Source organism: Mauremys mutica, chromosome 7 (genome assembly GCF_020497125.1).
Source record: "Mauremys mutica isolate MM-2020 ecotype Southern chromosome 7, ASM2049712v1, whole genome shotgun sequence".
Lineage (NCBI taxonomy): Eukaryota > Metazoa > Chordata > Testudines > Geoemydidae > Mauremys > Mauremys mutica.
This window is the reverse complement of record NC_059078.1, coordinates 80,748,786-80,892,964: the sequence shown is the minus strand read 5'-3', so window position 1 is coordinate 80,892,964 and position 144,179 is coordinate 80,748,786. Positions and strand designations below refer to the sequence as shown.

The window sequence follows — 144,179 nt, the reverse complement described above, 5'->3', positions numbered from 1 at the left end:
ACTTGGCGCGGGTGGAGGCCTGCCAGGCTGTGTACTCGGCAGCCTCCTCCGCCCGGGTCAACTGGGTCAAGAGCTCTGGCCTGGTGGTCGGGGACGGGTGGCAGGCGAGCTCCCTCCCAACCGCGCTTCAGGCCATCCGGTGGAGCGCGGGTCCACTGCTCTATCTCGGCGTTTACCTTTCTGCCACGCATCCCTCTCCGCCGGAGAACTGGCAAGGTTTGCAGGGCAGGGTGGCGGAGCGGCTCCGGAAATGGACAGGACTCCTCCGGTGCCTTTCCCTCCGAGGGAGGGCACTGGTGCTCAATCAACTGGTCCTGTCCATGCTCTGGTACCGGCTCAACACCTTGGTCCCGGCCCCGGGGTTCCTGACCGAACTCCGGACGGTGGTTCTGGAGTTCTTTTGGCCAGGACTGCACTGGGTCCCTGCAGGGGTGCTCCACCTGCCCCTGGAGGAGGGAGGGCAGGGCCTGAAGTGCCTGCGCACTCAGGTCCACGTCTTCCACCTCCAGGCACTGCAGAGGCTCCTTTATGGTGTGGGTAGTCCGGCATGGAGAGCTCTGGCACATGCCTTCCTACGCCGCTTCCGAGGGCTCCGATACGACTGGCAGCTCCTTTATCTCAACCCGAGGGGCCTTCCGCGAGACCTCTCCGGGCTGCCGGTCTTCTACCAGGACCTCCTCCGGACCTGGAAGCTGTTCTCTGCGACCAGGTCCGTGGCGGCCACCGAAGGGGCAGATCTCCTCGCGGAGCCCCTGCTACACAACCCCCAGCTCCGTGTGCAGGTGGCGGAGTCCCCCGCGGTGCGCCAGAGGTTGGTCCTGGCGGAAGCTACCAGGGTCGGAGACCTCCTGGACTACGACCGGGGAGACTGGCTGGATCCCCTGACGCTCGCTCGGCGTATGGGGCTCTCCAGACCTTGTACTCCCCGGCTCGTACTACAGGAGGTGAAGGCCGCTTTGCCGCCCGCTGCTCGGGCCTACCTCGACCGGGTCCTGCGTGAGGGCACGCCCCGCCCACCCCCCACCCCGAGCCCTCCAGACCTTTTCATCGGGCCCCTGCCCCGTGGACCCGACCGCCCCCCCCGCCCCTTCTCCGCCAGCCGGCTGCACGATCTGCAGCCGGTCCGTTTCCAAACCGCACCAAGGAAGCAGCTCTACGCGCTCGTGCTCCACACCCTTCACTTCCTCACCCTCGTGTCCCGCCCCGACACCAAGTGGCGGGACCTCCTGCCACCTCTGGAGGGTGAGGAGCCCCGGTGGGCCAGCCTGTACTCCACCCTGGTCCCGAGGCCCGTCGGGGATATCAGTTGGCGGCTCCTCCACGGGGCCGTGAGTACGGGCGTGTACTTGGCGCGGTTTACCCCTGTCCCAGACACCTGCCCTTTCTGCGGCGTGAGGGAGACCCTGGCGCACATTTACATAGAGTGCGCCAGGCTGCAGCCCCTCTACCGGCTCCTCACTAATCTCCTATTGCGTTTCTGGCTGCACTTTTCCCCACACCTCCTTCTCCATGCACTCCCTATCCGTGGCCCCACGAAGTCGCGGGACCTCCTGGTCAACCTCCTCCTTGCCCTGGCAAAAATGGCCATCTACGCGACCAGGGAGAGGCGGTTGGCCAATGGAGACTCCTGCGACTGTGGGGCTTGTTTCCGATCCTTAGTCCGCTCACGTCTCCGGGCGGAGTTCCTCTGGGCGGCGTCCGCTGGCTCCCTTGATGCCTTCGAGGAGCAGTGGGCGCTGTCCGGGGTTCTCTGCTCGGTGTCACCGTCAGGCTCCCTTCTTATGACCCTTTGACCGCACTCCTGTCCCTGTTCTTTTATTAGTTGTCCCCCGCAATTAGTGGGTTTCTGAGGCTCTGTGGCACCTCCCCTTAGGCTGGGGGGGGTTCCGTTAGCATGGGGCGGGCTCGCCCGCCCCATTTCCTGGAAACCCAATAGATACAGGGAGCGCTCTGTGTCCCTGGGCTGCCCTGCTGGCTGGAGGGCTCCCCCTTCTCTGGCTGCCTTGCTAGCTGGAGCTCCTTCTCCCTTCCTGGGCTGCTGCTGCTGGCTGGAGTGCTTCTTCCCAGGACTGCTGCTGCTGCAACTGCTGCTGAGTGGGTGAGTGAGGGGTGGGGGGGGGCCTTGCTGGCCAGCCCCCACTCCCCCACCTCTGGAGGGAGAAGCCAGGACCCCACCACCACTACAGCTGCCACCTGTGGGGGGTCCTTCCTGCCTAGCCACTGGGGCTGCTAGAGAAGGAGCTGCTGCTGCTGCTGGAGCTGTGTTTGTCCTGGGGAGCTGCTGGAGCCTGGAGGAGGAGGGAGAAGAGGACTGAAAAGACCACCGGCTGCTGGGGAGCACACAGAACACCGAAGACCACTGTGGAGGGGGCTCCCAAAGACTGAGTAACCCTTTAACTGTGCTCTAGTGGTGGGGGTTTAGACTGTGTTTGTGGGGACACAGGGGGTGTGGTGTGAAGCCTGCCCCCTGGTCCATCTGTGTCCCCCCCCTACCCCCACCACCACCGCTGCCCCCTCCACCACCCCCGCAGGCCGCTTACCATCTGCCTCTGCTCCTGCCTCTGGGACCCAGCTGCTCGCCTGGCTTGCCACGCCCTATTGCCACCATTTGGGCTTCCAGCAGCAGCCAGCCAGCCATTGACTTTGCACAAGTGCTTGTGGGTGCACGCACCCCCCCCTTCCCCGGACTGACCCCTTCCCCTCAGCAACAGGCCCCCTCGCTTTGCCCCTTGTTGCCTGCCCCATTTGCCCCTCGTAGCCTCCCTGCCCCACCCCCCCGCTTCAGTTTGTTTGCCTGCCCCGCCCACCTCCCTTTGCAGCTTTGTTTGTCCTGCCCCAGCCCTAAAGCCAGCCCCTTGGTCCCTCTGCCCCACTCCCAGCCTGGTTGCTACCTTCCCTCCGCGGCCCCTCACCCTGATTAGCCCCTCCCCTCGTGCGCCCATAGCTCTATCAGTGCGCTTGTGCCTCTCCCCTGTTTAAGTTGCCCCTCTTGCACTGCACCCCCCCATTGCTCTTGTTTCCCCCTCCCCTCCCCTAGTGCAGCTAGAGGAGCCGGAATTCGATCCTGTGTTGGTACCTGACACCCCCCCCCCCCGAGTCCTTGGTAGTCCCCCTATCTGCCCCACCTGTTTTGGCACCCTCCTCCCCTGCCCACAGCCTAGCAGGGAGGAGTGGTTGACCTGTCCTTCCCCCCCCCCGCCCCTTTCTCCGGTGTTCTCCCTCCCTCCCTACTCAGCATGGCGGGAGACGCGGTGGGTGGGACCCCTGGGACAACGCCTGTCCCCCCTCCCCCGCCTGCTCCCCCCGAAAACCCCCCAGTCTCGACCTCAACCGCCGCTGCCGGACCTCCTGCCACCGCTACCGCTGAGGCGCCGGCAGCGGCGACCGATGGGGTGCCCCCTGCTGCTGCCACGTCCCTCGCCCCTTCCGCCTCTGGGGGAGCCCCCCCAGCCGGCGGAAAGGGCCAGGGCAAAAAGAAGGGAAAGGGCCCCGCTAGGAAGACAAAGCCCTCCATGGCGGAGCCTGCCACCGCGGCCCTGCCACCGGCCGCGGCGTCCCTCCCCGCTGTCCCCTCCCCCAGCTCTGCGGGTGCCCCTCCCTTGGCCCCCAGAGCGTACGCCCAGGTGGCGGCGGCCCCCCCCGCCTGCCGCTACGTCATCTCCCCCGACCGCCGCCTCCGGTACCATCTACAGCGGCCGGGGCCCCTTCCCCACCTTGACCCGGAAGCACGGCGTCCGTTGCCTCCTGGTGCCCGCCTCGCCCCACGTGGAGACCTACGTGCGGGCGTTGGCGAGGGTGGTGGGGCCCACGGCCATCGTGGCGGCCTCCAAAATGTACGGCAAGGCGGTCTTCTTCCTTGCCTCGGAGGCCGCCGCCCAGGAGGCGGTGGAGAAGGGCCTGGCGGTGGGGGGCGTGTTTGTCCCCCTGGAGCCGCTGGAGGACCTGGGGGTCCGTGTGGTCCTGACCTCCGTCCCTCCCTTCCTGCCTAATGTCGCCCTGTTGCCCGCCCTCTCTACTCTGGGGAAGCCCATCTCCGTGGTGAGCCCCTCCCCTTGGGCTGCAAAGACCCCGCCCTCCGTCACGTCCTCTCGTTCCGCCGGCAGGTGCAGCTTCAACTGCCGCCGGCGGCGCGTGGCGGAGAGGCGCTCGAGGGGTCTTTCCTGGTCCCCTATCAGGGGGCCCAGTACCGGGTGCACTACTCCACGGGGGAGGCCCGGTGTTACCTCTGCCAGGCGACGGGGCACGTTCGGAGGGACTGCCCCTTGGCCCGGCACGGGGGAGCGTCCGGGACCCCCGAGCCCCGGCAGAGCGCTGGCCCTGTCATCGCCGGCGCCCCCGGCCGCCCGGTGCCCAGAGCCGCCCCTCCTCCTCCTCAGCCCATCACTGCTCCCACTCGGGCCTCAGGGGGCCGTCCTCCCGTGCGCCCAGACGAGCGGGAGAGCCCCGCCTCTGCTGCCTGCACTCTGGCGGGGCCTGTGGAGGAGGGTGCGGCAGGGGTACTGCCGGGCGTGGGAGAGGGCTCTCCCCAGGGGGACCCTTCCCTCCCTCCTGCTGTCCCCCCAGTGCCTCTCCGAGCCCCTGAACTGGCATCCTTGCCCCCCGACCCAACCCCTGTCGACCGGCCCAACGATGATGCCATGGAGGGCTGGACCCGGGTAGAGGGTAAGCGGGGCAAGCGGAAGGCTCGAGCTCCGCCCGTGCCACCTGAGGCGGAAGCCCCCCGTAAGACCAGAAAGGGGGCCGCAGACACGGAGCCTTCCGCCGTGCCCCAGGGGTTGACCCATCTGCCGATGACGGCTAGGGCAGACGTGGCAGCACCGGAAGGTACCACCATCCCTCCTCCACAGTCCCTTCTTGCGGAGGCCTCCGATGAAGCCCCTCCTGTTCCCTTGCCCCCCGCAATACCCGAGGTGAGCGTCGCCTCGGGTACGAGTGGGGAGGACCCCGGGGTGGTGGGAGGTGAGCTCCCCTCCATCTTCGCGGAGATCGAGGCCCTGGGTCTGACCCCGGTCACCCCGGGGGAGGACGACCCTCTGCCCACGGGCCTCGACTTAGCCGACCTCACCCCAGCTTCCCCTTCCCCGTGCTCCACCGACCCTCCCGCTGCGTCCGCTCCCGCCTCTGAGGGTCCCCTGGACTCCTCAGCCTGCCCGGCTGCAGACGGCACCCTGCTGCTGGCTGCCGAGCCTGCTGTGGCAACGGCCGGTGCCTCGTGGCAGGGAGATGGGCTACCGGGGGTGTCCCTCGGTAGTGCGGAGCAATCGGGTTCCTTCCCGGGTGGGGGCCCCTCTGAGGGTTCTGCATCTCTCTGCGCCGAGGCTGCTCTACCTGCCATTGAGCCTGAGCCCGGTGTCACTGGGGACCCCCTCCCTACCCCTCCAACTCCCGTACCTGGCCGCGAGGAGCCACTTACCGATGGTTCAGCTCCTGCGGCCCAGGGTCCCGTCTCTCTCCCTCCCCCCGCCCCTGCTCCTGACCCCAGCCCTGCCCCCTCCACCTCCCATGATGTCATTCCCGCCCCTGGGGCTGTCTCCTTCCCTTTCCTAGAGGATGACTCCCAGGGAGCGGCCTTTGAATTTCACAGTCCCGACCCACTCGGGGCTGTACTCTTCCCTCCGCCGCCCCCCACTGAGCCAGGGCCCGCCCCTTGCTTGCCCGTCCCGGTGGGCCACGGGGCTGCGCCAGAGGTCCCACCGGTGGACCCCCGGAGGCCAGTGACCCCGCCCCCCCATACGCTGCGGGAGGAGTTGCAGGAGTTCCTGGAGGACGTCCGGGGCTCCCGCAACAAGATCCCGCTTGCTCTCCAGCGCTGGGGGGACTTTCACAAGATCCTCCTGGCCACGAGGGCCCTCATGGGGGAGGGAAAGAGGACCGGGAAGCAGGGTGCCGCGGCTTACCATCGGGTGCGCAAATTCCGTGACTCCTTGCTCACCTTCGGGATGGGCCACGGTTTGTTGCGCGGCCCAACGGGGGCCGTGAGCGCCCCTGCCGACGAGGATCCCCCCCAGCCCTCCTCATGGCACTCGTCACCTTTGCCACACTGAACACCCGGGGCTGTAGGGTGGGCTTCCGCAGGAGCCAGGTGCTCTCCTTCCTTCGGGAGGGGGGGTACTCTGTGGTTTTCCTGCAGGAGACCCACACGGATCCGGCCGCCGAAGCTAGCTGGCGGCTGGAGTGGGGGGACGAGGTCTACTTCAGCCATCTCACAACCCGTCGGGCTGGAGTGGCTACCCTGTTCTCCCCCGACCTACGGCCTGAGGTGCTGGGGGTCGCCGAGGCTGTGCCGGGCCGCCTGCTGCACCTCCGGGTCCGCATGGAGGGGCTCGTGGTCAACCTCGTCAATGTCTATGCCCCGACATCGCCCCCGGAGCGGCTGCAGTTCTATCAGCAGGCGTCCGCCTTCCTCGGCTCCTTGGATCCTCGTGAGTGCCTGGTCCTGGGCGGGGACTTCAACACCGTCCTAGAGGAGCGGGACCGCTCGGGGACCGAGCAGAGCCCAGCCGCCGCGGACGTCCTCCGGGAGATTGTCACCCATCACTCCCTGGTGGACGTCTGGCGCGACCACCACCCGGACGATGCCTCCACGTTCACCTATGTCCGGGTGGAAGCCCATCGGTCGTGCCGCTCCCGGTTGGACCGCATCTATTTGTCACGGTTCCATCTCTCACGGGCCCAGTCCTCCAGCGTCCGGCCGGCCCCTTTTTCGGACCACCACCTCGCCACCATGACGGCCTCTCTCTGTGCGGAGAGGCCGGGGCCGGCCTATTGGCACTTTAACAACAGCTTGCTGGAGGATGAGGGCTTCGTAGCGTCCTTCCGGGAGTTCTGGCTGGCCTGGCGAGGGCAGCGGCATGCCTTTCCCTCGGCGCGGCGGTGGTGGGATGTGGGGAAGGTGCGCGCCCGGCTCTTCTGCCGTGACTACACCCGGGGCGCCAGCCGACGGAGGGATGCGGCGATAGGGCAGTTGGAGCGGGAGGTCTTAGAGCTGGAGAGGCGTCTGGCCGCCAGCCCCGAGGATCCATCCCTTTGCGGGGCGTGCCGGGAGAAGCGGGAGGAGCTCCGGGTCCTCGAAGACTATCGGGCCCGGGGCGCCTTTGTTCGATCCCGCATCCGCCTCCTTCGGGAGATGGATCGCGGCTCCCGCTTCTTCTACGCCCTGGAGAAAAGGAGGGGGGCCAAGAAGCACGTCACCTGCCTTCTGGCGGAGGACGGCTCCCCCCTCACGGATCCGGCGGAGATGTGCGAGAGGGCCCGGACCTTCTACGCGCGCCTTTTCTCCCCGGATCCGACCGATCCTGCCGCTTGCAGAGTGCTCTGGGACGGGCTCCCGACGGTCAGCGCGGGCGACCGAGACCGGCTAGAGCTGCCTCTCACTCTGGCCGAGTTCTCGGAAGCCCTCCGCCGCATGCCCACCAACAAGTCTCCGGGCATGGACGGGCTGACCGTGGAGTTCTACCGCGTGTTCTGGGACGTCCTCGGCCCGGACCTGGTCAGCGTCTGGGCCGAGTCCTTGCGGAGCGGGGTCCTCCCTCTCTCGTGCAGGCGAGCCGTGCTCGCCTTACTGCCGAAGAAGGGGGACCTCCGCGACTTACGGAATTGGCGTCCCGTCTCGCTCCTCAGCACGGACTACAAGATCGTAGCCAAGGCCATCTCGCTGCGGCTGGGGGCCGTGCTGGAGGACGTGATCCACCCAGACCAGACCTACACCGTCCCGGGCCGTAGCATCTTCGACAACCTGTATCTGGTCCGGGATCTCTTGGAGCTTGGGTGCAGGGATGGTCTGTCGTTCGCCTCCTGTCCCTGGATCAGGAGAAGGCGTTCGACAGGGTGGACCACGGGTATCTCCTGGGCACTCTGCAGGCGTTAGGCTTCGGGTCCCAGTTTGTGGGTTTTCTCCAGGTGCTGTACGCTTCCGCAGAGTGTCTGGTCAGGCTCAACTGGACCCTGACCGAGCCGGTCAGCTTCGGGCGGGGAGTGCGGCAGGGGTGCCCCCTCTCGGGCCAGCTGTACGCCCTGGCAATCGAGCCCTTCCTCTGTCTCCTCCGCAGGAGGTTGACGGGGTTGGTGCTTCGGGAGCCGGAGCTGCGGCTGGTCCTGTCGGCGTACGCCGACGATGTGCTCCTCGTGGTCCAGGACCCGGGCGACTTGGCGCGGGTGGAGGCCTGCCAGGCTGTGTACTCGGCAGCCTCCTCCGCCCGGGTCAACTGGGTCAAGAGCTCTGGCCTGGTGGTCGGGGACGGGTGGCAGGCGAGCTCCCTCCCAACCGCGCTTCAGGCCATCCGGTGGAGCGCGGGTCCGCTGCTCTATCTCGGCGTTTACCTTTCTGCCACGCATCCCTCTCCGCCGGAGAACTGGCAAGGTTTGCAGGGCAGGGTGGCGGAGCGGCTCCGGAAATGGACAGGACTCCTCCGGTGCCTTTCCCTCCGAGGGAGGGCACTGGTGCTGAATCAACTGGTCCTGTCCATGCTCTGGTACCGGCTCAACACCCTGGTCCCGGCCCCGGGGTTCCTGACCGAACTCCGGACGGTGGTTCTGGAGTTCTTTTGGCCAGGACTGCACTGGGTCCCTGCAGGGGTGCTCCACCTGCCCCTGGAGGAGGGAGGGCAGGGCCTGAAGTGCCTGCGCACTCAGGTCCACGTCTTCCGCCTCCAGGCACTGCAGAGGCTCCTTTATGGTGTGGGTAGTCCGGCATGGAGAGCTCTGGCACATGCCTTCCTACGCCGCTTCCGAGGGCTCCGATATGACCGGCAGCTCCTTTATCTCAACCCGAGGGGCCTTCCGCGAGACCTCTCCGGGCTGCCGGTCTTCTACCAGGACCTCCTCCGGACCTGGAAGCTGTTCTCTGCGACCAGGTCCGTGGCGGCCACCGAAGGGGCAGATCTCCTCGCGGAGCCCCTGCTACACAACCCCCAGCTCCGTGTGCAGGTGGCGGAGTCCCCCGCGGTGCGCCAGAGGTTGGTCCTGGCGGAAGCTACCAGGGTTGGAGACCTCCTGGACTACGACCGGGGAGACTGGCTGGATCCCCCGACGCTCGCTCGGCGTATGGGGCTCTCCAGACCTTGTACTCCCCGGCTCGTACTACAGGAGGTGAAGGCCGCTTTGCCGCCCGCTGCTCGGGCCTACCTCGACCGGGTCCTGCGTGAGGGCACGCCCCGCCCACCCCCCACCCCGAGCCCTCCAGACCTTTTCATCGGGCCCCTGCCCCGTGGACCCGACCGCCCCCCCCGCCCCTTCTCCGCCAGCCGGCTGCACGATCTGCAGCCGGTCCGTTTCCAAACCGCGCCAAGGAAGCAGCTATACGCGCTCGTGCTCCACACCCTTCACTTCCTCACCCTCGTGTCCCGCCCCGACACCAAGTGGCGGGACCTCCTGCCACCTCTGGAGGGTGAGGAGCCCCGGTGGGCCAGCCTGTACTCCACCCTGGTCCCGAGGCCCGTCGGGGATATCAGTTGGCGGCTCCTCCACGGGGCCGTGAGTACGGGCGTGTACTTGGCGCGGTTTACCCCTGTCCCAGACACCTGCCCCTTCTGCGGCGTGAGGGAGACCCTGGCGCACATTTACATAGAGTGCGCCAGGCTGCAGCCCCTCTACCGGCTCCTCACTAATCTCCTATTGCGTTTCTGGCTGCACTTTTCCCCACACCTCCTTCTCCATGCACTCCCTATCCGTGGCCCCACGAAGTCGCGGGACCTCCTGGTCAACCTCCTCCTCGCCCTGGCAAAAATGGCCATCTACGCGACCAGGGAGAGGCGGTTGGCCAATGGAGACTACTGCGACTGTGGGGCTTGTTTCCGATCCTTAGTCCGCTCACGTCTCCGGGCAGAGTTCCTCTGGGCGGCGTCCGCTAGCTCCCTTGACGCCTTCGAGGAGCAGTGGGCGCTGTCCGGGGTTCTCTGCTCGGTGTCACCGTCAGGCTCCCTTCTTATGACCCTTTGACCGCACTCCTGTCCCTGTTCTTTTATTAGTTGTCCCCCGCAATTAGTGGGTTTCTGAGGCTCTGTGGCACCTCCCCTTAGGCTGGGGGGGGTTCCGTTAGCATGGGGCGGGCTCGCCCACCCCATTTCCTGGAAACCCAATAGATACAAATGCCTTCTGTGCAGACATGTTTGTCTTAAACATCCAGCAGGGCTGTTCTCTTTATCTCGATTCCGTGATCATTTCACAAAAGTCAATAATTGCAAGAAGGCAGAGAGTGTATCTAGATCCTTAGGTACTGTGAAGTTATGACTGTGTACGTACAAGAATGTTTTTCAACACAGGACTTAAATGCATTGAGGAAAACTCTTGAGACATGTAAAATACATACTGTTCTTAAACCAAAATAGCCGTCCCTCATTTGCCAGTGCATCTGTTACCAGGACATCCCCCCTCTCTTTTTTGAGAGGTCAGTGAAAACAATTGGGTGTTCAGCCATAGAAATGGAGTTGAAGTATCCTGGAAAAAAAGGTCTGTAGGACAAAGGTCTGGTGGGGGAGCCCATACGGTGCCTGTATATAACTGGCAATGCAGGTGGGAAAAAAACAGCTGCAACCAAGATGATGTGAGGATCTTCAGTGACCACCAAGATTTTTTTTTAAAAATGTCCCTCCATGTTTTTTCCCAGGCTCCTGCTGTTCCCATGGTGAATTAGCCACAGAGCTGTGACCACCCAAGAGTTAATAGAAAATTCACAGAGTTTATTGTTAAAGAATTTTGAAGATAGTTTAACTTCAGTAGGGTGGAGCATTGCTCAAATTTTTTAAAATGTGTCAATATTTTGCAGTTTCATTCAAAACAAATCTGAAAGTAGCAAGGCTATCTCCAAGAGAAAGTGTTCCTCTACCGACAACATTAGCAACAGTAAAAACCGCTCATGCTTGTGAATTGGAATGCACAGCAAGTCTGATTTTCAGCAATGTTCATGTACAACTTGCAAACAGCTTGCATGCACAATTACTTAGGTGCAAGCATTTACACCTACAGTTGCAGTCAAAGGAAGATGTCAGTGCTCAGCCCCTCTGAAAATCAGGCCCTAGGTGTTTAAAACTGGGCACCCAAAAACAATTCCCACTTTTCCTCTCCTCCACAATTTTTTTCAACAGATGGTAGTGCATCAGACATGTCCTGGGAAAGGGGAAGGTCAGCCTCTGTAGGAGTTGAAAGCTAAATTTGCACCTGCCTATGTCAAGTGAAAGTCTATCTTCTTTGAAGTCAGTTGTACTGTACCCATTTATGCCTGGGTCATATTTTGCTCCTATATCTTATTTCTGTGATAGGGCAGTGGAGGAGTTCTGCAGTGGCATCTCTAGAATCTCAAGTTTCCAGTCTAGGAGAAATGGACACCTGATATTTCCTCAGCAATGTTTTAGTCCCTACTGAACTGTGGAGGGCGTACAAAGTGGTTCTGACTAGCGATTCAGAGCTCAGCAGCTATTCTGGCTTCCTATGAACTGCTAGTCCACTCCTCCAAAGTCTGCAACTCTCTCTTCTTTATCTTGGCCCCAGAGGAACAGAGAGGCAATGGGCTGGATTTAGCAACTTTAAGTGTGATAATGCACTGAAGCATGCTTACGTGAAACTGACATTGTGAGTTGGTAGACTGGTGCAGCGGCTTTAACAATCAAAACAAAATAACCTTTCAAGCCAGTCATGTTCTTCCTTGAGGCTTCTATTTCTGGAAGGTCTTTGGAGAGCAAAATTTACTGCAAACAACAAAACAAATACAGCTTTCATTGCCAGGAAACAAAATAGAAAACCCCAATATGGATTCTCTTTGCTTGGAGGCACATCCCCCTTCTGTCTCCCAATAGCCTACCATGTTCTGTGATCTCCATTGCCTTTCAGTCTCCAGCCTTGCCTCCACACTTCCCATTAGCACCTATGCCGAAGGGGAACATGAGCTGCAGTTAACCCTCAGCTTGCTGGTGGTGGAGTAGATCCGGTGCATTTTACAAACACACCACCTTCTTCCCCACACCTGCTCCCTCTGTGTGCACTCAGTCATATATGCCTCCTTTAGCTTTCACTCCTGTTAGCACTGCAGAGCCAGCATATATGGGGCAGTTCATCAATCAAAATAGTTAATTAAGTCCCTGATCCTGCAAGCACGTATATACATGCTTTACTTTACACCTGTGAGATGTTCTGTGGGACTACTCATATGTTTAAAGCTATACATGTGCTTATGTACTTACCAGAGTGGAGCCTAAATTCCAACTGTAGATTTTTATTTTATTTTATATTTCTGGTAACAATACATCAGATAGACAGAATGCACATTGGCTTTCAGATTCCAGGCTGACCTTTCAAGGCTGGCAGCTCAACAAAAATAACAGTCATTTTACTATTAAACTGAATACATTTTCTATTTATTTATTTGGATTTCTACAAAACACAAAAAGGCCCCTCTCCCAAAGCTATGCAGACACTAATAGTAAAAACCTACACAACAAAAGTAAACAAAGCAGCTGCCCTATAACAGAGAGGAAGAAAAAGGCCTTTCTCCAGTCAATGATCTCAGCTGAAAATGCACCCAATAGACATGGAATCCCATTAGGCCATGTTGAGTCAAAGTTTAGATGACATTTTTAGTTAACCTGGGGATCCTCCTGCAGAGACTGATGAGATCTGTTGTGGGATCTCTGAGGAACAGAAATATTTAAAGGGAGATTAACATTTTAAATGTGGCTTTCATTTTGGCAGGGTGCGGGAGGAAACGCCACCCACCCTCTTCAATGAGGGGAGAACATGGTGGAACTAGTCATGACTGGGAGACTGCCCTTGGAGGGGTGGGGTGTGTTACACACTAGGGGAATGTAGGCATGACCCCACCTCCCCAGAGGCTCCCTCCACTCATTGGCCAGCCAGAGGAGGACAGGAACTGATTGGTTCCTCCCTCTCCTCTTTCATTAATTTAATTCTTAGCCTGGGTTGTTTAGGGAGCCTCTTCCTGTTCCATTTCAGCAGCCCCCCTCAACCCCACCCTTAACTGTAGTATCAGAGCTATGTTTTGCAGATGCTGAGGGTCTGATGGATTGCTTGTTTTAGGGGGTCAGGAAGGAATTTTTTTCTTCCCATTGGGGCCAAATTGGCAGAGGCCTGCTGGGATCTTCCCCTTTTTTGCAGCATCCTAGAGGCCTAGTTAGGTTAAATTGGAGTAGGATTTAGTAATTTGTGATACTTGGTACGGATGTCAGTTTATCACAACTTGCAGCTGGTTTCCAGTGCAGTTAGAAGGCTAAAAGGGCCGGTTCCCAGAAGTAAGAGACCTGGGATTGTGCCGATGGGCCTTGTGCCACGGGGTAGAGGAAGTCTGGTGGCCTGCCAAGTTCCCCCTTTTTAGTACACTGTCCTCCTCACTGTGGGAGGGGAAAGGAATGAAAGGATTCAGAAAAACAAGCTGAAGCTTGGGGTTAGGCTGAGGAGAGTCAACCCTGGGCTATATGGTAGGAACCCTAAATCCCCACCCTAATATGTGAGAGTCTGGGTGACAAGGTAAGTAGAGCCCTTGCCCAACTTGAGTTTAATAAAGTTGTGGGCTGCTGCTGCTTAAAATCCCTCCATATGTCCGTCCTCATTCACTGACTGTCTGCATCAATGATTCTTCAGTCTGTAGAGAACATTCTCCCCTGCTCAACTCTTAGCAACCTCTTGTAGTCCAGGTATCCTTTGCCACCATATTTGTTTCTTCCATCTCTCCCTTGTGATCTTAATCCTCCTAGTATGTCTCATTCCACCCCACTGCACCCTGGTGGTAGTTTTGTTTTGTTTTTTTTAAACTTTTAACCCTGTCCTGAAGCCTCTTAGCTTGTCTGCCTGTTACTTCAGTCAGCAGACTGACATGTCCGGCTGAGGCAGTGTCCCAGAAACGGGCATCTCAGTGGTGGTAATGGAGGAGACCTGAGCTAAGGGTCTGTAATACAGACTCTGTATGGGGGAAAACAGACCTCAGGCAAATTGGGGAGATTGTTCAGTGTCAATATTCACCTCTACTCCAGAGGCAAGAGGGATGAGAGGTGGTCCCCCTTTCTAATTCAGGAGGAGCCTTGAGCAATAAACCTTTCTTTCCTAGTAAGAACCTAAAGGATGAGACGACAACAGTCAACCAACCTGAAGAATTCATGGAACAACTAGGTGAAGGTCATGGAGTGACTATGGTTACTTCTGTTATCATGACAGATTGACTGTCTGCAATAATCTTACTGACTTAAGTGAGTCTGTGCTGCCAAAACTGATGTGACAATAATTCTAGGTATTGTCAAGAGCCTCAGCACTAGGACAGGCAGTAAAAAAAAAAGAAAAAAAAAAGCCACCTCCCTGTCCCCCTCACACCACAGGGTGACCAGCGTAAATCAAAGATTTGCTATAGCACAGCTGAGCTAGTGATTTTAATGAGAAATCTGGTCCTTATGGATTATTGTTCCCTTGCCACATCTTGTCAGCAGTTCCTCAGAAAATTATTCTACCATTCCCAATTGCAAAGAAACAGATGGTGCATTGAAGGAACTTCTCTGATCTGTTTTCTCTGATAAAACAAGATTAAATAAATGAAAGACCAAAGGCCAACACTAATATTGTTTTCTTCCAAAACGCACTGCTAGCTAAGATACATTTGTTTTCCCTTTAGCTGATACCTGAGCCCAGTCATCCTTTGATCTGTTCGGAATAATTCCAGCAGCAGTAGCCACCTAATTACTACATACCATTTTCATAATATGGGATACTGGCAATACAATAATCTCTTTTATGACACAACAAGTTATAATGTAGCCATGATTTTCTTTAGCATTTCTAAGATCTTAAATGATATGGTAAACATTTTTAGTCATAATCTACACAAATGAAATACAAAGAGAACATCTTGAAAATTGAATAAAGTGTAATCATTGCACTGTAGTGAATTCTAAGCTTTAGGAATTCATAATGCTAAGCAAAAGCTTAGTTGGCAACCAGTGGGTTTGTAATATATTTATCAGGTATTTTTCTTGGATCTTAGCTATTTAACAGGAAAAAGGGGAAAGATTTTTATAACACAAATGTGTAAATATTATCTCTAGTACCTTACTGTAGAAGAATAGAGAAATAAAATACATTTTACACTCTGGCCTGTTATAGGAAAGCCAGTTTCAAGTGCTGCATACTAATAAAGGGCTGGATCCCTCAGATAGAATAATTCTCTCAAGTATACTTGGCATAGTGCTCAACTAATGCCTGCTTCTACAACCTATAGCCAAGTTAGCTAGGTTGCGCAGCAACGATATAGATTGGCACTTTGTGGAAATGCTATTAAAGTAATAGGGAATTTGCCTCAGGGACTCCATTATTAGCATTTCCCTTGGGCTGTTTAAAAACTAGTGTAGGATTTGTTTAGTCTTCAACACAGTCTGTTGCAGGCAGCCCGACTATTATTTGCAAGGAAATTAAAAATAAAAAGGATGGGGAAACCTGCACTTTTTGAGTATTAGGCCTCACTCTGGTTTCTGCCAAGGAAAACCACACATGCAAGCAATCAAATCAGCTAATAATGCACTCCCATAAGCTCTTCACTCCAGCTCCAAGCCTTCCCTCCAGAGGCGAATTAAATAAAGGTACCAGTAAGTGTTTGGACTCACGGTTAGTGAAAATTTATTTTAAGACATTGGGAAGATTTTATTACTATACAAATCTTGAACTCATAATTCCACCCATACAACCATCATGGGTAGATGCAACCACCAAGCTTCTATGCAACAGAACAGACCAGATTTTGCAGTGCAGTACTTCCCCATTATTACCATCACTTTAAGACCTCAGGTTCCCCAACCCACTGACAAGATCTAGAATGGGACACAAAACCAGTTGACCTTTCACCTGTATTCAGAACCACCTCCTTGGCAGTAGAGAAGGAGGAAGGTCAATACAAAAAACTCCTCATGTCACTATTGAAATGGAACCACTCTTAAAAAAATTAGATATAACATGCAAAGACATAATATACCCTTACAGGAATGAAACCAGCAATCTGCTACATTAAATGTAAATATGTAAGCATGTGAAAGCCTTGATGAAGACAAACGGAGGACATATGTAGTGCTGTTGTGTATTGCGTAGCATGAAACGAGTGGCCTACAGATGATCATTTGTATAGAAGAGTTTGTTTCTATTCCTGATGTCTCCATGGTGTTTAAGAAGCTAAATTTGCTTTTTGTGTGTGTGTGCTGTCTGTATGGGGGCTGTATTTAAAGGACAACTCAGTTGTTTATCTCTCAGACAGACCTGAAAGGAGGGTATGATTCATATGTTCTGCTAGTCATAGCAGGCAGTGTTATTTGTCATGACCAAAAGGCCATGCTTTTATGCTGTGACAGGTTTTTGTTACTCCTGCTAATCCCATCCCTATTGTGTGCAGCAGCATCTGGTGACACCAGACTGGAACACTCCATTGTGAATGAGTACAGAGTGCCCACTGCTACTACCACATTGCCTGTTATCATAGTAGTGTAATATTAGTTATGTGGTTTAGGTCTTGATCCTGCAAAGACTTACACGTGTGCTTAACTTTGTACACTGTAAATAGTCCCATTGACTTAAGTGGAACTACTCACAGTGCATCGGTTAAATAGCAGAGTAACTCTTTGCAGCGCTAGGGCCCAATTGTGTAAGTGTTAAAATCATCTGAAATCAGTTCTAATTTATTACTTTCTCCCAACCAAAGTAAATTTCAATTCAACAATGTATCATCCATGTGGACAATAGAAACCCAACAATTACTTGATTTGAGTAATTGGGGGAGCATTAACAATTAAAATCTGATAAATGTTAATAGATATGAAGTAAAATTCTAGTTGCCAGTTGTGTTTAACCTGCCCGAATAGCTGATTTAATATATTTAGACATGAGCGTCAGATATTTTAGGGTTATGCCACTCTGGGTCATATACAACAACAACCCGCAGCCTGCAGTCATATCACCTCGGGCTGAAAGCTTATCACATCTCATAAACTAAGCAGTATGTGGCATAGTCACTACTCAGCTCAGAGACCTCTTGGGGAAACCCAAATGCCAGAAGCTGAAGAAGGAATAGGAAGGCTGCATAGTGTCAGTTCCCATGAATGGTGTGTGGAGAGATTTTTCCTGGGAAGCCTTGTTTGAGTGGCTGCATATAAACTCAGATCCAAGCTTTCCCAGAGTCAGGAGTATTCCAAAGGGGGTGGGGGAGGATGCGGGTGCTCTAGTCTGAGCCCATCTCTAGTTGTTTGTCAGGTAAATTACACTGACTAAAGAGAAAACAAATGTATAAAGTATCAGTAATCTAAAGTGCCATCTCTCAACTACAGAAAAATGGGAATGATGTTCTGCTGCCCTGAAACAGGTCTGGAATGTTTCCTTTAGCATGTGATTTACAATCTGGGATGGAGGTGTTTGTAGCACCTGTTCTGTTCCCACCCCACTCGCATGCACAGGCTTCTTGGTGCCTTTGGAGAAGTACAAGTTGTAGCAAGTGGTGCCTACAAACTAGCTCCCCTCCTCCAAACAGCATGCCTGCTGTTGGCCTCCCCAGCTCTTCATCTACTTCCTGTCAGGCTGTGCACTTTTTGCCTTCCACCTCTAACCTGGTGCTGGCTGTGTAAAGGCTTCAGGGGAGAGACTACATCAGGAAGAGGTTTATGGGTTTAAATTCCCCACTTTCCTGTAAAAGTGTGTCATCCATCCCTTGGATCCCCCAAAGGGCTTTTCATGGGTCTAGTGTCCCTGTGGGGATAGGGAAGGAGGAATGGCCAAGCCAGCGAATGCATATCAGAGGCACTAAGCTGAAATGGAAACAAAACATACCTCCTGGAGCTCTGCCATCTTTTCCAAGTTTTTTCCACAACAGGGATCCTTCTCTAAGCAAGGTCCTCTGAGCAGCCCGTTGAATGCTCAGAGATTCAGGACGCCAAGTGAGTAAATCCAACATCTATGATTTTCCAGTAGAAATGATGAAATCTTTTAAATGTAGATTTTTAACAAAAACTCAAATGTCTACAAGACAACCAAATACATACATATATTTTACAAAATCTTTGGTCAACATTTTGTTTTTTACTGATTTTTCTGGAGGGATTGGGGGCGGGGTTTAGCCTACTGTATTCTCCGGTCTTCCCTGAGCATGCATGTGGTCTGGTCATGAGGTCAGCACTAATGTATGTATCAGTTGATTTAAAGTTTTTTGCATAAAGTGAGACCCCAGCAAATTATTAATAATTATTAGGGCTGTCAAGTGATTAAAAAAATTAATTGCAATTAATTGTGCTGTTAAACAGTAATGGAACACCATTTATTTAAATTTCTACATTTTCAAATATATTGATTTCAATTACAACACAGAATACAAAGTGTACAGTGCTCACTTTATATTATTTTTAGTACAAATATTTGCACTGTAAAAATGATAAACAAAAGAAATAGTATTTTTCAATTCACCTCATACAAGTACTAGAGTACAATCTTTTTATTGTGAAAGTGTAACTTACAAATGTAGAATTATATGCAAAAAAAACCTGCATGCAAAAATAAAACAATGTAAAACTTTAGCGCCTACAAGTTCACTCAGCCCTACTTCAGCCAATTGCTCAGGCAAATAAGTTTGGTTACAATTTGCAGGAGATACTGCTGCCCGCTTCTTGTTTACTATGTCATCTGGAAGTGAGAACAGGCGTTCACATGGCACTGTTGTAGATGCAAGATATTTACGTGCCAAATGCACTAAAGATTCATATGTCCCTTGATGCTCCAACCACCATTCCAGAGGACATGCGTCCATGCTGATGACAGGTTCTGCTCAATAACAATCCAAAGCAGAGAGGACAGATGCATGTTCATTTTCATCATCTAAGTCAGATGCCACCAGTAGAAGGTTGATTTTCTTTTTTGGTGGTTCGGGTTCTGTAGTTTCTGCATCAGAGTGTTGCTCTTTTAAGACTTCTGAAAGCATGCTCCACACCTCATCCCTCTCAGATTTTGGACGGCACTTCAGATTCATAAATCTTGGGTCGAGTGCTGTAGCTATTTTTAGAAATATCACATTGATACCTTCTTTGCGTTTTGTCAAATCTGCTGTGAAAGTGTTCTTAAAACGAACATGTGCTGGGTCATCATCTGAGACTGCTATAACATGAAATATATAGCAGAATGCGGGTAAAACAGAACAGGAGACATACAATTCTCCTTCAAGCAGTTCACTCACAATTTTAATTAATGCATTTTTTTTTTAAATGAGCATCATCAGCATGGAAGCATAACCTCTGGAAGGGGGGCCGAAGCATGAAGAGGTATATGAATGTTTAGCATATCTGGCATGTAAATACCTTGCAATGCTGGCTACAAAAGTGCCATGAGAATGCCTGTTCTTACTTTCAGGTGATATTGTAAATAAAAAGCAGGCAGCAGTATTTCCAGTAAATGTAAACAAATTTGTTCGTCTTAGTGATTGGCTGAACAAGAAGTAGGACTGAGTGGACTTGTAGGCTCTAAAGTTTTACATAGTTTTGTTTTTGAGTGCAGTTATGTAACCAAAAAAAAATCTACATTTGTAAGTTACATTTTCACAATAAAGAGATTGTACTCTAGTACTTGTATGAGGTGAATTGAAAAATACTATTTCTTTTGTTTATCATTTTTACAGTGCAAATATTTGTAATAAAAATAATAATATAAGTGAGCACTATACACTTTTTATTCTGCGTTGTAATAGAAATCAATATATTTGAAAATGTTTAAAAACAAGCCATAATATTTAATAAATTTCAATTGGTATTCTATTGTTTAACAGTGCAGTTAATCACAGTGCATTTTTATTGTGATTTTTTTTAGTTAATCGCATGAGTTAACTGCAATTAATAGACAGCCCTAATAATTATTAAGTAAGTAACCAAGTTACTGCATATATTTAAAATACCAACATGCAAAGTGACTAACAGAGTGAAAATCACCCTGGCGTACAGAGCTTACACAAAACCTTCTGCGCCTCCTAAACTCTTTCTTTTGGGCATAAGTTGCACAAAGGGCTTTGTGAGGGCTCTTTGCACTGAATTCAGCCATGACAAGTAGTATGCTCATTGACTTCAGTGGTGTAGGATAAGGCCCTTTGTGGCAGAACCAATCCCCACAGCTGGTGACTCAGCTGCCTGTTGAAATTTAAAAATCTGACTCTAAAGTGGTTTTTAAATCCAGTCAAGAAATATATATGTTTGCTTCTAAATGATAAATTGCCCCAGAAATATTGCAGACTTAAAACAGAATCAATGGATTCTGTAACAATAATAGAGAAAATTGTAATTGATGAGAGTAATAAGATTCTTAAATATTTTATGTTTTTAATAGCCTTAGTTTTCCAGACTGCATCGCTGTAAGACCACTGGGGATCTAATTATTCTTTTCCACAAGTCAGCCATTAGATTATTTATTTTGACTGCTTATTATAGTGACTGTGTATAGATATACTTTGGGATTTTTTTAATAAATGCCAGACTACAATAAAAATGTGGTACTCTCTAGATAAGTTTTCATTTTTAGCCATAAATATTTAAAAGGGCAAACAGAGGTAATATAAAACCGCACCCCACAGATGAATATTAATATGAAAAGGGGAAAGGGTATGCATATTCATATGAAAGGGGAGTGCTGTGGACTTTGTTTTTCTTTGTTCTTTTAGGGTACATCTACATATGGGCCCAGGGTCCTTTTTGCCCAAATCCCCCTTCTCTCCACACTCAAGAATGTGCTTACTTGTGCTTTGAACCTGTGCTTGCTTGCACAACTGTATTTTAGGTTGGACTGGAAAACACCCATTTGCAGAGATGATGCAGGCAAGATCACTTGAGCACTGATAGTCTTCCAGTGCCCTTCCCACACTTTCCTCTGAGGGGCAAGTTCTCACACAGTTAACAGAATTGACTGGGAAAGACTCCTATAGTGTGTCAGCACAGAATCATGAAATGAGTCCCCAGAAACACACAGCCAAGTGCAGAAACAGTGAGGACACTCGAAAGTGGGTAGGCTTTGCTGTGGGAAGGCTTGTACTCTAGCTAAGCTAACCAGGGTTCTCAAACCTGGGTGCCAATCACCTGGGTTAGCTGTGCAGTGTAGACATGCTCTTAGTATTAAACTTTCTGCAATGAACACTGGCGTGTGTTGGCACCACGTGATGGGTGGTCATTGCCTTGTATGGGACATATGTGTGCATTCTGTGCTTTGTGACAGTCTGTGGGGATTATAATGGAGCGTAATGGTTTCCCTTTTTGTGACTTGTGCTGCGCACAGCTCAACCAGACCAGATTGGGCCTTCAAATTTCAACATGGAACCACCCAAAATATATTGCTACCAGCCTTGTTGCTTTTAAAAGTCAGTTAAATAGTTTGATTATTATTTTGCATCTATTGGAGAGAAATTGTCCTAAAGGTTACACATTGTGTCTAATCTTTTGCAGTCATCTCTTGCCTGTCTTATTTCATTCCTAATAATTCTGCATTCTTGTAGACAGATGATAGACAGTAATTTTCCATCTCACAACTTCTGAGTCACATTTTAAAACTGAGGGCGATCTTCTGGGCAATACTAAGTAACATAGTTCATCTGCCTCCCTAGCTGATTATACAGTGTTGAAATGCACTAGAAGCCTCTAAAATCAAAAGCTTTTCCATTACACCTTAATCACTTTTTAATACACTGGGGAAATAATGTTAGAGTTCCGATTTTCATTTCTACCTTTAATTTATATGATGATTTATTCAGCTTCATCTCCAGTGCTTCCTACAGTGCATCTAAAAATGACTATTTGAACTTAATTTAAATTGTCCCATTTCATAATTATCACGTAATTACTGGAATGCTTTGTTTACAGAGATAATTAACCAGTGTTTGTAGGGTTTTTCAGATTTCCACTAAGAATTGTATAAACAGGGGTCAGTGTCGAGGGTAGAATGAGGATGGAAGCACATCTCACTAACAGCAAAGGGAGACTTCCCTCGCCCCTATGCTCCCTGGATTGAGGGAACAGTACCCCCAAAAAACTCCCCTCTCCAGATGTTGGCATCACCCCTTTCTGTTTCATTCTGCTTTAACCACTTAGTGGTTCTCAAATTTCATTGCACCATAACCCCCTTTCTGACAACAAAAATTACCACATGAGCCCAGGATGGGGGACCAAAGCCTGAGCCTGCCTAAGCTCTGCTGCCCCTTGTGGAGGGAGGGGCAAAGCCCAAAGGTTTCAGCCCCAGCAGGGGGCCTATAACCAGGGCCGGCCCACAGCATTTTGGCACCTGAGGTGGGGAGCTCAAATGACGCCTGCATACCACCTCACTTGGGCCAAAACTTTGAAAGATCTCAATTCTACCTTCTTCCTGTTCTATTCCTCTCATGGTACTGCTCTGCTACCTACCCCAATAAAGGAGAACTAACTACGTAAAATGCCTTGTTCAAAAATTTTAAGTAACACTTAACTTTCAAATGCCTGAACAGCACATGTAACTTTTCTTGTCTGCATAGTAAACACTGGCATTTTTATCTGTTTGAATAATCAAAGTAGTGCTTACCGTGCCTTCTTGGGTGCAAAGATTTGAACTGCTTCTTGAAGGTCCAATGTCTGGGCCAGCTCAGGCTCTATTGAGATGGTTGCAAGGCTGACCAGCCTCTCCTGTGTCATTGCAGAGCGTAGATGTGTTTTTATTAACTTCAGCTTGGAGAAGCTGCGTTCTCCACTGACAACTGTTACAGGAAGTGTTAGAAGTATGCACAGAGCAACAAAAGCATTTGGAAAGAGGGTGGTCATATTATTTGTGCACATATATTCCAGAAGGGCCTTTGGAGTTGATCTTGCTGAAATGTATCTTGAAAGGGCTTTCAGTTCATCACCTAAATCACTTGGATCAATATCGCACGTCATCATGTGTCAACACTGTCTCTAGTGCCCTGGATTGCTGGTTTAGGTGTTCTTCAGATATAGTGAGGAGTTTTGGAATATCCCAAATATATTGCTGTGTTCCTTGAGCTGCATGAAATGTTCTTCAACTGACTGTATTGCACAGTCTAGCACCTGGTTAAGAAATTCAACTTTGAATTGTTGTTTGGGGTCTCTTATGGGATTATCCCGTGCCTTGTAATCAAAACATCGTCTTCTTCAGTGACTCTTGTATTCTTGAATGGGTGGGAAAATAGCTTCAGTGTGAAGTTCCTCTGCCAACTTCTGTGCACTCTTCAGAACGTTTTGAAATCCCTCATGTGACCAGTAAGACTGTAGGCATGACTTTGCTTTGTCCAGTTGTTCCATTGCTCCAGATATATCAATGTCAACACCTTGGAGTCTCTTGCTTACAACATTTATTCCAAACAGTATGTCATGTCACAACACTAAGCCACACAGAAATTTGAAGTTTCTGTTTCTGGTGTTTCCATTTCGCTCTGCCACTGTTCTCCCATGAACAGTTCCTGTCATAGCATTATCCTCCATAATGGCAACTATGGCATCATCTATCTTCCCAGCTTGGTGTTTGATAGGCTTTATCACCTCCACTCGACATTCCCATCATGTGGCACTCAGTGGTTTCAGTGTCATAGAGGATGTTCCTTCAAAATTTGCCATTGATGAGTTGATGCAGAGAAAAATACATAGATGCTTTGAATTACATTAAAAAATTCAGCAGCCTCACTAGAAGCTGATGCTGCATCACTGACCACCAAGTTCAATGAATGAGAACTGCATGGGACAAAAAAAGCTCAAGGGTTTAACTCTCGGATCTGTGTCTGCACTCCTCTGTTCTTTCCTCTCATGTTGGCACCATTATCGTAGCCCTGACCTCTCATGTCAGCTATCGCAATTCACGTATCTTCCAGATTTTTAAGAAGCACATTTGTCATACCAGCTCCTGTAGTGTCATCAATGTCAATAAATTCTATAAAATGCTCTCTTACAGTCACCATTGCAGGGACATTTTCACTAGATTCTGTTGTTGTTACAAAATGCACCATTAAAGTAATTTGTTCCGTATGGTTGATGTCAGGTGTGCAGTCCAGAATAACAGAGTAATATCTTGCTGACTTCAGATCTGCCACAATCTTCTTTTTGACTTTTGTTGCCAGTAACTGTATGATCTCATTTTGCAGTTTTTCCAAAGTAGTGGTGTGCGTACATTTCTTGGGTGGTGACTCTTCTTAGATGCTCCTGGAGTACAGCATCAAACTCAGCCATCAGCTCCACAATTTTAAGGACATTTCCATTGTTTGGCACATACAGCTGATCTGAAGTGCCACGCAGTACTAGGTTTTGGGTAGCAAGCATTCTCACAATGGCAATGAGCCGTTTCAGAACATTTTGCCAGTAAAGAGACTCTGTGCAGTCTTCTCTTGATGCTGATCATCTATGGTGGCCTTTAACCTTAGTCTCATCTCAAGCTCTTTCCACCTATGGAATGCTCACTGGTGATTTGCTGCCTTCTCATGGCATGCCAGATTTCTAGACAGATTTTTCCAGTCCTTTGTTCCTGTAGAACCCGATGTGGCTAGAACATTAGACTGAAAGAATTTGCAACAAAAACAGTATGCAGCATTCTGGGGTTTTGAGTACATAAGTCCTGGCCTCTCCACTTTGTCACCATTGGGGATTTTACACTAGTAATGTGTTGGATGGAAACTTCTATTTTCATTGTCTTTGGGAAACATTAAGTTTTTCACTTGCTGTAGCCCATGCAGTAGAAGGAAGTCCCTCAGGCTACTGCTCAAGTGGGTCCAAAGTCCTGGATCATCTAGACTTAAGGAACTAAACTCAGCAGCAGCAGCTGTTTCTTGCGCTTCCACCACACTCTTCTCTAATCTACAGTTTTCTTCAGGAATGTGCATGGTTACATCCATTTGAGATGGAGATATGGATGCTGCAGTACCTGCCAGGTCACCTGCACTCTGACTAACTGGAAGATCAGGCATCATCTCACCACTCACATCCTGACTGGGGCCAGAAGGCTCACCGTGAACATTTGTGTCTATGTATCTCAGGAGAGTTCCTTCCTGCTTAGATAGAAAAGCTTCCTTTGCTTGCTTTCTTTTTCTGAATGCTGCCCCAGAGGGGTGTTTTCTTTTTTCACTCATGACTGCTGTTCTGTGCCACCTATAGTGCCTCTCAAAACTCAGTTGAAGGGGGGAAATAAGCAGGCTGGTAGCAGGGCCTGAGTGAGGGAAGATATCAGCATCTCAAGGGCCTAACTGGCTCCTACTACTTCAGTTGTCTGCCTGTTCTCCTCAAGTGGGTTCAGGGAAGCAGCAAAAAACAGGAAGCTCCCGGAGAAGCTGGTGTTAATCAGTCCAGGGTCTCTCTCCCCCTGCAGTTTCTGCTGCTTTCTGTTATTCCCTCTCACCTTTTCTCCTGCCCGCCTATTATGTCTCTTGTGCCCTCCTTCCTCCAGCACAGCACTCCACCATCACTGTGCATCCAGAGCAAAAAGAATACATATGCACCAGCAGCAGACACAATTTTCTACACTCTGGGTCCTAGTGGCGCCCCCCACAGCCCACAGTCTGGCACCTGAGGCAGTCGCCTCAGTTAACCTCATGGTAAGGCCAGCCCTGCCTGTAACCTCAGCCCTGCTGCCCAGGGTTGAAGCTGTAGCCTGAGCCCCGCCACCCAGGGCTGAAGCCCTCAGGCTTCGTCTTTGGCCCCAGGCCCCAGCAAGTCTAAAGCCAGCTCTGGTGACCCCATTAAAATGGAGTCATGACCCACTTTGGGGTCCCAACCCACAGTTTGGGAAGCTGCCTTCATGAGACCATGCTTTCTGCCACAGAGGAGAAAATGTTTATAATTATTCTTAATCAGTTAACTTTACACGAGATTAATATTAATAAGACACTTACCTCTTCACTTGCAATTCCTTCCAAAGCTATTTTCTTAATGTGGGATTCTACAAAATCATGACATCCATCCATTGTTTGAATCTTAAGCATCCAAAATCCCTTCTGGCCTCTAATAGTAAGACATTAGATTCCCTTTTGAAAAATTCATGAATGTACCAGTCATGAATGCAGAGATTTAATTTCAGCAGACAAACTGAGCAACAGAGCTTACATTTTGTACTTCAGCAGTGTACCTTGTTGAAATTATGTCTCCACCTAAACTCAAAAAAAAAGGTTAAAAAGTCAGATTTCTAAGACTAACTTATGTCATATGGAAGGGATGCTTAGAATTTTAATTTGCCTCATTCAGTATATTTTATTGGAACAGAGGAGAACTTTTTATTCATGGTTTGTGCTCATTACTAAACATGCATTTAATAGTAAGAGAACAGAAGAGAGAACTACACTGTGTTGTATGAATAGTATGAGCCACATAGCAATCACTTCTGCCCTGCAAAATGGTTGTAGAATGTCTGCTTCTATTCATTACAACACAGATTTTTGAAGGCCTTGGAATTATAACCCTATTTGAAAAACCACACACGGGTTGCAAGATATTTGTTTCTTTCTAGTAATTGACAAGATAGCAGGAAATCCAACAGACAGTAAATAAAACAGACATGAATCACAAACGATTCTTTAGAAATCAGGGATGACGCAAGAAGAGGATTAAGTCATCTTCCAAAGCTCAGAGCTACTCCCACCCAAATAGCATTTATTTTAAATGAAGGTATTTATCTTAATTTAACTAGCTGTGCACAGCTCAGAAGCTATAAACTACCTTTTCACCTTCCTCATCCTCAATCCCAGGGACATCCAACCTCTGGCCATGTCTTCAGCATAGATTAGAGCATCCTTAGGGCAGTTCTAATTTGCAGCAGCAACCCTTAGCGATTATTCCAGCAGCTGAGGATGATCAGAGAGCAGGAATGCCCCAGGCACGAGTCTTCCTACTCTCTCCCCGTGCCAGCATGGCTCTACACCACCCATGAACCCTCACTTCCATTAAGAGAATCCTCAAGGGCTGACTTGGCTAATTTTAAGTCTGCTTTGTACCAGGTGAATGTCACAAAACAAATTTCATGCATTGGAGTAGCTGGGCCTCTTAGACTTGAAGGGCCAAATTCAGACACACAGGGGTGTGAGTTATATCAGGGAGTGTATGTGAACTCTAGCCGAAGAACTGAACCAATCCAAAGGGAGTCTTCAGTTGGCATAACCTGTGTGCTCTGAGGGCCATAAGAAATATTACACCAACTTAGACTCACCTCTAAATGCTCATTCTGTCTCCAAAGGTGAAGATGGATGAGGCCAGTTTGAATCATAGCTCTGGTACTTTGTTCTAGGGGAGAAAGAAGGTTGCTGAGAAACCCCGTAGAGTTTGGAACGCTTGTACAGGTGGTCACCCCATCAGTGAAGTGATTCAAACTGAGCGATGATCCCCTCAATCAGCTTCTGTTTACAGACAAAATGAATCCATTCTGTTTCACTGATTAGATCACTTAATCACTATGCTGTTCTGTTCATTCCCTCTGAAGCAGCTGGCACAGGCCATTGTTGGAAGACAGGATACTAGATGGATCCAGGGGCTAGATGGATCACTGGTATGGCCCAGTATCACCACTCACATGTTCTTAACAAAGTGTATCAGAATCATCCAAGTGTCACCTAAGGCAAAGGAAATAACATCTGAGATACACGGTGGGATGGAGGCAGCTGCGTCCTCTCGTGAATAAGCTCCAAGTCCTGAGAGACCATCCAACCCCACAACTAAGAGGCAGGTGAGACAGTTTCTGGGTCTGGCCAGTTACTCCAGACACTTTGTTCCAGAGTTTGCCATTTTAGCAGCACCCGAAAAACTCCCAACCCAAGAGAGTGCAGTGGTCTAAGGACTGTGAATATGCTTTCCAGGCCTTGAAGGAGTGGTTAAGTCAGGAGCCAGACCTTTTTCACCCAGATTTTTCAAAAAGGTTTATATTCCAGACTGACATTTCAGAGGTAGGCCTTGGAGCAGTCCTATCACAAGAACATGAGGGGGAGGAACACCCGGTGCGCTAAGTAGAAAGTTATTCCCCCGCGAGACAAGGTATTCAACAATAGAAAAAGAGGCACTAGCTGTGAAGTGGGCCATTGAAGCCCTACAGTACTATCTGCAGGGGAATCACTTCCAGCTTATCACAGATCATGCGCCCCTTTGATGGCTCTATTCCATGAAGGACATTAATGCCAGGATTATGAGATAGCACCTTGCCCTCCAGCCCTATGAATTCAAGGTATTTCACCACCCGGGCCGAGTCCACACGAATGCAGACTTCTTTTCCCAGGTAGCAGAGGAGAGGGACCAGGGGTGATGACCATCCGGTCTTGACTTGAGAGGGAGGGTGTGTGACAGGCTGTACCAACCCCACAGTGGGCCACCGGGGATGGACCAATCACTGTGGCCCAGGAGGCCATGCCCCCTTTCCTCTGCTATGCATGCTGTAGGTGGAAGAGCCAGATAAAAGGAGGCAGCTCCACTCAGTTGAGGCTGGCTGCAGAGGAGGAAGGACGTGTACTGTGGGCTCCTCCAGAGGTGTTGGTGACGTTCCAAGCAGCAGACCCTGCGGACCCACACTACACTGCAGGCGACTCACCGACTGCGGAGATGGACAGGGACAGCAAGGCATCACCAGTTGGGGAGATGCCTGGGACGCAATTTGTGGTAGGAAGTGATCCAGGGGATGCAGTAGAAGCCAATGCCTAAACCCTTAGCAGGGAAGTTCCCAGCTTCAGAGGGCCCTGGCCCTGGGTCAGAGCCTGGTGGAGAGGGAAGGGCCGGGTTCCCCTACCATGCCCTACAGACCATTAAGCATGACTGCTGTTTGCTCTTGGTCCCACCCTGGAGGCTCAGGGACCAAAGACGATTTGTTCTTCCCCACCCAGGGACTACAGACTGATTGCTGTTCTGTTCTGCCTAAGGGGCTGATTCCCCAACTGCTACTGCGTACCTCAGCCAGGAGGCTCGGGGGCTATAGACTAATATTTTGCCCTGCCCCGCCCGAAGGCTATAGACTGATTGTTGTTCTGTCCCACCCAGACATCCAGAACTCCAATTACTACTGCCTGCCCCCAGCCAGGAGGCTTGGGGGCCATAGACTATTTGTTTGCCCAGCCCCGCACTGGGGCTACAGGCTGACCATTATTCCATCCAACCCAGAGGGTCAGAACTCCAACTGTTGTTGTCGATCCCAGCCCAGAGACTATGGGGCTACTGATTGTTTGTTTGCTCAGCCCTACCAGGGGTCCGGACCCCACCTTACTGCAATTACCTGATCTACCAGGGAACCCCAATGGCTGGGTGACAGGGTGTACCAACCCCACAATGGGCCAATAGGGGCAGTCTGGCTCACCACACAGGGGCCCCCATCACATTAATTTATGGTAATTGCTGGCAATAAATAGCAACACATGGACAGTTGTGCCTCTCACAATATTTTAAACGGCTTGTATCTAACATAACTAGTTCAATTGTCAGCAACAACTGTGTATAATCCCCCAAGAGTAGTCGAACATCATCATCATCACAAAGGAGCCACCTCTGCATTGCAGAGAGGCAGCAGAAGTGCACAAATACCAGCCAAATATGTCTGGGAAATGCAGAATGACTCTGCAGCATGCTCCCTCCGTCCATCCATCTCTAAGCCAGCAGCAATAGTTCTTCTATCTGCGTAGACAATCAACGTTCAGGCATGTGCTTGATATCTAGGGACTGTGGTCAGTTGAAGCAGGCAGAACTGAAATGGTAGCATGTTTCCTTATTGAACGTGGTTAATTTTTTGATGGAAAACTCCATGTAACTTAATGCTGCTCCTATTTTAATTGATATTTAAAACACTTATTCCTTGAAGCTTTTTAATAATAACTCACCAAATAATTAATATGCATTTTAGGAAAAAAATCACTGGTTGCATGAAATTTTGTCCTGTAGTCTGTGTCTCATGTAAGTGTAATGGAATAGTTTGGGGTATAGAATCTGCATCTAAAAAACTCCAAGGGACAAGGTGTGCATTTTTGCCTGTTTTGTATGGCACTGAGTGTAGTCCGTGCTTAGTAAATAATCATTAAGTGTTTAAGTTCAATTGTACTCCTTCACTTTCCAACCACTAACAGAGTTTAATAAGAAACCTCCCCTAATGGCATAATTGTTCATCACAAAGTATTTTGCACCTTCTTCTGAAACATCGGGGGCTGGCCATGGTAAGTAGGCAGAATAAGTAGACCATTGATCTAATCCAGAACCGCTTTTCCTGTGTTCCCAAATAGGTAGTGAAACCTACAGCAACTCTGCTATTGCACAGGGCACAGTGTTTACTTGCAGCATATTACTCAGCCACTAGATAGCTGAGCTTTGCATGGAGCTCCAGGCAGGGCGTGATCCCTGGTAAACAAGCAGGGAACAAAGCAGGAATTCAAGCTGTGTGGAACCTTATTGCATCTATTCATTTTGTTGTTGTTGTTTAATAAATGCCTGCTGTTTAACTTGGATTGTGATTCTATAAATCATGGCAAAGGGCATGCTGAGGCAAAAGGGATGGAGATGCAAGAGAGGCAACCAGCGAGCAGGTTTATTGGAAACAATAGGTCAGTGACTTACACTCATGCCAAGGGACACACAAATGGCAGAACAAATATTTTTGTTTCAGGTATTCTGCTTATTGCTCTCTATATAACTTGATATTTTTTCAGTAGAGTATAAGAGATGCTCTGCCCTAGGGCTTGATGGTGACACCATTCATATGCTGGTACAAAGAAAAATAAATGTGCTGTCATACTAGTAATAATAAACTTTATTCTGGTCACTTTTTATGAGGGCTAGATTGTGAGTAGCCTTAACATCAACACACAGGGGAATAATGGAAACTAAGGACTGTCCTGTCCCTTCCTTCCCACCATTTGCATGGCAGCATTAGGGCAACCTGGATCTTAATCCCAGGTGCTGGGGGAAATTCAGGGGCTGAACACTGCCAGATACTCCCTGCAGGGAGTAAGCGGACAGGGTGCATTGTGATAATTAGGCCTACAAATTTACCCTATTTGTGAGCTCAGCTGTGAAAAGTATGTGTAAATTCATAAGATGTCACAATAACCGATAATAAATGTTGATGGGAAAAGGTACAAAAGCAGGACAGACTGAATTAGTCCAACAAAAAGGCTTCCTGATATAACTCAAGGACTGTATTAAGATCATGCTTGGTATACAAGAAAAGTGTGGAACCAGAAATCAGTGAACCAAAATTGATGTGTCAAAAACTAGGCCTTATTAGGGGACAAAATAAAGAGGGGATGAGCTCTTAAGAACATAAGAATGGCCATACTGGGTCAGACCAAAGGTCCATCCAGCCCAGTATCCTGTCTACCGACAGTGGCCTATGCCAGGTGCCCCAGAGGGAGTGAACCTAACAGGTAATGATCAAGTGATCTCTCTCCTGCCATCCATCTCCACCCTCTGACAGAGGCTAGGGTGGCCATCCCGGCTAATAGCCATTAATGGACTTAACCTCCATGAATTTATCTAGTTCTCTTTTAAAGCCTGTTATAGTCCTAGCCTTCACAACTTCCTCAGGCAAGGGATTCCACAGGTTGGCTGTGCGCTGTGTGAAGAAGAACATCCTTTTGTTTTAAACCTGCTGCTCATTAATTTCATTTGGTGGCCCCTACTTCTTATATTATGGGAACAAGAAAATAACTTTTCCTTATTCACTTTCTCCACAACACTCATGATTTTATATATCTCTATCCTATCCCCCCCTTAGTTTCCTCTTTTCCAAGCTGAAAAATCCTAGCCTCTTTAATCTCTCCTCATATGGGACCCATTCCAAACCCCTAATCATTTTAGTTGCCCTTTTCTGAACTTTTTGAGATGAGGAGACCATATGCGTATGCAGTATTCAAGATGTGGGTGTATCGTGGATTTATAAAAGGGCAATAAGATATTCTCCGTCTTATTCTCTCTCCCTTTTTTAATTATTCCTAAATTATTCCTGTTTGGTTTTGACTGCCGCCGCACACTGCATGGATATCTTCAGAGAACTATCCAAGATGACTCGAAGATCTCTTTCCTGATTAGTTGTAGCTAAATGAGCGCCCCCCCTAAATAACATTGGGGTTATTTTCCAATGTGCATTACTTTACATTTATCCACATTAAATTTCATTTGCCATTTTGTTGCCCAGTCACTTAGTTTTGTAAGATTTTTTTGAAGTTCTTCACAGTCTGCTTTGGTCTTAACTATCTTAAGCAGTTTAGTATCGTCTGCAAACTTTGCCACCTCATTGTTTACCCCTTTCTCCAGATCATTTATGAATAAGTTGAATAGGATTGGTCCTAGGAATGACCCTCGTTACCTCTCTCCTTTCTGAAAATTTACCATTTGTTCCTACTCTTTGTTCCCTGTCTTTTAACCAGTTCTCAATCCATGAAAAGATCTTCCTTCTTATCCCATGATGACTTAATTTGCATAAGAGTGTTTGGTGAGGGACCTTGTCAAAGACTTTCTGAAAATCTAAGTACACTATGTCCACTGGATCCCCCTTGTCCACATGGTTGTTGACCCCCTTCAAAGAACTCTAATAGATTAGTAAGACATGATTTCCCTTTACAGAAACCATGTTGACTTTTGCCCAACAATTTATGTTCTTCTATGTGTTTGACAATTTTATTCTTTACTATTGTTTCAACTAATTTGCCTGGTACTAACGTTAGACTTACTGGTCTGTAATTGCCAGGATCACCTCTAGAGCCTTTTTTAATATTGGCGTTACATTAGCTATCTTCCAGTCATTGGGTACAGAAGCCAATTTAAAGGACAGGTTACAAACCATAGTTAATTGTTCCGCAATTTCACAGCCACCACACCTGTTGTGAGTGCTTCAAGAGAAACTTTGGGGAGAAAACTTGGCTACTGAAGCAGGCTTCACTGTTATGGCCACTACCCCCACCATCTCCTGGGCATTTGTCATCTTGATCATGAAAGATGTCCTGACCAGATCAGAGACAGGGACCCAGATGACATCGCTACCTCTACTGGCTCCAGTTGAATCCCAAACATCATCTGGGATGAAATAGGATTGGATTTTAACAACAATTCCAGCCCAACTCAACTAACTTCTTCTCAATTCCCCAAAAAGACAGGGATTCCCATCTAAGAGACTGTCAAACAAGGGCTTTTTCTTTTTAAAAACTCTCTCCCTTTAAAGGGAAAGGGAACTAGGCTGTTGTTAAACTGAAAACTTTACTTAACACTTTACACTTCAAATGCTTTAACTGTTTTCCCTTCTTCCCAGGGCCGGCTCCAGAGCCCAGCGGGGCAAGCACCCGCCTGGGGCGGCCCTTTCCCGGGGGGGCAGCAGTCATGCCTGCGGGAGGTCCACCGGAGCCCCGGGAGCAGCGGACCTGCCGCAGGCATGACTGCGGACGGTTCGCTGGTCCCGCGGCTCGGCTGGACCTCCCGCAGGCATGACTGCGGCAGCTCAACCGGAGCCGCCGGACCAGCAAACCGCCCGCAGCTGCGGGAGGTCCAGCCGAGCCGCGCGACCAGCGGACCCTCCGCAGTCATGCCCGCAGGAGGTCCACTGCTCCCGCGGCTCGGGGGCGCCTCCCGGGCATGACTGCTTGGGGCGGCCGAATTTGTAGAGCCGCCCCTGCTTCTTCCCTGTATCTTTAATAAAGGATTTTTAATGGTGAGCTTGCCATGGCACTATGCAAACTGAGGTCTCCATATACCAAACTCTGTTTAGCACTATTTAATGGTGGATAGCAACGAGGTTACTTTAACACTTTTGGCCATTTATTCCAGCTAAAGTACTACAATAGGTGTGACTAGGCAGAGCTATGACTCCCTGACTTCTGCCCTCACCCAGACACTCTAATCAGCCATGGAGGCAAGTATGCCACATCCCAAAAGTGACTGTCCCCACCATCCCCACACAGAAACAGGCAAGCCTTGGGCAGTATTGTGCCTCAGAGATGTCCCTAAAACTGCTGGTGCCATCCTACACACTTTACCTGGCTCAGTACCTAACAGAACAATCTAGCCCCTACTTAGTTTTTGTTTTCTTTTAGCAATTTTATTTTTTCTGTGTAATATTGTTGATTGTCTTCTTCTTTCCTCATTTTATTGTTGTGTAGTGTAAAACAAGAAAGTGCTCTCCTGTATGCTTCACTGTAACGGAGCGTGAATATTTGGCTGGATTGTGCTGAATCTAGCCTTCTTGTTTGGCATTTCTCACAGAAACATATGAGCAACAAGAAAAAAAATGAAGGAACAAACAGGTCGGAATTATCAATGCACTTTCTTAGGTGGGGTGGGGAGGTGGGATGTGATTTTTTTCAAACTTCTCTCACATCTGATAGCCCTCACTATTTTGTTGTTGATTTGTAGTTCTACCTACATGCTAATAAAGGTCTCTCTCTCACTATGCCGGGGTAGTCACTTTATTCAGAAGTTACATGGTCAATATCTTCTATCAGACACTTGTTCCCAAACGTGATGAGTTTGCTCCTGGAAGGACAAGTGGAAGTTAAGTGTAAAGGTAGGATAAAAGTCTTCAAATCAAGCTGGTCACAAGCAGGGACACTAGAAATTTTTGAGTGTAGAAGATATACAGGAATTATGATGTTAGGGATTCATTCACTCACTCAGTGGGAAAATCCCTTTATGGGTAATGAGAAACGGTGCTTAGAAATAATGACAGATGCCCCAGAAATACCACTGGTAGATAGATGGGTAAACAGATGATAAAAAAAAACATAGGAGCATATGCTGCTATCCTTTCATGCACACAATTCCTTCTAACATCAGTGTGATTCTATGCATGGATTGAGAGCAGAACATGGTCCATAGTGTTATCCTTAAAAACAATTACAACCTTAAAAATTAAAAGATACTGCACCTGATTTCATCTTTATCTGACAGAGCTCTAAATATGCAGATTGAATGCAGTGTTCATTTATCCATTCTGTAACCGTCTCATATTCCAGGGATTTTCTTTCCGTACTTGCATCACTTAAAAATATGCCTGTAATACAATGTTAACGTGCCTTTCTTTAAAAGCAGGAACTGCTGGCTTGCCCCCTGGCTTAGTATCAGTGCTTAGGTCTGCATGTAGTCTCAGACTGTTTTGTGCTAGGCTGGGGGTGGGGGTGGGGGTGGGGTTGGGACCATGCACAGCCATTATGGAGCAGAAGGGTGTGTGTTGCATCATTCTTTAGTGATAAGGAACGGCCCTGATGGGGTTTGGAATGGCCAGAACATGTTAATACCAAACACTTAAAGATACTTTCCAGTGTATACATTCAGAAAGAACTGCCCAGAAACTCATTAATAAATCTTAAAGTAAACTGAAGCCGAAGCTATTATTCAGATTAAAAAATAAATAGTTTGGATAAGCAGCTGATCCTCAGAGAAAGGGAGGGAATTGGGTTGGGAAGAGGAAAAGAGAGCAATAAGATGTAGACAAAGTAGTTAGGGAAAAGGGAGACTGCCAAAAGCTTGGGATACTGGTCAAGTAAAGTTCAGATTGGCATGTAAACTCTTTAGGGACTAGTTTAAACCACTCCTTTGAAACTCTTGTGGTTCACATCTTCCAATACTAGTAATATATACAGTATTAACTTACAGCAGTACACAGTTTGGTTAGTCTGTCTTTATAAAACACAACACAGTATACCTGCTATAGGACAAAAATACACATGCTTAAAACATAGCAGAAAAAATATGGCATAATAAACTGGACTCTTAAAATGAAACGGTCAAACTTATTTGACAAGCCTAAATACTTAAAGAGCAGAAGGTAAAGGCAGCACAGTAGCATGACGGGAAGCATAGATGGTGCAGTGAAATGGAGCATTGAGTGTTGTGTAGTAGTTTAAGATCGCTTACACCATAGGAAATGGACCAACTCGGTTGTTCACACAGTACAAGAAATATCAACTTAGAAGTTTATTATAGCACTTGACTGTCACCCTAGAGAAGATAGATGAAAGTTGAGATTCACGAAAGGGGAGGAGGAATTTTGTAAAATGTAATCTGTTGCAATAAATGTGGAAGATTAACAGCCTCTTACCATATCTGTTTTGAGCACTTTGTGAGGCATTTACAAATTGCTCTTAAAATTGACATGGCAAACAAACTCTCAGTCAGGGTAATACAATAGACCACCATCCCCCAGCCTTATTTCACTTTGGTTTAAACTGTTTTACTGTTCAGCAGAGAACAAAAAACACCCCGCCCCATAAAATAAACTGGTTTCTTAAAATCCTGGGTACGCCCCGCACACACTCACATGAACAAACCCTTTATTTTTAAAACAACACTTTTGCAGGCTCTAACACTCAGTTTCTGTGTGGACTTTGACCCTGTGACTTTCATTAAGGTCAATGAAAGCTGAGCAGATTCACCAGACTTTTCAACTTGTACTTCCCCTGGCTACATTTCAGCTCTGTATCCTATTACATGAGGAGGCAGCAAAGGTTCATGATTAACAATTTAATGTAAGTTACATCATGAGAGAGGCATATTGTGCAATCTTCTTACATAATTTACTGTACATGGTAATTGCTCCAGTTTGAGTCATAAGTCATTCATGAATAGGGCTGCAAGAATTAGAGAACCTGCAAGCCATATATGGGTGTAGTTCTGACAACAATGAACAGTTGTGAATAACTAGATGTTAATCTTCATTTTCCAACTTTCCATTTGTTAAATTTAATCATCTGGAACTTGTAGATGTATAAAATTTTGTACATACCTATGATGCAGTACAAGCCTTTCTGGCAAACCTCTTCCAAACTGCCTTCGTGTGTGTTACGGAAAATAATACCCAGTCTTAACCCTTTATAGTGGGACTTGTGAACTTTTGGACAAAGCTGGGAGTGGGGCTTGTGAGCCTGATCATACAAACAGACACATGAGTAACTTTTCACACGTGAGTAACCCTATTAGATGGTAGGGAATCCTTATTACCCGCTTCCCCATTGGAATACTTGTGTGCATATGGTTACTCAAGTGTTTGAAGTATCAATAGAAACCTTAATCCTTGTTTTTGGCAGCAACTATGATGTGCTAAGTCAGGGGTAGGCAACCTATGGCACGCGAGCTGATTTTCAGTGACACACACTGCCTGGGTCCTGGCCACCGGTCCGGGGGGCTCTGCATTTTAATTTAATTTTAAATGAAATTTCTTAAACATTTTAAAAACCTTATTTACTTTTACATACAACAATAGCTTAGTTATATATTATCGACTTATAGAAAGAGATCTTCTAAAAACGTTAAAATGTATTACCGGCACGTGAAACCTTAAATTAGAGTGAATAAATGAAGACTCGGCACACCACTTCTGAAAGGTTGCCGACCCCTGTGCTAAGTGCTCAAGATGTACAAAAATGGATGGTCCCTGCACTGAGGATGGAGGACTAAACAGGCAGAAAAATGGGTCAAGGAATGAGAACGAGATTCACTATACACAGCACAGCTGAAAATGACTAAGATAAATTTAAAAGTAGGGAAGGTAGGGGCCCCATGAGAATGAACTGTGCATAAGGGCTAATGAGAAAGAAATCACAGAGGTATTATCAACAAATCAGTGTATGTATAATTCAACATGGCAATAAATATGGACATCAACACACATATAGGGCCCTACCAAATTCATGGCCATGAAAAACACATCATGGACCATGAAATCTGGTCTCCTCCTGTGAAATCTGGTCTTTTAGGTTCTTTTACCCTATACTATACAGATTTCATGGGGGAGATCAGTGTTTCTCAAATTGGTGGGCCTGCCCAAAAGGGAGTTGCAGAGGGATCAGAACGTTTTTTGGGGGGTTGCGAATTGCCACCCTTATGTCTGCGCTGCCTTCAGAGCTCGGCGACTGGAGAGTGGCGACTGTTGGCCGGGTGCCCAGCTCTGAAAGCAGCATCCTGCCAGCAGCAGCGCAGAAGTAATGGTTACAATACCATACATGCCATCCTTAATTCTATGCTGCTGCTGGCGGCAGCTCTGCCTTCAGAGCTGGACTCCCAGCCAGCAGCCGCCGCTCTCCAGCTGCCAAGCTCTGAAGGCAGCACCACCTCCAGCAGTAGCGCAGAAGTAAGGGTAGCAGTATCACAACCCCCCCCCCAACCCCAGAACATTGTAACCCCTTCCCCACACACACTCCTTTTTGGGTCGGGACCCCTACAATTACAACACTGAAATTTCAGATTTTAATAGCTGAAATCATGACATTTACTATTTTTAAAATCCTATGACCATGAAATTGACCAAAATGGACCATGAATTTGATAGGGCCCTACACATGTGCAAAGCCCCTTGTTTGAAAAAAAACAAACCCTTTAAGATCACCTGTTGAATGATGCCCTTAAGCAACAGTGTCCTCTCACTGATCCGTTTGTGGATTGTTTTCTGCTATTTGTTTTGGACTGTTACACCTGTTAAGACAGGGAACGTGTTATTTGTCTAGCAGAGTTCCCTTATTGTTCACCACTCTGCATACATAGCATGCTTTGAATATAATAATCCACTCTATGTACTTTACTTCAAAACAGAGTTAGGCAGAATGGCATCAAGCATCTCTCATTACTTAGAACTACATTTAAAGTTTTTAAGTCAAATATTACGATTTCACCTCTGCTATATCTGATTCCATTGACTCTTTGGCATCAGTGATTCTTGCTTGTTTAACCAAGGAATAGGAAACAGAGTCTATGTAATGGAATACCCTGGGTCACAGATCATCTGGTATGCTGGGGCTGCTTTGTGCCCCTGTGACACAAAGCAGCTTTAAGCTTGCTTAATTTGGCTACTTGAAGATTTCCCCTCTATGCACAAAATCCTCAGCTGCCATAGTGTCTCCTATGCCACTCCCACTCCCTCACTGGCACTAAGACATGGAGCATAGCTAAGGAAAGAGGACATACCATGCCAGCTGCTATGGTCTCTTGGGGCCATGGGCAACATTCATGAAATAAAGCTGATATCATTTACTCCAGAGAGCAACCTGAGCTCGAACAACACCAAGACTCCAACCACACAGCATAGCTTTCCCACACCTCTCAGCTGGGCCAAGCACTACTCAGCTAGAGCTGTGGATTGTGTCTTTTGGGGACTCAGAAAACATTTGTATATGTTGACAACAGACCAGTTCTCCTTTGTTTGCACTAAAATGGCTTTATCAACCAGGTGAGAGTGTCAGGAGTTATTTTTTGCTGCTTGATTGTATGGCAAGGATGTAGTGATATAAATCTGCATCTGAACACTGGCACAAGGCTGATGGTCTTCCTCAGGAAGCAATTGGTACACAGCATGAGCACCATTTTTTTTAAACTTAACTACTTTTAAATGGAGCATGGGGCTGAAGTGGCTATCCATAGTTACATACCGTATGCATACATTAATGCATATTAGCATAAAATCCTGATTATGAGCTGATAGAATCTCTCACTCTTCTACTCCTTTTTTATTGATTCATGACCATCTAGATACATATGATTTCTCCCAAGGGCTTCATGTCTTTGTGACTGTCCTGTGTGTCTGTGCATGCAGACACAAATCTGTGTATATAGTGTAGTGAGCCTGAGTGGCCTCCCTCCAACCAGGGGAGCGAGGGAGCCTTACCCACCCCTGAGAGGGCGGAGCCTAAATCACCCCAACCCCCTCACTGGAAGGACCATGGCAGAGCCAGAAGTATAAAAGACTGGCCCTACAGCTCAGTGGAGGGTGAGCCTGCAACAGAGGAGGATGCTCAGCCAGTTCCCCAGAGGCCCCAGAGGAAATGGCGCCTCGCTGTTCCCAAGCCCCAGCTGTGGACGAAGACTGGCCCGGAGTCCTTGCTGCCGTTTACCCCGAAGAGCCAAAAGAGGCCTCGAGGAAGCAGGTACCAAAACCCGGGAAGGCAGGAAGTAGCCAAGGGACAGCCATGAAGCAGCCGGCTGCAGAGCCCTATGTGGCTCAGTCGGCGTGTTGCGGCTGGCTCCCCACCAACACAGGAGCAGCCAATCCTGCCCCTGTCAGGGCCCTGGGCTGGGACGTGGTGGAGTAGGGTGAGCCCATGTCCCCCTGCTACCCCACCCTGAGCGGTGGAACCCCAACACGGTGCAAGAAGGCTCTAGCCCAGGACAGGAGCCCCCTTATCCAGCCCCCTTTGAGACTGTGTTTGCTGGCAGCCTGAACTCTGTCCAGGCCAAAGCTGGCCCTAATAGACTGTACTTAAAGGGCAGACCACTTGCACTAGCCCATTCCAGGCTAGAGCCCGGCAGGGACCATTAACCATGCAGCCCCATTGGGACTTTTGCCTGTCTTACAGACTCTGGTCCTGGCCCACAGGACTAGCCTGAGTGGCCTCCCTCCAATCAGGGGTGAGGGAGCCTTACAATAGCAATACCATAAGTGCATAAAGCACGTGATCCCAGACAAGTGTCAATAAAACGTATCCCTCTATGCCGGGGTAGGCAACCTATGGCACGCGTGCCAAAGGCAGCACGCGAGCTGATTTTCAGTGGCACTCACACTGCCTGGGTCCTGGCCACCAGTCCAGAGGGGCTCTGCATTTTAATTTAATTTTAAATGAAACTTCTTAAACATTTTAAAAACCTTATTTACTTTACATACAACAATAGTTTAGTTATATATTAGAGACTTATAGAAAGAGACCTTCTAAAAATGTTAAAATGTATTACTGGCACACAAAACCTTAAATTAGAGTGAATAAATGAAGACTCGGCACACCACTTCTGAAAGGTTGCTGACCCCTGCTCTATGCCATTGTTCATTCTGCATATCACCCACATTATGTAAGCAAACTATTTTAAAAATGTTTGCAAGAGTTTTAACATTGTACTGGTACTACTTTAGGATCCCTCTGCCCATCAAGCCACAATAGCATGAGTCATACCACCAGGCCTTGCAGGAAAGGAGAATTACATTTTAGTAACCTCTAAACATTACCTACAATAGCAGTTCCTGTGCACAATAATGCGGTGGATAAAAGATCCAACATTTCTGGACTTACTAAAAGTTGGGAGTCTTGCCTTCTTGGTTTAATACTCCTGCTCTTAGTTCTGATGGGTCACATTGGATCACTCCTTATGTGACAATAGAACAGATGTGAATTTTGCTCATTTGGAATCAATTTGGGATTCAATTTAGTAATTGAGAATTGAGTAATTTGGGAGAAGAAATTCCACATGGTGGGTGTTGTGGGGAGAAAACATTTTTTTGGGAGGGTGGAATTTTAAAAATGATGTCGGGGGAGCTGCTCAAGGGGTAGAGATTGCATTCATCAATTAAGTTAAGGAAGGGGCATGCAAGGCAGCTAAAAGTGCCTAATAAATGCAAGTTATCAGATGGCTATCCCCATCCCACATATGGTATGTAAATAATTTTATCTAAATAATCTACTGGGATTAAATAAAGTTCAATTTAGATACTGTACTCTCATCAGAACTGAATGTGCCCTCTGACCCTTCACTGAAAAAAGCTTCCTTTAATAATGATTCTATTATTACCTCATTCCATTTTGCACAAGACCATAATGTATAAACTACTACAAATATGGAATAATGAAATTACATGCAGTTTCATAACGTGCCATTTGGGAGAGGGAAAAAAGGCTTTGGATTGTAATTTCATCTTTGTTACAAAGGCTTCTGTCTGATTTTCCCTTTCCTCCTCTTCTCAGAGCAGGACAGGATACTACACCCTCTGAAGTGGTGGGCATTTTGCCATTGAATTTAGTGATTGCAAGAGTAAGCCCATAATGTTCATACTGGATCCATGAGCATTCCATTGATCTGGCCTATGTGGGCTCCAGTCTTTGAATATGTCACAGGATGTAATAATACGGATATCCCTGCCTGAGAGAATTTAAGTAGAAAGTCCAAAATATTAACTGGGGATTCATTATCTCCATCGTAAATACACTTCCCAACCAGTCACTCTCAGAGCTATAAGTTAACATAAAAACAATAGCTGAGATTTTCATAGAATCGGAAGTGTAGAACTGGAAGGGACCTCAATAGATCATCTAATCCAGTCCCCTGCACTCAAGGCAGGACTAAGTAATAATTAGACCATCCCTGTCTACCCTGCTCTTAAAAATCTCCAGTGATGGAGATTCCACAACCTTCCCAGGCAATTTTGTTCCAGTGCCTAACTACGCTGACAGGAAGTTTTTCCTAATGTCCAACCTAAACCTCCCTTGCTGCAATTTAAGCCCATTGCTTCTTGTCCTATCCTCAGAGGTAAACAAGAACAATTTTTCACCCTCCTCCTTGTAACGACCTTTTGAAGAGTGACTAGTGATTTGGGGTGCCTCCATTTTTGGATGCCTGAGTTAAGGGACCTTAAAGAGACCTGACTTTCATAGGGTGGCTGCTCAGCAGTTTCTAAAAATTGGGCTAGTTTTAGGGCACCCAAATTTACTCATCACTTTTGTAAATCTTGGCCAACTGTCCTTGAAGAAAGTGCTATAGACTGAAAGTGGTGTTTGTTTAAAATGGGCTAAATTGTTCTCATTCTTTTCACATTAGGCATTTGAGGACCTTGACAGTATCTAAAGGACATCTGCTTTTCACTGAATCATTGGAAAGAGGCAGCTGTATTGGATTTGGGGGTTGTTCAGTCCTGGCTTATGTTCAACATGAGGGTTCTTCATTACTGGCACAGAGATCCTATACTCAGAGGAAAAGGCCTTCCTCATTATGCAGGTTGAACACAGAGCACCCTTCTGGTAAGGGACTATAACACCAAATATATTTCTGTTTCTGGATGTAATTCCTAGCTGGGTATGTTTCTCTCCAACTTAGGCTAAGGCTGCCTTCTGGCAAGCTGGACCCAATTATTATGTATAACCAGATAATGAATGTATTTGAAGGCCTTCAGATTTTTACTTGGCATTTAAAGGCTACAGCTTTTATTTACAAGGCAGTTTGTGTGTGGTTTATTGGAGTCAAGGAGGGCAGAAAGGGGGAGATGGAATGGTGGATGCAAACCATGGTTAATCTGTTTCTAAAATGAGTTTCTATTTACATGGTCCTGGCCTTTCAAATTGCATGACCTTGGAGCCACACAGGTCTGTCAGTAAGCATTCATTAGCTCTGCTCTACAACAGCATAGGCACACAGATAGCTGCAACTGAGAGCATAGCAATGTATCCACTGACCAATAGTGCCACCTTATTTTTCACCTTCACTTTTAAGATGACATTATATCAGAGACAGAGATCCTGTCCCCAAAACATTTGCATCCCCTCTTCTCATAAGGGGGATCCCAATAACCAACCCGGTTTGGGCGGGGAGTGGGGTAGTTTCACGTGTGACCATCTAGGCTGGCTGGAGGAGCACCTCCTCCTAAACATGGCCCCATAGCAACATCACCAGCCAGATCAACCTAGAGATGCTTTTGCTGGCATGGTGGAGGAACCCACCTTTGGGGACTTTACATGACTCATTCTCATAAGTCAGCTACGGAATTACTCAGGGATGAGTTATACTCCACAATACTGCCTCAGTGCCTTTGGATCACCAACTTTGAACCCCAGCAGAGGCATATGGAGACAGGGACAAAGAGTACTGCATGCCCAAAGATTCCCCTGACTTCCTCCTCTTTTCCCAGGAGGATTTTTTTTTATTGGTACAAGGTCTGAAGGCAAGCAAATCTTGCAGAAGCATATTAGACATAAGTATCCAATCAATTCTATTTTCCCAGGCCATCCTTCCTGAAGGGTAGCCCTTCCTGCTAGCCAGTGTCCCCGAAAAAAGCCTTAGCACCTAGACACTGTGGTGATAGATTCCTTATAATTAAGAGACCTATAGTCCCTGCCTGTAGGTCTACCAGACATTTCCCTCCCAGGTGAAGAAAGTTGGACATGCAAGAACTTCTACATCGCTATGTTCTCTGAAACAGAATTAAGCATTCAGCTGACTGTCTTGATTGTGTAGGGTTGTAAAGAGGCTTCTGCCCCAACATCAGACAAAATATTGTTCCCCAATATTATATTAAGGGTAGAAGGCATGTGCAGGGATCAGACTTCTATCTATTACTTTCAGAAAACCAGTGCTTCAGTACCACAAGAAAAAATTCTGCAGGATGGTCGGCACCCAAATCTGGGTTGATTAGGAACTCAGAGTTTGGAGGAGGCTTTCATAAAGAACATTTCAGGACAATCATTCCCAACAGAAAGGAAATTTATTTCAAATACTGGGGGCAGGACCCCATCTTTTGGGAAAGCCAGTGGAAGATGACTGATGTCTGCAGAACCCATCCTGAGAGTGTTTCATTGACTGAAATTAGAACAGAAGATAGCCAAGGAATCCTACGTGCCTGTCAGCTAGTTAATGGGAAAATTAATTTCTTCTGGTTATTGTGTAATGATATCTATACTGACAGTGGGATGAACCCAATGGACTTTAGAGCTCTAAATAGCAAGGATTGTCAAAATTGCCTTTGCAGCACCTTTGGACTTTCCAAACCTTAGTTATCTCTGACCTTATTTTTTCCCCAAGGAACAAATCTTGGACACATTAACCCCAACAGGCCTCAAATGACAAAAACAAAAGGCCAACACATTTCAGGGTTTCATATCACATAAAAGCCAACATGTCCAGCTATAGTATGATCACCCCAGTAGAGGGGCATCATCAGGTAGCATACAGGCAATGTAACGGCACAGAAGTGTGACAGATGAGAAAGAGGGACTTTCCTGTGCTCCAATGTCTTATTGGGTGCTTAGATGATCCCTCAGGCTGCTCTAATTTATGCTGGGGGACTGGTTGCAGCCAAGCACCAAGCTTTAAGTGTTTCTCTTCCTTCTATGTTTTCTAATATAAGGTTAAATTCACTGAACACTCCAAAAGCCGTGCCTTCTCCTCTTCACTTTGACCCTTTCCACCCTTCTCACATCCCCTGCCTCCCTTCATTCTGCCTACAGCATACCATCTCCTTGGGATTGATTGTATAATTGTAGATTTACCTCAAATCCAGTAAAAATGTCTAACCCCTTCATTCATATTTATGCACCTACACGCTGTGAGACAAATGATCTTCTTTCAAACAGTGATCTAGTGATTTTTAGTTAGTTAAGAAATAAAGTAAACAACCAACAAGCAAAGTAAATACTGAGCATAAAATATGCTGAGTTGAAAAGTTCACTAAATACACCCACTGCCACTTGTTAAACAGCAAAGTCCTTGTTTATGATGACAACTTATTTTCCCTTCAACCCCCAAGGACTTGATTTTACCTCACCACTTTGGAATGTCTCATTTGTAAATCTTTTGAGGTGAATTCTTAGAGCCAAAACAGGTTGCATTTATTCACAATGGCATGGCTTTTAGTCCTGAGAGTAGTCCCTGTGAATCACTTTTGAAGGTTCGGGCTACTGCTGTAAGTGCTCTCCAATATGACCAAAGGCCTGTAAGGTGGGAATTTAAAAGTGCTCTGCATTAGCCTTATCCTGCAGTTCCAATTAAGTCAATGGTAAAACACACAGGTGGTTCCTGCTCTGTTAATTCCTCTTCATGTAGTTTAAGAGTCAGATAAATTGGACAAGATGCACTAAGACCCAGCAGAGTGCTAACTTCCTTCTTTGTTTTGTAGTTTTCTGGCTGCCAAAATGATAGCACTGCTCTCTAAGGGGCTGGTCCAATGCCCATTGAAGCCAATGGAAAATGGCAGAGATGCTTAATGACTTCTTCGTTTCGGTCTTCACCAAGAAGTCTGAAGGAATGCCTAACATAGTGAATGCTAATGGGAAGGGGGTAGGTTTAGAAGATAAAAAAAAGAAGTTAAAAATCACTTAGAAAAGTTAGATGCCTGCAAGTCACCAGGGCCTGATGAAATGCATCCTAGAATACTCAAGGAGCTAATAGAGGAGGTATCTGAGCCTCTAGCTATTATCTTTGGAAAAATCATGGGAGACAGGAGAGATTCCAGAAGACTGGAAAAGGGCAAATATAGTGCCCATCTATAAAAAGGGAAATAAAAAACAACCCAGGAAACTACAGACCAGTTAGTTTAACTTCTGTGCCAGGGAAGATAATGGAGCAAGTAATTAAGGAAATCATCTGCAAACACTTGGAAGGTGGTAAGGTGATAGGGAATAGCCAGCATGGATTTGTAAAGAACAAATCATGTCAAACCAATCTGATAGCTTTCTTTGATAGGATAGCGAGTCTTGTGGATAAGGAAGAAGTGGCGGATGTGGTATACCTAGACTTTAGTAAGGCATTTGATAGTCTCACATGATATTCTTATCAATAAACTAGGCAAATACAACTTAGATGTGGCTACTATAAGGTGGGTGCATAACTGGCTGGATAACCGTACTCAGAGAGTAGTTATTAATGGTTCCCAATCCTGCTGGAAAGGTATAATGAGTGGGGTTCCGCAGGGGTCTGTTTTGGGACTGGCTCTGTTCAATATCTTCATCAACAGCTTAGATATTGGCATAGAAAGTACGCTTATTAAGTTTGCAGATGATACCAAACTGGGAGGGATTGCAACTGCTTTGGAGGATAGGGTCATAATTCAAAATGATCTGGACAAATTGGAGAAATGGTCTGAGGTAAACAGGATGAAGTTTAATAAAGACAAATGCACAGTGCTCCACTTAGGAAGGAACAATCAGTTTCACATATACAGAATGGGAAGAGACTGTCTAGGGAGGAGTACGGCAGAAAGGGATCTAGGGGTTATAGTGGACCACAAGCTAAATATGAGTCAACAGTGTGATGCTGTTGCAAAAAAAAGCAAACATGATTCTAGGATGCATTAACAGGTGTGTTGTGAGCAAGATACGAGAAGTCATTCTTCCGCTCTACCCTGCGCTGGTTAAACCTCAATTGGAGTATTGTGTCCAGTTCTGGGCACCGCATTTCAAGAAAGATGTGGAGACATTGGAGAGGGTCCAGAGAAGAGCAATAAGAATGATTAAAGGTCTAGAGAACATGACCTATGAAGGAAGGCTGAAAGAATTGGGTTTGTTTAGTTTGGAAAAAAGAAGACAGAGGGGACATGATAGCCATTTTCAGGAATCTAAAAGGATGTCATAAAGAGGAAGGAGAAAACTTGTTCTATCCTTAGAGGCTAAGATGAACAAGAAGCAATGGGCTTAAACTGCAGCAAGGGAGGTTTAGGTTGGACATTAGGAAAAAGTTCCTAACTGTCAGGGTGGTTAAACACTGGAATAAACTGCCTAGGGAGGTTGTGGAATCTCCATCTCTGGAGATATTTAAGAATAGGTTAGATAACTGTCCATCAGGGATGGTCTAGACAGTATTTGGTCCTGACATGAGGGTAGGAGACTGGACTCGATGACGTCTCAAGGTCCCTTCCAGTCCTAGAATCTATGAAATATATGAAAGACTGGGAACAGGACCTAAGACTATATACAAGATCCTTGCCAAACAAACATGCTTCAAAATGTCTCATCCTTTGAGTAGTTTGTATCACAGGTTTAGGCATTTTTCCTTTCACTGACTAATTCTTTAGTTAAAAAGTAGATATGAATATGCAATATTAGTGTTGCTTACTCTTTTCGCAGACTGATTTCTGCTTTTAATTCCCAGCAGAATCAATTAACAGTGAATAATTTTCAGAGTGCTTGAAAGTGCAGAAATACTGCTTTAAAAATTAAACTTCTTTGGCTGAATAAATATACATTAGCCAGTATTATAGTGTCCTATCACACACAACTTGCTTTATACGCTTTCTAATGACTCAGATTGATTGCAAAAGTGTGACTAGCTTTGCCAAACACTGCAGAAAGCCAGGCAAACCTGAAGTTTTTCTGATGTATTTCTCATAGAATATGAGAAATTTTCTCATATTTCTGCCACAGAACAATAAAAATACTAATATCTTTGTTCCCAAAGATATTTATTTTTTCAAATAAACGATGGATTTTGGAAAAACATCTTGTGTTTCCTGGGTTCATGAATCACGGTATATAACAAGAGTGACATGGCAGGACAGAATGTGCACGTTATCTTTAAAAAATGCCAGAATAGATGCAGGGGGAAGGGAGTTGTTGCTGCTGTTGTTGGGGGTTTTTTTTGGAGGGGAGAACTCTTCTCTCTATACTCTGAAGTATTGGATATTGGAGTTTCATGCACGGAGTGCTTGCAGGAGTGGACCCTGGGCCTTTCAGTGGGCACCCAGCTTGTTACCAGGAATAACTGTCTGTTACTTTGAGTAGGAAAAGTTGGCCCTAAAATAAAACCCAACTATAAAGCTGCACCTTCTACTTACTGGCTAGAAGATTTGTATTTTAGAGCTTAACGTTGTAAGTTCAAATCCCTTTTGATATTGTATAATCTTGATTCTCTGGGGGGTAGGTTAGCAATGATGCTACTGTGTATTTGCAAGCCCTCGATCACTGAAGAATGGTATCCTACTGTTGACTTGAACTCACACATACAACCTCCAACATTATCATCATGCCAAGAGAGAGAACTTTTTTTCTGGAAGCTTGGGAAAAACTCAGGCTTAGTAGAATGGTTATGATGGACTCTCTCATAATCGTGTTCTAAGCTGGCTAAAACAGTGGGGCTGTTCTTTCAGCTTGCTTTGTGTTTTCAGAGTTTATACACAGATTTCAAATCCTTCAATTTCCTCTTGATCCTTTGTATATAGGATTGACCAGTGATTATCTTCTTAGGTATAGCTGAATTAAAAACAGTGATAACTCTGATGATAGATGTATCAACTGAGTGTGTGTGTGCGCGCGCGCGTGTGTGTGAGAGAGAGAGAGACACACACACACACACACAGAGGTGGGGAGAAGGGGATTACATTCACTTACTACTGACAAGTAAATCCCAGTATACAAATAATAATGAATCAGTTTGTAAATATTATTCCACATTTTCAGAATACTGAAATATTTTGGAGGCTTCTCTGTCTTCTATCAAAATGCCTTGTTTTCAAATCTCAGGTTATTGAGACAGTACAGCGCATTTCTAAACGGTATATGTCAGTCAGTCAAATTACATAATTTGCATTTTAAGACTCACAGATCAGGCATGGAGCATTACACTGTTAGCATCGCATCAGGATAAATTAGAAAAGGTACTTTTTGCTATAAACTATGATTAAAGTGACAAAAAATGTTCCTGCCAACCTGCCACTAAATTTCTGAAACATTTTAAAGCAAACCAAAATAGGTAACACTTAATACATAAAGGGTACCTTGTTATGTAGTTTATAAAGGGTTAGTGAATGATTAACAGATGTTTAAAGCATGTTACAGATCTAAGTACAGAGTTATGGATGGTTACAACCCCATCAGTTGCAGATAGTTGATTATAAGCAGCCTATTAATCTGTTAGACCCTAACAATTGGTTAACCATTTCTTAAAAACATGTATAAACTCTTTATAAACTGTTTATAAATGTACCTTAATATGAAGTGTAACCTCTTGGGCATTTGGTATATTTTATCCAGTGTAGGATCCAAGTAGATAAAGCATTACCTGTGCCACTCATGTTTATGCCTTTGTGATGGGGTTACCAACCCCACACTGTTGAGGAGAGGGTTAAGGAGCTGCTCTGGACACAGGAAGCCATGCCCCCTCACCTCTGCTGGGTATGCTCTCAGAGGAGGGAGTATTTTAAACATTTAGCTACCAGGACCTTGAACCATCAAATCTCATCCTTCAATTAATAATCTGACCCATAAGACACACCACAACCACCCAGTACCCAAAGACCCTTACTACATCCTCTTCTGGTCTCCTCCTCCACCACATAGCAACACCCACCTACATGTGTGTGAGTGCCTAGATGTTTATCAACTTCAAGCCCTACTCAGAACAAAGGGGTGGGGGTAAGGATAGCAACTCTCTATCTTGTTTATAGTGAAGCAACTCCAGTTTATTCGCTGATCCTAATCTGACTGCATAGGGAGAGGTGGCTTCTGACAATACATGCATCTCAAATCATTTAGCGCTTCATGGGTTGGACCAACAACACTTGCAATTCCACCTGTACATTTAATGGAATCCAATGGGGTTTTCTGCTTCCTGTGTGCACCACTGCTCAAAGGGTATCAGCTGCATTTTGCACTGGCTTTGGCTTCTGAGTAGTTCCAGCCTGCCGCCCCATGAAGGGACTTGTGTTTATATCTTTCCTCATTAAAATATTTTAATAAAAGTTTCCCTGTATTTCTAATTTTAACCTCACCAAAAAAATGGGAGACAGAACAAACAAGTGAAAACAGCCAGTAAGAAGATTACATAGCATCAAGGAATACTATTTATAGTGCTTTTCCTGTCAGGAGACTAGCTGATTATCAGTCTGGGAAGGTATGTACATAGACTTGGCAACCAACATACAGTTTGAATAACATATCCCATCACCCTGAGCACTATTGAGAAAGACAGACCCTGCTCTTTCCAATATGTTGGTTAAATGTGTAGTTTCATGGTCTAAGATAGTAAAAATTGTTTCTCCTATAATTATACAGACTGGCTTATTTTGGCCAACTGCCTACGGTACTGTGGACTCTGCTTGCCAGGTAAGGAACAAAGTCACGTTCAATATCCTAAACTGTTTGTTCTACAGCATGAATGTGCTGCATGCCTGGATATACCACCGCTCTGAGATACATTAAAGAGTTGGTTTGTAGTGAGCAGCATTTAAAGAAAACAAAGAGGTGAAGCTTACACACCTGTACCTAAACAACATTAAAGCCCTTGTTAAAGTATTGCTGCTTGAGCACAGTGAATGGAGGAACTGTGCTCTAACAGCAACACATTTATGGATTGAGGAAGGTCCATTCATCCTGCATTTCAAGGTAAGGAGTGAAGATTCATAAAACAATTGGTGAGATTTTCAATGTACTTTACCTGGAATTGAAGGAAAATAAAAGAATGTAGGTGTTTGTCCTGAAACATTACATTGGAAGGAGAGGTGAGTTTATGAGCAGGGCTAGTATTTTCCAGGCACATGGACTGAGGATATAAAATAGGAGACAGTGGAATCATGCTTTTACCTTTCTCCTCCCCCACTTATACTGGAAGCAACAACAATACTGGGAAGACAAAGATTTGAACTGAAGAGACTAGTCCCAGGTTTAAAGGGAAAGCCTGTGTATTAAAGATTGTAGCCCACCTGCAACATCCAGTGGGGTGAGAAAAACTGCTTGATCCAAATACTGCTTAGTCTAAATAAGGTTTAGATTGCTTATTTTCATTTTCTTTGGTAACTATCTCTGACCTTTTGTGCCTACCACTTATAATCACTTAAAATCTATCTATCTATCTTTTTTTAGTTAATACATCTGTTTTATATTTTATCTATATATTTGGTTGAAGTACTTGGGAAATCTCAGCTTAGTTTACAAAGGCTAGTGTGTGTCCTCTCCATATCGAGGGAGGGGTGGACTGGGTAATAAACTTACACTGGTCAGGCTTCTGACCAAGACGGTATAGTTCTGGAGTGCAAGGCTGGAGGCTTGGGAGATTTGCTGGTGCCTTTTATTGTGTGATTCGTGAATGCTTAGGTAGCATTCATGCAATCTAGCTCAGTGTGGGGTTCCATATGCTGTTGTGCTGTGTGATTACTGCACCTGGAGGGGCTTGCTGCTTGTCACTAGCAAAGCATTGTGAGACACAGCCCAGGCTGGAGATAAGGGTGCACAGGAGTACCCCAGTTCCAGGTTGTACCCTGGGAATCCTGTCAAGGATGTATATCAAATTATAACACAATAACCCTACTCTGAGCTGTCTGTTTACACAAGACTGTGGAGAACAAGGCCCAAGCTGTATACAATGGACTGCATCACAGGCCTTGGCTGGCTAGTTATGCAGGGGATTTCCCAGTATAAGCAGAGCAAACAACTGTGAGCTGCACTCTACACTGTGCATTTCATGCTGGTTCAAGCAGGGGTAAACTATCAGTGCAAGCAGCAGCTTTGCCTGCCTACACTATGGGGTTGCTGCAATGCAGTTACACCACTGTCTGGGCATCAATGGTGGTAATCGGGGCAAATCCCCCGTGCAGACAAGACCTCAGTCAGGCAGGATTTGACAGACCAGCTGGTAGTATAGAGAAGGTGGAAATAATGAGAGGAATGATGGTCACCTAGTGAGGGCCTGGTACATAGGAACCCCACGTTCAATTCCCTATTCTGCTACAGACTTTTTATGTGACCTTGGGAAGGTCCTTTGATCTCTTGGTAACTCAGTTCCTACATCCTACCCTCTGATACTCAGAGCAGAGAGTAGCAAAATCTCCTTGAAGAACCCCCAAATCAGCATTCTCCACCCTGACTCTTGTGAAAACTCCTCCTGGGAGGCCAGGCTTTACAGCTGTTTGGGAACAGGCAGGGTATGCAGCCACAGGTCACAAGTAGTTTTCCCTCTTTCACAAGTAGCTGGCATTTTGTGGTAGCTAATTTTAACGTGGACTCATTTCCTAGCTGAAATCCCCCACAGAGTATCTGCTAGTCAAAATGGCAGGAATACCCCTTACAAAGACTGATCCCCATTGCCATGAAGAGAGCAGATTTTACTACAGCCATGACTGGAAACAGCCTGATAATGCAGCTCCAAAGGAAACCAGGTTGCCATGGGACAGTTGGAATTCCAAGATCTTGGCCTCAACGTTGATGCTTCTCATCTCCATGTGTGTCCCAATATCCACAGGTTTTGGGGCCTACGCTTTTACTAATTCCACAGAAGGGGCTAACTCGACCCCTTTATAGAAGGATTGTGAAGAAACCCAAAAAGGAGAAGCTTACAGAGTTTCTAAGTCCCTGTGTTGGAAACCCACCTATAAATTCAAGGCCAGAAGTGATCATTGTGATCATTTAGTCTATCTCCTGTATAACACAGGTCAGATAGAAGAACTTCCACAAAATAATTCCTAGAGGATTTTTTTTTTAGAAAAGCACTCATTCTTGATTTTAAAATTGTCAGTGATGGAAACTCCACCGTGATCCTTGGTAAATTATTTCAATGGTTACTTACAACTTATTTCCAGTCTGAATTTGTCTAGCTTCAGCTTCCAGCCATTGGATCATGTTATACCTTTCTCTGCTCTGAAGAGCGCATTATCAGATATTTGTCCCCAATGTAGGTACTTACAGACTGTAATCAAGTCACCCCTTTACCATCTCTTTGTTCTGCTAAATAGATTGAGTTCTTTGAGTCTATCACTATAAGGCGTGTTTTTTAATCCTTTCATCATTCTTATTGCTCCTCTCTGCACCCTCTCCAATTTATCAACATTCTTCTTGAATTGTGGACACCAGAACTGAACACAGTATTTCAGCAGGGATCATACCAGTGCCAAATGCAAAGGTAAAATAACCTCTCTATTCCTACTCAAGAATCCCCTGTATATCATCCAAGGATCACATTAGCCCTTTTGTGTACAGCCTCACACTAGGAGCTCATGTTCAGCTGATTATCAACCACAACCCCCAAATCTTTTTCAGAGTCATTGCTTCCGAGGATAGAGTCCCCCACATCCTGTAAGTATGGCCTATACTTTTTGTTTCTAAATGCATACATTACATTTAACCATATTAAGATGCATATAGTTTGGTTGCACTCAGCTTACCAAGTGACCCAGAATGCTCTGTAGGAGTGACCTGTCCTCTTCATTATTTATCACTCCCTCAGTTTTTGTGTCATCTGAAAACTTCATCAGTGTTGATTTTATGTTTTCTTCTAGGTTGCTGATAAAAATGCTAAATAGCAGAGGGCCAAGAACTGATCCCTGAGGGACCCCACTGGAAACACACTTGCTCAATGACGATTCCCTGTTTACGACTACATTTTGAGACCTATTCTTTAGCCAATTTTGAATCATTTAATGTGTGCCAAGTTAATTTGATATCATTCTAGTTTTTAAATCAACATGTTATGTGGTACCAAGTCAACCGCCTTACAGAAGTCTAAGCCTATTACATCAACACTATTACCTTCATCAACCAAACTTGTAATCTCACACATACACACAAATTAGTTTGATAGGGTCGATTTTCCATAAACCCATATTGATTGGCATTAATTATTATTAGCCTCCTTTAATTTTTTATTAATTGAGTCCCGTATCAGCTGCTCTATTATCTTGCCCATGATCACTGTCAGACTGACAGGCCTATAATTACCAGGGTCATTCCATTTACCCTTTTCTAAATATTGTCACAACAGTGGTTTTCTTCCAGTCTTCTGGAACTTCCCCAGTGTTCCAAGACTTATTGAAAATCTACATCACAGTGGTCCAGTGAGCTTCTCAGCCAGCTCTTTTAAATCTCTTGGATGTAAGTTATCCAAACCTGCTGATTTAAAAATATTTAACTCAAGTAGCTGGAGCTGTTTGGAACTGTCTTCAGTGCTCTTGGGATGCTTTGGAGTGCTACTATCAGAGTGGATCTATGTTTGTACAGGTCTAATTCTCTTATTGACACTGAGAAATAGTGTGAGGCCACTTTCTGGCAGACAGTGGAAGATTGTGTTTTACTTGTGTGTGACTGGATTTAGTTTTGTAATAAAATCACTTAAGAAGTCCTTGCCTGATGTTCATTTTTGGACTCTTAGAAAAGTCTATTTAACCATTGCATGACATATTCACTGGCTGCATTTCATAAAGCCATAGAAGTTAGGGAAGAAAAAAAGACTACAGGTCATCTTCTTTATCCCTCGTCAATGCAGAGAATACTCTGCACTGTATTCTTAATTAGTTTGTCCAGTCTAGTTATAACTACATATAAAAATAAGGAGCTATGTAAGGACACAACTTTGAATGGTGTGGAATCAGTAGAAATTCTCTGTCTATAGTGCATGCCAGACAAGTTTATCCACTAAAACTATTAAATCTCATGGACTCTGTACAGTAGAAGCTCAGAGTTACGAACACCTGAGGAATGGAAGTTGTTCATAACTCAAATGTTCGCAACTGAACAAAATGTTATGGTTGTTCTTTCAAAAGTTTACAACTGCACATTGACTTAATATAGCTTTGAAATGTTACTATGCAGAAGAAAAATGCTACTTTCCCTTTTTTAAAAAAAGTTTACATTTAATGCAGTACTGTATTTGTGTTTTTAGGGGTTTTTGGGGACTCTGCTGCTGCCTGATTGTGTACTTCCAGTTCCAAATGAGAAGTGTGTGGTTGACTGGCCAGTTTGTAACTCTGGAGTTCTACTATAATTACAATCTTACCATTTTTGAGTTAAACCAACCATCAGTGGCAGTTCTGGTGAATTTAGTTAACTGTTAGTTATGTCCTAAATCAGGAATGGAATCCCTTCTGGATCATGTATAGTGTGTATCACTGACAATTACACATTTGTGCAAGCTACATGAAACCTTTGGCCTGCCTAAAACCATACACTAATGTCAATTAAATCATTTTCTTTGTATTCCTATATTTGAGCAAGTTTCTTTACCCACATGAGATTGTCACAGTCCCACCTAACAGGTTTGGGTCACAATTTAAGTCCTACTCCAGTTCTAAATGGGGAGGACACAACAACCACAGTGGCTGTTGCAACAATGAGACTGCAGTAATGGTCACAGAGGGTAAATTTCAAAGAGCACTTCATGATGGGCTGTACAGGCCCCACACAAGCAAGGAGAGGTTAATGATGATATGTGGACCTAATTGGCCTTGGCCAGCTACACTTGTAGCAGATGCGGAGAGACGAGTTAAAAAGGAGGAGATGTGGCTCAGTTTAGGGATAACCAGGAAGAGAAGCACAGCTCTACTTCTCTCTTGATGAGGAAAACTGGTTTCAGCCAAGAGTCTGGGGCTTTGATGAGTCTCCCAGTGGATGGGAGTCTGAGACAACCAAGCCCAGGAACACTGGCTGTGTGAAAACAAGCCCCAGGTAGAAGAATGGAGATGGAGTCCTGCTGAACTCTCTTTAGACAACACTGGTTTTGGAATCATAGTATTCCTTTATTTTTGATCTTTAATACCCCAGAAGGGGTGAACTTAAATCCTGACCTGACTGGAGGGCTGAGTCACAGGAAAAGGTGGATCACAAGAGAACTAGAGCAGCTGTCAGCAGAAGAACACTCATGGCAAGGCCATCTGCTGACACACCTAAATATTTCAGGTGCTGAAGTCCCCTTTTCAAAAATGACCTAGGACTTAAGTGCTTTTGAGCACTTTGGCTCCACTGTTTGTAGTTTCTGAGTGGAGGAAGAGGATGAATCTGACAAACACCTCATGCCCACAGAACAGTGCTTACTAGGCTATTGTACAGAGCCAAATTCTCTCTCTCTCTCTGTGTATATATAAAATAAAAAAACCTTTAACAATTGAGATTTATAATGGAAGACCTGAGTCATCCTGAATTAATGCAGCTACTATAACATAAATGCATCTCATTTACAATAGTAGAACAATGAAAAGCCTCATGACCATAAATATTTTGTTAACATAGCATCTCCTGTGAATGGGGGTAAAATAATATAAGCACAATCTAGGCATCATGACTGGTGCCACTCTAATATCACATCACATCCATAGCATAACTGAGAAAACACAAATAATTGTACAGCCATTAGACAACCATTATTAGTAACAATTAAATGCTGAGCAACTAGGACTCACACCAATTATATTCAGCTGTCCCCTGCTTGTTTTGTAAGATATCACACTGACTCATAGTTAAAGAAATCTATAGACTACTTTGATCAACATTTTTCATTTACACCTTCAATATCTAATAACCTTAGGCAAAAAAAGTTTGTTTCTTAGAATTGTTTGGGAAATCCATAAATAAAATAAAGTTGGAAAAACAATTATGTATGAGTCCCTACTTTTCATACAGTTATTTAACTGATGATTAAGGGTTGAAACAGAAGAAGCTTTTAAAATAAAATTAAAAAATTGCAATTCACAAAGTAATTTCTTTGTCTGATTTAAAGTTGAATTCCTCTGAGGGGTCCAACATAAGTTTCTCATGTATCAAAAGTCTTCTATATCAACCTATCAGGCAGTGAAAAAGCAACGTGCTTGTTGAATAATACCAACACCACTAAAAAAGCAACATTATTTTCTGATCACTTACAAAAGGCTTTTCCTGTTAACTGACAGAAAGGTAAAGATTTCAATGCTTAAAACTTACTTTACTTATGGTTTTCTCTTCCTTTATTGCTTCCAGTAGCAACATGGGGCATCTATTATTATTTTTTTAAAGTACAACCACAGTCCTCTTTCTCTAGGGTTTTTCAGATTGCCTGAAAGAATAAGGAAATTTAGTAAACTTTAATCTTTGTAATCTTGCTTTATGAACAATCTTCAGGTTTTCCTGTTGATAAATCAACAATCAGCCTAACATTCAAAAAAGATGTATGAAAGAAAGAAAATTGTTAACTTGAAAAAAATAAGAGATGATGGGTGTGTAAAGACAATGTACATTACTGTTTCTATATTAATAAAATCCTGATCTACCCTGAAAATATAGTTCTCTAGAAAACAGAGATTAATAGTTATAGTGAAACCTATGAGGGCTATTCTTCCCAAGACAATTTCCAATCTTACCAGACTGACCCAAAGTATCCTAAAACATGCTTAGTGAATGGCTGTGCTCTTAGACTGCCACTACTATGAAACAACAAGCTTTTTGTTGAGCTCTTCAGATAGGTCTTAATATTGTTGAATAATTCATTACATCCAGCCTGGCCCAGCTGTGTTAGTGGCAGGTGTGAAATAGGTTGGTGATGTCAGTCCAGAGTCAAATATACTAGTAATCACATCCCAAAAAAACACCACTCCTGCTGTGCTGGAATTAATAACAATCTCAGCAAAGAGGCAAATGGGCATGGAGAGTGGATGGCCTTCTAGCTGGCCATGCTTCTTCCAGGGATGAGGTATACTGATGGGGTAGCAAGGAGACGTTTGCACTGCTACTGCTTGAGTTGTACCTTGTGTGTATAAACACAGGAGTTCAATTTCTAGGTGTCAGTCAACCACCTTTCACATACACTAAATTCATTTTAAAGTGCTAAAGGAATTAAATGAAAAATAAGTCATTAAATGTTCATAAAGCTGCTGGTTTAAAGTACAGCACATGACCTGCTTAGTGGGTTGATTTTTATCTCACACAGGTTTAACTTAGCAAACCTGAAAACATTAGACCAATGAAAGGTTTTAGTATGCCTTCTAAACAGACAGCAAAGATAACCTTGTGAACTCAGCTGTCTGTCTAGAGTTGCCTCACTAAGATAATTAGCAACACATTTACAGCACAAGGTAGCGGAATTTGGACACTGTTTATTTGTGCTAATTGGAATGGCACAATGCTGGAAGTGTATGGGTCACAGTGGGAGTGCTACACCTCAAAGGTACAAGTAACCTACACCCAAACAAGACAAATCTCTCATTCATAGGGTATAACCAACCATCCAACAAAAAAGGCTTGTCTTTTTCTGGGAATAGCAGATCAGGTAAAGGTCATTGTCTTTTCAGGATTTATCCAGAGTCTCAACATGTAACTATGTTGCTATCCTGATTTTACTGAGAGTCTCATGCTGTTTGGAGGTTTTTCTTGAAGACCTGTTCCTGAAGTCCTATGATTATGTCCAATGCTAAACATTCAAAAATACAGAGCAAATCCAAAGAACCCCAAATGTATCATTATTTTAATCTCATGGACTTGGAAGGCCATGATTTTTGAACATTTGAGGTTAGCAATGCTGTAAAGGAAAAGTTCTCCTTTTCTGGGGTTCAAGGTGGAAATTAGCATTAGTCGAGTCCAGGTTAACTTTAAATCATCCCTGTTACAGACTGATATCGCTTCTTTTCTCTGGCACCACATCACAACATCTTTCCTGTCTAGAAGCACTGGAACAGATTCCCTACTGAGCCTGGAAGCGCCAGTCCTCATTCAACTTGAACTTTCACTGTTGAGTGAGGTGAAGCACAACCACCCTCCACGGGGGCTGAGTGTACTATCTCCACAGTCCTCAAAGCTCCTGCAGAGCTGACAAACAAGAAACAGACCGGAAATCAAAACCAGGTCTCCCACATAGCAGTCAAGGTCATCATTCCATTCATCGCACCCAGGCATTTCAGCAGATTAACATGCTGTACAGCCCACACTTTCCATGCTCTTAATTTGTGTAGTTACCAGTGTGCTTATACCTACACACAGAGGGCCCTGTTAAGAGAGAGTTTAACATGTTATAGGTAAGCAGATGTAAGACATCATCAAGAAAAGTGTAAATGGCTTTAGTGGCCTGAAAAAAAAATTCAGGGGTCTAGCATTGATTTTCAGATGTGATTCATTAGTGAAAAGGACAGACAAGGTAGGTGAAGTAATATCTTTTCTTAGACCAACTTCCCTTTGGGCTCCAGAGCTGTTCTTCCGGGGAAGTCATGCAAAACCTCCTTAAAGCTACAGATTGAGATGAAAAGAATGATGTAATATATTTAGCAGATATTATTAAACACAGAAAAATATAGGCCCTGATCCTGCAATCAGATCCAGTAGACCTTTGTGTGGAGCATAGGGCTCCATCAGGTGCAAGTGTCCTTGGGGGGGGGGGGGGACCTTAAAGGGGAGGAGAGGAACTTTCATTGCTTTAGGGCACTATCTGGCAAACACTTGCAGGTTTCACTTTTCTTACAAGCTTCTTCAAGTTTGCTCTTCTTTAAACCCCAGTTCCGGGAGTTATGTGACTATGAGCTCAGCTTTCATTTTTAAAAAATTAAGTTCCTATCCCAATTAGTTGCAATTAAAAGTTTGGTAACATGAATCTTAAAGGATCACAAACAAAAGCAATAAAACAAAATGTAGAAGAATTCTTCTTCTAAATCTCTTCATTCCAACCCAATCTCATGATTTTGGGGGAAGTCTGACTCCTGATTTTTAAACCCTTGGAGCTGGTGCCTTCGCTGAAAGTTACTGAACATGGGAGGGGAGGAGATATTTTGGGGAAGGAAGTGGGGATAAGTTTCCTTTGGCTTCTCCATTAGGAATAAATGGATTAGTTGAGGCTGAGCAAATCCCCTGAAACAATTACCCTAGTGACTGTTCTTGAATTAGTTACAAGCAGCCTATTTAAAGAAGCAGAATATGATTTTTCTGGCCTTTAAAATTAAGATCCATGTTAAATTCATGACAATTAGCTGACAGAAGGGGTGTGAAGCTCTTTGGTTGCTGGCATGTCCATGACACTCTCCAGTCAAGTATTAATTAGCGATGATAATTAACCTTCTCGGAGCTGCTGCTGGTGCAGGCAGACAGTGAGGTTGTTTTGTCTAGACGCTCGCCCCTCTCTCATGCCCCCAGGGGAAGCGGTTGCCCTAGGCCCCAGCCTTTTCCTCCCTCTCGGCAGGGCGGCGTGGCCTGACCAGAGCCCCCCGGGCTCCAAATGCCGGTATAGCGGGAACAGGGAGAACTCAAGAACCGTCCCCAGCTCAGGAGCAAACTCAGCTACTGCAGCAGCAGCAGCAGCAGCAACGGTTCTGCCAAGAGCAGCCCCAGGGCCAGGCGGCCGCCAGGGCACGTGACGGCTCCTCGCAGCCCGCCCCCGGGGCTGGTTGGCTGGGCGGCACCGGGCGCGCGGCGGCCTCGAACTCTCCGGGCTCCGGCACTGGGAGGTGCTGCTGCGCCCGCAGCTTACAAAGGCGGCGGACAGCGCCCGCGCCCTGTGACTCGCCGCCGCCCTCTCCTGCTGCAGGCTGCAGCCAGACGCCTCCTCGCAGGTGAGACGCGGGCTGCGGCAGCCTGCTTGGGACTGGGGCTCGGGTGTGGAGCTAAGCCAAGCAGGCGAAGCGCGGCAGGAAGCGAGCGAGCCTAGCGCTGGGTAGCAGAATCCTGTATATTTCTGGAGTTCAGGGGGATGGGATGTGCCCCTGTGGAGGGACTTCCCGCTGATCTCCGTCTCCGGGCAAAGGGAACCCCGGGATAAGTGACCTCTTGAGCTTTCCCTCCAAACAGCTCAGAAAAATACTGATCTCTGTGTATTCGTACTTGCACAAAGCCCCCTTGTGCCCTTCTTTATTTTTGTCACAAAAATTCCAATTTGTTCCATTGTACACTATATTCATCTGAAATAGACAGTGTATCTTAAAAACGGTTCAAAAATATATTGAAGACAACTAATAAGAATGGATGTAACCAGCTGTGATAGATAATAGCTAGCAATCTGGGAAATAACTTCTTGTCTTAAATGGGCAAAATATGCAACAGACTTAAGGAATATTTTCCATTTATTTAGCCTATTAGTATGCATCTAGTATACAGTAGGTGGCCTGTCTGAAAAAGAAATGTATTATTTAGTTCCACTTTCTGACTGTTTTCTACTCTTCCTTAAAGCTTTCTGCCTTCTCTATTCTCTAGAAGTTAGTGGCTTCAGAACAGGCTGTTGTTTTTTAAACAGGAAAAGTTAAAGCATAAATCTAAAAAGCACTTTTTGAAAGTATCAATAGCAGGCATAAGCAGACTCAGTATGAAATTTGAAAAATGAAAAAATGGTAACTTAATTTTTTTGAACTAACCTTGAACAGTTTGTTTTGCAGTTTACTATTCTAAAATTGGCTTAAGCTAAATTAACTCTATGAAGTAATGTATGTTGAGTTTGGAGTGAAACGTGTTTAGTGAAGAAATATCCCTGTGCACTTGGGAGGCGGGGACAGGGAACTTTGTCACAGTTTAACTTCTGGTTCCGCACAAAACTGCCAACTTTTCAATAATGTCAATAAACTTTGGTAGCTCAGCTGAGAGCAATCAATAAACATTATAGGAATTTAATGTAAATATACATCTTGCTTAAAAAATAAAGTATGTATTTTACTATAGTTTGTGACTTAATGTCAAGGTTCCATTCAGCGGTAAAGCCAATAAATCAAACAATATGACAGACTTGTAATATATACTAATAATTATTCCACTATAAAACAGCACATTTGAATTTGTCTTAAGTACTTTGTTATTCCAGTTAAACCTTGCTTTAATTATACATTAACAATTATTAGTGACACTGACCTATGACTTGATTAGAAAAAGGGAATGGTTTGTGGGGGGCACTCCCATATTATATTTTTTTAGCTACTACAAATGTCTTGCAAACTCAATTATAAAAACTTAAACCTCTTCATATTTTGTTTCACAATATTAGTTGAGAGCCATCATAATGGAAACTAAACACTCCTATAGGTCCTCAGACACTTACAAAATGCACTTTGTGTGAAACTCAGTAAATTGTTTTAATTTAGCATGCACAAAGATTATGCGAGCTTACACACTACTGGAGTAGCATTCATTGAATAAACAAAAAGGGTCTGTTTCTGCTGTTTTTTAGGCTTTGAACATTTTTTCCCCTAAATGTTGATGAATCACTGCACTATTTGAATAAAAGATCCCATGGGTGTAGAGGGCTGGCTCAAAACTTTCAATAATACCACTCAAAGAATCTGGGGGAAAGGTGAGTAGTTGATAGAGCAGGTGCACAAGGGATCTCTGTGCTGCCCCCAAATAGAATGCATGGATGATTTAGTGGAGATCCAGGGTTACATCTATGAGTACAGAGTAGTAAGTTCATTTGCTCTGGATGAGGAGAAGCCTTGTCCTGGTGAGTGAAAGGATCGTTTTCATTTTATACATACACACGCACACCCTCTACCACTTACAGTTGTGACAATAATCTCCCAAATGCAAACTGGTGCACTGCTGTCTTCCTGAGTTTGCAAACAGACTGCTCCAAATCAGCAGTTGCAGCTCACAGCTTTTCAGGGATCTGTAGTGTGAAATCCACAAGACTTTGATCAGTTTTACCATTGCTGTTCTGAATCCTACTAGCAAAGAAACTATCATGAATCATGTCAATTTAATGCTGCTGATTCTTAGGAAAATTATGAGCTGCAGAGTTATTGACTGAGGATCTCTCTCTCTCTCTCTCTGGGACAGAGTAGTAGAGACCTCTTCTCTCTCCCCTATTCTTAGGAAGCTGTGAGGAAGGAGAAATGTTGTGTATATTCTCTCCTCTTGCAGCTGTCAGTAGGTATAAGAATAAAGAGGCAAAGCTTCTTCTTACAGGAGCTGGGGGGGCGTGGAGCTTCAAATTTATAAAACACCTAATAGCCAGATGTGGATATGAATGACTGAGTCACTGTGCATGAACAGCATATTGGTAGAAAGCCCAACATGTTCCTGTTTCCAAGTAACTGGTTGCAGGGGAGTTGGGCTTCTCACCAAAGGATTGTTGTAGGACCTTGTTAGTGGGCATTAGGAACCTCTGTTACATGTAATCAATTATGTGGATTTGGGTATTCTTTTTACATTTTATTTGGAAAGGGATCCTCAGTTATGGGCACAAATTGTTAAAATTGAAATCCTGAGTGGCAAAGAGCCAAGTGTTTTTTTGCAGGAAGTAGTTATCCCCTTCTGGATCAGGATAATGAACTATTCTTGGAAATTGTAGGGGAGAGTTACAGTAGGTAACCATTAGATTAAGCACTACAGTGATAACCACAGATTTTAATTTGCCACAGGTGTGGAATATCAAAGCATAAATTTTGTATTTTTAAAGGAAATGCCAGAGGAAGGGGCTTCATTGACTTTAGCAGAGGATCACTTTTTTATTCAGTATACACAATTAAAGGATAACAATCTGTTGTCCGGTATGAAGAATTTAGTAAGTGAGGTCTTTATTAAGGATAGCTTGGGAGATAGTGATCACTTTTTAATAAGATTTCACACTTCAACCACTGGAGGAATTTTAGGTTAAATTGACTTTAAAGGCAAAATTTGATTAAAAATAAAAGTATTAAGCAAAATTGATAATTGTTTATAAGCAAGGGTTGCTATAGATCAGGGGTCGGCAACCTTTCAGAAGTGGTGTGCCGAGTCTTCATTTATTCACTCTAATTTAAGGTTTCGCGTGCCGGTAATACATCTTAATGTTTTTTGGGTCTCTCTATAAGCCTATAATATATAACTAAACTATTATTGTAGTTATATATTAAAGTAAATACAGTTATATATTAAAGTAAATACAGTTTTCAAAATGTTTAAGAAGCTTCATTTAAAATTAAATTAAAATGCAGCGCCCCCTGGACCAGTGGCCAGGACCCCGGGCAGTGTGAGTGCCACTGAAAATCAGCTCGTGTGCTGCCTTCGGCACCTGTGCCATAGGTTGCCTACCCCTGCTATAGATGAAAATTGACTAAAGCTTATTGAAGAGGTATTGGAGATGGCACAGGGAGCACGTATGACGTTCCAGAAAACGTAACTTGTCGCCTATACACATTGTGGGTTTTTTTAAAATTTGGAGTAAAAAGTAGATCCTATGGATTCATTGAGTAAAATTCTGCAGAACTGTTAGTCTGATAAGAGGAAAAAATAGGAAATGTAAACGGTATTTTGTGGAGGAAAAATAGACCCTTTCAACACATCCAGCAGGCAGAGGAAAATTAGAGGAGAAAAATCACCTTGAGGCTTTCCTTGTGGAGTTACTATTCTTCTATCAAGGGAATAGATTTCCCACTGCATAAGAGGCCAAGGGCCTGCCCACAAACCTAGCTTGTCTCCTAGATTACACATTGTCTGAGGAATCTTCCAGAGGCCAGGCATTCCATACAGAGACCCTCTGCATCAGTTCTGGCCCTATTTCCCTTGGCAGTGGCTGCCTCAACTTAGCTGGCACAAGATCCCTAACGGAAAGAAGATTCCCCAGGGACAAATGGGCCACATAACATATCTCTAGCTGAAATATTTCCCCTCCCTGCCTACCCACTCTGTTGTCCAGCCTACAGACTGCAGAGCACCCTCCACGGGTATTGCTGCCACAGAGTGGCAGAGCCACTGCTTCCATACAGGAAGCAGCGGATGTGGATCTTGGAAGCAGCATGAGGTATAATATTAAGACAAGAGTCTTTATGTGTAGGGCTGTATATGAGAAAATCAGAGGGCAACAATGTAAGTAATTATTGATTTCCTGAAAAAGAAATTATGAATGAGTTAACTGTTTTAAGAGGGCAGGCTTTGCACTTCTGTTTGGGTCAGTAGAACCTTGATAATGCTTCTGTGAAGGATATGTTTGTGGGTGCTAATGAGGTCAAACTGGAGAAAAGATTGTTGAAACAGTGATAAGCATGTATTTGGATAAGATAAAAGCAGATGACACACTGGGCTACATCTACAGATGATATGCATTCAGGATTGAGATGAGTCAATAACAATCCCTTCTTAAAAGGGAAGCTCTAAGAGACAGGAAATTAGACCTGCAAGTCTGACATCTATATTAAGAGGAAAAATATTCATAGCTTAAAGATGCATTTACAAAAGGGCAGTTGTCCAGGTGTGACAACTGTCTGATAATTCAGTTGCTGAGGTACTGATGCATGCACAAGTGTTTTGTGTCTTGTTTTTGTTGTTGTTTGTCTTTGGTTGGTTTTTAAATAAGGGAAGCATGTTTGGAGAATGAACTTAAAGAAACCTAGAGTGAAGTGTAGTTGACAGAGTATAGGAGTTCTGGGCAAATGGGGCCACCTGAAAGAAGGCAGCTGTGGGAGAAGGATATAAAGAGCATGTCAGAGGAGTGTCCTGAGTAGTAGAGGGTGCAAAAGCAGATGAGTGCAGAAGAGTAGAAGAGAGCTAAGATATTACTCTTGGGGGGATTCTTCAGGACTGCATGCCCACAGAAAATGCCCCCCCCCCCCCAGTTTTCCTATGTTTCCCTACAGAAAACGGCAGGGAAGCCGTGTGGGGGGACAGGACCATGGGCACAGTTTTTTGTCCCCCCCCCCCCCCCCCAACAGAGGCAAGCCATGGCAGGCACACAGGGTTATATGCCACTCTCCCCTTCCCCCCCTTCTGCAAGCAGAAAGCTGCCCAGCTGATGGACGCTCTGTCTCTCCATTCCCTGACTTTGTAGCTGAACGCCACCTTCTGGGTCCTAGTGCCAGTCGTGCTCCCCTTCTGTGTCCTGGGAGCCTTCCTGTTTTATATTCTGTGCAACAGTGAGTGCCTGTGGTGGGGCTGGGTAGGTGGGGTGGGGGTGGGTGGAAGAGGAGGTGGAATAGGGCGGGGGAGAGGAATGTGGGAGTGAGGGGAGGGGGGATGGAGAAGAAAAAGGGGATAGGGGAATCACAAGGGCAAGTGGGAGCCCAGCATGTGGCATACCCTTGGCAGCAACTGTGGCTCCTCCATTAAGCAGGCCCATCAAACCCTCATCCTGGAAAGCCCTACCTCTGTACACCTGGACCCCTCCAACAAGCCCCTCACCCCACTAATCCCCAACCAGCTGCACCTGGACCTCCACCCCTTCAAGCTCTACTCCCCTCAGCACCCAGATCCCCTGCTAGCCCCCCCCACACCCAGCCCCCCGAGCCCCAACCATCTTCACCTGCATCCCCTGCAGAGTCCTATTGCCCCTGCACCTGGAACTCCCCAATGAGCCCAGCCCTTGCACTGTGTCAGAGTCAGGTGCAGCATCACTGCCAAATCCCTATAATGGAGGAGGTGGGGACTTCAGGGTGATCTCCCACCTCAGCGCAGCCAGTGGCCTGTGCTCTCCACTGCCATGCTGGAGCCACATTCATTTATTGACAAATAAAATTTGCAGAATTTTAAAATATTGTGTGCATAACTTTTAAATTTTTGGCACAGAATTCCCTCAGGAGTAAGATATGGGGGAACTTTATCTGTAGATAATAGGTATCAGTGAAGGGTTTAAGAGGGGCCAAATATGCACCCCACAGAAGCATGTGAGAGCAAATTTAGAGTAGAGCTTTGGAGAGATGGCAGGATTGAACGTTAAAATCAGGGAGGCATGAGAAAGAGAGGTTGCAGTAGAGTGCACAGTTGTTCTACATGAGATTATTTGGAGGAGTGGCGAGGTGCCACTGCCAATAATACACCACTGACATCCAGCTATATACCTCACTTTCCATGGACACAACCTATGCCTTCACAAGCATGTGACATTGCCTACAGAAGATGAGCACTTGGATCAGAAACAGCTGACTCAAACTTCACCTAGAGTGAAATGTTGCAGATTAGATATGATTAGAAGTATTAAACAAGCCTCTGTCCTCTCCTTCCATTAAAGAGGTCTGCCTTTTATATCCATTTGTTAAACTGGTACAAAGCTTCTATTTGATCCATTGAACCTTCATAACTGGGTAGCATTGGAGTGAAAAATGTCTTCTATATTTAGTCCAACAGATTTTAATTCTTCCTAGATGAGATTCTGGTGACAGTAATCCATATGTTTATTCCCTCTAGGCTGCATTTCTGTAATTCACTGCATCTAGGGCTAAAGGTGGAAGAAACATAGATGCTCTAAGAGCTTGTGTACAATCAGCAGCCTATCTCCTCAGAGCCAAATTCCGGAGAAGATGAGACTAATATGGTGCCTTGCCACCTTTGGGGCATGATGCCAAACCTCTTCTTTGTGTTAAATATATATGCACCTTACAAAGATGTGGATAAAGCACAGAATACTCCATGAAGTCCACTAGAGATTGGCCTATAAAAATCTAATTACCTGTGCAGCACTTTGATGCTACAGTGATGGATTCCATAGAAAATGCTAAGATGGAGTACATATATTTTTCTTTTGATTTGATTTAGAAATGCAATGTAATGTCACTAATTTACATTGTCTAGCCTCTTCTTAGTGCTGTAACATCAATAAATATTCCATAGGCAAATCCAGAGAAAAATATACTCCAGAGTCTAGATGCTCACTTCACTGCTTAGTTCCCACAGAAAGCAAATTTGTTCCAACAGAGCTTGAGTGTGTTAACCTTCAGGTCACATTCCAAAGCCCATCTGTTCACCGCTGGTTTCTTCAGAGCAGGTGGAGTGAGTGGTTAAAGTGCTTTAACATTGATATTGGGTCAACCTGTAATACTGAATGTGTTTGAAAGACTGTTTATTCACCTAGAGGAGTGAACAGACACATTTTTCTAAGATAAAATTAACCATAAGAGAGGTCATTGGTATTGTATATGAATATTATTTTTTTAGTGTGATCATGGTAAAAGTTATGGCATTTGTTTTCTTAGGAGAACTACAGTAAAGAAACACAGGAAAAGTTGTCTTAACACAAGTTCACTTTTGAACAAGCTGGTACAATGGATATGAACACTCTTTTCTCCTGTGGTGAGGTGAGTATAGACTTATTACCAGAAAAAAGTAACTTTTCATTTCATTTATCACTACGTCTGTTACAATTACCTTTAGGTCCAGCAAATCCTTGTTCAAATGTCTTAAACATAGATAGATCCTATGTTGGAAAGCTGCTTATACCGAAAAGTTTAACTGAAAGAAACAAACAAACCCCAGAATCAATCATTTTTGCATTTAAAAAAATAAATCAGATAATTCTTCATTAAATGAAAAAAAAATAGATAAGAGTTCTGCATTTTTGTGATGATAGCACAATAAACAGCTTCCCAAGTTTAGTGGCTTTTGACCTAGGGTAAAATTTTCAAAAGCTCCTAAGTCCCATTTTTGAAAGTAGGAGTGCAGGGAGGGGTTGTCCACTGAAATACTTGCTTCCTTGCAAAAATCTGCAGAGGCATGTAATGGGCATGGCCCCAGGGTCAGGACAAGCATGGTATCTAAATCCACATATGCCCTCTGATGCAGCCACACCTCCCTGTACAGATGTGCGCTTCTAGCCATGAACAATCTGTCAGAGAGGTTGTGGGGAGGGGAGCCAGCCAGCACACAGGAGCAGATTAATGCTCTTCTGCACAAGATACAGTCCCGAATAGGGAGCATTTGCGCACTGAGTCAGTAGTTGGCACATTGTTCACACTGTGTTTATATAGTCTGTGAGCTAGTCAACCAAAACCACCTTCTTCTGTTCCCAAAAACGTAACAAAACAAAGTCATTTTCAGTCCCTCGGTTCTCTCTATTTGTTATATGTTCAGAAAGAATAAACAAATATATAGTATATAAAGAGATTTAAATCATATTCTATGTATATTTGAGCACAAGAAATATATGAATAGAACATGCATTACTAAAATATGTCAGGAGGGAAAATATTTGAATTCATAAAGGACTGTAAAAGAATTCTGTGCAATAGAACCCAGAAAATTAACTTTTTAATATATTTATATCACTTTTTTTTGTAAGTGAAAAACTTCCACAGGGCATCCAGCACAGGAATGTGTCTAGAGCTTATTACCTTCAGGGAATTTTACAAAGACACACATAACACTTGATGTGTTCCCAAGGCAAAAAAACTGCTCTTCAGGAGTATTTTTAAGAGCCCTAGGAATAAATAGTCTCTGGCAGAAATGATGAAGCAATATAGGGTTGCCAACTTGGTAATATTTAAAAACTGGACACTCCAGCAGGAGTGCCAGAACCTCTCCTACCCCGCCTTTCCCCCCCACAAGGCCCAGGCTCTGCCCCACCTCTTCCCCCAAGACTCCTCCCCCATCCTCCTCTATCCCCCTCCCCCAACCAGGTCAGGAAGGACTTGCCTGCTTTGCTGGGGCTAGGAACTGCAGCCACCTGATGCAGGTAGGAGGCAGCTCCGGCTGAGTAGGAGCTGGGGCAGGTGCCTTCCCACCGCAGTAACCGGACTTTGGCTGCCCAGTCAGTAGATCTGACTGGACGCTGTCAGGTCCCCTTTTCGACTAGACTTTCTGGCTGAAAACCGGGCACAGGGCCACCCTCAGGGTGCATTCTACCAGAAGCAGGGAAATCCAGCATTCAGGGCCTGATACAAGGCCTACTGAAGTGAATGGCATTATTTTCATTGTCATCAATATGCATTGGCTCAGCGCTCAAATTGGTAGCTAAAATCTAACCTTAAAGCCCTGGAGAGCTCCTCCCTGCATATCTGGTGACATTTTTATAGTTAGAAAATATACATTTGTAACCGAGTCTCCTGTATGTTTTGAAGTTCCTGCAAACAATATGTATTTTTATACATGTATAACATGATAGTATGAATTATTATTAAAATATCATAGGAGCCTTCTCAATGGCATGGAATTAATTATCAAGGTTTTTAAGGCAAATGGTTCAATTAACAATATCAAGTTAGTTATTTTGGTGCTGCAAGGGAGATGTAATTTGTAGTAATTTCTTCCTTCCTATAAAATTCTTCGCCGGCTTAAAGGACCCTATTAGATACATACTCATGGCTGGGTTCTCCACTCCATCCTCATTTTCTGCCTCAAAAGGACTCCTTGGCTAGCAACACAAAATGCAGAAAAATATTGCTTTTAAGCAGTATATTTTCATGAACTGATTGTCTGTCTCTCAGAGAGCAGAAATAGTCCATTTGCTCATTCATATCTTTGGATTTTACTATTTGTAGAGCATATATCAAATATTACGTTTTGTATAGAACATTAGAGTTACAAATTTAAGCACTCAGGTCAGGAAATATCAGAACTATATTTTTTTGTGCAACCTTATTTCTGGCCCTTTGCAGGCATGCATTACAATGTAGTCTTTAATTACATGATCACATTCTATGTTATATGGGACCTTTGCCTCCTTATGTGTACAGGACTGCTTCTGAAGTGTTCAGTATTTCTCTTTATGCTGATCATTCTATGGATAGCCCCAGGCCTTCCTTACTGCATGCTATCCAAACCCTGTACTGAATACAGAATTAACTTCTTCATGGGCTTTTCAATGATGCTTATAGTATCTGAGCTCACAAACAAGACTGAATTTTATCTTCACAACACCACTGATAGGTAGAGGAACAATACTAACCCCATTTGATATATGGGGAACTGAGTCACTGAGAGACTAAGGTCACAGGTTTTAAGTGTCCAACTAACTCTGAGTATCTGAATAACTGGAAGCCCAACTCAAGACACTCAGCATCTGAGATTATTTTTTCCCCCAGAGGCGCAGTATGTCCAGAGCTCTCATTGATTTGTACTGGAACTGTTAGTACTCAACTCTTCTAAAAATGAGACACTAGCAATCTCAAGTTTGGTACTCACAATAATAGGAGCACACAGTTAATGGAGATCTCTGAAAGCCCAGGTTTAAATTGCTTGGCTGGCATGACACAGGACCCATTTCTCCTGGGTCCCAGACTTAACCATTTATTCCAGAGGCTGGGCATACCTCCAAAAGGGCCCAGAATCAGAGATACTCATAGCTTTCACCTGGATGGCACCTCCTGAAAAGTCCAACTCAGACTTACGGCCACACATGCATGCTTGATTGCTGCCTTCAATTTCTCTTCAGTCTGAAAGGAAGATAGCTCATATTCTTTGCTGCAGTCCTGTGGCCCTCTCATACTGCCACTTGTTGCAGTTCTTGTGATTTCACAGGTTCCTCGCGATAGTGACACACCCCAGGCTTGGGTCTTCAATCAGAGACACGTCTTCTTGGCTGTGTCACGTGCACACACATTTCTATGCAGAATTTGGCCCTAAATAAAGAGAAATCCATGGAAACATTTCAACAAATCCTTTTCAGTCCTCTTTGGAAAGTGACACTGGACCAAATTTATCTGTGAGGCAACAACACTATCTCCACTGGAAATACACCAGGGATGAATTTGACTCCTTTAATCCGCCTTTCTTTGTGTGTTTACAATAGTGGTTTCCATTAGCAACACTATAAAGGACTGTCAACATTTCTCTTACAATAACTGTACAATAGTGTTTCAGCCATAGACATGAATTGCAGCTAGAGACCTAATATGAAAAATAAATGCATTTCAAGTATTTAAGTCAGAGAGTGGTGGTGGGGTGAGGGGAAAGTGTTTGGTTTGCTCTTGTAACTCAAATATAGCTTAGTAAAATTTTGCAGGCAATTGCTATTCTTAACTGTTTGTTTGCATTTTTGCCCAAATACATCTTTTTGTAAAGAAAAGCATCTGGTGACGTTCTTGAGATTTTTAAACACATCATAAAATGTACCTGTTCTCTGGCATTGTGCCTGCAGGTGTGGAGCAGATGGTGCTATTTTCAATTTAGCTAACTTATTTTTGGTTTACTTCTGGGGTTTTTTATACTGAATTTGGAGAGTACTGTAATGGGCTTATTTTTTTATAAATTCTGTAACTTTAGGAGTAAATAACTAGCATAATACAGAGTAATGTGTCAGTGTGACTTCCAAGGACTGATTAGTAAAGAAGCAATGGTGCTAGAACACTTATTATGATTTGGTTAAAGGTCCCTAAGTACACAATTAAATGGGAGACCATAATTGCTGCAGTAAAACTTCATGCCTTAAATAATGTGGAGCTAGGGATGGAGCTACCCAACTATGGATAACTCTCTCTCCTTCCCCTGCCCCCACCCTGCAGTCATCCACATGCACAAAGTAGCAGTGTACTGCTGTGTAGTGTAGAGAACAACATAGTAAGAGTTCCAGGCTTAACTCTAAATATAGAGACTTTTCAAAGGTTAAAGCCATAATATTGCTTCTTGTCTATAACATATCAAGGGTGTACAGGAGATAAATAAGACAAACAAATGCAGCACTTCCATGAGGAAAACAAGTGAAAGGCACCAATGGAACACTGATACATTTCATTCATTAAATGTCATAATCTTGCTTATTTCATTCATTAACAAAATATTGTAAGAGTTGCATGGTGTGACTGATACCTCAGATTTTTTTTTAAATTTAATATTAGAGCCTGATCCAAAATCTATTGGTCTTTCCGTTCATTACAGCAGGCTTTGGGTCAGACCCTAAAACATGATGGGAAGCTTTTACTTCAGCATATTGTAGCGTATGATGCAGAGTTGCTGTAGAGTAAATCATATTTGACTAGGCTGTTTCTCAAAGATTAACAAAGTTAGACTAAGCTGTCCTTGATTCTACCATTTAATCCAGCACTGCTAGTTTAATATACTGAATATAACAAGATATGGTTATCTGCCACTCTTCTTACTCTTAAACAATGATACAGAGCCCAGAAAATTAGTTTTCACAGACCATTCATTCCCACCTCCTTTCCTTTCATATAAAGAGTTCTATGGGAGATTTGTGCTAGTGATCTGTATACAGCATCAGAATCCTAGCAAGTCCTGGGCAGCAGTGGGATGTATATGTAGAGATTTCTATCTAGGTCCATGTGTGCATGCATGCCCACACGCTTTACCAGGAACGCTTTTCAAGAAATATTTCAGTTTTTAAATCTTGTACTGACAGTATTTCATATCCATCCTCCTGTAAAGCTAGGCTCTCTTAGTACAATGCATTCATGTATGCAGGTCTAAAGAAGAAGAAAATGAGAGTGCATTTTAGGTATCTCTAAAAATTATCTGAAAGAGCTTTTCCAGTCATAATATTGTTGTTTTAAAGCACAACATCTTGAATCAAGGGCTAGAAGAAGGACCGTGGTGCCCACTGGGAAGCTCCCCCTTTCCAATAATATACAAACTCCCAATTCCAGCCCAAAGTGATCCCAAGATATTAGCCCCTTAAACTTGCCACTGGTATGGAGTGAATTTTGACTTACCTGCACCTCTGGCTAGTGTAATTATGTGGGGACAGCCCACATTAAGGATGTCAAGGGAGAAGGAAGTGCTTCTCTACGAGATTGTTCTTTGTTCTTTTCTTTAAGAAGACACCTATTGGAAATTGCTTAGACGTTTGGAATGTTTAGAGGAGATCCTGACAGAGATGGATTAGTGAACAAAATTCAGGGTAGATGGTTAAAAAAAAAAAAGGATATGATAAATGCTATTTATTACCAGCACCACATATGGGATAGATGAATGGATAATAGTCTAGATACAAAGTCAGTGGAAATTCTGCCTGAGTAAGAAAGTCACTGGGATCATAATTTCACATATATGTAGCCATAAGAAGTGCATGTTTTCCTGTGAAATGGTATTAGAGAATGATTATAATACATCAGTGTTGTACACGTCATTCCCTAGACAAGAATAGTGCTGAAAGACAGACTGGGAAAAAGACAAATTTTCTTTGAAATTAATTTAATTCTTCTCATGCTGGCAAACTTTAATAATATGCTTAATGCAATAATTAGACTAATTTTAGTTAATGTAACAAGGAATATAGTATTCCAACCGTTTTTATTTCACAGTACACTAATAAAAATATTAACGCAATCTGACATTCTCATACAATAAAAAGTTGCTGAAACTGTTGAAAACGTACACAATAGACATCCCTTCCAAAATTTAGAATGGCCTCCCTGTGCTTTGGTGGAACTGCTTTCAACATTGCTCCCAGGCAAATGGCAAAATGACAAATGTTTGAGTGGAAAACAGTCAAACTAGCCTGATGCTTGTTACTCAGAACTTGAACTAATGTGATCCATCAACTAATAATGCTTGCAATCATCCAGTGTCATGCTTTACGTACTAAATGGCCATGGCATGAACACACAAATTTCTAACTGTGATACTAGAGATTGTTTAATAATTACAAAATATAAAAGTGTTTTGTTTTGCAGTTTAAAAACTGCAGATATTTGAATTAGCAAGTAATAGAGCAGTATAAAATAAATAGTATTTTATTATGATATACTGGCAGATGGATAACTGATTTGGTACAGTACGGGCTCCATCTTAATCCCTTAAAAATAATAGAAATCAAAGACCGTGCTCACCTGTTACCCAAAACACCCAGTACTAATGCAAGACTAGGCCATACAATGTATTCTCTCCAGTGCTTTATCCAGTCTAGTTTTTAAATGAGATGAGCAATGGCCCTTCCACTGCTTCTCTTGGGAGACTATTACATAATGCATTCAGCTGTTCCTCTTGCAGTTCCTGATATTCAGCCAAAAATGTCTTTTGCTTAATTAATTCCATTATTCCTAGTTTATACTCGGACCACTTTAAACTACTCCACTTCCTTCTCAGCACCAGGTTGTGCAACCCTCTCAGAAATAAATGGGACTGGGGCAAATAAGAACTCCCCAATGTACAGATTGGACATTTGGGCCCTGGGTAAGTGGTTAAATCGGCCAATTCTGTATGGGGCGGACTTTCTGGGGCTAACTACTTGGCTCATAGCAAGCCCTACTCATAGTAAGACAGTCTCAGGCTTATTTGAATCCCAGTCTTTATTTAGAAATAAAACAGTAGGGGGTACTTAAGAACTGGAATGTAGAAGAGTAGATGGCAGGAGAAGTTCTGATGGCATAAAAGATTTGAGTAAGAGGAATTAGGATGTAGTGTCCCGTTCCCCCCCCTTAAAGTCTGTTGCTTAAATAAGAAAAAATTCAAAGCTGGCATGCTAGAGGTGAACAGACTAACATTTAAAGCACAGCCCTTTGCTACAGGTTCAAAACTGCAGCATGCGCGTTCTAAGTATAAACTATAGCTCCAATAGTCTCCCTTATCAAGACAATGTGGTGATTGGAATGTAAAACCAGTGGAAAGGAATACGAAAGTCTCTTCAGAGGAAAACAGTGGTACTTTGTGTCCTTGATACTACAGTTCCAATATGAGTGTGAGGAACTATTGAATTCTAAATCAAGTCATCACAATCTTGGACTCTATTTAGAACAGGGGTTCTCAAACTGGGGGTCAGGACCCCTCAGGGGTCGTGAGGTTATTACATGGGGGGGTCGCAAGCTGTCAGCCTCCACCCCAAACCCTGCTTTGCCTCCAGCATTTATAATGGTGTTAAATATGAAAACAAGTGTTTTTAATTTATAAGGGGGGGTCACCACTACAATAGTTTGAGAACCACTGATTTAGAATTTACTGAGTAATTCCTAAAAATAATATGGTAATTGTTAATCATAAATTGCAAAATGTACTATTATTTCAGAATATCAGTAATGCAGCTTGGCATGAATGGAAAAGACATTGTATATGTCACACATTTTGATGTGTCTGATAATTGAAGGAGAATTTCATGTTGTACTTGGAAAATTGATACATCTGTATCTAACCAGGTTACTTTGTTTTGTAATCAGTTGAGAATAGCTATTGACGTCACTGAATAAAAACAGCATCCTTAGATCAAATGCTGAGCTCTGTCCTTAGGACTCCAATAAAGGAGAAAATTCAGACTGCCAACAGACTGCATGCAATACAGAACTGTTTTGAAAAGAAGGCCAATTGTGAATGCGTAAGCATTTGCTTTAGGAAAGGCAAAGTTTTGAATACAAACCAATTGATAGAAAAGGTGTATTGGTAGGACATGACTTGAAGGATGTATGCAAATACATATATTAAACACATTTAAACAAAATCCAGGGCTTTCATTTTCTTTATAATTTTTTAATGGATAAAGTCTAATAGAGAATGTATCAACCTATTACCTAAACACAGGAAGAAGAGATGTAGTTAGTAATGATTTTGATCTACCCACATAGTTAAAGCCTCAATGCCAAATTGCAAAAAAGCATCATAAGTAAAATTACACAGCTCTGGATGCCAATTAAGTAATTTTGCTCATGTACTAAGACTTCCTGTTCATTCCCCATACACCTTGTATTTGTGAATAGACATCTAAGATGTAGAACAGATTTCCCCCACTGTTTTCCTGAGGGGGAGAAGGGATTTGGACAGGGCTCTGCCACCTCTCAGCCGAGTGCTCCTAGGCTTTGAGGGAGACCCACCTCACAATGTTCCAATCTCTCCTATTGAAGTTGTTTCACTTTAATATTTAATTATTCAATTATTGAAGTAACTGGGCCAGTGAAAGTGTTAGAATGACTGTAACTTAGTGATTAGAGCATTCACCTGAGAGGTGGCACAGCCCTGTTCAAATCCCTTCTCTTCTTCAGGAGGTGGGGGTCTCTCACATCCTGGGTGAGTACCCTATCCAGTAGGCTAATGGTTATAAGGGAGCTCTTCATTTTGGCCCCTACACACAACTTAGGTGGCCGAGTACCAATCTTCCCCAAGTTTGTGGATCACAAACAGAGGTAGGCACCTATCTCTATGAGAAGGTTGGGGTTTAGCACACTACCCTCTGTATGGCATCTCCTATTGGCTAACTTAAGTGGTTCCCCACCTAACATGCTGGCTTTGTAGATTGCTGTCTAAGGCATGTATCTCTTCCCCTTTCATAGTTAGGCACCTCAGCTCCTATACCCAGACTTTGTGGATTGCAGTGTTTTTCCTGTGATTTTTCTAGGCACCTAATAGGTGCTTCAGTGCTGCAACGCCAAAGTCCCTTCATGGATTTGGGCCTCTGTGTTTTCTCTTCGAGTCCCAGCTCCTGGAGCAGTGTGACTGTGATGATTTCAGATTTTATTTCAAACAAGTAACTGTCTAGTCCTTATGTTTGCAGAGAAAAGGTTGCAAATGTAAACCCCATAACTCAAAAAAACCCAAAGGCAAAAATTTAGTTTAAATCTCATTTTAAACCAATTTCATGATTTTTTAAAATTATTATTATATGACTTACGATTTACCATTTGGAGTTGATTGCAAGTCCATTATATTTGTTTACACTTGTAAGATAGTATGTAGGATTTAGACCTCTTTTTAATTCATAAGGCTCTTTCTTTACCTTTTGTGTCAGGTACCAAGTTGGGGCTTGTCTACACTTGAAAGTTCTATTGTGAGAAAGGTAGTATGTGAAATTAAAGCACAGTAGCGATTCCTGAATAACTCCATGTGTAGACAAGCTTTTAGTAAAGTAACATCATTAATATTTGTAACAGTTCATTCTAGGCTTGGACTACAGCAGGGGTCGGCAACCTTTCAGAAGTGGTGTGCCGAGTCTTCATTTATTCACTCTAATTTAAGGTTTTCCATGCCAGTAATACTTTTAATGTTTTTAGAAGGTCTCTTTCTATAATATATAACTAAACTATTGTTATATGTAAAGTAAATAAGGTTTTTAAATGTTTAAGAAGCTTCTTTTAAAAATAAATTAAAATGCAGAGTCCCCTGGACTGGTGGCCAGGACCCGGGCAGTGTGAGTGCCACTGAAAATCAGCTCGTGTGCCGCCTTCGGCACACGTGCCATAGGTTGCCTACGCCTGGACTACAGCTTCCTGTGGTATGAAATTGCAGACTATAAAGCTGCTTGACATAACTGTGCTCTATCCAAGGGTATTATAGCCTGACTGGTTAATGTGAGTTTGGCTTCTGAGCATTTGAAAAATGTAGTTGACTAAAGCCAAACACAGGTATTGTTAACCTATTAAGGTGAAGAGTCTTTGTAAAAGGAGTTTAGAAGCTGTTCTCAAAAACGGATTGTATCATTATTAGAGGGCACTCCATTTCTATTCATCTCCAATTTGCTATAATAGATTCTCCTTCCCTCTAGTAAAATTTTCATCAGCATAGAGAAAGTGTCATTTAGCCAAACCGTTATACATATGCCTTTTACTAGGGGAAAGTGTTAGCTGCATGCTTGTGGAGGGCAAATGATCAGCTATTAGGCATGAGGGCCACATGTTAACATGATGCCTTCTAGTTTTGTAACCGCGATCATTTCCCATTAAGGGGGTCTTCCTGAGCTCATTACATTGTCTCATTTAGAGGTGTACTTGGTCCTGCTTCTGGACTGGAAATGGACTAGATGACTTCAAGAGGTCACTTCCAGCCCTACATTTAAATTATTAATTTTGATAACCTCAGATTTAAATTAACCAATTTACTATAGAGACAAAGTGGGTGTGGTAGTATCTTTCATGGGACCAACTTCTGTCTAGTGAAAGAGATAAGCTTTTGCTACAGGGAGCTTAGTGTAGCTCAAAAGCTTTTGTTTTAAATCTTCTTTACCTTGTGTCTCTACTATGCTGGGACCAGCACTGCGAGCAGTTTACTATAGACTTTTAATGCAGGAGTGACCTGTTAATAAAAATTAAAGGGGAGAGGTGTAGCCAAAACTGGTAAATTCAAACACTAAATGATCTGGTGAGGGCTAGGACCCATCCAAGGAGCACGGAGACTTGTACTCTTTTTTTTTTTTTTTTTTTTTTTTAATTGACGTGTTCGTACCTGACCAATGCTTGACCTTTTTAACTTACGTGTGACCTCCTCTGGTTCCTAACAAACCGGGGCATAAAGCTATAAACAAGATCACCTCCTTGCATTTAAGAAGGAGGGGCGCGTGCAGCGCTCCCAGGGGCGCACAATAAGCGGTGCTGCAGGCTCGCTAAGCTGGAACGGGCTGTGCGGTTGGCTTGCGCTGGTTGCGAGATGCGGCTGTACGGGTCCGCGCTTGCAGCACTCAGGCGAGCCTGGTGTCGGCTGTTGCTCCGCGGTGTGTGTGCATGCGCCCGGGAGTTGGAGGGGCTGCAGGCACGGCACGGGTCCCTGGAGCGCCTCCAGCCTCCCTCCTCCTTTACGCACAGACTCCCGGCCCTGTTTTCATGAATGAAATCCAATGCTCCGCTATAAATAGCACGGAGGGTAGAGACGTCACCGGGACGAGAGTGGCAGTGGCTCCCGCCGCGGAGCGAGGAGCTTCGCTCCTGCCTCAGTCTCCTCGTGGGGCGGGCTGGGGAGGGAGGAGCGGGTCGGGAAGCAGCAGCGCTACCAAGGGGCGCGACAGCGCCATGCTGCCCCCCTGCAACGCCGCGCTGGCCCCCAGCCCTGCGCGCCCCGCCTGAGGAGCAGCCGCCGCAGGGTCCGTCCGTCCCCCCGCCCAGCCTGAGGGCGGCGAGGCAGCGCGGCCCCTCCCGGGTAGGTGCCGAGTCGCCCCGCGCGCGGTTCCCCTAAACTTCTCGGCACGCAGAGCCTCCCCGCCCGCCCCAGCGTGTGCGAGCAGCGGGCTGCGGTCACAGCCGGGCTGGCTCGGCTTAACCGAGCCTCGGCTGCGGGGCTGGCTCGCGCTTAGCCGCTCCCTGCGCCTGCCCACGGCGGCTGGCTGGGGCGGGGGCCCCCGCGCAGGTGCACGGCGCCCTGGCAGCTTGGAGCAGAGACGCTGCCCCATAGCAGAGGGTCCTCGCCGGGGCTCGCTTTCCCGCCAGTGAACGTGCCACGCACAGGCAGAGGGGTGCAGTGCGGGCAACACCTGCTTGCACTTGGTACATGCACTCTAGCTTGCTAAGCAGCCTAGGGGCTGAAGGGTGTTTTTTGTCCTGCTGTGTCTATGGAGTCTGTTGTGGGTTGCTGTGACAACAGCTAGAGGCTGCCATGAGGGGCTTGCAACGCACAGATTATTTGGTGTCTGATCTGGCAGAGCCTGGTGGGGGGAGAGGTGCCACTATAAACTGATTGTTAGGTTAACATCACTGCAGTTTATCTACATAGTGTAGTGTGGCAGCAAACATCCAGACTAAAGAAATGTCCAGTTATTGAACTGGTGCAAGGTAGTCACCTGAGAGTTCAGACTTGACTTTTGCTGGTCAAAACATCAGTTGTGTCTTTGGAGCTGGCCTTACACAACTACTTATTAAACAACAATATCCTTGAAGTTCTACATATGGTTACAGCGAGAACTACAAAGTGATGCCAAAATCTTCTCAGTGGCTCTGTTCATCCTCAGCTTGTGTACAATTCCTGGACATTCAGCTGAATCAAAGCCAACTGTTCAGCCTGAGGTGGAAATTACTTTGTTCAGTGAGCTCTCAGATATTTATCAGGTTCCGAACTCTTTCTAGGAAAAAGGCATTTGGGGAGAATCCTGCCAAATAGTGTGAGGACTGGAAAATGAGCATGGACTATTTTCAGTTAAAGATTAGTAGAACAGAGCATATTAAATGTGAGTTAAGTGTGTGGGTGGGGGGGGGGGGGAAAGATACAGTATTACCCATGGAAAGAGAATTGGTTAGTTTCTCCATTATATTTTTTGCACTTCCTGTATGCCTGGTTTTGCAGTCATTATACGTGTAAATTGCCATCCTCATCAGGAATTACACTCATGCTAGGGATGCGGAAATGGGCCTATTAACTTTTTTTAAATGCTTAATTGGTGAACTGAGTGAATTCATATAGCAGAGTTCCCCATGATCTTAAATATTTTTGGGGGAAAAAACAACGTGGAGGCCTCTACCAGCTCTGGTAAAGTTCCTTTTGCTGCTTCAAGGTACTGTGTTTGGATCCCAGAATGGAAATGACTTATAGTCCAGTGCACATACTAGAGTGGGGGAGACCCTGGATCTAGTCTCCCATCTCCAGTCATTCTTTCTTTATACAGAGTGCAACAATTTCAGCTGGAGAGATTGAGGAGCACCACATCAGAATATTGTATGGCTCAGTGGTTAGATCACTCTCATGAGAGGTTGGAGACCCCTATTCATATCCTTTCTCCACATCGGGCAGAGAGAGGGGAATTGAACCTGCGTGTCCCACATCTGCTGTAAGAGCTCTAACCACAGGATTAAAGGTTATCGGGTTGACGGCGTTCCTCCTCCAGCCATTTTGTGTGGAGTGAGGCAGGAGCCTAACTCATTCTCTCAAAAATCAACTTAGGTACCTATCTCTCCCTAGGCATCTAACTCAAGCTTTGTGGATCACAGTTTTCCTGTGATTTTTCTACTTAGGTGCTATGACACTCAGTATTGCAATGCCAAAGTCTCTTCATGGATCCCACCTCTGGGTCTGTTACCCCTTCACAGAAGTAGGATTTGGTGGTGCAGTTGCTCTAGGCCCTCGGGACCAGTGCTGACACCCCAGGAGCTTAATCATATCCTTTCCCAGAGCTCCAGCCTTGTGAGCACTCTGGTTTACAATTTACCACGCCAGGGATATGTGATAGTCGAAGAATACAACTCACAGATTTTGCAAAGGTTTCTACCACAACTATATTTTACTTAGCACAAGAAATAGACAGCTCTAGTTCAGAGGTGGGCAAACTACAGCCCGCAGGCCACATCCAGCCCTTGAGTTCCCAGGCAGGAGGCTAGCCCCCGGCCCCTTCCCTGCTGTTCCTCCTCCCCCACAGCCTCAGCTCACCGCGCCGCCCGTGCTCTGGCCCACCACTCCTGCATGTCTGTCTGAGAGACCCTTTCTTTTCTAACCTCTGCTCCACTTTGTCACGTGATCCCCCTGATCACATCTTCAGGTGATCAGAGTCTTCCAGAAGTGATCTGTTGCTTAGGTACCAGCTCACCTGGGCTGAATGGTGGTTCTGGGTGGTAGCCAACTCTTTGTCCAAGGCTGCTTCTGTGTGACTAGAGGACCATCAAGGTTTAACAGCCCTCCATTGTTAGCATAGTGTCACTATCCCTTGTAGGTTTCAGAGTGGTAGCCGTGTTAGTCTGTATCAGCAAAAACAATGAGGAGTCCTTGTGGTATGCCAACATTTTTATGGCTAACTTAGAACAACGCTTCCTCAGCTCTCGTCCCCTAGCGCCCCTACTCTATTTGCACTTCACTGATGACATCATCATCATCTGGACCCATGGGAAGGAGGTCCTTGAGGAATTCCACCAGGATTTCAACAATTTCCACCCCACCATCAACCTCAGCCTAGACCAGTCCACACAAGAAATCCATTTCCTGGACACTACAATGCAAATAAGCGATGGTCAAATAAACACCACCCTATACTGGAAACCTACTGACTGCTATACTTACCTACATGCCTCCAGCTTTCATCCAGACCACATCACATGATCCATTGTCTACAGCCAAGCTCTAAGATACAACCGCATTTGCTCCAATCCCTCAGACAAACACCTACAGGATCTCTATCAAGCGTTCTTAAAACTACAATACCCTGGTGAAGTGATGAAACAGATTGACAGAGCTAGAAGGGTACCCAGAAGTTACCTACTACAGGACAGGCCCAACAAAGAAAGTAACAGAATGCCACTAGCCATCACCTACAGCCCCCAACTAAAACTTCTCCAGCGCATCATCCGGGATCTACAACCTATCCTGAAAGATGATCCCTCACTCTCACAGACCTTGGGAGATAGGTCAGTCCTTGCTTACAGACAGCCCTCCAACCTGAAGCAAATGCTCACCAGCAACTACACACCACCCAACAAAAATACTAACCCAGGAACCAATCCCTACAACAAATCCCATTGCCAACTCTGTCCGCATATCTATTCAAGGGACACCATCATAGGACCTAACCACATCAGCCACACCATCAGGGGCTCGTTCACCTGCACATCTACCAATGTGATATATGCCATCACATGCCAGCAATGCCCCTCTGCCATGTACATTGGCCAAACCGGGCAGTCTCTACACAAAAGAATAAATGGACACAACTCAGACATCAAGAATTGTAACATTCAAAAACCAGTAGGAGAACACTTCAATCTCCCTGGACACTCAATAACAGACTTAAAAGTGGCAATTCTTCAACAAAAAAATTTCAAAAACAGACTTCAATGAGAAACTGCAGAACTGGAATTAATTTGCAAACTGGACACCATCAAATTAGGCCTGAATAAAGACTGGGAGTGGATGGGTCACTACAAAAAGTAATTTTCCCTCTGCTGATGGCCATTTCCAACAGCTGACAAGAAGGTATGACTAACATCCACCTTGATTGCATTGCCCTCACTAACACTGCAAAAGTAATTTTCCCTCTCTTGATATTTCACCCCTTCTTGTCAACTGTTGAGAATAGGCCACTTCCACCTTAATTGAATTGGCCTCGTTAGCACTGAGCCCCTACTTGGTAAGGCAACTCCCATCTTTTCAAGTGCTGTATATATATATACTGCTTACTGTATTTTTCATTCCATGCATCTGATGAAGTGAGTTTTAGCCCACGAAAGCTTATGCCCAAATAAATGTGTTAGTCTCTAAGGTGCCACGAGGACTCCTCATTGTTTTTACTATCCCCTGCAGTTTCAGTCAAACATGGAGGTAAAAAGACAAGGCAGATAAGCTCCTCTTCAAAATTGAGTTAGTAGTTAAGGAAATATATATTCATAATCTCAAACTGGAATTCATAAATTGTCACAGGGCCCTAAAGAGATACAACAATGTACTAATATAAAAAGAAATAGATATCTCAAGAGAAATTAGCCCCACCTCAGTGAGTTTTGTAAACTCCTGCCATGTTAATACTCCAAGCTTCACTATAGTACAGTGGTTCCCAACCAGGGGTATGCTACATGCCCCTGGGACTATGCAGATGTCTTCCAGGGGGTACATCAACTCATCTACATATTTGCAACAGGCTACATAAAAATCACCAGCGAAGTCAGTACAAACTAAAATGTCATACAGACAATGACTTGTTTATACTGCTCTAAGTACAATACCTATATTTCAGTTGGTTTATTTTTTAATTATATGGTAAAAATTAGAAAGTAACATTTTTTTCAGTAATAGTGTGCGGTGACACTTTTGTATATTTGTCTGATTTTTGTAAGCGAGTAGTTTTTAAGTGAGATGGAACGTGGGGTTACGCAAGACAAATCAGACTCCTGAAAGGGGTACAGTAGTCTGAAAAGGTTGAGAGCCACCACTGTAGTATATAGGTTGAACAGAAATGTTGACCATTTGGTCCATATATCCTGCTAACTTTATAATTCCTGCTAATGCGTATTTTCCCAGCAAACAAATGTAAGTGCTGGGGGAGCAAGAGGGCAGAGAAGCCCTGAAAATAGCAGAAGCAAAGGAGCAACTGGTTGTTATTTAACCTGCTTTCCGCTGGCTTCTACCTCCACCCAACCTGCCCAAAGCCTGTGTGAGGACCACAGTGCAAAGCATGCTTGGGGCTCAGTCATTCATTCCTGAGCATGGCCAATTAATGGGGAAGAGGAGAGACTGAGTAGCCAGTCTTTGCAGCTTGCATGCACGAGAAGAGACTGAAAGCTCACATCAAGAAATCATGGAAATTACTGCTAGTGAGATCAGTGAAAAAAATCCCACTGTTTCCTTGGCCCCCATGAAAGGAATCAGAATACGCAGCCATGCTTAAGGAGCAAAAGTTAGCATGCTGTGTGAGCGGAAAGGGGACAGAGCATGGAGGACATGTGACGAGACCTGGGCTCTTGGTTTCTGGATGCAGATCCACAGGGTTGGAGCTTGGATTCTCCCTAGACAGTGCTGTCCTAACCTTTCATGAGGATACTAGGACTGATTCCTCTGTGTGGTAAGAAACAACTGGGGGACATCAGAGGTTTTTGTTTGATTTGGCTTTTTTGGTGGTGGGAGGTGAGGGTTGTAATAAATCTTTCTCATTTGTTTTTTGGCAGAAAGGAAGAAATTTGGTACTAGACATTACAAGCAAAATTCTCCACTGACTTTTGTTGCTGGGTTTGCACATTGTGTAAGTGCATGACATAGCCTTGAACCTGGTAGTAACATTGACCTAAAGTCAGCCATCACAAACCCTTCCAAGTGCTAAATATTCCAGTGACTATGCAGGTCTATTGGGTTATTCCTGCCATCATTTAGTTACATTGCTTATTATTTATATTTCTCTTATACACTCAAAAATAGGAGTGAATAAAACAGCAACTAACGTTTTTCAAAAACATAACTTATAAAACAAAAAGAAAAATATGAGATATGTCACTTAGAGCTCAGCAAACAAGGGTATGTTAGCATTTGAGAACAGAATTTTGCTCAAAATCTGCTGAGGATCTTCAGAAACTCCATGCATTGGCTACTGCTATCCTCTGTTGTATTAACAGGGACCAGTTAGATGGGGTTGATAGTAGATAAAACATTCCATTATTAATCTAGCATATCTTCCCAACATCCTAACTTAATATCTTCTAAGTAGTCTCTCCTTCAGTACAAAATAGATCAGATCCTACTTTGGTGTAAATTGGTATAACTCCATTGAAGCTGATGGAGCTATGCCAATTTATAACAACTGAGGATCCGCCCCAAAATTCCTGTTTGCCTTACCTTGTCATGTGATTTAACCCTCATTACACTGATCCCTTGTTGTCTGTCTCTAATACTGGCTGTTTCATTGATGCTAACAATGTAAATTTATTACTTCCCTTTTTGCCCTCTGCCATTTGATAATTTTCCCCATCTAGGTTACACCTCATGAAAAGGTTTTGTGACAGTCTTTCACCAGCTGCTGCCATCTGTCGGGTACTTGATACCCTGCTGTGGTTTCTTTCACCAATTTATTTGGCATAGTTCTGAATTCATTAACTGAAGTATATGAGACTGCAATTGGTCTTATGGCCCCTTCCTTTTCCCTCCTCCCCTTGAATCGAAGATGCCTGTGATTTCTGCCTTTTAAACAGATGTACCATATCTATAAGTTCTTTTTCTCCTTTCATATATGCTTTTAAATCCATTTAGTTTCTAAAACAAAAAGAGTTTGTTTTATATTTCAAAGTGAAAACAACTCTTTTGCTTCCCTGGCTCTATTGCATATCTGCTTTGGCTTTTGCCAGCATTCTGATATCCTAACAGTTTTCAATCTAATGCAGTGACTTCAGTTCCTGTAGAATTTAGCGCTTTTGCATCACTTCTGAATCTCCAGCTTCTGTGTTTGCATCTTGGGTATGCATATATACACTCTGCTGCACTTCCTAATCACCCTTTGTGGTACCAGGTTATATATTGTTTCTGTAAAGTACTTATAGTAAGAAAAGTACACCCTTAAAATAGATAGTACAGCCTTGCTGCGGGAGAAACCACAAATGCAGCCACGTCACGTATTTCTAGGAGTCTGTTTCTCAGTGAGTGCTCTTCAAGGTCTCATGAGTAGGTTTTGTGGGTTGTGTTTTTTTTTTTTTAATGCTAGCGTTTTCAAAGGCATCTGAGGGAGTGAAGCACCCATCTCTCATTGAATTGCATGAATTCAGGTGCTGCTCTCCATTAGATTTCTTTGAAAATGCCAGCACTAGTCTCAGTAATGGAAGATCTGTTTGCTCAAGGGTCTCCCTGTCCCCCATGTCCAAAATTGTCATTTGAGACAGACAGGGTTGGTACTATTGACAGTTCACCTTTGAGAGAGAGGAAGGCAGGGCCTTCTTTGGTGAGCATCTGAGGTTCTTCTTCGAGTGATTGCTCCTATCCATTCCAGTTAGGTGTGCGCGCCGCGCGTGCACGGCATCTCGGAACTTTTTTACCCTAGCAACCCCGGCGGGCCGGCTGGCGCTCCCTGGAGTGGCGCCGCTATGGCGCCCATTATATACCTCAGCCGGCCCGTCCACTCCTCAGTTCCTTCTTACCGCCCGTGACGGCCAGTTGGAACGGTGGAGTGCTCTCTGTCCTCCACAACCCTAGCTCTCGCTACTTCTTGTTGTACATAGTTTGTTTAGTGTTAGTATAGTTAGTTCAGTAGTTAGTTAGTTAGTATTTTAGGTAAGGATAAGGGGGGTATTTCCTCCCTTCCCTTCCCCGGTGCGGGCTCATGCCCAAGGCACCGGGCTTTAAGCCCTGCGCAGCGTGCCAGAGGCCTATGCCGGTTGGTGACCCTCACGGCTCCTGCCTCCGTTGCCTGGGCGAAGGACACCGCATGGACAAGTGTGCTATTTGCTCAGCATTCAAGCCGCGGACCCGTAAGGAGCGAGACATTCGCTTAAAACAGCTCCTTATGGAGGCGTCCCTCCAACCCCCGGCACCGTCCGCGCCGGCACCGAGGGCTTCATCGGTGCAGAGTGCACCCGCGGCACCAAGCCGTTCCGGCACCGCGGCCCCGGTACCTAAGCCGGCGGCTAAGAAGACCCGGCACCGCTCGCTTTCGCCTTCCGCCAAACAGCTGGCGAAGGCAGTGGCAAAGGCCCGCACGGAGGACGCCGCGCGAGTAGCAGCGGCTGTGCGTAAAACGTGCCCTGGGCCCTCGACTCCGGCACCGCAAGCGCCGTCGAGTCCGGCACCGCCACGCTCCCCGGCACCGACTGTGGTTGAGCCAAGGCTGCCATCGACGCCGGAGACATTCTCCTCCACGCGTGAGCTAATACGGCTCATAGAGGCACCGAGCCTCCGGCCCCCGGCACCGCCGGTGCGGGCTGTCGTCTCAGCGGGGAAACCAGCCAGAATGACACGGCCCCCCTCTCTGGGCGAACGGCACGGAACGCGCTCCCGGTCCCGGTCCCGTTCCCGGTCCCGACGCAGGTCGCCGTCCCGTCGTTCGGGATCTCGACGCCGCTCCTCATCACGGCACCGAGCACCATCCCGACGCCGGTCCGAGTCCCGGTACCGCTCTCAATCTCGGTACCGGTCGCACTCCCGGCACCGATCCAGGTCCCGGTCACCGTACCGTCGGTACCGCTGGAGGTCTCCATCCCGGCACCGTTCACGGCACCGCGACTCTCGGAGTCATTCCCGGCACCGCAGATCCCGGCACCGGTCGAGCTCCCGGCACCGCGGTAGCCGACGGTCACGATCGCCGTCCCGCCGGCGATACACTTATCGACCCTCAGCGGCGTCGGCGGAGGGACTCCCGTCTTCAGTGGCTCAATCCCTCGGCGCCTCGGCACCGCCTTGGCCATCCCGCCCAGCATCGGTGGCCTCCGGTGCGGATGACACCACCCACCGCTTGCCGACCCCGCAAGGACTCCATCATGAACAGTGGGGCTACTGGGTCCCCTGGGCGCATCACGAGGCGCAGGGCATCCCATTTCCTCTGCGGGATGTGACCACCGGGACCAGGGTCCCCGAGGCGACAGTTAGCCGCCCGCCTCCCTCTCCTCCGCACGAGCCCTCCGCTCCTACGGACCGCCAATCAGCCACACCGCACGACTCAGCGGAGGCTCAACCAACAGCCCCGGCGCCTGAGCCAATTGTGCAGGGCATATCTTCATCGTCCTCGCCGGACGAGGCGGTGGCAGGTGCTGCGGCCAGCGAACCCCCGCCCATTGACCTTCGGGCCTTCCAGGACCTGCTTCGCCGAGTGGCGACGGCCATGGGTCTCCCCGTCGCAGAGGTCCAAGAGGACAAGGACCCGATCACCAATGTGGTGGGCGCGGACGCTCCTGTCCGAGTGGCGTTGCCCTTTGTGCGGACAATTCAGAAAAACGCCACTACGCTCGACATGAAGGACGCTTACTTCCATGTCGCCATCTATCCCCCTCATCGACGTTACCTCCGATTTGTGGTTGGCAACACCCACTACCAGTTTGCTGTGTTGCCGTTCGGTCTCTCCACCGCACCGAGGGTCTTTACCAAATGCATGGCGGTGGTCGCCGCAGCCCTCCGCCGTCGTCAGATCCACGTATACCCGTATCTAGACGACTGGCTGGTTCGCGGACAGTCTCGACAACTCGTGATGGGCCAGATGGCGGAGATCCGGTCGCTCTTCCAGCGGCTTGGCCTCCTCATCAACGCCGAGAAGTCCACTTTGATTCCTTCTCAGCGAGTGGAGTTCATCGGAGCGGTCCTCGACTCCACCATAGCCAGGGCCTGTCTCCCTCGCGCCCGCCACCAGACGATGGTCGCCTTCATCATGGACCTAGTCACCTTCCCGACCACGACAGTGCGCTCCTGCCTCCGCCTCCTGGGCCACATGGCGGCATGCACGTATGTGACCGCGTACGCGCGGCTCCACCTCCGCCCGTTCCAGTCCTGGCTCGCGTCGGTGTACCGGCCTCATCGAGACCCCATCGACATGGTGGTGACGGTCTCCAGCGCGACCCTCGAGTCCCTCCGATGGTGGCTCGACCCAGATATCGTGTGTGCCGGGGTCCCGTTCCACCCTCCGCGCCCGTCCGCCACGCTCACCACGGACGCCTCGGCGCTCGGTTGGGGGGCTCACCTGGGCGATCTCCACACCCAAGGCCTCTGGTCGACCCAGGAGCTCGCCCTGCATATCAATGTCCGCGAGCTGCGAGCTATCCGTCTAGCCTGCCAAACTTTCTGCCCCCACCTGCAAGGCCGATGTGTGACAGTGTTCACGGACAATACAACAGCAATGTTCTACGTGAACAAGCAGGGCGGAGCACGCTCCTCCCCCCTCTGCAGGGAGGCGATGCTCCTGTGGGACTTCTGCGTGACCCACTCCATTCACCTGCAAGCGTCTTTTCTTCCGGGAGTGCAGAACACGCTGGCCGACCGTCTCAGCAGGTCGTTCCTCTCCCACGAGTGGTCCCTCCGTCCAGATGTCGCCCACACAATCTTCCGGAGGTGGGGGTTTCCCCAGATAGACCTATTCGCCTCCAGGGAGAACAGGAAGTGCCACCTGTTTTGTTCATTCCAAGGTCGCTCGCCAGGCTCCCTGTCCGACGCCTTAATCTACCCCTGGACGGATCGCCTCCTCTATGCCTTCCCTCCGTTCCCACTCGTGCACCGAGTGCTCCTGAAGCTTCGGAGGGACAGAGCCACCGTCATATTCATAGCGCCGGCCTGGCCGAGGCAGCACTGGTACACCCTGCTGCTCGAGCTCTCCGTTCGGGATCCCATCCCCCTCCCGTCGTGGCCGGACCTCATCACCCAGGTCTTCGGCAGACTCCGCCATCCGAACCTGCAGTCCCTCCATCTTACAGCTTGGTACCTGAGTGGTTGACCCACGCGGAGAGGGACTGTTCCGTGGCAGTTCAGCAAGTCCTGCTGGAGAGTCGAAAGCCTTCCACTCGCTCCACTTACCTCGCGAAATGGAAGAGGTTCGCGCTTTGGTGCGATCACCGAAGCCTGAATCCATTCGTAGTTCCGGTACCTACCATCCTCGAATACCTTTGGTACCTTAAGGAGCAAGGTCTTGCAGTCTCCTCATTGAGGGTTCACCTGGCAGCAGTGTCCGCCTTTCGTCCATCGCTGGAAGGTCGGTCCATCTTCTCCAACCAGATGGTTTCCCGCTTCCTTAAAGGCCTGGACCGCTTGTACCCGCCGGTGCGGCGTCCTGCCCCGACCTGGGATTTGAACCTCGTCCTGGCCAAGCTGATGGGTCCCCCCTTCGAGTCCTTGGCCACGTGCTCCCTGCTCTACCTCTCCTGGAAGACAGCTTTCCTCGTCGCCATTACATCCGCGAGACAAGTCTCTGAGCTTCGCGCACTAACGGTGGGTCCACCTTACACCGTCTTCCATGCAGACAAGGTACAGCTTCCACCGCATCCGGCCTTCCTCCCCAAGGTGGTATCGGCCTTCCACCTCAACCAGGAGATCTTCCTCCCGGTCTTCTTCCCGAAGCCTCATACCTCGCCTCGGGAACAACAGCTTCACACCCTGAACGTCCGCAGGGCGCTTGCCTTTTACATCGAGCGGACGAAGCCTTTCCGGCGTTCGACCCAGCTGTTTGTGGCCGTCGCCGACCGCATGAAGGGTGAGCCGGTCTCTTCCCAGAGAATTTCCTCCTGGGTCACTGCGTGTATTCGGACCTGCTACGAGCTTGCTCGCGTGCCGCCATGCCGCCTCACCGCTCACTCGACAAGGGCGCACGCCTCGTCGGCCGCCTTCCTGGCCAATGTTCCACTCCAGGACATCTGTCGAGCGGCCACCTGGTCTTCGGTCCACACCTTCGCCTCCCACTACGCGTTGGTGCAACAGTCTCGAGACGACGCAGCCTTCGGCTCCGCGGTATTATACTCCGCCACGTCTCACTCCAACCCCACCGCCTAGGTAAGGCTTGGGAATCACCTACATGGAATGCATAGGAGCAATCACTCGAAGAAGAAAAGACGGTTACTCACCTGTAGTAACTGTTGTTCTTCGAGATGTGTTGCTCCTATCCATTCCAGACCCGCCCTCCTTCCCCACTGTCGGAGTAGCCAGCAAGAAGGAACTGAGGAGCGGACGGGCCGGCTGAGGTATATAATGGGCGCCATAGCGGCGCCACTCCAGGGGGCGCCAGCCGGCCCGCCGGGGTTGCTAGGGTAAAAAAGTTCCGAGATGCCGTGCACGCGCGGCGCGCACACCTAACTGGAATGGATAGGAGCAACACATCTCGAAGAACAACAGTTACTACAGGTGAGTAACCGTCTTTTCTCAAAGCCTCACTCGCGACCTTCAGCTCAAGGGCTCGATCCTGCAAGTCCATAGCACTAAGCCTAGTAGTTACTTTGCCATGAGGCATCCTGTTGAAGTCAGTTTGACTCCTCACAATAATAAGTAGTAAGTGTTGCCAGGATCAGACCTAAATCACTGGGCTGATGCTCGAGACCAGAGGCTCTCAATTGAGGGGCCATAAGCAGATTTCAAGCAGGGCCAGCGTTAGACTTGCTAGGGCCCAGGGCAGAAAGCTCAAGCTAAAGCCCGAGCAATTTAGCTTTGTAGGCCCCACCCCCGCCCAGTAATGTGGGGCCACGAGCAATTGCCCTTCTTGCTGCCCCCTAATGCTGGTCCTGGCTTTTACATGCAGAAAAGCAGTTGTTGCAAGATGGGCTGTAGAGTTTTTATAGTATGTTGGGGGGCCTCAGAAAGGAAAAGATTCAAAACCCCTGTTCTAGATTGTTGGTGTGTATTCTATGCTGGTGGGGGGAGGGTTCATATTTGGCTACTGCTATAAGAAAAATTGGGGTATGTTCTTTATTGGTTAACTTATGCTTTATAATCATCATAAGTTGATCACAGATCTCAAAACATTTTACAAAGGAGATCAGTATTATTACCCCCGTTTTACAGATGGGGAAAACTGAGGCACAGAGGCAGAAGTGGCTTTGCAAGGTCACTCAGCAAAGCATAGGCAGCGCCAGGTCTCTTGAGTCCCCGTCCAGTGCCTATCCACCAGGCTACCCTGCCTCCCCTTTAGTTAAACAGATGCTATCAGCTTTAAAAACACACTGCAATCTGAATTGTTTTGTCCTGTTGATTCAAGTATAGTCTAAGATGACTATAAATTAAATTGCGTAGAGATTTTTTTTCTCCCTTTCTTTTGTTCATCTATTTTGTATACTTGATAGGGAAACTAATTATTATTTCTGGTTGAAAAATGGTAAATATTTTCTGTGAAAAGTTTCAAAAGAAATGGAAAAAATGGTTGCTTTTGGTTTCTGAAAACTGAAAATATATATATATTTTTTTTAAAGAAAATTTGGAAAAAATGAAAATTTTCCACAAAAATATTCACTTTTAATAAAGGCCATTCTTGTTTTTTAGGAAAAAGTTTTGAAATGAAAAAAATAACTAGCTCTATGGGTTGTGTACAAAGTGCATTTCTTCCCATGAAGTTAGCCAATCAACCTCTGATCCTGCAGTGAGATCTATGGAGGCAAATTCCTGTGTCAATGTAATGCCTCAAATGAGGATAGGCGCACACCTGCCAGGATCTTCCTGCAGGATCATGACCTTACTACATCTCTTCTGTTGTCTGTGTGGGTCTTTTACCCAGTGACAGGAGAGAGAGAATAATTTTTAAAAAGAAATTTCACTTGTAAAATCACAGCTGTTGGCAGGCAGGTTCATGGGTAGGAACTGGAACTGCTTAATGTTTTCTTTAAAAAAAAATTGTTGACTAGATTTTAAGATAATGTTTCTTTAACATGCTTTTGGATAAAAGTGCTTTAGAAATGTAAAATTGTATTATTATTAAGGCCGGTTGGTTGGAAGAATCTGCGTGTTGTAGTAACAGCTCGAGTTTCCATGATAATAAAGGATACTCATTCAACAGTGAGAAAAAGTAAGAAAGACCGCATCAGCAAATGGAGATAGAAGAGGAGAAAGAAACAGGTAGCCATAAGCATTAGTGTAGCCCGTGAACTGGAGTTATAACCTTACACTTTATTGGACACTGCCTGCTTCACATGCCATACTTCATTCCTACAAATCAAATAGATTTATCTAGGAACTTGGCATGCTCTCTCCTCTCCTGTTTCTTCTTTGCATTTGCCTGTCTATTTCCTCTTAGTTTTCCAATAATCCCAGATGATGGTAATTTGAAAATAAAAACATCCAACGTGGTGTCTAAGATCCTTCCCAATATTTTCATCATTGATATCAGTCTGCTTCATTGGCCTCAGAAATGTACTAGCCAGATGAATTCTAAATTGGGTTCTTTGCAAAGAGCTACAGTATCTGGTTTATTTTAATCTCAGTTTTGTATAGTATTGAGTCAACCTAAAAATATCTTCACTAGGCTACTGTTGATCTACTTCATAGAATTCAGGCTTTCTGGGACCAATCTCTGATACCTTTGTTTTAATTAAGTTAGTAAAAATATCAAAAAATAAAAGGACTTTTTTATTTAATTTACATTCTTCCCATATATTCCTTTTTAGGATTCTCAGATTTCTCTTGTATTTCGTAGGTTTATTATTTTTTATCTAGACTTGCCTATTCATTTTTAACCTACTTTGTAATTATTTTTGTTTTTTTTTAACACCGTAGGCTCTTTTTTTACTTAACATCTATTTTGTGACAGGCTCTAGCTTATTCTCACCAAACAAATCATTTACATTTTTAATAAATTATGTTAAAGTAAACTGATCCAAATAACAGCGTTTGAGAGAGAATTTTAAGTATGAGAAACATTGTTTTAGCACAGACCTCTGTTTGTAGTTTTAACCAACCAGACACACTGGCTAGCTGTACTACTTCAGTTTCCTTTCCAGCACTTTAAACATTTCTACATTTCATCTGTGATGCCATGCATGAATAAAATATGAAGTAATTTAATACTTGTGATGTCAGGAGTTACTGCTTATACTGAGACCTGCAAGAAAAGGTATTTTTAAAGGTTTCCAAGTAAATCATGTACTACACTTTTTTTTAATTTGCCTTTTCTCAACTCACTCAGTGCCCTGGGTCTGTCTTTCAGGCTGGGATACATAATTCCAAGAAAAAATGGCTTGTCTATAATTTTGGGTAGATAACAAGGTGGTAACTATTGGTTCCTTTGCAGATAAGTCCTACAGGTGGAGAGTGGGGCAGCTGAGGAACCGAATGACCCATTGTTCCCAGTGCTATTCACTGTGGCCTTGATCCTACATTTAGATCCATTTGAGCAGACCCTAGCAACTGGTGGAGCCCCTTTGCCTCAAGGTTTCACGCAAAGGATCAGAGTCTTGCATGAGATTTGCTCAATGGCCAAGCAGCCGATAGGCGAGCACTTTTTCAAGTATGTGGGGCAACAGATAGTATGTTTGCAGTTTTAACTTGGGGCAAAAGTGGCCAGCTAGCCAAAAGTCCCTGTCACTCTCCCTAAGATGGCTGCTTTCCTACTGCTTGTGGAGGTGGAATGTATGTTCGGATTAGGATCACACTTGTCAGGTCTTCTCTGATGGCTTCATTTTCTCTAATGTACAAACTGTGCACATGCTGTATCATTTTCTTTCATTCCCCGGAGACCTGTTGTTTATGTTAAAGTTGTGCCAAGACACCCCATAGTGATAGGTGCTGCATAAACACCTATGAAGGCATGTTCCTTGCCCCAAATAATTTATTGGACTCAAAGGCCCCAATCTTGCAACTGACTTTTCAGACAGATTCCTGTCCCCATATAGAAACCCTCGGCCAGTGGCAGATTAGCCACTGGGCCAATGGGGCCCGTGCCCAGGGGCCCCGACCAGTTGGGGGGCCCCGATCTGCTCCGACCACCTGGCGCTCCTGCCAGGGAGCAGGGGAAGCCCCCAGGCCCTAACCCCACTCCCCAGTAGGAGCACCGGGTGGGTGGGGGAAGCCCCCAACCTTGTCCCTGGCAGGAGCGCTGGGCAGGTGTGGCGGGGCAAACCCCAGTTCCCTGGCACGAGTTAGGGGGGGGGACTGGGTGTGGCCACAGGTGGAAGGGGTGGGGAGGGTTCTCCACTTGCTCTTGCCCAGGGACCCACAAAAGTTTAATCCACCTCTGCCTGTGCACATTCAGGTGTGAGATTAGAGCCTAAATTGTGTTCTCACTGTGAGAAAACCAACTATATGGTGGTGCAGTATCAAAATATTTTGACAAGTTATCCTATACTAAATGTCTTCCAAAGTGTAATAGCTACATCAGTAGATCAGTGTGACAGAAGAATGACACAGCTTCACTCTACTTTAGTAATAAATGTCTGTACTTCAGAAGATCCCTTTAGCTCCTACACACACACACACACACACACACACACACACACACACACACACACAAATATGGATAAAAATGTAACTTTGCCATTATTTAAATTCTGCCTCCACAGTGCACATCCAAAATCTTAAGGGGTTGGGTAATATTTAGTCCCAACACTGACTTTTGTTGCTGTAGGTCATATCAGCCGAAGTAATGAAAAAGCACAATTAAAATTAGTCACAGTCCAATAGTTACTGAAAAGTTGTACTTATTCTTAAGAGTCATAGAAAATAATGGATTTGAAACTGCAAAGAAAGAACAGCAAAACAGCATTTATTTTTTTAAATTGGCATGATGATTTAATGTGTATTCTTTAGTTATGTTGGATGAATGAACTGTGGTTTAGAATAAAGAACATGTAAAGCAGAATCATTCACTATCTTAATTATATCTATTCCTTAATTTTAAATGCTTTCTTGTAAGGAAAAAAAAATCTCTATAAAAGATTACCTGTATTTTGGCAATTACTGAAATCTGCATGTAGGTCTTTCTTTTGTTTATTTGTTTGTTTAAATCTGTTAGGCAATCCCTACTAAATATGGTTGTGCCTTGTATTTTCTCTTATTCTCCTTCCTTATTGATATTCAGCAGCAGACACTGTGTCAGTAAAAAGATTACTAGAGATTAGGAGAGCAAAATCAGATATTCTGAACGATGATCCTTCATTTCTCTCAGAGGGAAAACGGCAGATTTTCCAAGGGACTTATTGGAATTTATTTTTTTAAAAGATCTCCCCCTTCTGTGTCTCCCAACCCTTCCCCATATTCCCACCCACTCGCTTATTTACCACACGTACAAATGTTTATTAAGGAAATCTATCCATTTTCAACTTTCCACAAGGACAGTGTTTTTAAAAAACAAACCATATTTCTGCTTTTTAGCAAAACAATTCCAGTATCTTACAAAAAGATTTTGCTAATGAGAAAACATTTGTATGTTCAAGTTCTAGTTAGACTGCTTGATTTTAATATAGGCTCTAATCTGGTTTGCAAACGTTCTAAAATGTTTTTGTAGTTGTTTACTTTCATAACAGAAAAATTGTTGACTGTACAAACATATCTTATAAAAACAGAGAGAGGGTATATGATATATGCATGATACAATAATCACTGAGGCCTGGTCTACACTAGGACTTTAATTCGAATTTAGCAGCGTTAATTCGAACTAACCGCTCAACCGTCCACACCAGGAAGCCATTTAATTCGAACTAGAGGGCTCTTTAGTTCGAATTTGGTACTCCACCCCGACAGGTGGAGTAACGCTAAATTCGACATGGCTAGCTCGAATTAGGCTAGGTGTGGATGCAAATCGAACTTAGTAGCTCTGGGAGCTATCCCACAGTGCACCACTCTGTTGACGCTCTGGACAGCAGTCCGAGCTTGGATTCTCTGACCAGCCACACAGGAAATGACCCGGGAAAATTTGAATTCATTTTCCTGTCTGGGCACTTTGAATCTGACGTCCTGGCTGGACGTCGGGGCGAGCTCCGCAGCACCTGCAACGATGCAGAGCTCTCCAGCAGAGGAGTTCATGTTATCTGTGAATAGAAAGAGGGACCCAGCATAGACTGACTGGGAACTCTTCGATCTGATCGGTGTGTGGGGCGAGGAGTCTGTGCTTTCGGAGCTGCGCTCCAAAACAGGGAATGCGAAGACCTACGAGAAGGTCTCCAAAGCCATGAGAGACAGAGGATACAGGCGGGATGCAACGCAGCGCCGCGTGAAAATCAAGGACCCCAGACAAGGCTACCAAAAAATAAAAGCGGCAAACGGACGCTACGGAGCCTGCCATCACTGCCCCACCAGTGACCGTGGACTCTGACGATGGGACAGTGTCGACGGCCAGTTCCTCGGTGATGTTCGCGGACGGGGAAGATGAGGAAGGGTTTGTGGAGGACGAGGCAGGCGAGAGCGCTTACAACGCTGGTTTTCCCGACAGCCAGGATCTATTCATCACCGTCACGGAGATCCCCCAACAACCCTCCCCGGCCATTAACCCGGACCCTGAATCAGGGGAAGGAGCAGTCGGTAAGTGCTTTAACCATGTTAACTTTTATTCTTAATATAACAGGAATCTTAACTGTGTGAAAAGGAGGTCTCTCTAGATATGGGGATAGAACAGAAATCATCCTTGGAGATCTCCACGAAGCTCTCCTTGCGTTAATCGAAAAGCATCAGCAGGAGGTTCCTGGGGAGAGCTGCCTTATTGGGTGCTCCGTGGTAGCACAGTTTTCCGCGCAAGGCTTTCATGAGGTACTCAGGGAGCACTGCCTCCCCGAGCACGGCTGCATCGGGCCCTGGTTCGTGCTAGCTTTCACGCAGCATGCGCTCTCTATCTCCTTCAGTGACCCTCCTCAGGGTGATCTCGCTCGGAGACTCCTGCATCTAATTAGGGTAATTACTGTAATTTTACGCCTGGTCCAAAGTATTTTTAAAAAATCTACGGACAGACGACATAGCACAGACTCAGCACGCAGCTGCGTGACGAGCGTAACGGAAAGCCAAAGAATATAATGGACGCTCATGGAGGGAGGGGGGAATGAGGACGCAAGGTATCCCACAGTTCCTGCTGTCTCCAAAAAGTATTTGCATTCTTGGATGAGCTCCAAATGCTTCTAGGGTCAAACACAGTGTCTGCGGTGGGTCAGGGCATAGTTCGGCAATTTGCGCACACACCCCACCCACCACCAGAAGTGAAAACAATCCTCTGTTGACTCTTTTACATGTCACCCTATCTTTACTGAATGCTGCAGATAAACGCGATGGTGCAGCACTCAACACCAACATCCTTGCTCCCCCCACGCTATGGATGGCTGATGGTACAGAAAGATGGAAATCCGTCCTCATCATCAGCCTATTGGCACATGGGGCAGTGCAAAAGGGCTGGTAACCATGCCGACTAGCATCAGTAAGGTCGATCAAGGGCGCCTGTCCCTAATTTTTGATGGCAGATGGTGCAATATGGCTGGTAACCGTCCTCATCATTGCAACAGGGGGCTGAGCTCCATCAGCCCCCACCCTTCATTGTAAATAAAAGATTCAATTGCCCCTGGACTAGCAAAGGGATGATGGGCTCCTTCATCCACACTCCTTAATGTCCTGCCTGGACTATCATTGCAGCTGGAGGCTTCCTTCCACTCATTTCTCACAAACAAGTCACTGTGTCTTATTCCTGCATTCTTTATTACTTCATCACACAAGTGGGGGGACAATGGTATGGTAGCCCAGGAAGGCTGGGGTAAGAACGGAATGAACAGGTGGTGTTGTTGCAGGAGCACCCCCTGTGCTATTATAGCATACAGCTATAATGTATTATAGCATACAGCTCATAATTTATGCAGGATCGGACACAGAGCAGCTGTGCTCTCTGGTTCTATGATACAGTGGTTCTCTAGTACAGTTGCCCATAATCTAGGCAGGACTGATTCTATTATTAGATACCAAAAAGGAGGGATTGACTCAGGGAGTCATTCCCAATTTTTGCTTTTGCGCCCCTGGCTGCTCGGCCAGGGGCACTTATGACAGCACCAAATGGGGCAGTGCAAAAGGACAGGTAACCATGCCCATCTTATTACCATCTTATTACCAATTTATGGTATGGTAGATGGTACAATATGGCTGGTAACCATCTCTGCTGTCATGCAAAAGCAAAAGCATGCTGCTGTGTAGCGCTGCTGGCCCGCCTCTGTCAGCGGCATCTAGTACACATACGGTGACATACACAAAAGGCAAAACAGTGTCCATGGTTGCCACGCTATGGCGTATGCCAGGGCAAATCTGGGAAAACGGGCTTGAAATGATTGTCTGCCGTTGCTTTCCCGGAGGAAGGAATGACTGGCGACATTTACCCAGAATCCACCGCGAAAATGATTTGTGCCCCAGCAGGCACAGGGGTCTCAACCCAGAATTCACAGAGACAGCCTAGACTCAGTTAATTGTTCGCAAAAATGTATCTTTGCAAGGAATTCACTCCCTGTTTCCCATCTCACAGCTTCCACTGTCTCCAGACCTGCCACAGCATCCCCCTCGCAGAGGCTGGCAAAGATTAGGCGGCGAAAGAAAAAGACAAGGGACAAGATGTTCGAGGAACGTATGGGCTGCTACCTAGCAGAGGCGGACCAGCAGAGCCAGTGGAGGGAGACCGTCTCTCTGTGCCAGCGCTCACACAGCGAACGGGAGGAGAGGTGGCGTGAGGAAGACAAGCAGGCGACTGAAACAATGCTTGGACTAGTGAGGGAGCAAACGGACACGCTCAGGCGCCTTGTGGATGTTCTGCAGGACCGCAGGAGGACAGAGACACCCTGCAGTGTATCTGCAACCGCACTCCCCCGCCACAAAGTCCCATACCCCCCTCACCGAAAATAATCAGGAGGAGGGGCGGCCGGGGATGTGAATACTGTCACTGCACCACAGCACAGTGCTCAAGTACCCAAAAGCTCTCATACCCTACATTTGCCGAAGTCCTTCACTTCCAGACTCACAGTAGTCCCAATCCCAGTCCCATCCCCTAACTGTCTACTTAATTAATAAAAATGCTTTGCTGTTAATTACTGTTTCCGTTATGTTTTTTCAAAGAAGACTGTGTTTGAATGGGGGGCGTGGGGAAGGGGGTGGTTAATTGCATAGGACAGTCACCTTTCCCAGGGTACAGACACGGGGGCAGGATCAGCAGCGGGTCACACACACGGTGCAGTCAGTAGGCACCCTGGTCGGTATGGGAGGTGGTTTCCAGGATCTGTGTGGGCGGGGGAGATGTGACTTTGCAGCGGGGGAGGGCGGTTACAGATCTTATACAGCGGTCCTTGTCCTGGACCGCTGAGTCACGCAGCTGAGGAATCTGTATCCGTCCTCCTCCACCACAAGGTCACATATCCGCCCGCACACAGAATTCCATAAAGAGGGATGGCAGGCTCCGTTGAAAGAAGCATTCCGGCACTGCGGACCGCTCTAGGAGCAGGAGCCTGTCATTCCTTGAGTTTAGAGGCGGTCTTTACATCACCGCACACCCTACCCAGCACAGCCTGCGTCCCAGTTTCAACCCTTTCACGAAAAGTCATGAATAAAGAAACCTTTAAGTAATAATGGGACATGTATTTTATTTTTACATGTGTGCTGGAAGTGGGGGTAACGGGGTGAACGGGGTATGTAACCGAAGAGGAGAGTCAACAGTAACTGGGTAAAGAAACGGGCAGGTTCAGCTTCTCTGTAAAGAAACTGAACAGTCACAGGTCACGCTGCTCGCTGGTATTTGAAGAGTTCCTTGTCGCTGTCCCAGGCGCCTGTATAGGGCTTCATGAGCAAGTGCATTAGCGGGCAGGCTGGGTCCCCGAGGATGACTATAGGCATCTGCACATCCACAACAGTTATTTCGTGGTCCGGGAAGAAACTACCTTCCTGCAGGCGTCTGAGCAGCCCACAGTTCCTGAAAACACACGCATCATGAACCTTGCCCGGCCACCCGACGTTGATGTTTGTAAAACGTCCCCTATGGTCCCCCAGTGCTTGCAGCACCATTGAAAAGTAGCCCAATTTCTCATCAGCTGACTGTGGAAGAGGTGGACGATAAAGTGCGAGGAGGAGAAAACGGCGATGATCGCAGCGGGCTCCGTGCTTGCAGTGCTGTGGCGTCCGCGCTGTCACTGACCAGAAAAGTGCACGAACAGATTGCCCGCAGGCGCTTTCAAGGAGGGAGGGAGGGAGGTTGTGATTGACAGTTCAATGACGACACTTACCCAAAACCACCCTCGACACATTTCTCCCCCCAGCAGGCATTGGGGGCTCTACCCAGCATTCCAATGGGCAGTGGGGACTGCGGGAACTGTGGGATAGCTTCCCACAGTGCACCGCTTCCAAAGTCGACGCTGGCCCCGTGAATGTGGACTCAGAAATTCGAATTAGTGTATTTAGTATGGATACACAAATTCGACTTCATAAGGTCGAATCCACAAATTCGAACTAAGTTGATTCGAAATAGTCTTGTAGTGTAGACAAGGCCTTAGTTGAATTAGATCAGTATAAATTATGGGGTGCAGAAAATCAGAGCTCTTCTGTTATCTTTCAAGTAAGATATTTGTAATTTATATTGTGTATATATCTAGGTGATTCCGTTTTCACCATGCTTTATGTACTTAAGAATATAGTTAGAACTTGTCTTTTTAGGTTGACTCTCATAATCCAAAACTCGAAAGGACAAAATGCGAGGCAAAACTTGTAGTACAAAAACAGGTTTATGCCAGAATTCCTAATGTTAAACCCACTGATGTCTAGTCTCCTCCGCTTCTCAACATAAAAAGTAGTTAGTGAGACATAAGTTTTTGCAGGCAGACCTAGCTTCACAAATATTTATCTACAGCAAGCAGGTTTGTGTTTACAGAAAAACAAGGAGATAATAACATGCTAACTGGAATAAACCATTCAAGGTCAAAACTGTTTCAGTAACTGTGTGTGGGATATAAAGGAACTGTTCATCAACTTTAGTACAACTTGCATAAGCTTTGTCGTAAGTCTTCATTCTTGTCTTTAGCAAGTGGAAGGATCTGATTGTAAATAACACAACTTCTGTGATATTAGAAAACAAATGTAACTGTTGTGTTGCAGTTTTTGATAAATGGACACTGACATGGACTACGAAAGACCCAACGTTGAAACCATAAAATGTGTGGTGGTTGGTGATAATGCAGTGGGGAAGACTCGCTTAATTTGTGCAAGGGCATGCAATACCACTTTGACACAGTATCAGCTGCTGGCAACTCACGTACCGACCGTCTGGGCAATTGATCAGTACCGTGTCTGCCAAGAGGTAAGGATTTTCCAGTTTATTAAATGTGTAGTGCACACAATAAGTTTGTATTGTTATTGATCAGCTCTTTAATGGTCAAGATGTGGTAATGGGCAACTCAAAAATAAAATGTATTTACAAAAACCCTAAGGCAGCTACCATCTAACATGCAAGGCATCCACTTTTTCTCTAAGCCCCACAACTATGTTCTGAATATTTTGTGATAAGAATATATTTAAAATACTGATATTGTGCTTACATATTATAAAATTTAACACTCTGCTAATTTGGTGTAGCATGGCATCATTTCTTTTTTACAAGGAGAGTAGCAATTTTGTCTGTAGTGAGATTTTTAATTGAGAGAGGAAAATATAATGTCTATTCTGTTTTAGGTACTTGAACGCTCCCGGGATGTTGTTGATGAAGTGAGCGTTTCTCTCAGACTCTGGGATACTTTTGGCGACCATCACAAAGACAGACGTTTTGCTTATGGAAGGTAAAATGAGCCAAGTTTAGCTTTTAAATAGCTGCAGTAATATTTAGCAGAGAGAAATTTGCGGCTCTGAATTTTGAAACATGAGGTCTTATAACAATCAAAGGTATTCATATTTCTGCCTATTATAAGGAGGATATCAACTGTAAGGATTAAAAAGATACACATACACAGTTTTACATTCTACATTTATTTGAAGAAAATGTTAAGCCCTGCTCACAAATATTGTAATATTTCAGACTATAAAGAGCGTACACAAAAATGAGGCTGTGGTTTTATAAAAATGAACGCCAGTTTTCCTAGCTTGAGTAAACATCATGAAGGGTAATCAATTCACTTATTACTGAGCTAACAAACAGATGTGTTGGGAAAACATAATCTCCTGTGTTGCAAAATACACACGCACGCGCACACACACACACACACACAAAACTATAATAAGAGGGTGATCTGCTGAGTTGGGTGGGTCATTCTCGTAGGACCTGATCTAAATCCCAAATTACTAAAAGATAAGAGTCTCTTTTCCTGTTTTCTTAATTAAAACAAAAGGGAAGGGAAGGGTTCTCTTACATGAATACCAAAGTCTACACAGAGTTTTCATTGACACATTAATCTTGTAAATGTTGAGAATTTAGCAATAGGCCTAATAGAATATGGCTTAATTCTAACGTCAGTGACAGTCTTTCCATTTAATTCAGGGGGAGTTGGATCTGGCCCTTTATCAATGCAAACAGAAGCGCTGCTGAGCAGCAGGAAATTCAGTATATCATAATGTGAATCAGCTACCTGAAATTCAGGCACATAAAATTAAAAATGAATGTCAAACTTTTTTTATGACTGACACACAAATAAGGTCTTATTTTTTACACGAAATGTCAGTATTTCTTTTCCTTCTGAAACTTTTTTCGTTTCCTGTCACATCTGCTCCTATCTTATTTCAGCTGATATTTTTCAACAGACCTCTTTTCTCCAGTTAAAAATGTTATATGTATAGTATCTGCCCAGTTTTGCACTTAATGTCTGTAAATAGTTCTTTCTTTGTGGCTCCATTTTCAATGCACCTGAAGTATAGAGAAGCCAGAGTTGTGTGAATCAGTGCTAGATAAAATGAGTAACTTCAGAGGGAGTTAGCCTACTCTGGTCTCTGTCTCTCTCTAAAGCTCGCCATAACAAGATGGTCTATCAGCTGAATCCAGTAATGGTAACATCTCTTGAAATGTTCACATTGTAAAACTCCATAGGCAAGTTTATAGTTTTATGTGTGTAAATCCTTCTTTATATCCTGTGTCGTCATAAAGGATTGTTTTATGAAGAGCTATGTAGTAAAAAGTGCTTTCTATTGCAGAGACGTTGTCCTTTGGCCAGTAGGGTGATTTTTGAAAGACAATTGAGTTCCCATTTCAACAAAGTACTTAAACATGTGTTTAAGTGCTCTGCTGAATCAGGACCTAAAGTACAGCATGTCTTGATTACATAAGGTGCACGTTTTATGTATGGAAAAAGTTATTGATTTAAGAGAAAACTGACCTTAGTTTCCAAACTCATTCAAGTGCTTATGAAGGTTTCAGGTGTAAACAATTTTTATTTTAATATTTAAAACTTTGTGAAGCCTGACTTTGTAAATGTGGTTGTACCTTGCATTTCCTCTTACTCTTCCTCCCTGAAGTACCAACGTGATATTCTGTAGCAGACACTCTGTCACTGAACAGATTAATAGAGAGTAGGAGAACAAAATCAGGCATTTTCTGAACTTTGATCCAACATTTACTCAGTGAATGGGAGCATGGGAAAACCGCATACTTAACTTCTAATCTTTCACACATAAAGGAACTTCAGTACCTTGAGTTCAGTGGGACTAGTTACATGAGTAAAGTGATTCTCACATATGTTTGCAGGATTGGGTCCGTCATGTGAGACACATGGGAACAAGGTTTGCTAAAAAGAGTTTAGCTCAGAAAGAAACTGTTTTAGGGCTTGTCTACGCTTACCGGGGGATCGATGCGTGGTGATCAATGCATTAGCGGTTGGTTTAGCGGGTCTGGTAAAGACCCACTAAATCAACCGCAGATCACTCTCCCATCGACTCCTGTACTCCACCAGATCGAGAAGAGTAAGGGGAGTAGATGAGAGAGCGTTTCCCGTGGACATCGCATAATATGGACCCGTGGTAAGTAGATCTGAGCTACGTCGACTTGAGTTACGCTATTCACGTAACTCAAATTGCGTAGCTTATATCGACTTTTCCCTCTAGTGTAGACAAGGCCTTAGAAACCAATCATGCTGGCAGTAGCTTTCCTTCTGCCAAGTCTCTTAATGCATCTGTATGTAGTAGCAAAGCTAGTGTATCTTGAGGAAACCATTTGGAATCCATTTTATTAATGGAATTTCATTGGTCAAATTTTATACTAGCAGGCTCTGGTTACCCTGTTCAATTCTATTCTGTTCTAAAATGATTTAATACAGTGTTAACATATTTATAACGTTTCTTTTAACATTTTTTTACAACTAGGAGCCTTTATAAATTGCAGGTGGGTTTATTGCTTATATACATTTACAGAATTTGTTTTCAAATTATCTTCTGTACTTTGAAGTGTGTTCTCATAATTAAGTCAAATCTTGCAGAACAGTGAAAAGCTGGCTAGTGCCAGAACACTCAAGGCTAAACCTACAGGTGTCCAGTCTTCTCTGCCTGGAAGATTGTTTAATGAGATGTCCCTTCAAATACCCTTCAAAATTGTTGTTGTTTTATGCAAAGTAGATCCTGTTATGCTCATGGTGCATGGAGAGGTCTGAGTCTGTCAGCCAAGACCTTTAATTGTCCTAACTGTGGCATAACAAGAGCTAGTAAGTTACCAATGTATCTGCCTCTCTTTGGGGAAGACTGCTCCATTAATTTTGCAGAATTATATATAAATAGGTTTATGTTGCAGGTGACATGATGAACAGGTGATAGGATTTATCTTGGTAGGATTTCTTCCTGCTTCTTCATTTTTCATTGAGATGAGTAACAAGATGGAACAATTGATGCTTTGATTTTTTTTTTTAAAGGTGGTGGGGGCAGAGTATCAATCCTAGCCTGTATTTTACTGCAAGTTGTTTAATTACAGATCAAAATCATACAGGACATTGGGAGGGGGAAAGGGAAACTGACAGAAAGATTAAAAAAAAAAGACTGAGAACAAAACTTGGTTGGAAAGATTTCTAGAATGTTCATTTTTTCTTAACTCCGGATAGGTGGTTTTGCTCTGGAGTGGTTCTGTTCTTTCATTTCAAGTAGGTTCCAGTTTGTGGTGATGAATACTCGTCAATTCAAATTGTCCTGAAGGATTCAGTTTTATGCAAAATCCAGTGAAGAAATGGTAAAATGGTATGGTCTGAGGTATAAGTAGTACTCTGATATCCAGATCTATGTCACCTTTTCATCCAGCAACGATTCTGTCTCAGTACTGTACAGTCACCCAAGATTGCAGCCTAGATGGGAGAAATGGCTAAAGCTCAAGCTGCCACCATGTACAAATGTCCCTAAAACATAACCCAACTCATTTTATGTAGGCATAACATTAAAGTAATTTACACTATTTTTAATTTGGCATCATTCACAACTCTATAGCATTTTATCTAGTCTAGTTTTAAATAAGAATATCAAGATCTCCTAGTGCTGGAAGTGAAAATGGAAAAAGAATTGGTTTGCCAGATTTTTTTTTTAAGTGAGAGAGCAACATATTTGACTAAAATTCAATTAATTTCTTGCAGTTATTTGATGTAAACAACACTAAAGCGCGTGTGTGCATGCACATCTGCAAGGAGTTAATTCCATGTGTCAGATACTTACTTTCATATGAATACGTGGTCTATAAACTAGTTCAACCATGATAATTTATTTAATGAAACTTAAGTATAAGTTCTAGACCAAACAAAATCTGTTCAAACCATATGGTTGGAAATCAGCTTTTCCCACACCTCTTATTTATGAACATGTGGATGGGCCATTACAAGGCTGCTGACAGGGCCTTTTTAACATATGTTGACAATATTGCTTCTTCTGTGACCTGATTTCATCAGTCTTCCAAGTCTGGTATGTAGTCAGTCATAGGAGCACATTCACTCAACTCTTAGGTGATTAAGATTCCCTTTACCACTAAGTTCAACATCATTGAATTCATAGAAACATATCTCCTTGGCATTGTCAGTCTGCATTCCTTGGCAGATGAATTCGTCACCAACATTTCTCTTATTTTTGCCAATCTCTTTAGCTCTGAGGGACCCACAATTTTTCACTCCCATGCAGTCAGCCAAGGTTCCTGCCATAACCACTTCAACACCTTCACAAAGTGTTGGTTCAGTGTGTTTTAGTTTGATCAGTGCCCTCTATTACAGGGGTCAGCAACCTTTCAGAAGTGGTGTGCCGAGTCTTCATTTATTCACTCTAATTTAAGGTTTTGCGTTCCCTTAATACATTTTAATGTTTTTAGAAGGGGGGAGGGATAGCTCAGTGGTTTGAGCATTGGCCTGCTTAAACCCAGGGTTGTGAGTTCAATCCTTGAGGGGGCCATTTAGGGATCTGGGGCAAAAATTGGTCCTGTTAGTGAAGGCAGGGGGCTGGACTTGATGACCTTTTCAAGGTCCCTTCCAGTTCTAGGAGATTGGTATATCTCCAATTATTTCTTTTCTATTTCATTTCTTTCTATAAGTCTATAATACAGAACTAAATGATTGTTGTATGTAAAGTAAATAAGGTTTTCAAAATGTTTAAGAAACTTCATTTAAAATTAAATTAAAATGCAGAGCCCCCCGGACCGGTGGCCAGGATCCGGGCAGTGTGAGTGCCACTGAAAATCAGCTCGCGTGCCGCCTTCGGCACATGTGCCATAGGTTGCCCACCCCTGCTCTATTATATCCCATCCATGCTTAAAGTCAAAGGGAGAGCAGCTCCGTTGCCTCTGCTTCTAGGAGATGGAGGACTCAGCATCCTCTCAATTTCCTTGTTTTAATACGTACTACTCTCTTACAGCATCCCCTCCACCTTGGCTGGTGAGGTGAGCAAGACCTGGTGACTGGCTGAGTTGCTTCTGGGGCCCTCTGCCTTCCCAGCTGTAAACAGAGCAGTAGCACATGAGAAGAGTGGGTGACCCAGCTGGGAGTTCATATCTTTCACCTCCTTTGAAGGAAGCTCTGGCTCACATCCTTCCTTCTGGCTCCTTATCCCCCCAGAGGAAGGTGGAAGAGGGATACCCTCACCTTTCATGGGGGAAGAAAGACAGATGCACAAATTGATACTTTGCTTAAAACTCTACTGTATGTTTTAAAATGTCTTAAAACTTCTCAGAATGCAGGATGTTGCATAAAGATTTCTCAGATTCTCTGAGCTAAGGCCTCTTCCTGCACCTCAGACCAGCTATATTTATTTCTGCATCAGTACAGATTCTCCTTCTGATCAAGTATAAATGTGAGAGACAAGGTGGGTGAGGTAATATCTTTTATTGAACCAACTTCTGTTGGTGAGAGAGAGAGAAGGTTTTGTGCCACACAGAGCTCTTAAAGCTTGTCTCTCTCACCAACAGAAGTTGGAACAATAAAAGATATTACTTCACAGACCTTGTCTCTCTAATATCCTGGGACCAACACGGCTACGAGTACACTGCATATGGGTATAAATATGTCTTTTTAGAGGAATTGGGGACCGTCTCCACAGCAGTAAATGCTTCACACAGGCAGATACTCTTTTGCTTGTCTGGCAACGGGCCTGCTACTGGGGACATAAACTACTTTCAGATCTATTTAATCTCTTGTCCCCATTCTCTTCCTCTTGCTATGTCTTTTTACCACAACTGATGCTGCGCAGTATCACCATATGGTGTTAAGATGTGATGACAGCCAACAAAATTGGTGAACTTCCCCTTCTACGCTAATCTATTTTAAAAACTAAAAACACCCAAATATAGAGGGCTGTGTTTTACAGGCCATTTAAGTTCTTCATCAGGTAGTCTTGGAGGAGACATACGGAGAAGTGTTTAACATTTGAGACAGTCATGCTTTTTTGTACTATTTTAATTGGGCTCAGTTTGGACCCAAGGAAGATTGCAGAGCAGGCAGATCAAGTTTAGTGGTGATGACATTCAAATGAACTTCTGAAATCTAATTTTATTTTTCATTATGTCTTTGTGTCTAATATTGTGTGTGTACATACAAGGACACACCCATTCAAGTCTTTTCTGTCATCACATGTATTAAAATTGGAAGCTCTCAACTTCTCTCCTGAAATGTTTGAATACCTAGACCATTCAAATTGGTGAAGTCCAGTTATTTGTCCTCCCCACATTACACCTGTGTCTTATCTTACAGTAAGTAATGAATTTTTATGAAAATCTGTTATGGAATTGCTATTAGGGATCAGCAATTCTTCCTCCTCTTAAAAGACCTGGTGCCAAATGAATATCAGTAGGGTATGATGTGGCTTATCTTGATGTCTGTATAACATAGCTAGAATAGAGAGGCTCTGTTGCAGTAGTGCAGGGCTTCTTTGACTGCAGGGAAAATGTTTATATACATACACACACACACACCCCCTTCTTTGTTTATGCTATTACATAATTCTCCTCCATTCTTGCTCTCTCTTAAAGGCAGTTTATTCTAAAAACTTTCATTTATGACAGAGGAAAAAAATCTTTTGAATATGCTAAACCAGAGAAGGGACATCAGAGATGATTTTGGCCACCACAAGTATTTCTGAATTGATAAGATGCAGTATTAGGATCTGTTGAACCAACTAGACATCTAAGACTCCAAGATTCTGAGTCTAGATTTCATCATAGGTATGTAGGGTAGTAGAAATATATATGGACACAACTATCCACCTCAGTCTGAGTGCCCTTGTCCATTGCTGTTTGATACCAGTGTACCATTTGAAATGTCATGGCTTCAGCTATCATAAATAATTCATAAAGCTGTCTGGGCTATTGCCAACAATAATCAGATTTTTCATTAATGAAGAAAGATAAAGTTCTGTGATACAGTCACACGAGGGTTTCTTACCACTAAATTCATCTAATTTTGCTTTGCTTTGCTTTTCAGGTCTTCCCCAATTTCGTTTTTACTGGCTTCCTATATACCTCTGTAAAAATCACACTCTTACATTTAGTGATTGTGCCTAAGCCAGTCATTATTCCCTTTAATCTCTAACATCCTGGCCCCTTTGTCTTCTCACAATCTTCCTAGCTTCCTGTGACTAGCTGTGTGATTCGTTACTCTGTTACCATTTACAACAATCATGCTTTACTCTGTTGTACTCTCAAATGTTTGGAACTCCCATTTCTCTTTGCTTCCCTGACTTTCCTCATCATTTCAGACCCTATCTTAAAATGTTCTTTTCCCTTTCTTAATACTGTTGCTTCAAATGATTTGACATTTAATCTCTTCTTCATCTCTTGAAAAATGAATATTTTGTTTATTGTGGATCACTGCTTGTGGACTTGGGTTTTTTTTGGTGTATTTATTGCTGAGTCTTTCTGTTACTCTTCCTCCTGTGCATTTGATTAAAGTCTATTAAATCTAGAGAGAAACTTTTTTGAAATATTGTCTCTATCCATGAATCAACTGCTTGCAAATGGTAACAAAATTAGTCTGAAAGTGCTCATTCTCCAGGCTGTCTGCCCTGTCTTCTTTTGGGAGTTCTCCAGCTGCTGGTTTTTATCATGTTCGGGAAGTAGTTCTCAGACCAACACCTGGCTCCATTTCCAGGGTTGTCTGTTGTTCTTTCCAACACTTGTTTCCTTAAAGGGGATGTGTCATGGAACAGGGCTGGCTGTCCCAGGCTTTATGCCCCATTACAGTTTAAAGTGAACAGGCCATCCAATTACAATACACATTTAAACAAACATTATCTGATTACTTACCAGACTCTTCCCACCACATCCTGAGTTTTGGAGTTTGCTCTAAGTTGGTCAGATGGTCTGATGCAGCAAGAGCTGAAACCACTGTCTTCCTGATTGCCGTTTGTTCTTGGTTCCTCATCTTTTCATTCTGTGTGGAAACAGAAGGCCCAATTTTTCTTTCTGCATGGTGTACAGAACCTGTAAATATTCTTTAGTGTCAAAGCACCCATACTCTATGGAATTATATTTAGCACAGCATCTCTGTTTGTGAATTAGAAACGAAACACACAAGCTCTGTGTTCCTTAAAAAGAAAGACAGATTGAGCCAAGTTCTGTGGAGCTGAATTGTGCAAAATGCCCACTGACTTCAGTAGGAGTTTTACTCAATTCAGGGCTGTAGAATTCAGCCCAAGAGAAAAGTTAAAGCAGTTTGCAGATGAATTGGTTCATTTCTGTGCCCTGTGTTTGGTGCTAAGATGATCTCGTCCTTATGTAAATGACTAAGATGTAATAATGAGTAAACCTAATTCTTAGAGTCAGAAGTAAAATTAACCATATACCATGACTACGTAAGCAGTCTATTTAAACTTTAAAAAATAGCTTTGCCTTGATATTTTGTTCCAGACAACTTTCCAGTTGCCATTAGTGCTGTATCTGGTTGGTTATTTATCCTGCAGGGAGAATAGATCTCCAGACTTTTACAGTGGGAAATGAGATATTTTTATGATACCTCAGTCATCTCTGGTTCTCTCTATATGCACCATGAGTACATCAGAAGAAACATTGAAAAGGCTTAAAACATGTAATTTCTGAAGTGGTGTTCATAGTTGGTAAGGAATGAGCAAAAAAGCTTTTTCCGCTTTTTAAACATAGTCTTGAAATATGTGATAACTATCTTTTTAAAAATTATAATGGATACTCTTTTGTTGGTGGTGTTTTGTACTAAACCTTAAGTTACAGAATTTTTAGAAATAGGTCTGCATGCTACTCACCACAAAATCTGAATATATTTCAGGGTATTTTGACAGTTTCGCACATAAACACCTGTACTTAAGAAGCTTCACTGCTATCGGTAAAGTATAGAATTAATTGATTCTCCTGCTCACGTGTAAGGCACTGCATGGTCTTGCCCTGCCTTACCTGGAAACCTTTAGTTCTTCACATGTCAGGGCACTCCTTGCATTTTAGTTCATCAGGCCTTCCATCTGTTGTCTCTGTGCATACAGGTCATTCATCTTCTGGTCATTACTTATTCTTACTTGTCACTTATTCCTTTCCATCTCATACGAAGGCTGCTATTGCATTTACTAAACTCTGAATCCACTTAAAACTCTGCCTTGCTTATATGTATCTGCATTTTTTTTCAGCTCTGTGAGATGCATGCATGAAAGATGTCTTATAACTGAATGAAAATTTCTTTTACATAGTTGAGTTGATAGCAGTGGTGTTTTATGCTGCCACAAAGGAGATCTTGGGTTTAATGCTTGGATTCAGTCTTTCAGTGCCTGAATGAACTGACAAGGCTTGGGAGTCTTGTAGAGCTAGTGTGCTCAATCCAGGCTGAGGGAAAGACTTAATTTGAATTAAGAATAGTTCCTTTCAGATGGTTAAGTGTTACGTGGCTAATTCTCCTCCAGTCCCTCCTCAGCCAGAAGAATTGCAGCTGAGATGCAGGTTTCAAAGGATGTGGTAAAGCTGAGGGGGGAGTTTGTGATAATGTTTTTATATATAGCACAAAAATTATCCAGGGAATGGAAGGAAAACTATTGATGATGAGTGGACTTCAAAGGGTTCAGTAGTTTAGATAAATTCTAAGGAATGTGAATGTTTGTCTGAAATTACTCAGAATTCTCTGTTTCACAAAACTAGATTCTGAACATCCTCCCTCACTGTAACCTGGTGTTTCTGTTTCTGCTTGCAGGGAAAGCCCAGAAGTAGGGAAATTAAAAACAAATAATTAAATTAAAAAAATAAAAGGAGGGAAATTACCTGAACTTTTTGTCAAATGTATTCTAAAAAAACATTTGCTGTGGCTACAATAACTTTGTGCTAAACTGAAATATTTCTGATTTAGTTCATCTACCCATAAAATTTTTCTGTCAAATTTGGCTTTTGGATCTCTTTATTAGCCGTCTAAAAACAATTGGAATTTTTGGCTTGTCCTTCTAAAAGGAAAGAAGATAACAGGACAGTAGTGCTAGACTTTTTCTCTTTTTTTTTCACCTGTGGGATGTCAGTATTGATTTCCAGATCAGTGAGTACCACAGAGGCAGGACTTTTTCTCGGGCAAATCCTCCTTGTTTTACTGCCTTGCAGGTGCTCTGCCCCTTTCCTGCATCACAGCTCTGCCCTCTGCTTGAAAGGACTCCCTTCTAAACCCATCAATATTTCTTTTTGGTTGGCTGGCAGGTGACTAGAGAGCAATACAAAACCCCCTTGCTTGGGCCTAAATCACCTGGTGAACAAGTCTTGCATGTACCACTTTCATTTACTTTCCCCCAAAATGTCTTGAGACCATAAATTAGATTCTGAAGCGATGAAGCAGAACTACTTCAACATGTTTTTCTTTTAATTTCTACAACAGGTACATTTCAAAATTCAGCCGGTCTTTTAGGCAGAAATCAACCCAAATCAAAGCATCTACAAACATTGGGAAAGGTCTGGCCTACGGGGCCAGACCCTGCAGTTGAGAGTCATGTACAGTTTTCGCCCTTTCACCAAGTCTCCATGCAGTGTGTCTAATGACAAGTTATTGAATGTCTCTGTTTTCTTGAAATTCTGCCTCAAGTGGGGATATTGTTGCCTCTGTGCCAAGGCATAGCAGATGTCTGGGCCTTGCAAGTTGGTTTCCCTTTGGAAGAGAAATCAGTGACAGGAAGTCCAGGTATATTTTAGTACAACTTGTTATGCCAGTTCATGAACAGAGGTGGTCACAAATGGCGGCATGCAAGCAAATGCATCTTTAAAAAATCTGAGTCCCAAAAATAATGCCCAGTTTTACAGAGGCAGCTCTGCCTCAGGGATGGACTCTAGTTAGATTAATGCAGAGAGGAAGCTCTTCTACTTGCAGTAGCTCCCCCTGAATAATGCGCATCACAGAACTAACAGTACAGTGTTTCTTTTAAGGATAGTCCTGCACTTGAAGCAGGTAGCAAGCTAAAAATGCAGCTAGAAGTGGCAGCACAAACAACAGGAGGAGCTAGGTGCCCTGAGTGTGTGCCAGTCTGAGACTCTAGGTACCTACTTGAGGAGGCTAGCCCTCACACTGCTGCAGACACACTCTATTTTTATCGCACTAGCTGAATGAGGGCTAGCACGAGTATGTCTCCCTGAACTGGAAATCACACTCCCAGCTTGAACTGTAGATCTGCCCTAAGACTGAACAAGGCTTGCATGCTGAGAACAACTTGTAAGACTGTGTAACAGCACCATCTGGAGCTATAACAATATTTTATAGCTGGGGGACCTGTTTGATTGTAGAAGGAAAAACTTCTTTACATTCTAGAAAGAGCAAATTGTTCTCCAGAAAGAATACTGTGCTTGTGTCACTACGCACACTGATATAATAACCATGTAAATTAGTGGATTTTGTATTTTAAATGTTCAGTAGGTATATTCTTTGTCCATAGCAACATCTTGTGTGTCCATGATTGTGGTTAGGGTCAGAAAGACAGGCTACGACATGCCCATTTTGCTCTTAAAAATTATTTTTCTCATTTCATAGCCAGTATTTGAAAAGCTCCTATCCAGAGCTCTAGTTGCCTCTGACACAATTAAAAGTACAGTAACTTTAAAAAATAAATCAGTAGCCCTCACCTAAAAACCAGAAAGTAACTAACACGATGAAATCAAACCTAAACAGCAACCTGTCTAATCCGCATATAGTTCTTAGCATGCCCCACCCCACCCCAAAGTCTGGGGAAGTAGATGGGCCTTTCAGCATACCCTGATGATCAACAAATTAGGATATTTCAGACTGAGGGATTGGAAAGAAAGAGAAAATGTTAATGTGTTCCCTCATGTAGCATGCCTTGCAGTCATCCAGTGAAGAGGTGGCATGTATGTGGGTAATGGTAGCTGGATCTCAATCTGAAAGAAATGTTCATAATTTCCATCTATCAAAATTTTCAGATTTATGTTCCATTCTCTCCTGTCCAACAGCCTGAGTGGGGGAAAATAAGCTGTTTTGCCTCTTTTGGAGGTGCAAAATCCTTCCTTCAACCATAGTATGTCAGTTATTTTGCAATTATTAGTGCCACCCATAGCCAGTGTGGATAGTTTGGGTTAATATTTAATATGGTTGAGACATTCCAAACCATAAGGCAGATGAGGATTTCAGATCCATATTTAATATAGTTTTGGTTTTTATTAATAATTTATATCTAACTTTTGATACATCCACAGCACCAGAAAATAAGGATTTCATCTTTGAGTCAGTGGCATCACTTAACTTTGTATCCTGTGGTCTTTGCCACTGAATCTCAGTATATGTAATAAGTGTAATTATACACCATCATTAGTAGCTGACAAAAATCTGTATATTATTTACCCAGCTAAATTTTATGATGCACTTTGAAGAATGCTCCATAATAGAAGTTCTAAACTAGCCTCTAATGCTAGAGCCAATAGAAAAGCTTCTATCGATTATTCTTAAAGTGGAAAGATTTTTCCCCTTATTTTTCTTAAATAAAATTTCACCTACAATGTTTAAAATCCACACACTGTGGCATCAATAGAAAGTAGAATAAAACTTGATTGTAAATAAAAGTGGAACTGACTACTCCTTTTTCTTTGTCCAAGCTGAGAGTGATGCCAAAGTAAACAAACCACATAAAATCTAACTTCTCTTTGGAAATGTTTTTTTTTTTCATTTTAATTGTCTTGGGTGGTTTTAATGTTTGGGGCTGTTAATGCATGCTTTCAACCAGTTTCCCTTTTAATTAACAAAAATTAAGCTGACTGTTGTACTTCAGTGGATAAATAAAGGAGTAAATTTGTGTAGTCCCTATGTTACAAGAAAAGTTACCCCAGTTAAAATAAGTGCCCAAACAATGTTCTGCTTGTGTTGACAATTCTTCTTCCCTGCATTTTACCCCCACATATCTATTTTGGTGATCGAAATCCTCCCAGCCTTACTCACTGACTTCAGTGAAGCTGCTTTTATTTGAGTATGGTAAGCAAGATTTGTCTGTCTACTTGGGAGCCAGCACACCTGGATCCTATTCCCAGCTCTACCACCTGTGGCGTGAGCAACTCTCTTGTGCCTCTGTTTCTGTTCCCGTCCTTTATCTATCTTGTCTATTTAGCTTTTAAGCTCTTTATAACAAGGACTGGTTCTTACTATGTGTTTGCACAGCACCAAGCACAAAAGGGACCCAGTCTTGGTGACGCTAGCCCGTAAGGCAATATAAAGAATAAATCTATAACATATGTATTTTCCTTCATGCTCTTTTTTTCACTCCACTAGGAATACAACAGAAAATGTTAGATCCCATAATTCTCAACAAACATAGTATCATACTGATATAGTTGAAGGAACCAACTTCCCCCACACCTCAACATTATGCTTGTACTACTTGGATGGTTCATCCAGCTATATATTAAGTTTTAATTGGTAACCTCTAGGGCTGTCCAGTGATTTTAAAAGATTAATTGTGCGATTAATAATCGCATACAATTTATTTAAATATTTTTGTGTTTTCTACATTTTTAAATATATTGATTTCAACTACAACACAGAATACTAGGTGTACAGTGCTCACTTTATATTATTTTATTACAATATTTGCACTATAAAAAAGAAACAAAAGAAATTGTATTTTTCAGTTCACCTAATAAGTACTGTAGTGCAATCTCTTTATCATGGAAGTTGAACTTACAAATGTAGAATTATGTACAAAAAATAACTACACTCAAAAACAAAACAGTGTAAAACTTTAGAGCCTACAAGTCCACTCAGTCCTACTTCTTGGTCAGTCAATCACTCAGACAAACAAGTTTGTTTACATTTTCAGGAGAGAAAGCTGCCCGCTTCTTGTTTACAATTTCACCTGAAAGTGAGAACAGGCATTCACATGGCACTGTTGTAGCCACATTGCAAGATATTTATATGTCAGATGCGCTAAAGATTCATATGTCCCTTCATATTTCAACCACCATTCCAGGGGAAATGCATCCATGCTGATGACGGTTTCTGCTCAATAGCAATCCAAAGCAGTGCAGACTGACACATGTTCATTTTCATCATCTGAGTCAGATGTCACCAGCAGAAGGTTGATTTTCTCTTTTGGTGGTTTGGATTCTGTAGTTTCCGCATCGGAGTGTTGCTCTTTTAAGACTTCTGGAAGCATGCTCCACACCTCGTCCCTCTCAGATTTTGGAAGGCAATTGAGATTCTTAAACCCTGGGTCGAGTGCTATAACTATCTTTAGAAATCTCACATTGGTACCTTCTTTGTGTTTTGTCAAACCTGCAGTGAAAGTGTTCTTAAAATGAACAACGTGCTGGATCATCATCCAAGACCTACTATAACATGAAAAATATCTCAGAATGTGAGCAAAAGAGAGTAGGAGACGTACAGTTCTCCCCCAGGGAGTTCAGTCATACATTTAATTAATGCGTTATTTTTTTTAACGAGCATCATCAGCATGGAAGCATGTCCTCTGGAATGGTGGCTGAAGCATGAAGGGGCATATGAACGTTTAGCATAACTGGCACATAAATGCCTTGCAACACCGGCTACAAATATGCCATGTGAAGACTCTTCTCACTTTCAAGTGACATTGTAAATAAGAAGCAGGCAGCATTATCTCCCATAAATGTAAACAAATTTTTTTGGTTTAGCAATTGTCTGAACAAGAAGTAGGACTGAGTGGACTTGTAGGCTCTAAAGTTTACATTGTTTTGTTTTTGAGTGCAGTTATGTAACAAAAAAAAATCTACATTTGTAAGTTGCACTTACACAATAAAGAGATTGCGCTACAGTACTTGTATGAGGTGAATTGAAAAATACTATTTCTTTTATCATTTTTACAGTGCAAATATTTGGAATAAAAAACAATAATATAAAATGAGCACTGTAATAGCAGAGATTAAGCCAGGTACTTCATGAGTACACACTAACCACTTTTCTGCCTTCCTCTCACTTTGTCAAAGTTCCTCAGCCCCCATCACTTCACCTTACTATTTTTGTCAACTGCCAAACTGTGTGATGGTTTTGTGACCTGGACAAATGCCCACTAGGGTCTGGGTTGGCTCTGTCAAACTTATTGCACTTGAGACCATCTGAATTTGGAGCAAGCGCCCAAAAGCATATGAAAAGTTAGTGTATATGCTACCTACCCCTCTTTGTTTAACTGATAACTTTTTTTTTTAAATGTAAAGTGCCTTTTCTTTAGATATTATGGATGTGCTGTAGTTTATATAAGGTATAAATTCAGAGCAAGAGCACTTCTCTTGTATTAAATGTAAGCTCTCAGCAGTATCTGCATTGCATGTGGCTATTTTTAGAAACTGTAAGTCTTGCTAGATATGTGTCCTCAATGAAATGTAGAAAGCAGCAGTACTGAACAGTTTCATTAATGATTTAAAAGGCCAATGTTGAGATTCACATGTCTTGCTTTATCTATTCATTACACAAACTGCATACACAATAAATTTGTGCTAAATTAAAGTTTAATAGAAATGAGATGGGCAGCTTATTGCTGAGTTTAGCTGCTGACTATTCTGTTGATGACTCTTTAGGGATAACTCTTGTTTTTAAAAAAATAAGTCCCCTTTCTCTCAATTCTTCTTAAAGCTACTAGTCAGCACTTTCCTTTTCCTAAGAGGAGTATGCAATTTATATTACATTCATGATGCTCCAAGCATCTGTCAGCTGAGGGACAAAGAGCTGGGAGCCAGTTTCTAATAGCAGTCTCTCAAATAACGAACAATGATTTAGGCCCAATTCAGGAAAACCCTTAAGCACATGCTTAAAATTGTGCTTTACGTGTTTTCCTGAGTTGGTCTCCTATTTTTTGAGAGAAGAATGGTACATGAAATGAAACAGTTGTATAGAATTGTTTGCTACAAAAAATTATCTTGATCCTTACAACTGCATACGCACAGACCCATACACACACACTGTGACGATCTCTTATGATAAAATATTTTTTCCTGATAGCTACAAATAGTGATTTTTATCAGAATCTCATTTTAGTTGTTTGTTTGTTTCCCTACACTGTTATTTTTTGTTTTTTTTTTATCTGTTTCATAATATTGTTTTTGGGGTGAGAGGTATTTTGTCCATATTAAAGAAATGGTCAGTGCTGGAAATTCTTCATCAGTTACAATTTTGAAGACTTTATTAAAGATCTTGGAGGTACTGTCTTGCCGTCACTCCACACAACCATAAATGTATTTCTTCATTACAGTTTCGGGAATGTGACCGGTGTGCTCATTTGGCTATCCTGAAGCCTTTCACATTTTTACTGAACTGCTAGGTGATGCTTTGGGGTTCAACCCAGACCAGTAAGCATAGGCGGTGGGTTATATTCTTTTGTGGTGCCTGAGCTCCAGCAATATTCAGGGCTGGGGGCTCTGCTTCACCAATATTTGGAGCTGGGTCTTTCCCCTGCGCCCCGCCGCGTCCCTGCGTGGAAGAAAGCAGCACACGCCTCTCTCGTGCCTGCTTGTGCTGCCCGGGTAGCACATTCCTACGCGGAGCAGCTCCCAGCAGCAACTGCTGTCTGCTGCCCCAGGGTCCTAGTGCCCCCAGCCGCTAATGGCAGGGCAGGCTGCCCTTACCCTTCCCTTCCACCCTAGCCCTGAGCCTCTCCAACGCCTCAAACCCCTCATTCCCAGACCTCATCCCCCCGCACCCTAATCCTCTGCCCCAGCCCTGAGCCCACTGCATCATGAACCCCTCATCCCCAGCCAGAGCCCTCATCCTCCCGCACCCTAATCCTCTGCCCCAGCCCTGATCCTCCTCCACGCCCCAAACCCCTCAGCCCGACAGCCCTCACTCCTGCACCCCCTCCTATCCCCAAACTCCCTCCCAAAGCCTGCACCCCCTCCCACCCACAAACTCCATCCCAGAGCCTGCATCCCTCACCCACCCCCTGCCCCAGGCCGGAGCCTGCACCCAGCACCCAAACTCCATCCCAGAGCCTGCACCGTGCACCCCTCCTGCACTCTAATCCCCAGCCCAGGACCTGCACCCCAGACCTCCTCCCAGAGCCTTAGGCAGGTTGGGAGCAGGTTCTGGGCACCACCAAAATTTCTACAAACTTGCCACCCATGCCAGTAAGGGGCTGTGCCCTGTACCTCTGATGCCTCTATGCTGTGCAGCTTTGTTTCAGAGCTTGACACCAGCAGCATGCTCTCACAGCATGATTTAACAGATTAGAGTCTGTTGTACAAAGTGTTTTTCACCCAGTCTCTTTTCCAACGTGGCTGGACCCTTCACAAAGCTCAAAGTGCTTGGTTCCTTTGTCTCTTTAGAAAAATGGCTTTTTCTTCTCTCTGCTTATATCTGTCAAAGTTTGCTGATCCTGCTTCAAGAGGCAGGAAGGCTTCCTTGGGATGCAGTCTCCATCGCCCAATCAAGATTGTTAAGTGGTCACATTTCCCCACTTACTCTCCTGGTGGCTTTGTTTACCTTGCATGTAAATGTGCTTTTCTTTGTTTTTGGTCATACCTTGCATAATTTACATTGGAGACACATTCAAGCAGGTGGAGCAACATTTCTTTGTCTGGAACAGGCATGGCTTAGGCACTGGTTGCCAAATACATGTTAAGAACATATTTCCAGCACATATCCGTGAAGTCCTTTGTGAGTTTACCATACATACATCACGCAAGAAAATTAAAGATCAGTGAGTTATTAGTTTTCTAGTGATATATTACATGCCAGCTTTTGGGTATATATCATGACCACAGTGTGCCAACTGGCATTGGGATGCTCTTAGGGTGACAATGACCTGATAATATGAAATTTTGGTGTCAGTGACCAGAAATGTGTTTGGAGGTGATGACAATCCCGCAGAGTCAAAATAGAGAATAGCAAACTCTAGCTACTGTAAACGTCTACAGAATAGACCAACACTCTGCTTGTACATAACTTACATTGAATCTGGAATGAAGAAGCTTTCTATGTCTGATATGTTGTGTTGTGTTGGACTGTGTAGCTTTTATAAACCTTCTGATGAATAAGATGTATTCTAATATCAGGGACTTAGTGTGTTTTTGAAAGTGTGGTTGAGCAGTGTCAGTGAGGATTAATGAAAATACATGAAGCTGCAATGGAGAGATTAATTTTGATTACGTGTGTGTGTGTGTATATATATATTTTGTTTTCTTCTCTTGATTTCGTTTTAGGTCTGATGTAGTTGTTCTGTGTTTTTCAATTGCTAATCCTAATTCCTTGAATCATGTGAAAACAATGTGGTATCAAGAAATCAAGCACTTCTGTCCTCGCACACCTGTTATTTTGGTTGGCTGCCAACTGGATCTTCGTTACGCTGATCTTGAAGCTGTTAATCGAGCGAGACGGCCTTTAGCAAGGTAAAGTTTTTTTTTAAATTAACATTTTAAAAGGTTCTGGGTTTTAATCAAATATACTATTATTCTGAAAAGAAATTATATTATCACCCAGTATTGTCTGTTTGCCTTAGTTTCCCATCTTATAAAATGAGGATAAATAACACTGTTTCACATCCTGTCTGTTCCCTGGTCTGTTCATACTGTAAGCTCTTAATTAGTGAAATGCTGTTTGACAATGCATTTTCTACAGTGCCTAGTATAGTAGGGCCTGATATTGGTTAAGCCATCTGGGCATTACAGTAATATTTAAATAGTGAGCAGCAGAGATCTTACATAAATCCCAGTGGCAAACGCATATGCATCATGCCATAATGTATTATTCCTGCCAATTGCCACTTTAGCCAGATACACCATAACTTTGGTATTTGGGGGTTAGTTTGGTTTTTGAAAATGTAACCCTACAGCACGGCACAGAGCAAAGTGGGTATATATTTTACATAGAAAAAAAAACACATTAAAAGAAAGTCATTTATATTGCAAAGTCAAGCATGCAAAAGTTAGGAACATACATATCTACTGTTGCCCTTACTACTTTAATTCTCTCCCTTTTGCGCATCCAATCTGTGTGTTGAATTATTTTCGGGACCTGTAGAAAAAATACTATATGATCATGTAACTTAAAGAGTGTCCCATAATGCATGGGAGTCTGAATTAAGGTTTCGTGAGCAGCTGTAAATCCTGGCATTCCCTAACTTTCAAATGCTTGACTGTCCAATCTAAACAATATCCTCTTCATATCTGCAATATTATTTCCTAATATTTTGGTTTTTTAAATGATTTTTTTTTAAAAAAAGTATAACAGCCTCCATCACCAGTCCATCATCAACAGGATTTGAACCCTGAACCTTTAGCACAGACTTTTACTGCTTGAATTATGGGACTAATTAACTACATTAGCTGGCAAGAGGAGAAGGCTCTTATCCCAAGAGGGAAAGAGCCACTGGGTCATTCGAGTGGTCCAGTTCACTCCTGCCCCATGTGCCCCCACAGGAATGGGAGTAACCTGCTAGTATTGTATGCTGGGTCTGGGGAAAGGGGATGTGGCCAGGCCAAGCAGACCCAAGCCCAGCTTTCTTCTCTTTTTCCCTTTCCACCTTTCCTGTAGCTGCCCTGCCAATTCTCAGGCAGTCAACGTATATGCTGATGCTGCTGGTTTTGGCAGTGTGGTGGGCCTGGCTCTTCAGAATGTCCATGTTCAGCTATTATTTTAGCAGGCTGCCAGCTTTTTAAATTCAGATAAATGTGAATGGTATTTGAAGGCTTGCTTCATATTGTGAAATAACACCTACCTATATTTAAGTAATAGGGTTATATTACAAAGTATCTACCAAATATAAACTTTCTTACTAGACTATCTATTAGGTAATATTTTTGAAGTGTCTAGTACAATGGTTGCAGATTTTCAAGGGTCTTCATGAGCCATGCCAGCTACCATTTTTATTTTTATGAACTGAATAATATGGATAATACATGTTCTTATTTGTGCTCTTGATTTTCTGGAATGTGGTTAATGACAGCCCTGCTTTGTGTGTGAATTTTTGTTTTTTGTTGTTTTTGTTTTAATTGTATTTTATTTTAATCCTAGGCCTATAAAAAGGGGAGATATTTTACCACCAGAAAGAGGCAGAGAGGTTGCCAAGGAGCTTGGAATACCATATTATGAAACTAGTGTATTTGACCAGTTTGGAATTAAGGATGTTTTTGATAATGCAATCAGAGCTGCACTGATATCCAGGAGACACCTGCAGTTCTGGAAATCACATTTAAAGAAGGTCCAAAAACCTTTACTTCAGGCTCCATTCCTACCTCCAAAGGCACCTCCTCCAGTTATTAAAATCCCAGAGTGTCCTGTAACCAGTATGAATGAGGCTGGATATTTGTTAGACAATCCATTGTGTGCAGATGTTATGTTTGTTCTTCAGGAGCAGAATCACATTTTTGCTCACAAGATTTACCTAGCTACCTCCTCTTCTAAGTTTTATGACCTTTTTTTAATGGAATGTGAAGAATCTCCAGACTTCAGTGAAATACAGTGTAGTACAGATAAGACCAGTAGGGACTTCCTGTCTAGAACAAGTCATCTTGAAACAGATGATGACAGTGATGAAGCAAATTTAAAAACTTTTGATGCCAAACTTCCAACACCAGAAACAGATGGGACTTTAAAGATGCTAGAACTTGAAACTGAAGAAACTAGTTCTACAAGGAGAGCTTTGTCCTCCTTGGGTAAAGGGTTTGTTAGTATGCATAAGGAAATACAAATCAACCCTGTATCTAATAGGAAATGTCCTGTAACTGTGGTCAAGATGGATTCCTCTGTTCAGCCTGGGCCTTTTAAAACTGTTTTACAATTTCTGTATGCTGGGCAACTGGATGAAAGTGAAAAAGATCTGACAAGATTAGCACAGATTGCTGAAATCTTGGAAGTATTTGACTTGCGGATGATGGTGGAAAATATTATGAATAAAGAAGCCTTTATGAATCAAGAGATTACTAAAGCCTTTCATGTCAGGAAAGCTAACCGGATAAAAGAGTGTCTTTGCAAAGGTACATTTTCTGGTGAGTAAATAAACTTTCATAGAAAAGGCCACAATTCTCCTCTCACTTATGCCAGTGTTATGCCACCTGCTTCAATAGTTATTCCTTACTTAAGTCAGTGTGAGAAGGGCAATGGGCCCAAAGTTTACTATATAACTGAAGGCCAACATTTTCAACAATGGGAACCTAAAGTTAGGCTCCTAAAATCCACATTTAGGCTGTTAAATAAGGGGCCAGATTCTCAAAAGTGCTGAGCTCCCATTGTCTCCTATTGAGGTCAAGGCTTTCATAATTGCTCTTCACTTACCTCTATAAAATCAAAGACTCTGAAAAACATCAAAGAAGCAATTCCTTACTAACAGGTGTGTGCTTCTTACTATGTCTTGAACTAGTAATAGGTTCCACTTCAAGCACTGACAATTGTAGTTATGATTGTTTCTTGATCCCATGACAGATGTTACATTTAAGTTGGATGATGGAAGCATAAATGCCCACAAGCCACTGCTGATTTGCAGCTGTGAATGGATGTCTGCTATGTTCGGAGGATCATTTGTTGAAAGTTCAAACAGTGAGGTATTTGTCCACTTTGATAATTGTATTTCATGTATTTTTATGGGTCGCTATTTTAAGCATTGTGGTACTCTGTGAAACAATTATTTATTTAAGACTTAGCAGACAAACTCTTTTGTGTGTTTCTGTGTAGACCAGAAGTGTCCTTTATTTATTGGGACATTAAGTTAGAATACGTTGAACAATAGCTTGCCCTCAGCAGTACATTATGTTGCCACCAGTGCTTGCTGTGTCAGCAACTTAAAAATTTAATTTTGAACTCAAAGTTGTTTTCAGGTAACTGGTTATAACTCAAGAAGTCTCAAGACAGTTTTTTACATTCCTAACTTTAAAAAAATTAGTTTTATTAAAAGTACAGATCCATAAAACATTTTGAAGTTATTTTTCCATAGTATGATCTAATCACTTCTAGTATTTTTAAAAGGGGGGGGCGGAATCCATTTAGGTTAACTTATAAGAGATGGAAACGATTTAACTATAAGCCTTTATTCCCCCCACCCCCCAGCAAAAGTTCTATCTAGATGCCCTGTTTTAAAAGGGTTTGCTCCATCTTTCCTTTAGCATCTCCCTTCAAAAAAAGTGTTTCATTGCCAATTCAGGCACAAATCCTGGGCCTACATAACTACTTTTCAGAAGCAATATTGCTCTCCAAACTGTGTAAGTGTTTATATGACAGCATGACAGCTCCCAAGTAGTCTGTGTCCTAGAATGTGTTATGGGTTTCTTTAAAAGTGTTTCAAAAAGTTGGGTAAATATATATTTGCATAATCAGGGCCATCACAAAATAAATCATTCTGCTAGCCCTTTGAGAAGGTTCATGAGGTTGAGTTTAAAAAAAGGCAATATTCTTGTGACCAGTTGCCTGGATGGGCCACACTGAGAGTGCCACAGTCAGGACAGACTGCAAGAAATAGGGTAGACAATTCCCAAAAACTGGAGGTTTCTTCTATAATGAGATTCACCAAACCGGTAACAAAAGAGCTTCTGCAATACCACCCTGGTTAACAAGAAGCCAAGGACAGGCCCCTTTAGGCATTCCAGCCCTTGGCTTCCATCTAGACAGCCAAGTCTAATTTAGTGAGAGGTTACGGAAAACCTGATTCACCATATGTGAGGTTCAACAAACCCAAAGGACCAGGCACTTAACCCCAGATTAATATGAATCTTAGATCCTACCCAATAATCACACTGATGCCAGTCCTTTAGTAACTAAAAACTAAAGGTTTAATAATATAGAAAAGAAGAGAGTTATTGAATGGTTAAAGGATCATATACATACCAGTGATTTTCAGTGTTCATAGCTGAGGATCATAGCAGTGATAGAATAAACTGCTAGCTTGTAAAAGTCGCTCTGGAATCATCCCAACAAGTCAGAATCCAAAGGCAGCTTAGATGTGAAGTCAGATATAAAGCCTTTCCATGTATTTTCCAGAGTATTCCAAATAACTATTTGGAAGATTGCAATCTCAAGACATAAACTTTCCCTGTTCAAAGTTCAGCAGACTTGAGATGACAGGATCTGGCCTGAGGCTTCTCTTTTATAGCTCTCTAGCAGGCTGACAGAAATTGTCATAGCAGGTAGGGATGTAAATATTGTTTTAAAAGTTAACCATTTAAACTAAAAATTTATTTAGTGTAAACAGTTAACCGATTAAAGGGTCGGCATGGCTGGCCCGCCTGGGGATTAATGGTTAAGGCGGGTTAACCGGTAAGACTAATGCTTACCGATTTAACATTTTACATTCCTAATAGCAGGGCCTTCCCTTGAGGAGGAATAGGCAATGCAGATCACCTTTGCTTTGAAGCTAATCTTCTATTTCGTATGCATACACAGGTAAACTAGTTCCACTCATTCACATAAGGCAATTAGCAGGTCCTCCATTATAACATAGATAGTTAAGCTGAAGACCATGTAGACCAGTGGTTTTCAAACCGTGGGTTGTGACCCAGACCTGGGTCGCAGAATGGAAGGGATTGGGTCATGGTGGCTCTGGTCAGCACTGCTGACAGGGCCATTAAAAGTCCAATTAGCGGTGCTGCCTGGCTAAGGCAGGTTAGTCCCTACCTATTCCGACATCGCACTGTGCCTCGGAAGTAGCCAGCAGTAGGTCCGGCTCCTAGGCAGGGGGCCGTGGGGCTCCGTGCACTGCCTCTGCGCTGAACACTGGCTCCACACTCCCATTGGCCAGTTTGCGGCCAATGGGAGCCTGGAGAAGGGGGCGTGGTGCCTATGGGTGAGAGCCATATGGAGCCACTTGCACACCTCCACTTAGGAGCCGGACCTGCTGCTGGCTGCTTTCAGGGTGCAGCATGGTCCGCAGTGCCAGGACAGGTAGGAAGCCTGCATTAGCACTCCCGCTGACCGGGAGCTGCCGGAGGTAAGCCTGTGCCCCAATCCCCTGCCCCAGGCTTGAGTCACCTCCAAACCTGGAGCCCCTTCCTGTACCCCAAACCCTTCATCCCTGGCCCCACCCCAGAGCCTGCACCCCCAGTCCAGAACCCTGACCCCCTCCTGCACCCCAGCCATCTGCCATAGCCCTGAGCCCCCCAAACCCAGAGCCCCTTCTGCACCCCAAAACTCTCATTCCCAGCCCACCCTGCAGCCCTCACCTCAGCACCCCAAACCTCTGCCCCAGCCCTGAGCCCCTCCCACAAACCCCTCATCCCCAGCTCCATTGAGTCGGGGGCATCAACAATCTTCTTCAACTGGGGCACCAGAAAAAAAGTTTGAAAACCACTGATGTAGATACTATTATTAGTTTCCTGCAGTATCTCACATCTTTGATATTAAGGTTAAGTGAACCTAGGGTGACCAGACCTCCCAATTTTATCGGGACTGTCCCAATATTTACTTGTTTGTCCCACAAATTGTCCCGATATTTTGCCCTCCAGCGCACAGGTGGAGGGGGCTCGCAGACCCCCCTCCTCAACTCTACCCTGGCCCTGCCCCGACTCTTCCCCTCCCTCCCCCATTGGATCCCTCCCCAAATTCCCGCTCTGGCCCTGCCCCCGGCTCTGCCCCCTCACTGCCCTATTGGATCCCTCCCCAAATCCCCGCCCTGGCCCCACCCCTTCCCCAAGCACGCTGCATTCCTCCTCCTCCCCTCTCCCTTCAGCTGTATGGCAGTGCTAGTGCTGGAAGGAGGGGGGAGAAGCAGGATGTGGCAGCTAGCTCAGGGAAGGTGGAGGTGCAGCAGAGGTGAGATGGTGCGGGGGAGCAGGGCGTAGAGCTGCCGGTGGGTGCTGAGCCCCCACCAATTTTTCCTATGCTCTGGCAGCTCTTGTTTTGCTTTTGTTTTTGTTTTTGACTCCGCCGCCGGCTCTTGGTTTTTGTTGCTCTGCCAGCACGTGCCCCCTCCCCCGCCATCCCTATAGTCAGGGGTGAGCTGGAGCCGGTTCGCACGAACCCCTTGTTAAATTTAGAAGCGGTTTTAGAACCGCTTGTTAACTAGCTTCCCTGCGAGGGAAGCTTTGATGGGCTCTGCCTGGGAAGCCTCTAATTCCTCCTCCCGGCCGCCGGGGGGCGCTGCGCTGTGCTGCGAGAGCCATGTGAGCAGCCTCCTGGCCCTGTTGCTGCTCCTGCTCTTTGGACCTCTGGCCCTGCGGCTCCGGCTGCTGCCGGTGAGTCCCCGGCTGCGTCCTGCTGCTCCCAGCCCCCCCCCCGTGTGAGTATCTGCGCCCCTCCCCCGGCTTCCCTGCCCGCAGCCACCCCCCTGCCTGCAGCCGCCCCCAGCCCCCTGCAGCCACCCCCTGCCCCCAGCCACCCCCCTGCCCCCCCTGCCCCTGCCCGCAGCCACCCCCCTGCCCCCAGCCAGCCCCTGCCCCACTGCCCCTGCCCACAGCCACCCCCTGCCCCACCCTCTGCCCACAGCCGCCCTCTGCCCGCAGCCAGCCCCTGCCCACAGCCGCCCCCTGTCCCACCCCCTGCCCCCAGCCACCCCCATGCCTGCAGCCAGCCCCTGCCCACAGCCACCCGCAGCCAGCCCCCTGCCCGCAGCCAGCCCCCTGCCCGCAGCCAGCCCCTGCCCACAGCCGCCCTCTGCCCCACCCCCTGCCCACAGCCACCCGCAGCCCAGCCCCTGCCCGCAGCCAGCCCCTGCCCCCAGCCACCCACAGCCACCCCCTGCCCCCAGCCACCCCCCTGCCTGCAGCCAGCCCCTGCCCACAGCCGCCCCCTGCCCACAGCCACCCGCAGCCAGCCCCTGCCCGCAGCCAGCCCCTGCCCGCAGCCAGCCCCTGCCCCACCCCCTGCCCACAGCCGCCCGCAGCCAGTCCCTGCCCACAGCCGCCCTCTGCCCGCAACCAGCACTTGCCACAGCCACCCTCTGCCCGCAGCCAGCCTCTGCCTGCAGCCCCTGCCACAGCCACCCCCTGCCTGCAGCCAGCCTCTGCCCACAGCCGCCCGCAGCCACCCCCTGCCCACAGCCACCCGCAGCCCGCCCGTCTGCATCACCTGCCCACAGCCAGCCCGTGTCACTCCCTGCCTCCAGCTAGCCCTGCCCCACGCCCCTATCTGCAGCCAGCCCCACATCCACTGGTGCCCTGCAGTTCCCAGGGCAGTAACCCTGCACACCTGCTTTAATGAGGGGGGGGCAGGGAGCAGCTGGGACCCACACATGTGCACACCCTAGAGTGACCAGACAGCAAGTGTGAAAAATCGGGACGGGGGTGAGGGGTAATAGGAGCCTATATAAGAAAAAGACCCAAAAATTGAGACTGTCCCTGATCACCACCCACACATGTGAAACGGAGCTCATTTCTAGTTCAGCCCCATCTTTTTAAAAAAGAGCTTTAGGTAGGGTTAAAATACATCTGTATTTTCCTGGACATGTCAGGCTTTTCGGTTCTTAATCACCTCCTGGGAAAATATGGACGTATGGTAACCCTATTGGTACAAAAAATACATGCTGTCGCACATCCCTTAAATCAGAACTTGTTATAGGGAACCCGTTGTTAAATCAGAACTTTTTATAGGGAACCCGTTGTTAAGATTTTGGCAGCTCATCACTGCCTATAGTTCATGTCTCCCATCTGGTCACCCTAAGTGAACCATTCACATACATAATGTAAGGCAATTAAGCCAGGAAAGGAAATTAGTATCTACAAGCTAATTTGTTTACCTTGTTAAACTTCTAACAGGATATTTGTAAACACAGACAAATACTCTTAGCATCTTTCACATTCAAGTAAATTGTCTTGATTACAATTGTAATGCCTCCTGTTAAGTTGTTATGGGTCATACACAGGTCAGCTGGTCTGTCAGTGTCACAAGACTATATATACAACCCAATGTGTTAAACAAATAGAATGGACCTGGCTTACAGTACATCGACAAAAACTAGGGACTTAATACTGATCCAGTCTCCTTGTTCTCTTGTGTAGGGCATGTATGAGATGCTGTGTAAACTGTCTCAACATAGTGGAGTAGGTCATGGCAAAGACCTCTTTTAGGCAGTCCAGTCACTTGGGAAGGGCTGTGTGTGCATTAAGCTGATTGTTTGGATCAGTCTTTGCAGAGTCCTTTTTTCAAATTTATTGATTTCCTGATTTTTGTCATGTTGTTGTCGTCTTAATATTAATGGGACTTACATTAACATCCGGGGGAAAATATGCCCCTTAGTATTGTTATAACTGAACTTTTTTGTATTTAATATTCTAGAAGACAGTGTTCTGTTTAAATTGTTCTCATTACTTTTAATATAGCTGTAAGCACAGTTCCCTCCCCAGAGGCACACTCAGCAAGTTGGTCATTAAAAATACATACGTCGATTGTAGTAAGCAATACATAGCAATAAGAATATATATTCATTTTACACAAGCCTATTTCTAATGATAAATTTAATAGTCTTAGCTCATCTTTTGCAATTTAATATTTTAAATGTACTAAACTTTAGTTTTCTGGAGTTTGTGCAATATAGTACTTGGATCTGAGAGCTTTAAAAGTATAAATTGGAATGTGTGTATAGCATATTGCCTTGGTCTAGTTTACAGAAACATAATGATTTGCTTCTCAATTAAATTTGTCTGAATTCTGTAGGTAGAACTCAGATTTGTATAAGATGAGCACTAAATGGTCAATATGCAAGTTAACAAAAAAACAACTCCTCTTAAGGGTACGTCTTCACTACGGGCCAGATCGGCGGGTAGCAATCGATTTCTCGGGGATCGATATATCGCGTCTCATCTAGACGCGATATATCGATCCCCGAACGCGCTCCTGTCGACTCCGGAACTCCACCAACGCAAACGGCGGTAGCGGAGTCGACATGGGGAGCCGCGGACGTCGATCCCGTGTCGTGAGGACGGTAAGTAATTCGATCTAAGGTACTTCGACTTCAGCTACGCTATTCACGTAGCTGAAGTTGCGTATCTTAGATCGATTCCCCCCCCCCCCCAGTGTAGACCTGCCCTTAGTGTAACTTGCATTTGGACTGACAAGCCAGTAGATCCAATGTGGCAGCTGCTTCATCAAATGACACACGACAAAGGGTCTGATCCAAACCCTATTGAAATGAGTTGAAAGGCTGCAACTGACTTCAGTGAATTTTGGATCCAGCCTCTAGTGGCTGCAGGGACAGACACATTAAGTTTGCCACTATTGTATGTGTTTCGTTTACTGGAGTAGATTATTTTTTTCTATTTTCTTCTTCACCTACAGCAAAATAAGGGAATTTAATTTTGCTTTGCTACTTTAAAAAAAAATCATGGACTAATATTTTCCAGGTAACTAGTGATTTTTTGTGTGTGACATTTCGGTTGCCTAACTTAAGAGACCCTTAAACGTACCTGAATTTCAGAAAATGCTCATCACTCACCTTCTGAAAACCAGATCCCTTAAAGTGTTGCAAGTGGAGCTCTTAAAAATTGAAGTGCCCAAAATCACTAATCATTTTGTGAAAATCATTGCCCTATTCTGTAATTTATCTTAGTCCCTTTTATGTGTGAAGGTTTGTACGCCATTACTAACAAAGGTTGAAATAGTAAACACAATTCTCAATGCCTGTTTAAATGTACTGCTGGGATTTTTTAAAAGGAGAGTAAGGGAATTAGGCATCCAGCTCCCATTGACTTGATAGGGAATTGGGCACCCAAATCACGTAAACCCCTTAAATATTCCAGCCTATATTTATGTTAATTGGGGAGGAGTTGGGCTTTCTTCCTTTTTGACACCTGCTATGGCTACATTCATCAGTATTGCATCAGCCACAGCCTTGCTGTTCTCCGCTTTCATTCATTATTAATTAACTGAAAGTGGTAATAGCAATGGAGATGCAAATTAGAGCTATCGAAAGCAATCCTTGTAGAAAAAGTAGTACTGCTAGCTATTGAAAAATAATTAGCAGTAGAAGAATATTTTCTGAATTGTTTTTAGCTCAATAGTATTTATATTAGGAGCACCAATTAGCTAATACTGACGAATGGTCCAAAGCCATAAAGGAACAACCTGCTCACAAGGCTTCTGTGTATTTTTCTCCATCCTTTAGGCTAACCAATATTTGAGGTTTTTATGGAGTGCCTCGGTGTATGTGACTTTGGATAGGAAAATAGAAAGCTTTAACCAGTGTTGATGATACAAATATAACCATAAGCCAGGATCACTTCTGATCAATCAGACTGAAGTACATTAATCCCTGTTTGTAACTATTTTTTGTTTTAATGATTTTTCTATCTGTTAGTTGTCTTACTGCATGTTCTCCAAAATATCCCTGCCCAAAGCATTGGCATTTCTTTTCTTAGTGCCATTATCTGATTGCTGTTGAAAAGATTGTGCATCATAGGGACTTAGGCTTCATTATTCAAGGTGTATATGTTTTCACAATGGACTATGGGGATGCAGCTCTGGGACTTATTTGGCAATAACCCACTGACTGCCCCTGTGCACCTGAGTCTATACAAGTAAGAAACAACTCTAATATTCCAGACAGTATTCAAAACTGCAGTGACAGCTACACTGTTTATAAAGAAAAAGTGGTTGCTTTATTGATAGCCATGAAATATTACCATACCAGCCATTGATCTTTACTGGTAACTGCTCTGACATCAAACAGTCCCACTTTTTAAAGGTGTGGCCCAGATGATCTGCTGGCGCAACTTACATTACCTTCGGTGGAGCTGCATACATTTAAACTGGCTGAGGATCTGACTTCATGTACATACATAACTAGAATCTGACAGATTTGTTGATAGCTCTTGAGCTTTAAATTTCATGTGGAGTCTCTCTCTAATATATTACTATATTTCAAAAACATGACAGAAGGGAAAAGGATAGCAAGGTGGGAGAGGACGCATATGGCCTGTATGCGCTAAGTGCTTGACTACATATCTTTCACTAGAGAACATTTTTTTTAAATACCTTTTTCCAGGTTGTTCTTCCCAACATAAACAAGACTTCTATGCAGGCAGTTCTGGATTATTTGTATACCAAGCAATTATCATCGAGTCAGGAGTTGGACATGCTTGAATTAATTGCACTGGCAAACAGATTTTGCCTCCCACACTTGGTTGCACTGGCAGGTAAGGATTCTGACGCTTTGCAGGTGCAATGCCTTCATGGACTGCTGTATTACTTCTTAGTGATTTTTTTAACATATACAATTTTTTTTGCCATGAATGCTGAAGGAAAGAAATGCTGTTCTTTTATAGAAAGCCAAATTGTGTTACAATATGGTACTTTCACTTTTAAAAAAATGTACTTGTCTTTCTCTTTCCACTCTCTAGGACTTGTGCTAAATTAATGCAGTCCTTTTAAAATGTTCCATACATTAGAAATAGGAAATGAAAACCTTCTCTTCAGCATTAATATAATGTCTGCAATTCATAATGTCCATTCTATTATTCTTAACTTGCAGCAAAACAGTAGGGACACTAAGCTTTCCATTGTAATGAACTAGGCTTTCCATGATAAAATCCATTTAGAGACCATAATAACTGAACCAATTTAAAATTGATCTGATTCAAACTCTTTGTAGAGTGCTGTCCAGATCTATTTTTACTGCCCAAACTAGAGTCAGTTAGTTATTCTGCTGTAGATAGGGGGGCTCCACATGCATAATTTCAAGAAAATCAACTTTTCCATCTTTAAGTTAGACCAGAACAGCAGCATGGGATACTTTCATACTAAATCCACATGCACCAAACTTCTAGATAGTGATTTTTTTTTCTGTTTCCTAATATCATACCAAAAGAGGGTGGAGATTCTGAGAGATGGGAAGACCAAGTTGAACAAATTCACAAAAGGAATTTTAGTCATTTTCTTGAGTGTCATGCACCCAAGCCCTCAGGTAGCTTTAAGTTGTGCAACAAGACATTCAATTGTTGACAGCATTACAGAACTAACTTAGGCCCTGCTCCTACCAAAGTTTTTGTGGGGCCTTATATAGTTATCCTTCTCAGCATTTTGTGGAACAAATGTGCTTTTAATGGTAAGAACATCTTATTCTGTCTCATTTAGTGAAATATTTATTGTGAATTCAAAGGCTACTTTTTATCCCATTTCTATGATTGCACACAATGGATTTGAATCAAGCCAGCTGTGGTTGTCTCTAACATTCTGTCAGAAGGAATGCCTGCTCTGTTGCACCCCCTTCTGGCCAAGTGTGGCTCTGATGAGGCCTGTCTCAGTTCCCTGTTCACTCAGGCTCCTTTTAGAAGTCCACATTGTTGAGATATTCAAACCACTCCCCCTTCTGGGGTCTCATTTATTAAGTCCTGCACAAAGTCTTTCAAAACAGAATTCAAACCTACAAATTCATCAGCCCAGTTTCATCAGCACCCTGTCCCTCCCCCCAAGGATCAGTCCTATCCTTAAAGTTCCTTTCTTTCAACCCAGACCCAGGCTGGACATACCCACTCCTCCTGAGGGTCTGTCTTCCTGCTCTCCCAGCATCTCTTGCCTGGAGTTTGGCCTTTTCCACAGGTCTTTCCCCTGCTAATTCAGGGCCAGAAGGAGCCTTCTTACTCCCTAGAGTGTCTGCAGGCATCTGCCAAGAACCACCTGCAGCTGTACCCACTCCTTTTTATAAAGCCAAGGTGCCTCTCATTAATCCCAGCTGGGCAGCAGGTAATGGTGCACTGGACCCCGATACTTCTCAGAAGGGCCAGTCATCCTGGCACACACTCCATCCTATTATCAGATGTTGATCCTTCTGGGAAAGGGGTAAGTGGGTTCTGCTGACTTACTGAGGCAGGTGGCTTACCTCACCTAGATACAAGAAACCAGGGGTGGCTCTCTGAGGAGAGAGGGTGTATTCTGGAGGCTGAGCATTCCTAAGGGGGGAACCATAGGAGCAGCCACTCCTGAGAAGACTCAAAGTGAACTTTGCTGTCATTATGAATTTCTTCATTAATAGAGCCAAACCATAACAATGGGGGGGGGGGGGAGTTTTGATTCTGCATAGTACCTGGACTTTGTTCTAGAGCAGGTTGGGAACAGCACTTACTCAGAGGTATCCTTTATAGGGAATCCAAGGTTTCTAACTACTAGGGAATCTGGAGCGATTATTGCATAAACATAAGCACATGCAAGATCTGTGTGTCCAAAAGGACATATTTACACTTAGCGGGCAAATCCTCAGCTAATGTAAACTGTCCTAGCTCTGTTGGCTGGGGACCTACTCCTAGATATATGAGGGCAACTCCAGAGACCACAATGGAGCTGCACCAGCTTACACCAGCTCTGACTCTGATCAGAAATCCGAATGGATCTGCTGCTGCTGAAGTAGTTGCTGTATTTCTCTTTCATGCTAACACACACATTCTTTGGTTCTTGGTTTCCTAAATGAACTGCATTTATAAATAATGTTACCCTGAAATATGTATTTTTACAGTGTCAGCTATTAGTTTTCTACTTTAACAGAGCAGCATGCTGTGCAGGAGCTGACTAAAGCCTCAGGGAATGGCATTGGCATAGATGGTGAAGTACTCTCCTATTTGGAATTGGCCCAGGTTAGTAGTGACTGATTTTTAACCTTTTTAAAGGCATTCTGCCCAATTGCAGTAGTCTGAAAAATGATGGTGTTGAGCATTATATCTGCATAAATAAAGTCTTTCAAACAAAGAACCCCTTGTTTCCACTGAAAAGAATTGAGGGACCACAGTTATCGTACTGTACTCAGGCTTCTCAGCATCTTAATTTTTAAAACTGAATTGCTGTGATAATAACACTGTATCTTTTAAAATGTTTAATGGCCTTTGAAGAACAGATTTACCTTCTCCACATCAGTTGAGAAATCAGGCTCTATATATTGAGGCCTAGTTTTGTGTCTGTCAAATACATATTTCAGTTTTTACTTGTGGGGAAGCCTCTGTAAGGTGGCAGAGCCCAGTGTTTCCAGCCTTGTGTCTCATGCCCTGAAATCCCATGAATAAAGCTCTCTAGCTTTCTCCACTCAGGCATTCTCAGTGAGTGTCACCATTTTATGCCTATATGCCCCTTAAAACTTTCTCCATTAGGTTGCTATGAATGTAGTACCTGTCCTGCATTGTGAGGGCAGAGTTAGAATATGGCTACACTGCACATCTTACAGCGGCGCGGCTGTGCTGCTGCAGTCGAGCCATTGTAACATGCGCAGTGTAGCTGCTCTTTGTCAGCAGGAGAAAGCTCTCCTGGTGACAAAATAAAAGCACCTCCAACGAGGAGCGGTAGCTTTGTCAGCGGGAGATCATCTCCCACCGACAAAGCACTGTCCACACCGGCGTTTTTCATCATCAAAACTTTTGTCATTCAGAGGGATGTTTTTTTCACACCCCTGAGCAACAAAAGTGCAGTGTAGACATGGCCTAAGTGGCCACCCTCAAGGGGAACATATCTGCAACACCGAGCCATTCCTTTGTGACTCTGAGCAAATTGCCCGTCAGGCTACCTTACATTCAATCACATCACTTCTCTGCCTGAGCTCCTTGTTTTTAAATATGTGACTGTGTATTCCTAAAGGACTGTTGCAATATGGTTTCTTCAGGGATGCGGTAGTAAAAGATATTTTACTTGTTATATCAGAAATTGAGTTATAGAGTTTAAGGCCTGAAGGGACCATCAAATCATCTAGGCTGACCTCCTGTATATCACAGGCTACCAACACCACCCAGCCAAAGTTAGAAAAAAGTATTACAGTGCACAAATGATTCTTCAAAACACCCTAATGACTAGGTCTGGCTTCTGCCTGTGCTATTAAACCCTTGCTTTCATGACCGGCATGTAGTGCCTACTGGCCACTGCAAGCGTCCCATCGTCTGCTTTCAGCTCTGTCTGGACCCATAACACTCTTACTAACCTGATTCTTAATTTCTTCCGAGAAAAGAATGCTAGTTCTGCTAAACTATGGGGATTGTTGGGGTGGTGGTTGAGTACAGAAGTCATAAGTTCAAATCCTGTTATGATTTGATCTGTGCCATACAACAATGTGAAGTGTTTATGCCATGTTAAGGTTTTAAACAGGCAATCAGAATGCCAAATAGATGCACATGCATTACCAATCTGACTCATATTATAGCTCTACTTTCTTATGAGCAGGCTGCCTGTTCCAGGCTTTGTACTGTGCTTTCAACAGTGCCTTAAGCTCTATCACTGAGAACACTTCTCTGGGGAGTTACTTACTACAGGGTAAGATTTGTAGTAACTTGATGGCTGCTGCAAACCTAGGTTTAAGTGCATAGGATCACAGTTGGATCCCAATCCTATGAGATACTGAGTGCCTCCTGCCAGATGCTAAGGGCCTTAAACTCCCATTGAAGTGAAATAAAGTTGAAGCTGTTCACATCTCTCAGGAGGTGCTCACCACATTGCAGAAAGAGTTAGAACCCTAACTCAGCTACTCCCACTGACAATCCCATTTTGACCACTGAGTGTGCCAGTGGATTTTTGTGTAAAAGGAACAGTAACTTTAAATCCACATGGTGCAGCAAGAAGCATCCTCTGAGCAGCTGCTCAGTCTCTGCTGAGTGTTATGCAATAATGCTGAGAGCATGGCAGGATACATTCATTTAGGGATCACGCTGGCCTTAACTTGTAGCTTTTGTGCAAGATGACCAGTAGTATCAGGAAATGTAAACTGACTGTCTTTGCTTGTAGTTTCACAATGCTAATCAGCTGGCAGCGTGGTGCTTGCACTACATCTGCACCAATTACAACAGTGTTTGCTCCAAATTCCGCAAAGAAATAAAAGCAAAATCTCCAGGTAAGACCATCTTCAACTTTCCCCCCATCTTTTCCTGACCTGTTTTCTTTTTGTCCTTTGAACATGAACAAGTGAATTAGCTCAACTAAACTATGATGGAAACCTCGTGTTCTTTCCATCTTGAGTTCTTCTTCTGATCAGGTAACCAAAGAGTTAGAATCCTCCTTCTGCCTCATTGACCAAGACTTACATATATAATTCCTATCAACTGCACTAAGAATGGCATGAATGTCTCCCTGTGCTTCGCCGCAAAAAATATATTCAGTGTCTGAATGTATTTTACACTATTCTGTCATAGAACAATAAATAGTGTGCTTTGCTTAAGCTGCTTTCATCTGACCCTCTCAGCACTTTACAAACATTTAGTTAATCCATAACAGCATTGCACTGAGACAGGTGAGTATCCTTATGTCCATTTTGCTGGTGGTTAAACTGAGGCACAGAAAGGCTAGTGAGTTAACCAAGGTAAATAAATGTCTTACATGTCCTACTTTATTTGTGTCCCAGTTTTAGTATCTAAGTATCTTATTACTTTTTTTTTAAATCAGATAATCAAGAATATTTTGAGAGACTTCGCTGGCCTCCTGTATGGTACTTAAAGGAAGAAGATCACTACCAGCGTGTTAAAAAGGAGAGAGAAAAGGAAGATATTGCACTGAATAAACATCATTCAAAACGGAAGTGGTGCTTCTGGAATTCCTCTGCTGTAGTTGCCTGAGCAAAGCAAATACATGTAAACACTACAATGGTGTAATTATAACACTGCTCTAAAATTAGTCTTATTGTTAGAAATAAGATGTAGTTCAGGTTCCCGGCACTGATTTTATTCCATGTTTTGCATTTATCATTGTTAGGGTCAAAAGCACAAGCTCAGCTATAGTGAGCCTGGAATAGTTCCTTAAACTGATATGTATATTTTTTGTTAGTAAGCAAAATAAGCATCTACCATTATTACATTTCTTTTTATACAAAAACAAATCCAGCATTAATGTTTCAAACTCTACATTGGGAAATATTTTTATACTGTCTTGTGTATTTTGTTTAAATAAAAATTCAGGGGTATAACTTTATTTTACAGACCACAAAATAACCACATAGTAGCTTTGTAATTAGATTTTAACTATTTTTCTTATGTGAGTACAGCGAAATATAAACTAACATCCCCTCTTAATAGATAACATTCTGTCTTAAGTGACCAATTTAAAAGTACCCAGTGAAAATTATCATCTTAGTTAAAAACGAGCTTCTACTAGGCGACCAGTTTTTGTCCCTATGTTCTATGCACTCATAACATAATTAGATGGTTATTTCTTCTTTCTAAAGTAAAGGGTTATAAGAAGATCAAATAACTGCAAGTTATAGAGCATTTAATCTTTCTTCAATTGAATAATAGGCAGTATGATTACCTGTTCAACTGCAGGAACATGTATTTCTAATATTTGCCATGTAAGTGCATAGAATTATGGTTATATGGGCCATGTGAAATCTAGTGATTCTAAGTATTCAGAGGTTTTAAAGGTCTAGATTGAAGAGGATAATTTTAAAATCATTAGAAGGGCTTATTAATTTATATCTTTATCCAGGGCAAACTCAATATGGATCTGAATACAAAAAGCAGATATGCTGGTAGTCTTGGAATTACTGTATTATAGTTGGTTCAGGGGCGGCTCCAGGCCCCAGGACGCCAAGCGCGTGCTTGGGGCAGCATGCTGCGGGGGCGTTCTGCCGGTCGCCGGGAGGGCGGCAGGCAGGCAGCTTTTGGCGGCATGCCTGCGGAGGGTCTGCTGGTCCCGCGGCTCCAGTGGACCTCCCGTAGACGTGCCTGCAGAGGGACCAGCGGACCCTCCACAGGCACGGCTGTGGGAGGTCCACCGGAGCCACGGGACTGGCGACTGGCAGAGCGCCCCCCGTGGCATGCCGCCGTGCTTGGGGCGGCGAAATGTCTAGAAATGTTGGTTACTCTTTGAGAGCCTAATTCTGCAGTCATTCCTCTTTCAAAACTCCTTTTTGCTTCTACAGGAGTTATGCAAATGAAAGGCTGCACAAACAAGTAGATACATTCCTCTATTGTTGATGTAGCATCGTGCAAATGAAGAATGATATTTTAAATTAGATTACATTCCTTCTGGAAGCAGATATTCGAAGAAAACACAAAGCTGGAGTCTCAGTGTATAAAAATCCCCGCATTGCTAAATGGTAGGAGGGGGAAAGAACATCCAGTGTTTTGAAATTTCCTTTGGGTTTATGATTTTCTAATGACTGTCACTCTGAACTTACACTGTTGCATTAGAAAAATATCAGGCTGGGGGTGCTTTGAAAAGACCAAACTAAAACACTTCTAAAATTATACTGTAGAGCATATGCAGGCCTATGAAGTGTCTCAGGCACAGTTCTGTAATTGAGGTAGTATTATGTTATCAGTTTTGTTAATGCTGTTTTCTGCAGGCAGCTCAGCATACTAATGTGAAAAGCTTTTGATTTTTATTTTTCCTGTATTCATAGACAAGGCAGTAAGTTCAAACCCCAGTGCTGAGAGTCAGGAAAGGTTTCAGACTGAAAGCCATACATACTTTCAAATACTCAGCTTCAAGTCAGAGCCTGTTCTTGGGAGATGCCACCCTAGGGTGGTAGAAGCTGCTTAGCGTGGGTGCTGAAGAGACTCCTGTAAAGAAAACAGGTAACAGACTCCATCACCTACAAGATTTATCACTGTACCGTGATAAGGAAGGGCTATAGAGAAAGGATGGCTGCAAGCTTATCCGCATTAATTCCTGGCCAGTAGTATTGTAAATTGTGGAGGGATGAAAAAATGAAAGAATAAATATCAAGACTAGGATGGAATTAACATCTGTTCAGTCATAAAATGTTAACAGATCATGTTTAATAAGTATTGCTACTAGGTTTTACATAACCAAAGCTACTGTATGATTGTAATTTTGCCAAACTGTAATGGATAGATAAATAAACCTGGGGGTATATGCAATAATATCCAGTTGTATTAGTTATCAGCTACTATAACCAAGTGGCTGGTTCATTTGGTTAATGCTGTCTATGGCCTTTAATCTTGGTGGTTATTTGTGTTTTTTATTTTGAAAAAAAAGTCAATAAAACTGTTTAGTTATAAAATGTCTCCCAGTTCTTTGAATCAGCTTTCTAAATACTGTATAAATTGCTTCACTTTTTTATGGTGTTTGTCAACTGTACGTGACAGAAAACAGGAAGAGACACCAGGAGTTCTTGTCAGGATTTTGGTTGGTTGGCGTTTTGTTTTGTTTTTATTATGTATACTATGAGCTTGCTAAATTGACTACTTTTCTTTAGCTGGTTTCCACTGGCAGATATTCTTCAACAAGAAAAATCTCTTATTACAAATTAGTGATCTTGTAGCAACAATTCCTCTTGATAGATCTATGCAGTTAAATTGACAAAGCTAAAAAGTTACATTTTTTTAGAGAACTTGCAAGATGATGCGTGAAGAGTACCTTGTTCATATTTTGTTTAAAGCTATTAGACAATACCAAGGGCACTGAAAATAATCACTTTCAGCACTCAATGTTCTTAATTAAAGTAAAAGCAGCAAAGAATCCTGTGGCACCTTATAGACTAACAGACGTTTAGCAGCATGAGCTTTCGTGGGATGCATCCGAAGAAGTGGGTATTCACCCACGAAAGCTCATGCTGCAAAACGTCTGTTAGTCTATAAGGTGCCACAGGATTCTTTGCTGCTTCTACAGAACCAGACTAACACGGCTACCCCTCTGTTAGTTAAAGTGCTAATTTATGAGTACTACATGTCATCATAATTTGATTTATGAAGCAAGAATTTTTTCCCTTGAATTTGAGATTAGAATTTAGGTAACATATTCAGTAAGAGAAGAATAATGTAGCAACAGAAACAATGCCACTCTGATTATGCTTAAACAGTAACGTGTAGACAAAACCACTAAAGTGTGCTCCTGTTGCTGATTGTTTTTAATAATTCACAGCCCTTTAGACTCCTGGTAAATAATCTGGATGTGACTCGCCGTAAAACAGAAGGGGGTTTACCTATTAGTGTTGTAAAATATAGAAATAATTTTGAGAAGACTCATCATTACTCAGAAATCTGCACTTTGGAGCTAGTCCTGCTCCCACTGTGGTCAATGTGAGTTTTGCCACTGCTTCAGTGTGAGCGGTAGGCCCTTTGTAAGAAGATTTATTACTAAGACATAGGATGAACTAGACTACAGTGCCACAGCTACAACTCTACTTTATTTCCTTTGTTCCTTGCAGGCCTAATCCGCCATGTCCATTAAATTTAGAGCCCCGTTTACTTTAATGGGCATTGGATCAGAACCCATGTTAATAAAGGCAGCTGAAAAGTTTATGGAAGGGATGGTATGATGGGATAGCCTAATTTTGGCAATTAATTTTGGCAATTGATCTTTGATTATCAGCAGGTAAGTATGCCCAGTGGTCTGTGATGGGATGTTAGATGGGACGGGATCTGAGTTACTGCAGAGAATTCTTTCCTGGGTGCTGGCTGGTGAGTCTTGCCCACATGCTCAGGGTTTAACTGATTGCCATATTTGGGGTCGGGAAGGAATTTTCCTCTAGGGCAGATTGGCAGAGGCCTTGGAGGTTTTTCGCCTTCCTCTGCAGCGTGGGGCATGAGTCACTTGCTGGAGGATTCTCTGCAGCTTGAGGTCTTCAAAGCACAATTTGAGGACTTCAATAACTCAGACATAGGTTAGGGGTTTGTTAAAGAAGTGGATGGGTAGGATTCTGTGGCCTGCGTTGTGCAGGAGGTCAGACTAGATGATCATAATGGTCCCTTCTGACCTTAGAGTCTATGAGCTGACAGCATATTAAATATGTAGATGTACTATAAAGGTTACATTGGAGGGGAGAGTAATCTAGGCTCCCATTCTTATTGTTTGATTTAAGTAACATGGCTGATCGAAAACTTGATCTTAATGTGGGGGGAGGGGCCTGCGGTATAAAAGAGGAGTAAAAAGGCACAGCCTTGCTTACCATAGTGTTCAAACAAGTTACCAAAGTGTTATGGTTTTGTGTTTCCTTCTGAATGAGAAACAACACGTCCTAGAGACCATCCTGTTTGTAAAATGAGCGTTTCTCATTGTTTGAGTGTTGTGTAGTTAGACTGAGAGAGCTTGCAAAATCTTGGCCTGTAAGTCAGCTCTTCCTCCTTCCAGCTCATAGCATTAAGTAGCAATATACCATGCTGAATTATGTCTGCTTTATTGCCTAAACTCTATGATGATGAATACTTCAGGTCATCTCAGGATGCCTTAGGAACTGTGGGCTCCTGAGGAAGTTGCTGCCTTGCTTTCAGATGAAAGAGCAGGCCTCAGACCTATGCTGTCTGCCCATATTTCAACTTCATAAATGAATGGTCAATGTTTATTTCCTGTGGTTTGCAATGTATATGACCTATGTGATGAGATTACGTTAACAATGGCTTCATATCACTCATGGCTTTTGCTTGACTTTTTTTCACTTACTAAAAATGATTTGGTAATTTTCATTGTTTTAATGGGTCCAGTCCTCATACAGACACAATTCCCATTGAAATTGATATACCCAATCATTTTGGCTTTAAGATGCCAGGAACAGCATTAACACTTTACAATCTGTTCAGTGACTGAAGCCTGTTAACAGAAGTTTAAGCTGTGTACAGAGTCCAGGATGAGAGACAGTGTTGTACCAGCAATATTCAGGTTCTGTAGTGATATAATTTGCTATATGTGCCTTTGCCTTCAGCTAGGAGCACATAGCTCATGTCACAGATCGCTTTGCACTGGAAACCACAATGGTGGAGGCTCTGCCATATTAATACCTGCACTTCAGTCCACTCACTACTTATTGCTTCCATAATACCTTATGTTCTGGAAGAAATCTGACAAACTTTGGATCCATACTGTAGGAGGCTAAGAAGAAAATGTGAACATAAGAAGATGCAAGAGGATTGTCAATAAACCCAAGGACTGTAAAGCTGTGTAGAATGTCAAACTGACAAATCTCAATCTTTCCCTGAGATGCAGGGAAAGAAGTTAGTTTGGTTTGTGATAGAAAACTTGCTTTTTCCTTTATGTAGTGTAGCATTTCAGTTGCTTTTGTAGAAAGACCATGTGGCCATCATTCTACGTGATACAGGTGAAATTATTTTGAACAATAAAGTACTCCATGCACAGATTCTGAGTGCCCTGCCAGTTGAAATGACAATGCCAGGTAGACAGTTCAACCAGCTCACTCTCCTGCCATGCAGCAGCTCTGAATACAAATGACAACTCCACACTACTTCAATCTCCCATAGCTCTCTTTAAAGGCCTGGTGGACTAAATGGGCCCTATAACATGAAAGTTCATAAATTTGGGCTATTTTGACCCAAGATCAGAAAGGCATTCCAGAGCCCCAGGATCCTGATAGCAAATTCCCTGCTGTCTGTTCTGTTCTATGGAGGGGGATCTAGCATTATTATTTATTTGTGTATTACCATTGCACCTAGGAACCCCAGGCAGGGACCATTGCAGCAGGTACTCTATAAACCGAACAAAAAAAGACACTTTTAAAATCTATTTGGCAACTCAATGGTAAACACTGCAGGTCCCAGAGCCCCATTTTCTTGTCATTGTGTAGCCCC

At 44.4% G+C, this 144,179-nt stretch overlaps 1 protein-coding gene and 1 long non-coding RNA gene across 4 annotated transcripts; one reads left to right on the top strand and one right to left on the bottom strand.

Moving 5' to 3' along the window:
• Positions 1–34,802: 34,802 nt before the first annotated feature.
• LOC123373602 lies at positions 34,803–57,482 on the bottom strand. Of its 2 annotated transcripts, none has more exons than XR_006580774.1 (3): positions 57,418–57,482; positions 57,002–57,113; positions 34,803–34,929 (listed from the first exon to the last, which is right to left on the bottom strand). It is a non-coding gene; the product is annotated as an uncharacterized LOC123373602 (long non-coding RNA). The 2 variants fall into 2 exon arrangements; XR_006580775.1 differs by lacking the exon at positions 34,803–34,929 and adding an exon at positions 38,262–38,345.
• A 2,952-nt stretch (positions 57,483–60,434) lies between these two features.
• On the top strand, positions 60,435–140,662 carry RHOBTB1 (Rho related BTB domain containing 1). Of its 2 annotated transcripts, XM_045024238.1 has the most exons (12): positions 60,436–60,585; positions 67,894–67,995; positions 102,128–102,329; positions 102,701–102,804; positions 121,032–121,217; positions 122,842–123,815; positions 124,249–124,367; positions 132,728–132,878; positions 135,220–135,308; positions 137,431–137,536; positions 138,085–139,323; positions 139,403–140,662. In XM_045024238.1, exons 3-11 carry the CDS (start codon positions 102,138–102,140, stop codon positions 138,252–138,254), a joined length of 2,091 nt encoding a protein of 696 aa, XP_044880173.1. In that variant the 5' UTR covers positions 60,436–60,585; positions 67,894–67,995; positions 102,128–102,137; the 3' UTR covers positions 138,255–139,323; positions 139,403–140,662. The 2 variants fall into 2 exon arrangements, with proteins under 2 accessions (XP_044880174.1, XP_044880173.1); XM_045024239.1 differs by lacking the exon at positions 137,431–137,536 and having other exon boundaries at positions 60,435–60,585.
• The last annotated feature ends 3,517 nt before the right edge of the window (positions 140,663–144,179 follow it).

Excerpts from the sequence above, each read along its gene's own strand:
- RHOBTB1 (XM_045024238.1), top strand. The coding sequence starts at position 102,138 with ATGGACACTGACATGGACTACGAAAGACCCAACGTTGAAACCATAAAA. Across the intron at positions 102,330-102,700 it reads AGTACCGTGTCTGCCAAGAG|GTACTTGAACGCTCCCGGGA; the intron begins GTAAGGATTTTC and ends ATTCTGTTTTAG. Across the intron at positions 102,805-121,031 it reads AGACGTTTTGCTTATGGAAG|GTCTGATGTAGTTGTTCTGT; the intron begins GTAAAATGAGCC and ends ATTTCGTTTTAG.